General features: G+C 39.9%; 1 protein-coding gene across 8 annotated transcripts; it reads right to left on the reverse strand.

The window, feature by feature from the left end:
* Nucleotides 1–25,539: 25,539 nt before the first annotated feature.
* On the reverse strand, nt 25,540–114,501 carry LOC131218589 (uncharacterized). Of its 8 annotated transcripts, none has more exons than XM_058213213.1 (36): nt 114,051–114,487; nt 113,855–113,951; nt 108,735–110,983; nt 107,092–107,206; nt 99,016–99,963; nt 98,329–98,647; nt 97,759–98,255; nt 96,587–96,713; nt 96,379–96,503; nt 93,509–94,173; nt 93,258–93,375; nt 93,026–93,142; nt 68,895–68,989; nt 66,609–66,760; nt 65,482–65,537; nt 65,165–65,378; nt 57,198–57,623; nt 56,847–57,124; nt 56,565–56,650; nt 56,399–56,485; nt 55,926–56,187; nt 55,033–55,461; nt 54,836–54,932; nt 41,962–42,284; nt 34,126–34,242; nt 33,810–33,977; nt 33,489–33,617; nt 33,269–33,358; nt 33,018–33,124; nt 32,770–32,918; nt 31,975–32,057; nt 31,784–31,879; nt 31,327–31,449; nt 30,444–30,527; nt 26,851–26,994; nt 25,540–26,266 (listed from the first exon to the last, which is right to left on the reverse strand). In XM_058213213.1, the coding sequence occupies exons 1-36, from the start codon at nt 114,329–114,331 to the stop codon at nt 25,931–25,933; spliced, it is 9,789 nt and encodes a 3,262-aa protein (XP_058069196.1). In that variant the 5' UTR covers nt 114,332–114,487; the 3' UTR covers nt 25,540–25,930. The 8 variants fall into 8 exon arrangements, 7 of the variants coding, with proteins under 7 accessions (XP_058069196.1, XP_058069198.1, XP_058069197.1 ...); XM_058213215.1 differs by having other exon boundaries at nt 108,735–110,530; nt 114,051–114,486; XM_058213214.1 differs by having other exon boundaries at nt 113,604–113,951; nt 114,051–114,103.
* Nucleotides 114,502–144,179: the final 29,678 nt, after the last annotated feature.

Raw genomic sequence — 144,179 nt, forward strand, 5'->3', positions numbered from 1 at the left:
TTCATGCGGGTATCCATATGCATGCACCATTGCTAATAACCAACTAAACGGCGAGGATCACTTTAGTTAGATGAATATCCTAATAGTTGAGCAGACAATCTAAAGCGTTGGTTATTGTTGTTGCTTTATTGTCTCTTGATTTCAAATTTTTGGTTACATATGATATGTGCAGCCTTACTAAAACTAACTATGCGGCTCGATTTCAACTGAACAACTTTGACCCCAAGTGTCAAGATAGGCGGATACGTTAAATTTAACCATATATGACTGAAAATTGAGAAGAGTGATTGCCTATTTAGTTACTCATGAGATGTTGTTTTAGATGATCAGGCGATTATTAGAGAGTAGAGTTTGTCATTTGAAAATAAGTTGCACACTACCTTCTGTATGAAAGGACTTTTAGATACAAAACTCGAATAAAAATGAAACACTTATAGTCGACCGCAAGGAGTAACTATAAAGCACTTTTTAAAAAGAACTACATATATTACGATAGATATCGTCGTATGAGCATAGACTCTAGATTACTACTAAGGATTACAACTACTTCTAATGTAGGATTAAGTTATTAGTTACAGTAAAGAATGTAAATGATAGATTATGCTAAGGAATATAAATAATACTTGACAGATTTGATTGAATTGGTATGAGACATTTTGCTTCGTTAAATTCCTTTGTTATCTATAGATTTACTTCAGATAACCAATTGGATGCTTCTTCCTTTGTTCAATTGGTTACAACAACCGCTTCAAAACCACTCCGCTGTTTCAAACTATCCTTTGACATCTATCCTGGTAACCGCTTCTTGCTCGACCACGTTTCGTCTTTCACTACTCAACCACATTCCATCTTTGAATGACATACATGTATTATCCAACCATTGCCGATTGTTATTTCTGTAACATACAATTTAAATATCTTCAACTTGCTTTACACTTATCGTGCAATGACACATGTCTTTTCCTAATTGGTTCTTCTAAAAATGGTAAAAAAATAGGGCACACCAATTGCATATTGATTTTTTATGTTTGGCCGATTTATCTTGTTGAAGACAATAAAAGCGCAGTTAGCATCTTCTATTCAAGGCATGTTTGGGTGATGTAAAAGTTTAGGTTGGGCCCTCTTTCATATAAGGCTAAAAATGAGTTCATCTCTTGAATGTAATTACAAGTAATTTAGTATAAATAAGTAATAATTACTTTTACATTTTCTCTAATGAAATTTGATTAGAAGTTGCTTGATTTGTGTGACATAATTATCATGTCTTTGTGGCGAAATAATGTGGGCCCCACCTTAATGTATGTTTTATCCACTCTGTCCATTCATTTTGCCATATCATTTAATGACATAAGCCTAAAAATGGAGCAAATCCAAAGCTCAAGTGGACCACACAAAAGAAGCAGTGGGAATAGTGATGCCCACCATTGACTCCATCATGTTCTATAGTGTAGTCCACTTGAGCTTTGGATCTTTCTCATTTTTGACCTAGTGCCCTAAAATGATCTAAGAAAATAAATGGACGACATGGATATAACACATACATTATGGTGGGGTCCATAAAGTTTTCTCTTTTATGAATTTGAATTTTGCTCAAATTTCAAGGTGAAATCTAGTCTATATTTCTAACGGTGGAACTTTCCATTATTACACTTTTACCATAATTTATTGCATTTACACTAAAACACACAAGCCCTTGATAGTAATAGTTAATGTATAATGAGCTCATGTTAAGATATCTTATTTATAGTTGTTGTTGATGTGCATTCATCATATTGCATAATCACTATTAATTAAAATGGGATAAACTCATTTGTAAGAATTCATCAAACAAACATTAATAGGTTTCGTAGAAAGATGAATTGTCATATGTATAAGTAGTAGAGGTTTTAAATATTTAAACTATTCTGGTTAATGTTGATAAGTAATTAGGATATGAGTAGTTTAACCCATTACAACTACTTTTCTAGAGTCTCAACATAATAAAAGTTTATGTTTATAATAAATACTATACATACGTAATAGCACACTACTCATGTATTTCAATTAATCACAATTAGCATGTTCCCTGTTGGTATGCACATCCAAATGATCGGATACAAACCATAGATCATGTCGGGTGCACTTACTAAAAGCCTTACAATAGTGTCCTAGTCATGGAGAGCTTAGCAATTCTAAACTAACTAAATTAATGTTATTTATTAATTACAAAACACAATAAAAATAATATAAAACAAGTAACATACTTGCACATTCAAAACTTGGCACATGCAGTATATGTATGGTATTTTAAAATACAACTCATGACTCAATGGTAGACTTGTAAGCTTCGTTGAGGTCATAGGTTTGAGTACCCATGTGGTGTGTATATGTGCGAGGGTATGTATGTTAAGAAAAAAAGCATAGGATAATAACACGTGAGTATTTGAAAGTAGAATGTGACGCATTTGTTTTACTTTAAATATTATGGTAGCAATGGTCATTTATTAAATTTATATAATTATATTTTCCATGGATGGTCTACTTTGATCATTGGACATTTTCTTGTTAGATTTGGATGACTACTTTTCCACTAACATTTTATTTTAATTGGTATATATCATATGTATAGGATCCTCCTCTCCTTTTAGGGCCTGTTTGGCCAGCTACATTAGGGAGGATTACGTGGGATTGAATAAGAAAAATCCATGGTTCAAACTTCATGCACGCTTGGTTATTAGGTTTGGTGGTAATGGTTCAAGACTTTAGAAACTGCATCAGATAATAATTTGAATTCTCCTGGTCCCGCTGGATTTACGACTACCGGAGTGAATCCTTCATCAATTTAGGAAAGAAAAAATAAATCAGTATGTTGCACGGTGGTGTATGGGCGTCACCAAGTTTCATGAGGCCCACTATGATATATGTATTATATCCATACTGTCCATCCATTTTGAGAGATTATATTAAGTCATAGAGTCAAAAATGAGATAGATACAAAGATCAAGTGGACCACGCCACATACAGTAATGAGGATAATGATTCCCATCATTGAAACCTTCTTAAGGCCCATCATGATGTTTATTTGTCATCTAAGATGTTCATAAAGTCACATAGACCTAGGTGAAGGTAAAAAACAAATATTAGACTGATTCTAAACTTCTATGACCCGCTAGAAGTTTTCAATGGTACATGTTAAATCTTACTTACTAAAGTCACATAGATTTTGATATGTTTCATTTTTGGGCCCAAAAATGATCGTGCGGTCTACTTACGATTTTGATATGTTTCATTTTTAGGCCCAAAAATAATCGTGCGGTCTACTTACGATTTTGATATGTTTCATTTTTGGGCTGACATGATCTCGTATGATAGATAGACGGTGCTGATGTAATACATACATCATTGTGGGTCCTATAGGATGTGGTGGCATAAATATAAATGCAGTTGGTGCGTACCGGTCACAATCCACGGTATCTCATCTACCGCAGCTGATGGGTTTTCATCATTAGTAGCCAAATATAATAAGCATCATCATTCCGGGATATTCCAACCTATCCAAACAATTTGTCAAAACCTGTCCTAAGATATTGAGATACGTGGAACTCTAACCTATTCACCAACAACATTATCATTAGCTTCTTTGTTGTGTCCCACCTTGGGCCTAACCAAGGTAGGCCCACAATCCCAAAGGATTGGATCGATGCACAAATATCCATGCATACAGCAGGCTAGTGCATGGTGGTAGACTCTCAGGGAGATTCAACACCCGGTCAAGGGTTCGAATATCCATAGATGGTGAAAGCCCACTGAGTGTGTGGGGGTGTGCGCGCGTGTTAAAAAAAAACAGAAAGAAAAGAACAAAAAAGGCTAGTGCATGGATGTGTACGATACACCATGCTCAGTTAGTATATCATACAATGCACCACCAGAACGAAGGACAGACAATACAAAGACAACATCTTTCCGTCAGATTTCTAAAAAACTTTGGCGTGCCGAACACGTGACTCAGCCAACGTACCAGAACCGTAGATAATGCGGAGCAGACGGTTTGTACAATACGTTCGGGCTATTGCCCGTAGAAGTGGGCCATGATTCTATCATCCAAACCATTGATATCATGGGCTCTGATTGGATGGTGCATGCACGGAAAATCTAGCTGATTAAAATAAATAAAAAATCCTCATCCTCTAAGTAGGTGTACCAAGAAATAGATGGTTGAGCAGAAAAAGCGGAAACCGTTGGCATTAAACTATAAAAGGCCACAAAGGATTCTACGGTGAGGATCTTTCAGTTTGATGCATGGTTTTGTGACTAATCCATGGGCCCAGCCTGTGGAAATTCAGTACTCAAAACGTGTACGGTTCAAGCTCTTGACCCGACCCTATCACAATCCGTCTGCAAACATGGCATGCAAGCATCTGATCCAAGCCATTCATTTGATAGTGAGTGGGACATAGCTCCAAAAAAATCACTTTTTGGAGTTGGACAACAACGATCCTTTAATCCATGGAATGCAAATGGACACTATGAAACAAAAGCCAGCAATGAGAAACTCCATTTGTTGGACGGTTAGGATGCTCCAATCAAATCAGGCTTTTTTTACCAGTGACCCAAAACTGGAAGAGCCCACAGGATGCCTGGTTTCGATCATCACACACGTGTGGCACAAGGATGGTACATTATGTAGAGGCGGACCGTGAATCCACACCGCACATCATTTAGCCCAGTGGGGCCTACGAATACCTACGGTTGTGTGAAGACTTTGTGAAGCCCCACGCCACGTATGTGTCTTATCCACGCCGTTCATTCATTTTACCAAACGAAAATTGAAGCACATACAAAACTCGAGTGTACCATGCCACGGGAAAAGTGGGGACAAAAACCTACAGCACAACGATATACCTATGCTTGGGTTGTGTGGGGCCCACAGAGATGTCTGTGACAAATCCACTCCGTCTATCTGTTTTTAAAGACCACAATAAGACAGGATGCTAAATATCAGGCAGATCCAAAAAATTCAGGTGGGCCACCACAAACGAAACAGTGGGAACAAAAACATCCACCGTTGAAATTCCTTGGAGCTGACCATGATGTTTATATGCCATCCAAACCGTTCATATGGTTATCACCACTCAGATAAAATCTAGGAACAAATATCATCCTCTTACAAAACTTCAGTCACCCCACACCTTCAATCCCTACTGTTTGGCCCAAATGAGTTTTGGACACGTTTGAGTTTTAAATCCCTATCCTACCGTGGTCTGTAAAGCAGATGTATGGAGTGGATTTGTCAGAGACATCTGTGTGGGACCCATAGAGTTGTCTACTATAGCCATTCAATAAATTTTTAAGTGGCCATTCAATAACCATTATTTATTGTGGTGCGGTTCAGTTTAGCTTTAGATACGGAGAAGATGGACAGATGGACAGCTGTGGATAAGACAAATACTGTGGGCCCTACAGAGTTTACTTAATATGAGATAGCTATCCGCGACGTAGGACTGAAAACTCTGTACGCTTTTATCGGACTGAGTAAACTCTGTTAGGCCCACCGTGAATGCATGTGGTTTATCCGTGCCGTTCATTCGTTTTTTCATATCATTCTGGGGGTTTAATCCAAAATTGATGCATATACAAAGCTCAAGTGGACTATACCACGGGAAAAAGTGGAAGTACCATTTGAAAACTTTCTAAGATCCAATGATATTTATTTTTCATCCTAACCTGTGCATTAGATTAGACAGATATGGATGAAGGGAAAACACAAATACCAGCTTGATCTAAAACTTCGGTTGCCCACAAGAATTTTTCAACGTAGATGTTTAATTCACACGGTTTCCAGTGGTGTGTTCCACTTGAGGTTTGAATATGATCCATTTTTGGTATAAAAAACCCTGAAAGTATGTGATAAAAAATAGGGACGGAGTGGATACAATGTATGAATGACATTGGGGTGCACAGAGTTTACTCCATACGCTTAGCGTATTAGCACGCAATCCGCTCCCCATAGACTTGAGGCCGTTTATATAGGAAACGGATTGGCTACTCCCCATGCCACCGGCCAATGGCTGATGGTCGGTGCTCCGTGGGCCCAACCATCTTGTATGTGTTTCATCGATGCCATCCATCTATTTTTCCTGATCATTTTATGATATGAGACCAAAAATGGGGTAAATACCAATCTAAAGTGGACAACATTACAGGAAACAGTGTTGAATGAGCGTCGGCCATTAAAAAATTTTTGGGGGCCATGAAAGTTTTGGATCAAATTGATCGTTGCTTTTTCCCTGCATCTAGGCATTTATGACCCAATCAACAGATTGGATGTCAAATAAACGGTACAGTGGGCCTTAGGAGGATTTTAATGGTGGATATCTAATCACTATTATTTTCCTGTGGTGTGGTCCACCTGAGATTTAAATCCCTCTAATTTTTGGAATCCAGCCCTAAAATGATCTCTAAAAATAGATAAAACACATACATCATGGTGGGGCCCACAGACCACCGACCACTAGCGACGGGGCTGGTGGCAGGGGGAGTAGCAAATCCGTTTCCGTTTATATACGGAAGTATTAATGGGAATCGAATTTCCTGTCCTGTGATAAAAAACCGCGGGTCCCACGAAAAGTGAAGCGGCCCCACCATATGAAAGGGAGGGACGGAACCCACTATAAAGTTTGTAAGTCCATCCAATCCGGTCACAAGGTGATGTAGATAAGGATAAACGTAAAACTGCAATATCAGCCTCATCCAAAACTTCGGTGGGCTCCAACAAGGCTTTAATGGCCACTGTTTCCTGTGGGGCCCACTTGAGTATTGTATCTGCATGATTTTTATCCTTACATCCTGATATGAGTGGGCGCAGCGGATGGCAGATTGGATGGTGGGCCCCACAGAGTTTTTTTTTCTTCACGGGGTCCGTGTAACCGGTGTTGTATGAAATTCGGAGACCTAATGGTCGGTGCTCTGGACCCATCATGATGTATTTGTTTCATCCATTCCGTTCATCCATTTTTAAAGATCATTTTAGGCTTGATCACAACAACGAGAGGGATATAAATCTCAAGTGGAACACAGCACAGGAAAACAATAGTGACTGGATATCCACCATTAAAATCCTCCTAAGGCCCACTGTATTGTTTATTTAAAATCCAATATGTTGATTAGGTCATACAGACACAAATGAAGGGGAAAAACAAACATCATCTTGATCCAAACTTTTATGGCCCCCCAAAAAGCTTTTAATGGCCGAGTTCTTTCAACACTATTTCCTGTAATGTGGTCTACTTGAGATTGTGATATATCTCATTTTTTATCTAATACCATAAAATGATCTAGAAAAATAAATGGACGGCCTGGATGAAGCACATGCATTATGGTGGGGCCCACAGAGCACCGACCTTCAGCCATTGGATGGTGGCAGGGGGAGTAGCCAATCCGTTTCCATGAAATTCACGTTACCTGTTATGGCACACTGACAGGGGAGTGAAAGTGCATGCGCGCCGTTGAAAGGTGGTGGGCCTCACCAAGCTGTGTCCTGAAATCCAATCGTTCCATCAGTTGAGATCTCCACTTTCTAGGCCCACGGCCCAAAAATCATCGTGATCGTTACCTCAGGTGGACTACACGACAGGGAACGGAGGAGAGGGGACCCCCTACTCTAAGTTTGTGTGTGGTCTCACCTTGTTGTTTAAATGCCATCCAATCAGTTCATTATATGTTCCCCACGTTGATGAACGGATACCGTTAAATTAGGCCATTCCAATACTCAGGTGGGCCACTAGATTTAAAAGTTTTATGCATGATTTTGTACTAGTCCTCGTGGTGTGCCCACCTGAATTTTGGAGCTGACTACTTCGTGAATCGTGAGAGTTGTATTTTCCGAAAAGGGCGACAGTCCGGATGACGAACACAGTCGAGTGTATGGTATACTCGATTCTATAGCATCACACTCACCACATGTAAATAGATATAATATATGCGAGAAAAGGTGGGGCCCACAATAAAAATCACTGTTGTCGAAAATCAGGTTGATCTGCTCGTTGGTTGGCTACATCTGTCTGTTGACCTACACCGTTGGTTCTCCATTGATTCTAATAATGTGACCCATATAATGATCCAAACAGCCTGAATTTTGTGATAGGTGATCTTCATGGTAAGATCCACATTTTCTATGGTACTGATTTTATTCAGAAATTTCATGTTTTCGGAAAGATGGTACAGGAGCACAGGTTGTGGCGGGTTATAAGTTCTCAAAAAAGGGATATTATCCCAATGCCAAAACCTTGGGCTGTTGCATGTTTGGTAGGTCTTGTCCAAACCAATGGCGTTTGGTACTTCCCAGGAAAGCTAAGCCCCACACGCGTGTGGCGCTCTGCCCATCCACACGAGCATGTATATGCACCCATATGCCACACATGTGAGAAATCAGAGCTTTCCATAGGATGAGCCGTTGTATCTGGACTTTCCAGCCTAAATATTAAGTTAGTCCAATCATCAGTTGGGTCTGTATACAAAAACAAATAGATGGCTAGAAAAATAGATCCAACCGTCAGTTTGTATTTTATAATGTAGCTCAGAGTAGGAAATAAACGGCCTGAATTTTGAGGCAGAAGATCTAAGCATTGGGTTCCACTTTATGGAAAGATCCGATCTTTACAAATATTATATATTGGGAATGTGGGCCCGCATGTGTACGGTGGTAAAATGAGATTCATGTTTGTAAGAAAGGGCCTATGACTGTCAACGGGCCGGGCTGCGGTAGGTCTCGGCTCGAACTGTTTTGGTGGCCGTCGGCCGGGCCTATTCAAAATTCTGATTTTATAGGCCCGACCCGGCCCATTTACACCAGCCCATGGTTTGTTTCTCAATACATGGGTCCAAAATAAAAAATTGAAATACTAGCTATGAAATGATAACAACAGTATAATTTATTGCAACTGTCGTTTCTTCTCCTTTCCTTTTCAAGGAAGATGTACTTTTGGTTGTTTCTACCTTATGTTGTTTTTTTTTTATTTGTTTTTTTGTTTTTTTTCAAAGGTAGCGGATTCGGTTAGGTCGGGTAAGTCAAGTTTGGTCAGGTTGTGATGTGGGTTCCACCTTGATGCATGTGTTGTATGCTAACATTGTTTATCAATTTTTCTTGCTTGTTTTAGAGCATGAACACAAAAAATGAAGCAGGTCCAAATCTTAGGTGGACCACATCACAGGAAATAGTGGTGATTGAAGGCCTGTGATTATAAACTTCTTAGGGTCCATGTAGGGACTTGCTTGGGAGCATGGGTTTGGAACCCCTTATTTTTTAGCATTTGGCACCCTAAATTCAAAATTCCCTAAAAGTAGCTATGTATAATATATTTACACGAGTTTGAATTTAATTACTAAATCAATATTAATATTTATAATTAGGGTACTTATGTAATGTTTGACACAATATTTGTAATAAGCCTGTTGAAATATATACTTTGTCCAAAAGCGATGAAATTCCAAGTGTCGGATGGGCCATAAGTACAAGATTACATCCGAGTGACTAACCAATGATTTTTAACCGTTGATTTATATGGATAATGTTTGAACGGCATAGATCATTATATTAATGTAATTATAGTGATGCAATTGATAATCTAATTGTTTTGAGATATCATCAGTGGACCACATGCCCACTACATTAATAGCTTAGTGACACATGTTACACATGCAACTCTTGGAAGGCTTTTAAATAGAATCCAAGCTCTCATTTTGGATTTCAAATACAGAACTCCAAGTTACTTTATGGTGCTAAACATACTAGGAGATTTGAAATCCCCTCAAACCCCCAAATTCCTAGTGCTAAATGACCCCTAATGTTTATTTGCCATCCAACCTATTCACAAGGTCACATGAACCTTGAAGGGAAAACACAAACATCAGCTCGATCCAAAACTTTCATGGACCACAAGTCTTTTTTAATAGCCAATCACCATTATTTCTTGTGGTATGGTCCACCCGAGATTTCAATCTGATTCTTTTTTGGACACATGCTCTAAAACGAGAGCTATAAAAACAAATAAATAACATGGATATACAACACATACATCAATGTGGGCCCACAGTCAGGGCATTATAGAACTTGGTATTACCTGGCCTGACAGAATCCACTCCTCTTTTTCACTAGGGAGGTACTTACACTGCGGTTGCTCGTGACTTTTGATATACATGCGCTTCTGGTGAACCGAAACGGTGGAAATAGTAGCCTAAGTTATAATGCAAAAATCAGACTGGTTGTACAATTCTAGCTTCTGATAAGTGGACACCTTTTTTTTTGAAATAAGACCATTGGTTCTTATTCATTTTTAACCGTCCAGTAAACATCCACTAATATGAGATGATCTAATAAATGCTACTTTTTAGTTCATGGAATATCTAAATTAGATGGTTTATTTGAATTACTTGTACTCCAAGTGTGCAATTTTAAAGTAATTTATAAGTGCTTGTGTTATCCATTCAAGGTATTGAAGTTCTATTTTTCAATGCACCTAAGCAGGCAAGATATGGCACTTGCAATGTTCATGGAGAGATAGGCAAATATGTGAAATGCAAAGAAAATAATTGCATCGAGAGAAAAGCCAATATGTGAAAGGTTAAAAAAAGGAGTATAGAATGGTTTCAATGATGATGGGCGACTCATTTCTACTTTTGTCCGTGTTGCAGCGCACTTGACTTTTAGATTTGCTGCTTTTTAGGCTAATTACTTGGAATGATCCTATGCAACATATGCCCTTAAAGTGGATTTCACATAGCCATCTTGGTAGGCCACAATTTTAAAATGTCCTAAATACTCCTAATGCTTGAAAGCCCTTTTATATTCTTTAAAATCTTAAGGGGTTGTTTGGTACCGTGGATTGGAGGGGATTTCAAATCCCTTAGTTGTTTGGCAGCATAAAGTAATTGGGGGTTTTCAAATCTAGGGGGTTCCAAATCCCCTTTTTGAAGGGGTTTGTAATCCACCGTGAGAGCTTGGAATACACCTAGGGGGTCGTTTGGCACCGTGGATTGAAGGGGATTTGAAGGGGTTTTAAATCCCTTGATTATTTGGCAGCATAAAGTAACTGGGTGTTCCAAATCCAGGGGGTTTCCAATCCTCTCTTTGAGTGGTTTGTAATCCACGGTGAGAGCGTGGATTACACCTAAAATCATTTCAATAGTTGCATGTGTAACATGTGTGTTACTATAAACTATCATTCTATTGGGCACATGGCCTACTAATGACAATCAACACCGCTGAAACATTGTCCATGTAAATCAGCATTGTCTAAACATTGTCCAGTATCGTCCAAACGTTGTCCATGTAAATCAATGATTAAAAATCGTTGGTTAGTCACTCAGACATGATTTTGTGCTTGTGGCCTAACTAAGAGTTGGAATTTTATCATTTTCGGGCAAAGCATATATTTCAGTAGGTTTATCACAACAATTTCATCAAAAATTATGTATCTCACTAATTAGAGATATTAAAGTTGATTTAGTAATTAAATTCAAACCCCTGTGAATATACCATGGATAGGTACTTCTGGATTAAAGTTGATTCACACTCCGGGGTGCCAAACACACTGGGAGGATTATAAATCTAGGAGTTTCTAATCCTGGGGGTTCTGAATCCAGGGGGCTCCAAATCAACGCTCCCAAACAGGCCTTAAGGTCTAGATTCTCTAAAATCTGATCAAATGGATAAAATTGTTCAAAACTACTAATTGTATGTGCACGTGTGTATGAGAGAGAAATGCTCATACACAATTAAATTTATGTCCAACTAATTGTAAGGCTATGGTGGTATTTGTATGATATCCAATTTATTTTTTTATTTTTTGTTAGCTTATTAGTACACCCACAGTTGGTTCACACTTCACCGTTAGCCACCCCCACCAGGAATCGATACCAATACCTTAGTTTTGAAACGAGGTATCTTTCACTTAGTCTACCACTTGAGCTATGGATCAGGGTGTGTCCCACTATGAAAATTGAAAATCCCTAGAGTGACACTATGGAAAACAATGGATATATAGCCGTTTAAAAAACAAAAAAAAAACTTCCAACTTCACATGGGCCCATTTTATGGTTGGATCAATATGATTTTTGTATAACATGGTGGGCAACCTTGGAGAATGTGTGAGATATCATATAAACACTATAGTGCGCTCCACATGTACAACTCAGAGAGAGAGAGAGAGAGAGCTCTTACAAGGTTGTCCCATCATAGGTGGTGAGTGTGTGGAGGTGTGTGCGCACGTGTAATAAAAAAAAATAAAATGAGGCTATCACATCGTGAAAATAGACCATTTGGGCCTTTTCATTTTCCTTTTAGAATCTTTTAACTCTACCCACTCTTTCTAAGCTATAGGTTCTTAGTCTTCTTCGCATATGACCAACCAAATCTAATTTACCCATCTTATTTCGTCTTGGTGGTTACTCTTTAAGTTTTTTTTTTTTTTTACTAAATTCATTATTAATTTATTCTTCCTAAATTTGTAACTCATCCATCTCAATATCCTTATTTCAGCTCCAATAATTTAATTTTTTTACTTAGCTTGAATTATATGGGCTACGTTTTTTTCGAATTCTCTACTTTTATGAATTATTAACCTAATCAAAAGTGGTCATTTTGAAAAACTTCTTTATCAACAATTTTAACTAATTTTTTATTCTCATTTCTATAATTATTAAAATCACACTACATATAACTCTATTTTAGTTCAACTAATTTTAAGCCCTTTAAATTCTAAATCATCCCTCTATAAATCTGTGTACCATCATCCGTCTTTTAATCAAAACTATCTCATCTACAAACAACATACACCATGAAATCTCTTCCGTCATTCCCTTTACGAGGACACGACTTCAATGTGCACTATGAGCATGGATAGAGACCCACTCTGTTATTTTAATCGACGGCTGAGATCTCAGACAAGTATGCTCATCAATATTCAATGTATATGCATATGGTTATTGATAAGATGGCTATGAATATCCCACAAAAACACGAAACCACCTGTTTAAATGGCTTAGAAGAAGGTAGAGAAGACAGTCTGTAGAAATCCACCTCTTAGGCCCACAGATCTAATGATAAATGAAAACAGCTAAGTAATGATAAATGAAAACAGCTAAGTACCTACACACAGCAGGGCTAGGCTCTAATTTTAGTTCATGCTCGCATGTGGCACTCATACAAAGCTATCCAAACCATCCAAATGGTGGGGGTCAATGTGGACGGAGCATATCACTCTTTGTTCACACCAATCAAACAATTCTAACCATTCAATCAATAATAATTAATTGATGAACGGATGTAAATTAGTGAATGGCCTTCCAAGTTACTATCACCATCTCAGTGTAATTTTTGGGTTATGCTCTATCTGGAACTGCATTGACGATTTGAACGGCCTGTCTCAATCCGAATACGTCATTCGGCCCATTAATTGGACCGCCAATTGAAATGCACGTGTACCAACTTAACCTATAAAGTTTATACACTGAGTTTTGGTATATAATCTATAACATAGAAAGTCATGTTGTGAAATACATGGACTTCTTCCCCCACATGAAGTTACCCAAAATCTGCTGAGGTGGGAGGAGTAATATTATTGTGGAGCCATCATTCTTTAGTCCAAGTTGCATCTGCCTGACCAATCAGGTCCATTCAATTACTGGGCCCTCACATGGATGACCGTTGCTGTATATCTATTATCTAACTGGTTAAAGCAATGGTAGAAAAGAAAAATAGTTAATGCTCTATCGCTACTCGTCTGTGGTACTCTATAACATAGAGCCCACGTAATGTATTCATGACATCCAAACCATCTATCAGATGCGTCTCCTCACATTACTTTATGTCTTAAAAATCAGCTAAAACAAAAACTCAGGTGGGCCACAACAAAGGGGACTAGTGGAGAGGAGATGTCCACCGTGCTGTATGTGGGGGTGCATCATTTTGTGCATACTAAATTCAAGCTGTCCAGGCCTTTGAAAGATCTTTCGGGATGAAGGGTTAGGACAAAAATCAGGATGTTCCCCTATTACAATTCAATCGTACACAAGACCACACTAGTTAATGAACCATAAAACCTATATGATTAGGATAGTATCGAGCATGGCAGAGTTGTAGTTAATTCGAGTTTGATTAAACACTTGCAACCCTAAGCGTTAAATCAATCATAAATTAGACATATAAACGATGACCTAACTATCCAGGCATCAATGTGCAACGATCAAGCCATTTGGAAGGAGAAGAGTTAGCCCTTCTAAATGAGATATTTTTGCCTTCATCTAAGGACTTTTCTTTCAACGGTAATTGTGGTCTCCAAGCTTCTTAGTAACACAATAATGAATAATTAAAATTAAAAATAAAGGCAAATCATCGATTTTGTTTATTTATAATGAAGATCAGTGCAATCAACTACAGTAAACAAGTAGAGAAAATAAAAGATAATTATATATGATTATTTGTGTGAACAAACAGTCAAGGAGAATGACTAGTATGATATGACCAATAAGATCTTTCAAGTATAGACTCAGTTAATTGGGGATTTGATGACAAAAGTCATGAATATTTACGTTACTCTTAAATGCATTGTGATAATAGCAAACTAAGCTATGTCAAATTCTGAATTTATCATAGCAAGACTGGACAGTAGGGGATAAACCAAGGTTAAAATTAAAATAGATAGTGTTACACTATAAGAGAGATTGTATGTGATGACTGGGTTGATGCCTTGTACTCTTCATAAAGTGCTGTCAAATTTCACATCGTGAAAGATTTGAATGATCAACCATAAAAATCTCCTTAAATTCTCCACATAAAGGCAGCCAATTGTGTCAAATCATATGTAGAAGAGAGATCTCGTAAACCTATTGCTATTTTGGTTATGCAACATTCATAAGAGGCTTTACTAGAGCTTCCATAGTTGGACTACTATTGCAAAGATTTGTTCTCGCTAAACTCTTTAACTTTTTAAGTACTCAGAAAATTTTTTTGTACTCTTGATATTTAATACTTGATAGAGAATTTATTTATTTATTATTATTTTTTTTTTTGTGGACTCTTGCTTCAAATACCTGTTTCTCAACACAAATACATCTCTGCCCACCTTGCTCAACTGGTCGTGAACTGGTGTGAACATTCCCCAAAAAATCAACAGTAGGCATCCCTTCCCACCTTGTTGCCCATGCTGTGGCCCACCAGAGTTTTGAATCAAGCTGATTTTCAGACCCTTGTGAGACACATCTAATTGATAGGTTGGATGTCATAAATACACAGTGAGCCCCACATCTACCTGATACCACTGGAGCCCACCTCATTGAAAGGCCTGAGTTTATGAAAACATAAACCATCCTATCAGGGCCTGCCAGATGGATGGACCTGACTGATAGTTTATCCTGGCACGTGCACCATGCTTGTCATGGTTCCATACTAGCTTAAAAAATTATCAATGCTACTTATTAAACAAAGTGTATAGTTAATCCGTCTTATCTCTTCCACATATGAAAGATGTTATTATATTTCAATACATCCGTTGCTTTCGATTCTCATCCAATCACCACAATTTTATATTGGTTTTCTCAGATGTTATAAAGATTCATCTTAGTGGATAAAGATTTCCATCTCTTTCAATCCAATACAAGTTTTATAAGGGAGAAATGTTCTTGTACTGCCCCACCACCGTAAGCTTACTATACTGCACCTTTTTATGTCAGCAGCAGAAGCCCAAGCTCATGGCATTGTTGATCTTGTAGCGGTCGAAAATACCTGGGATTTCGCATAAATCCGTGATTCCATTTCGAATCATAATTCGAATGAACCGTGATTTGATCTTTTATCTTCTTACCCAGGTAAAATAAAATAGTAAATGGAAGTAATTCATTACTTGTACGACTTAGATGTCTTGTATTTCTCGAAAAAGTGATTTGATTGATGGGATTTGGTATGATACTGATGAGATCAATAATATTGATATTCAAATATGGTCATTTATTCTATCCTTAAGAAAAAGATATGCTCCGCAATATTGAAGTACAGATCTCAAGTAATACTTATTAATAATTTGAATTTGTGATAAATTGTAAAATACATATGCTTGGGACAAGGAAAATAAGTCACAGTAAATCTGTGATTTCTTATTACTAATATTAGAAATCATGTGTTTAGTAAATCCGTGCCGTTCAAAAGATCTGCCTCATCATGAAGATCATTTGATTTTCACACTGTTCTACACATTAGGTGGCCAGAATGCCTAAATCTATGGCCGGACAATGATTTGATCCAATATGCAGGATTGGCTAGGCTGATGGGTGGATTGGCCTAATTTTAATTTTTATTTTTAATTACATGACTAGGCCAACCCTTTGGACGGCTCGGATGTCTTACTCGAATGATAAGGAGGAGTGATCAAGGTGTAGTATGGTAGGCTTATAGGAATGGGAGCAGTACCTGATCATTGCTGGTGATAATGATCATGTGAGCCTATTGTTCCTTGAAAAAGAAGGCCTTAAATCTTTCCAAATCACAGTTCCCATAAAGCAGGTTGTTACTGTAAAAGGGCTGTCTTCTTTTAGAGAATTTTACAAAAACAACTATCTAATGGTATAGAATTTACATTTTGGTACTTTTTTACCTCATCAATTTAAGTAGTTATCATTAGAGAACCTTCTGACTGCTGCTAGATGGCTGTGGGAACAAATGAATTGGTGGCTCAGGTGGGCCCACCTTGATGTTTATGTGAAATGAACCAAGTGTGTCACCTCATTAGACTTGGGCTCAAAACTTAGCTCCACTTGCTCGGGTGGTAGACTCTCGGGAGTTTCAACTCCCGGTCAAGGGTTCGAGTACCCATAGGTGGTGAAATTCCACTAGCGTGAGTGTGTGGGGTGTGTGCACGTGTGTTAAAAAAAAAAAAAAACCTTAGCTCCACTTGTGATTTAGGTGAACCGCAAGATTGGAAATAGTGTAAAGGGCAACACTCACCATTCAAATTGTTTTTTTTTTGTGTCGCCTGACTAAATTGTTGATGAGCCTTTTTTTTAGCCTTGAGCCTATATTATGGTGTAGCATCTAATAGTTGGAGTGAATTTTATATAACTATTACAGTCCGTCCCATAAAAATTAAAGATAAATGTTTCTCTCCAAACTGTTTCCTTTGATAGGTAGTTATTGGAATATGATTTTCCAGGCAAAGGATGACCAAAAATGAATAAATTTGTTGAGTTAGAATAAAAAGTAAATTAAATATGCCTCATAGAATTTACTTTTTAGACTTTTTGACTAGTATAAGCATTTATTCTGCAATTTACTTTAGGATTCTAATCCACAAGTATGATTTTCTGAAGGTGCAAGAATCTTATTTCAAGGGGGAATGCTTTATTCCTCCTACATGTGATTGCCAAGTTATAGAAACCATGATATCTATTTGTAGTGCTTTGCAAATACTGGTATCTTGTGTGGGAAAATGGTACCACGCATCTCATCCATGTCGGGTTTGCAGACATGTAGATGATGAGGAAAGTGGCTTCAAGTTGCTTTTCTCAAAGACAGTACTTTCTTCCACTACGGATTCAGCTGGGTCCTGTAACGGAGTTACTAGCAATCTATCTCTAGGATAATGAATCCTAAATCTATCATCATTTTTCAACCTGTAGGTCCAAAAAGTAAAAAAGAATGTTTGTCTTGCAACATCATAAGTATTTATCACTCAAATTTATTTGGTCTCACTCACATCCACCGTCCATCATGTGGGGCCAACCTTTGATGTGGACTGTTCATTCCATGTGCCCTAACTTTGATGTGGACCATCCATCATGTGGGACCTACCTTGGATGTGGGCCATTCATTATTATGGGCCGGCATTTAATGTGCACCGTCCATTATGTAGGGCCCACCTTTGATGTTGGTCACTATCAATGTTATTGTCCATCATGTGCGGCGCACCTTCAATATCTACCACCCATCATGTGTAGCCCACCTTTGATGTGGATCGTGTTGGGATTTTGGCCTGCGGAATCACACAGATGTAGATCTAGGATAGCTATACAATGGCATCAAGCAAACACAAGAGAACATACAGATTTAACATGGAAAACTCTTTTGGAAAAAAAACCACGGCACAAAGCGACAGAATTCCACTATGAAAGCATCAATTAGAAAGAGAGAGGACTTACCCGATTTGAACAACCTCGAATCTCACCCTTGCTACACCTTTTGATAACCCTAGAACCTTTTAGAATACCTTTAAGAAGCCTTAAAATACCTTAGAATAGCTCTAGGGACCCCTATTTATAGTTTAGGAAACTCTACTTATGCACTTAGTCCGGAAAAGTCTGGAAACCGCCTCAAATTTACGTAGTCTGCGCAGGATCTGCGTAACCTCGACTGGTCGAGCCGGGGCGTCGACTGGTCGAGCCTGACCCTCGACTGGTCGAGCAGCTCAGACACCCAAAACCTATGCTCGCTGAACTTCGAGTCGAGATGGCCTCGACTAGCCTAGCGACCCGCTCGACCGGTCGAGCAGTCCACTCGACTGGTTGAGCAACCCAGAAGATTTAAGACATCTTCTCTGACAACAATCTCCACCATGTCTTCAATCTTCAAACGTGTAGCTCCTTTACCTCTTCTCTTATCTCTATATCACATCATAGCTTCTCGTGCACACTCCGTCCTTCTTTTCTGCCATTACCAAGCCTAGAGAAGTTACACAGAACTTAAACTTCTCTGCAAGAACGATCTAGGTGAGCATGTCTGCCGGATCAAAATCTACGTGCTCAACCACCTTTGCTCCTATCTTCTCAAAAGGAAAGACGGAGTCTTCTTACCATCTCACCGCTACCCAATATTGCTTACCGAGGTACTTGCTCACAACACTGATAGCCTGTGAAATAACCAGTCTAATCTAGACCATGGCAATACTGCCAACCGCATTCGAATAAGGCTCATAAGATATCCTGCTTTTCCTCATCTGTTTTGAGACATGAGGAAAACTTGATGAAAGACATGTAGGGAAAGCTCTCCAGCTTTACCTGGCCCATCACATCCTTGATTAATACATATACACAAGGTATTCCTCTTGTGATTACCAAAGCCTACTCCTCCTTCAGTCTCAATGCCGAGAACCATCTTTGCAATCCCCCGATCCTTCATCTTGAATGTCTCATTTAACTGAGTCTTTAGTACATTGATTTCAGAGATGTCATAATTTGTGATCTACATGTCATCAACATACAACACCTGACCCACCATGAAGGAATTAAACCATTGCCTAGGCGACAAGTCGTACCACGACCTCCTACAAAGTCTTTTCTAAGCCCCTTTAACTTCGAACCGATCTAGTTGATTCATGTAGATCTGCTCTTCACTTTCTCTTACAGAAGTGCAGACTCCACATTCATCCTTCCAATTCAAGATCACATTAGCTAACCAGCGCCAATCACGAATCTAATAGACACCTGCTATACTGTCGATGCGAATATCTCTGAGAAGCCGATCCCTTCTCTCTGAGCATAACCCTTCGCTACCAACCTTGCCCTGTATATATGTTGTATCCTCCTGAAGATCCACCTGCATCCAACCGCTCTCCGGCTCATTGGAAGCTCCACCCGTTCCCATATGTTTGTCTGGTACAACGAATCCATCACATCGCCCATAGTCACCTTTCACTTCTCAGTACCAGGCTCACCTAGAGCCATCTGAATAGAAGATGAATCCTCTGCAATATTAGAGTCATCTATGTTCCTCGCCGATATCCTGCGATCTAGAAGATAAATCCTCTGTGATATGGCTGCTCCACCTGCTCTGTATCCCCGTCCGTGCGTCTTAGCCTTCCTGCCCTGCCCGCTCATGTGGCCATGCCCAACATACCACACACATGCAGAGGTGGAATCCGCTACATCCACTGCAGCTCCACCTTTTGAAGTGCTCCCGATCAACCTGTACAAGTTACCGAGTCGTTGCGCTTTCATGATTACTCGTGCCCTCTTAGATACCTTAAGAGCACCATCAATATGTATGTACTCGTATCCTTTAGCCTCAAGAACACCAAGAGAAATCAGATTTTGCTTCAAATCAGGAACGTGCCTGACATCAGTCAAGGTACGCTCCACCCCATCAAACATCTTGATGTGCACCGTACCAACATCCACAACATTATAGGCAAAACTATTGCCCATAAACATCTGTCCACCATCACACTCCCTGTAGCTGGTGAACCAACTCCGATGAGGAGTCATGTGAAAAGATGCCTTTGTGTCTAGCATCCACTTGTCCTTACGATCATCGTATGGCCGCCTGATAGTAGACACGGACAAAACATTACCATCACATCTACTTGATCCATCTGACGTGGCAGCATTGACCTTCCTGTATGAAGCCTCAGAATCTTCTCTCTTCGATTTAGAATTTTCACAATCCTTATTCACATGTCATTCCTTCCCACAGCTCCAACACTTTACTTTCATTTGCCATTGCTCCTGGATTTGGATCTAGAACTTGAAGAACCTGTACCTTGTTTAGAATTCCTACCCCTTGTAAGCAGTGCCTCAGAAGATATCCTCATGTCAACGTTAAGCTTTCTCATAACCTTCTCTTAAAGGGCCGAGATAACGATGTCGACACTCAGGGTTTTATTCGTTGAACACATTGTATCCTTGAATGACTCATAAGACGCCGGAAGAGAATTCAGCAACATACATGCTTGTTCTTCATCTTTCATCACTTCCTCCATATCCAGCAATTTGCAAACCAATTTACTAAAGTTGCTGATGTAAGCCTCTAGATCTCCACCCTCTGCCATCTTGAAGTTATACCACTGCCGCTTCAAATGTATGCGATTTTCAGAGAATTTTTTCATATAAACATCATCTAACTTCGCCCATAACTTAGCCGCAATTTTCTCCCTCATGACGTTGTAGAGAACCTCATCCGTGAGACATAAACGGACCGATGATAAAACTTTCTTATCAAGAGTATTCCATTCATCATCAGTCATAGTAGACTTTCGCTCCTCAAGAGTATCATCTTCGCCTTACTTGATTAAGGAACTCATCATCTTGATCTTCCATAACTCAAAATTATTTTTCCCTGAGTACTTCTCAATTTCATACCTAGTGCTTCCCATTGATGTTAATCCCTCAGATTCAGATCTGTGCCCCAACGATTGCTCTGATACCACTTGTTGGGATTTTGGCCTGCGAAATCACATAGATTTATATCTAAGATAACAATACAATGACACCAAGCAAACACAAGAAAACACACAGATTTAATGTGAAAAACCCTTTCGGGAAAAAAAAACCATGGCACAAAGCGACAGAATTCCACTATGAAAGCATCAATTACAAAGAGAGAGGACTTACTCGATTCGAACAACCTTAAATCTCACCCTTGCTACACCCTTTGATAACCCTAAAACCCTTTAGAATACCTTTAGGAAGCCTTAGAATACCTTAGAATAGCCTTAGGGACCCCTATTTATAGTTTAGGAAACTCTACTTACGCGCCTAGTCTGGAAAAGTCTGGAAACCGCCTCAAATTTACGCAGTCCGTGCAGGATCTGCGTAACCTCGACTGGTCGAGCAGCTCGGACACCTAAAACCTGTGCTCGCTAGACTTCGAGTCAAGATGGCCTCGACTAGCCTAGCGACCCGCTTGACCGGTCGAGCAGTCCACTCGACCAGTCGAGCAACCCAGAAGATTTAAGACATTTTCTCTGACAACAAACCGTTCATCATGTGGTCCCCACCATCCTCCAATGTGGGTCGTTCATCAATGGTGCTTTTATAGTGTGGAAAAGTAATGAGTATAATTTTTCTTTACTTTCTTATTTGACTTTTGATTTATGAGCTATAATTCTTACTTAAACAAACCCCTGTAAATGATAATAATAACTCACTTACTTTGCATTTCATAGGACCGAACATGCCCATAGAGAAATGATACTTGAATGCCACTAGGGTTTTACCACCCTGATCCTAGCTCAAGTAGTAGATTGAGTGAAAGATACCTTGTTTCAACACTGAGGTCTTGGTATCGAACCCTTATGGGGGTGGCTAACAGTGAAGTGTGAACTGACAGTGGGGTGTACTAACAAGCTAAATAATAATAATAATAATAATAAAGAATGCCAATTAAGGTTTTGATATACTTTTTTTCTTCACCTAAAGCCATGGTTAGGTGAGTCAAAGCATTTTTATTAATCAACCATTTAACCAGTGACTCGGTTCGAGGCTCACCAGTGCAGCGTCGAGTCGATAGAGTTGACTAGCCGACTTGACAAGCCCTAGTGAGTCAAAACTAAGTCTTAGTTGTTAGTGAGTTTCTTAGTGCCAAAATAATACGCTAAATTCATGTGTGTTGTTACGGGACATGCCCGGATTATAGCCACTGGATATGGAGTCAGTTTTTAATGATGGTTATTGAGTTATCTATCATTATCAACATTTTTATTGATTCTGTTCTTAAAGATTTCAAAGATACCATATTGATACTATAACTTATGTTGGGATATTTCAAAAAATAAAGAGTTAAAAAAAAAAAAAAGAAAAAAAAAAAAGGAAAAAAGAAGAAGAAGAAGAAGAAGAAAAAAGAGGGGGAAAAAAAAATCTTTGTTTTGAAAAGTTACATTTTTAAATATTTTTTTGCTAGTCACAAGAAGAAGAATTTTAACGTGTTTATATAAGTCCTTTTATCTTTTTAGTGTTTTGAATTGGTGCAATCCTATGCACAAGCCTGTATGTGCAACCAAAGCCAATCCTGTGGAAAAGCTAGCCCAAAAATCAATTAACTAGGCATGTTCACACATATACTTGTGCGTAAGAGGAGGGGGGAATAGGTCCCATAGGCTCTTATGTTGTAATAGATGTCTTAAATCGAGTCTATTAATGGCTCTGTCGATGTCATCGATATTTTCTAGATTTTATTCAATTGGTCATCAAATTAACTGGGCACTTTTTCGATGTCATCGATGAGTGTTCGATGCCATCGACAGGATTAGTTCAATGTCATTGAGAATTTCTAGAAAATCATGTTTTGTCTCTGAACAGTTAAGGTGTTAGTTCAATGCCCTTGAAGGATTAATTTTGATACCATCTATGAGTGTTCGATAGCATCGACATATTCTGCACGGATTTTTCATAAAGCTGTGAATTTGCGAGATTTGTTTCCGATTTCGTTTGGTATTCTTTCCAAGGCTATATATATGGGTGTAAACGGGATTTAGAGGTATTCTAAGGTTTTCTAAATTGCCCTTGGGTTTCAAATGGTATAGCAAAGAAGAGATTCGAGGTTATTCAAATCGGGTAAGCTCTTTCTCTTTGTAATTTTTGCTTTCATAGTATTCATTTGTCGCTTTGTGCCATGGTTTTTTGCCGAAAGAATTTTTTCATGTTAAATCGTTGTGTTCTCTTTGTATTTGCTCCATGCTATTGGATTGCTATCATAAATTCATCTTTGTGTGCTTCCACGGTCCCCCAAGATCCTATTCCATTCACATCAAATCTTTAGAGTGACCAAGAGTGGGCGGTAAGAATATAATTTTTTTTTTAATTACCTAAATACCATCTCGCAAGTTTAATATCCCTTTAAACATCCTTATAAATCTCAAAGTTACGACTTTTCTTCAACTAATTTCATAGACAAGATTGTCCTTACCTACTTATGTTATATACAGTAATGATGTCCAATTCATGAGTATCTATAGCGCATGTCCTTTGCCAATAACCACTTAAACTATGGTGGATCACTCTAGTCTAGATGAATATCATAATGGTTGAGTGGACAATCTCAAATCTTGGTTATTACATGTTTTATATGTGGACTATTCATCTATTTGATGGTAATAAAAGTACAGTTAGAATCATCTATTTGAGGCACGTTTTTAAAGTTTTTTTTTTTTTTTTTAGATTATTAAAATTGAGTTTATCACAACAAATTCATGTCAATGGTAATTATAGATAAGACTTGTGCCCGGATGAAGGATGGTTTCACACGTATGACACATCAACACGTTTTGAAAACTTGGTACATGTGGTGTATGTGTAGTGTTTTAAAATGCACAACAACGGGAAGAGAGAAGGAAGATGTCTCTCTCAAAGGGCTTCTTCTCATATATATTTGCAAGGTGGAGGGAAGTAGAATGGTCTTTTCAAAAGTTCTCCTGGTTGCTTGAAGAGGAGGGATTTATTTATTTATTTCCAAAGGCTGTGTGCGTATGAAAGAGATCAGGATATGTTTACTGTATGTTCATGGACGTTGCATCTCTTATATCTTGTAATCTTTGTTTGTGCTACTGAATTTTTTTGCTGCAGCTTCCTCATGAATGTATTTACAATGCGATGAACCATGTATATCTTGTATTTATTTCTATATTCATTTTCATATATGCCCTAATATATAGTGATGGATAATTTACAGTGTCTTCTTACGATCACCTACACGCTTGTTAAAGCACTTCCTCAAGTGGAAGCCTAGTTGTTTCAAAGGATTGGTGAGAGCAAGCTCTTTATTTTCAAAGCAACATAAATCATATCCATGAACCCTATCTTTGATGATCCAAACCATTTATCTGTCAATCCGCCAATGATGGGCCACGGCCAAGGAACTTCATCTTATAGGATGATAACCATCCAATTGGTGGTATAATGAGTCTGTCAAGCAACAAATGAGTAATGTTTCATATTTAATAGGTTAAAATCCTTCTAATTTCATCTATGAGAATACATCATTGGGCTATGTTGCAACTACGCCAACTTATCAAAGGGTTGGGATCAACCACGTAACCACGCATGCAGGATGATCAACAGCAACTTTGATTTTCAAAAAAGAAAAGGAAAAAGATGAATAAAAAGTAGTAGATTTGTTGGGTTAGAATAAAGAGTAAACTAAAGACGCCTCTTAGATTTAAAAAAAAAAGCTTTTTTGACTAATACAAGCATTTATTCTGCAATTTACTTTAGAAATTTTTTCTTTAAGATTCTAATAAAAAAGTATGATTTCTAAAGGTGCAAGAATCCTATTTCGAGGTGGGAGTGTTTTATTCCTCCTATAGAAATCATCGAATCTATTTGTAGTGCTTTGCAAATACCGGTATCTTGCATGGACAAGAGGTACCATGCATCTCTCGCATGTCGGGTTTGCAGAGAAGTAGATGAGCTTCAAATTGCTTTTCTCAAAGACAGTATTTGCTTCCACTACGAATCAAGCCAGGGCTTGCAATTGAGTTACTAGCAATACATCTCTAGGATAATGAATCTTAAATCTCTATCATCAATTTTCAACTTGTAGTGTCAGTAGGACCCTAAACACCTCTTAGCAACTAAAAATCGTTGGAAATTGTAAGTTTGTCTACTTCCGTTGCATAAGCAATGCAATCAAAACAACCAAAAATACAATAAGAAAATGGAAGAATGGGAAAATGTGATTGATACAATGAAATAAAATGGGAAAATACGATCAAAACAATGAAAATAAAATGGGAAAATGGAAGGTGCAAAGTGCTCTTGTGCCCAAGGGCTTGCCAGCCATTGTGCATTTGCCTTTTACAAGTCTCCTTTTTGGTATTCTAAAATCATGGCTATATTGAAGATGTTAACCTTTATATGAAAGTTTCGTTTCTGATTCATATCGGACGTGGGACTCAACATTTACATTTCAATTTGGGAAAATCCAAATGAACTAAAAGAAAAGGGAGAAATTTTCTAAAAATCAAGGAATTTTAACATCCTCGACAATCACCCTCTGATCCTTCCTTACAGTGTGATGTAGATACGACAAGATCCAGACCATTCATTTAGCAGGTGCAAAAGTGAACGGGTCAGTTGTAGTAACATTCCCAATTCAGGCAGGATTTTCTCACCCGCAGCTTTACCTTTGATTTTTAATTTTTATTTCCTGTGCAAATGAACAGAGTTTACTTGCAATAAGGGAAGTTAGCACAGAAGCTCATTGGCCATCATCTTTATCCAGGAAACTCAACAAAAACCCACTCACAATCCGTCTCGCAATCGCGTTGGGAATGCAACGACAGAGCCGACCGTCAATGTATGCAACCATACCCGACAAGAGAAATTTACCAACACCCCATCTCAGGTCAAGCTTCGATGGGTTCTCCATAGAGGATGCAAGGACAATCTCCTTACCCTCAACTTCGCCTTCCGATTTCCTCTTCCATTTAATGCCAGCTGTTAATTTACCTGCTTGCTTCCGAAGAATGCGAATAGCAAAGCTCACAAACAGGTGTTCACATAAAGTCAACACTGTTGGCCCAATTTTCCACTCCTGCGAAATGTTATAGAAGGGTAATGAAAATGAAATTAAAGCAAAACTGTGGAAGCATGCAGGAGTGGGACTGTGTGTCGGTTCACAGCTTGAAATTCAAGGTTAAGGATCCTTACTCTTGCTCGGGTGGTGGACTCTCAGGAGTTTCCACACCGTTCGAGCATCCATAGGTGGAGAAATTCCACCAGCGTGAGTGTGTGGGGGTGTGTAAAAAAAGAAAGAAAAAAAGAAAGAAAAAAGAAAGTTTAATTCCTTAGTTCTTTGAACATAAAACTGGTATGAATCAATGCAAGATATCCATGAGAACTGTCTTTCAAGTGGGTCCTTGCATGGATGGCCCACAGCTAAAAATCACACAAATGGCATGATCATAGCCATCTGACAAGTGACCTTCAAACTGACAGTAAAAAACTGTCAATGGTCTACATTCAATGGAGAAAAGAGTGGTAAACTGATGGGCTACGATCATAGTCAGTGAGCCACAAATGGGATGACCGTAGCCATCTGATCAGTGGCCTTCAAGCTGACAGTAAAAAACTCTTAATGGTCTACATTCAGTGGGGTAAGTGCAGTAGAGAGCTTACACTTTCTCCTCGAAGATGGCGCAGAGGATGTGAAGCCAGTGAGGAATCTCCTTTCAATAGTGCCTTGCTCACAAGAAAGCTCTTCACGTTTTCCACAATCTCGTCTATCAGGGAGCTGTTTGGGGGAAGGTTTTTGAGGAGTACCTGTCATCCATGGTCAGCCAATACAGTTATTACTCACCACCGCAAGACGAGGGCTTTCCCCCCCTTTTTCTATGAATTAAAAAATGTGTGCTAGATCTCATGGAAATTTTGTGGGACCATGTTGATGGAAGTAGATCTGTCAATCTCAGTTCATTAACATTTTCAATTTCTGAATGATGTTTTCTCAAGATCGAGCACTAGCTTCAACATGTTATGAAAATTTGATTGTCCTTTCAATAGCTAAAGAATAAATACGCATTTATATATAAGGAATGGACCCCAAAAACCCTCATGCAACCCGGTTAACATGTGAAACATCTGAACCATGCATAGGGTCCACCCCACAATGAAGATCATATTGGTGCATAAATCAGGAGGTCAGCTAATCCGGAAGGCACATCATATGAAAACAAATTGAATAGTTCAAATAAGACCTGTAAATATGTGGCCCACCTGATAGGTGGACTTGCCTGATTTTTGTGGCAGGTCACATTCATGGTGGGGCCCACCTTATGCATGGCTCAGATGTTCCATGTACATGACAGTTTGAAACATAAGCTGCATTACATGTGAAAGTCATGTGCAATGGGTTGTAGATTATCATTCCCCTATATTTATATGCAGGAGGCTTGTGACTACATCTCCTTTATTTATTTATTTTTATTTTTTTTTGAAAGATGAGAATTTTATTGAAAAAGAAACAGCAAAACAACAAAAAAATAGAAAAAAACAGAAGAAAGCAAAGAATAGAAACCACCAAACAGAACATACAACTGCAAATCAGAGAAACAAACGCTACCCCAGAGCAGCGAGACCCCCAAACCCCAAAAAGCAACTATGGAGCTCAATCTCAGAGGAGAACTAAGACCCTGGAGAACACTCCGTGGCGGAAATGGACAAATTCCTAAAGCAACGGTTGTTGCGTTCAGCCCAGATAGCCAAAATCACTGCTAGGAGGATAATCCTCCACTTCATTTTGCCATGCGCACGTCTTGACTCTGCGTGCCAAGAACTGAACAAGTCGTCTATAGAGTTCAGCATGACCCAGGAGACCCCTGCGAGTCAGAGAACAGTACTCATGCAGGACAGTGAAACTAAAGAAGCATGATGTTACCATATTCCTTATAGGAACAAGGTCTTTCAGGTTGAAAATCGAACCATGGGATTTGAACCCATATGGAGAACCTAAAAGGCTGCATTTTCTTCATATGGAAAGCCCCATTTCTTCAGTATGCATGGCCAACCTGATGAATGGAGCATGCTGGTCTGCTCATGTGGTGGGCCACACGCATGTTCAATGTGGACTCATAACAACTTTCTTAAACCGTCATTTTCTTCAATATGTGTGTGGTCCATCCAATGTATAAGGGTGGCAATGGGCTGGGATTGGCCCTGGCCTTAATCTGGTTGAGAAGGCCCTCACCCTGGCCCTACTGGGGCCCAGCCACGCTAGGCCAAGGCTGGCCCTGTAAGGAAAAGCAATGACAAAATGGTGGTTCTTATATGTGTGCCTCAGTCACAATAAGGTTCATAAGGCCCTAGCCTCGGCCCTACAAGGCCAGGCTGTCCCTATTAAGGAAAAGCAACAAGAAAAAGGTGGGTCCCATGTGGATGCACGAACCTGCTGCCCCATGTGAGTCCCATGTGTGGATGCTCTACGGAAAAAAAATCAGCTGATTCCAAATTAGCATGTTGATAGGCAAGAAAAAAATTGACCAAATTTTTCTTAGTCGTCCATTTATTTCTAACACCAGGGCCCACCTTCCAAGTTGCAGGGCTGAGTCAGCTGACTTTTGGGCAAAAGCATCTATGTTGCAGGACCCTCAAGATGGATGATATAGATCTCACATTCTTGTGCAACACAAACCGGATCTCACACGATGTGCAACATGGCACAGTTGTTGGTGACTCGGCTGGGCCATTCATCATTGGCCTGGACCAAGCCGCCTGACCCATTGCCACCCTAATGTTGGCATGTGCCATGGCCTACTTGGATGGCTTGGATCACATTACCCATGGCCAGGCCCCGTGTGGCACATGTGAGACGAATGAGGTCAAGTGAGGTATTTTTGTTAATTTTGGAGTTTGGAGGGTATCTCTGTTTTCCTTCTTACATTAGTTAGTTGTTAGTTGCTAGTTAGGGAGTTATAAAGTTCATTAGAGTTAGTTTTGGGTCATTAGGATTTTCTTGAAAGTTAGTTACGGATTGTTGTAGAAGATCTATAGGTACCTTGCAAGAAGCATTTTAAGGGAGTTTGGGCTTTTGTAATAGAATCTAGAAGAGAGGATTTGCTTTTGTGTGTTCGAGAGCGCTTAGAGGCCAAATTCCCAAATCTTCCCTTCTTCCTTTTATATTTCTAAAGCAAGGCTCCTACAGATCCCACCAAAGCAAGCAAACTGGGTTACGTTATCGATGAACAAATTAGGATGGTCTGCTCATCTGGTGGACCACACAGGCATGTTGGCTGTGGAGTTTGAATAGCACCCGTAGTGTAGCAGTAGCACTCGTAGCGTATGTAGCGTAGCCTAGTGCATGTTGTGTTGTAGCGGACGTTATGCCCTTTTTAAATAATGGTAATTATATTTTGTATTTTGTACTTGACACTTTCAACCTATGGGATTTTAATTTCTTTCCGTAATTGTTACTTGTGGTTTCAATTAGACATTATTAATTATAGTTTGCTTAAAAAGTTATTGATGTGATAATAATTTGATTTGGTTTATGTATGTGAATTGGATTTTGATAAATGATTATTAATAACTTGTTTGAACATGCTTATACTTGAAAAAATAAATGATCTTTTAGGCATTTTTATATACTTATGTTTTTTTTTTCCTTTGCTATTTATTATATATTTTTTCTATTTTTAAATTTAAAAATAGAAGTATCATGTACTTTACACTACACGCTATGCTATTTACGTTACACACTACAAAGGGTTGGACGCTACACAACATGCTACCGCTATTTAAAACATTGTTGTGGACATATGACGAATTTCTTAAATCAGCCATTTCTTTAGTATGCATGACAATCAGATGAACAAGTCAGCCTAATTTTTTTTAATTTTTTTTTTAATATAATGGCATCTGCACAGTGGGGCCCACCGAATGAGCAAGTTGGATCACACATGAGTGTGCCATGTTGGCACATGCGAACCACAAGTGCATTGGCAGGTGCACTCATAGCCACACGAGGTTCTTCATGACCAAACGTCCGAAGAACAACCAATGTCAAAGGGGAATATATAGGATGATGTTTTGCAAAGAAACAAGTGGATTTTAATATGAAAGATGCAGCTATGTGAAAATCAAGTTCCCTAATAACATGATAGCTCCATTCAACTTTTGAACATCAAGATAATAGACAAGTGTTAGACTTCATTTCCCAGTTTGAAGGTATGTCTTTTTTGATGGGCTAAAAAAGACTTGAGTTGAAAATGCCTTACCTGGTCATCGATCACCCTTACTCTGAGATATTCTTGTTTATACATCACATCCAACATAGCCTGTAGGTACCCTTCAATATATAACTGCATTTTATCCAAATACAAACAAGTAAATTTAGAATTCAATAACCAATAAAAAAAAAAACCATGGTAAGAATAATTTTTGGATTACTTTTTATGAGGTGCGCTCGAGTGGTACCAGTACCAGTACCACCATAAGCTCACGATGGTACCGGGCATATATCAGGCCTACGTGATGTGTGAAGTTCATCCAACCCGTCCATCACATGCGTCACCTACTCACCTCGTATAACATGTGCCAAAAGTCAGCCTGATCCAAGTCTCAAGTGGACCATAACACAAGGAACAATGTGAGGTGGAACCACCAGTCCACCCTTGATTTACAAAGGGGCCCAACTGAATTCTGAACAGCATGATTTTCGCCCTGACCCTTCATCCAGACAAGATTAAGGGGTCTGAATGGCATGAAGTTCATATACACAACGTTGGGCCCTCCAAGCTAATCAAGGGTGGATGCTCCTTCCCAACTTTTTCCCTGCAAAATGTGGCCCACCTAATTCACAGATCAGCCTTATTTTAAGGCCCTGGAGGTTACATGTGCTAACACAAATAATGGATGGGTTTGATTTTATGCATGCATTATGTGGGTCACACAACTTCAGCAATGGTGGTACTAGTACCACTGGAGCGCACCACCTTTTTTTTTTTTTTCTTTAAAAATAAAAAATAAAAAAATCCATTTCAGCGTAATAGCTATAGAAACTTATCCGTATCTGGAGAATTTGTTCACTACTTCAATTGGTAGAGAAACAAAGTGTAGCCAAGAGTGGAGTTAATATCGGACAACACTAGAACACATTACCTCATCGACCCCCGGACTGCGATCAAGCTTAATCTTTCTATCCGGTCCACCCTCCATAACAGCAGTCCCCAACAGTGCTGGCTCCATAGCCAATTTCAGTATTCCTTGGTGGAAACCATTCACCTCAAGAACACAACAGTACCAATCAAAACATTAGATGTGGCTAAAGATGATTAAAAAGGATATTGCAGAAAGGGAGATGATACTGCATCCCCAAGTCTTGTATAATACACCTAGACAAGAAAGAAGTCATTTTCAATGCACCTCTCTCCTTTGCAGTTTCCTACCTTCTCCAAGAAACAACAAAATCCAACACAAGAAACGAAAAGGGAAAATTGGGTGTATTAGACAAAAACTTGGGGCATACAAATCAACCCTCCTATAGCAAGTAGCAAAATGGATGAATAGAAGTATCAGCAAGCTCACAAACAAGCAGTATTTACTAGACTATCAGTACCATGCCATTGAAACCACTTGTCTCTGCTCCTCTCACAATACTGTCTGATATCTCGGTAATGGCAGCAAAGAGTACATTGGACCCTGCTATCTTCATCTGCAGCACAAATATACAACTGATTATTTCTGCAAATTTCATTCAGTAGCACATCAACCCGATTACCGCTGCAAGTTTAGCAACACAAAACTTACAGTTTTTCCCAGGTCGCCAAAATAGCGCTTGGTCCCTGAAAAACCTTTTGTATTGATGCACTTACTGACGAACTTGAACATACCTATCCTCATCATTGAAAGCACAGATTAGTGCATAGGGCAGGAGGATAATCAAGCTTCTAAGTGTATTAACCCCAAATAAAAATGCAGGAATACAAAAGCCCCTCCACAGGCATTTGCACAAAGAGGTTTGAAGAGGATCTTTGTATCCCACACATGCCAACGTGGCCCATGCATGCAAGAACTGAGACATTCAATAGGTGGGACTGACAATTAATATGACCAGGCCCAAAAGATCAGCCTTGTCTTCTCATCAGGTGCACCACCCATGTATTTTGAATATAGGCTGTTGGTCATATCTTTTCATCCTTCCAAATTCTTAAGTGGCCCACCTGATGATTCAACTTGCCTTCTGTTGGGCATTCAGCCATCCCTACTGGATGAATGGCCCAACCTTGCACTTGTATCTGACAGAAATCTCACATCTCTTTGAATTTCTCAATATAATAAAATGCTCCCAATAGAGAACAAACTGTAGATCCCCACTCCAATGTAGGAACTTCAACAGCCGAAACACAATCTGAGTCTCGCTTATGTCAGTCTCAAATTAGAATTCCAAGCAAACTTAGGTTTTAGAACACCAGAACTTTTAACCAATTTCTTCTGATTTTACAAGAATCCTGTTTTGGCATGACCGCTTGCATGTTATCACCCAAATAAAAGCACTCAAAGAATTAGCTAGGAAATTTCTAGCAAATGGAATAAAATTAATACCCAAGGTGAGTCCTGGAAGATTAACTACGCCACTTGACGGATCAAAGAAAACATCGAGAGAGGAGGAAGCTGAGTCATCAAAAATAGAAGCAAAAGCTGGCGGAAGCAGCGGACTTCCTTTTGCAATGTAGATAGCCCTCATGGCATACCTAGGCAGTCATTTTATCAATGAAGCAAAATGTTTGAATCAGATATGAATGGATTACCGAACAAGGCAAGAACACGAACAGATAACATAATGAGCTTACCATGAGTAATGTTGTGCACATTTAATAACCAATTCTCGTGTTGTCACTAAAGCATGAGTGAGGAGGACACCATTAAGCTCTACCACCATTTTTTTTACGGTTGGGATCTACAAAGGACAGCAAAATAGAAAAGGCAACAAGGTAAGGAACCCTGCAAAGAGACTAGCAGGCACACACGCTCATAAATCGGAAGTTATGAACCACTCAAATAAAAGAAAATCTTGAAAACTTTACTAAGGCTTGTGTGAGACCTTTATAACATTATGCAATAAGGACCTCAGAGTCTCTTGGGCTGAACTGTAACTTGAGGATGGAGTCCCCGGAAGAAAGCTTGCTACAATCTTTTATAAACATACATAAATACAGGTCAGGTGGCCATTAACATTTTTGTAACCAAAGTAAACACATGCAAAATATAAAAAACGTGGGCAGGAAAAACTTGCATACAGTGCAAGAAAGGAAAAAACAGACCTTGATTGGGTGGATCTCAAAGTGCTTAAAGTAATATTGTTGGCTCTGTGTATTTGAATTATTGAGGGAGGTTCTCCAAAATGGTACAAGCCTCATGAGTGTCTCCTCATCAAGGTTCAGATCAATAGGCTGTGAACGATAAATTGCTTTCACTGGTGAGTACATTTGCAGATGACTAACTCAAACAGCAAGAATGTGTGTGAATATAAGTGTGTTTAGGGTTTACAAAATCCATCCAATTCTCAAATATTTTGAAGCTACCATTAAGAAAGAACATTAAGAGGGTTTGGAGCTTTAAGCTACGTATGCCATAGAGAGTACCTGTAGAACAATGGACGAGTACTGAACTTCTTTAACATTTGAAACAGTTGAACGTAGATTGAAGACAATAAACAAAACATTATCATTCATGTCATTATAATCTAATCGGTTTCTTCGAATCATTGCTGCAAATTGGGCCCCTTCCCATTTTTCATCCACATTCAGCGTCTGCAATGCATAGATATTTGGGCACCATTAGAAGCATATTGAAGAAGATGGATCCAGAAGAAGAACAAGTGCAACTTCGACCATTTCAGTTGTGACAAGCATACACATTTAGAGTTTCAAAATCCTTTCAAGGCATCTAAAGTAGTACCTGAACTCTGATCTGATTAAATTTATACTGGTCAGTAAAGATTGAGTCAAGAGTAATGTTCCCTAGTCTTGCAACCATGATTGTGGAATAAATTGATGCCTCGCTTCTGTCTACATCCTTCAGGAAGTAAAAGCATGTCGGTGAGAGAATGTTCAATACAGTAACATTTGTTCAACAGGACATCGATGGCTTATGCAACACCAAATTGTAAGATCAGAAAGCAGAACAGTTAGCCAATAAAAAACAATATCGCATTAATCCATTCAATATGAACTAATCTCATGCAACTCGTAGTTCACAGCTGCCAGTTCAAATTTCTAAAATAATAACTTGTGAGTTACATATCCTTCAAAAAAATATGAAAATTTGTGAATTATATATGATTGTCAGCATGAGGCGCTTTGGAGGAAGATAATTAGGTATAAATATGGGGACAGGGAGAAGGGTTGGAGCCCAGGTGAGGAGAGAGGAAGTCACGGGAGATCCATGGTGTCTAGAACATAGCCAATCTGGGAGACGCATGATATATATATATATATATATATACTTACAAGGAAAGCATGAAGAATGGTGTGGGGAACGAGGTATTCCGTATCGGTAACCGTGGCCGTAATGGTCACCACCATTACTGATACGGGTATCAACTGTTACGGCCGATACGGGGGCGCAACAGCTGTTACGACCACCGTAACGGTTGAAAATTTTCTTTTGCCCGAAAAATTCTGAAAAAATATTTAAAAAACCAAGAATAATGTAAATATTCCAAATATGTATTATTTTTTTTTAACATGTTTATTGTAGTGTAACGGTCTACTCTTTGGTGAGAGTGTTGTATCAGGCTGTCTAGTGAATTTGTGAACATGATTATATGTATCTAATGTTTACACATCACAATAAAGCATTAAAACTAGAAATAAGAAAATTTGCATAAATACTACATTTTCAATTTTTTGAAAAAAAAAAAAAAGCCCATCGGAGCTTCTATTCACTCAAATCACTTCAATCTACGATTTTAATATTAAAAACTATAGTAAGTGTGGTCGAAATCTATTGTAAAATGATCTAGAGAGTTTTTGGAATGAGAAAAGTAAAAAAAAGGAAGAGAAAAATGGATTTAAATAGAAAAAAAAAAAAGAAGAAAAAAAGTGGTTGTTTTTTGACTATTACGGGGGTAACGGTCATTATGCCCCATAACGGCCTTTATAGCTATCGTAACGGCCGATACGGTCCCAAAAAATTAACTACCTAACAGTCATGGCCGTTACCTATACGTATCGGCCTTTACGGGCGTATAGTAATGGATACGGAACACCTTGGTGGGGAAGGGAATGAATCTTTGGCACTTTCTTTTTAATCACATTTATAGAAAGGAAAGTAGAAAGGAGATATAGGTAGAGTGAGGCATGTGGAATATTATATTCCATAGAAATGTTGAGGAGATATTAGAGAATATTAATCTTCAACCAATGCGCAAAAGCTTTATTGTTAGGAATGGAGTAGATGGAAGGATATGGAAAAATAGACTCCAAATGCTCCCACCATCCTAGTCTCAAGAGAAGCCAATTTATTATCATAAAAAGGTAAAAAAAAAAAAAAAACTAAAGTTGAAGTTTCAATATGCATGATAGAATTTCTTACGGAGTGTAGGTAACGGAATGCTCATAATGTTCTCTCTATAAGTGCAATATGTATGTACTTCTAATAGAGGCTCTACTACATAGGCCAAAAGCAAACTCTTCCAAAAATGTTATTTCCAACCTACCAAGGAGCTGACCACAAAAAGCAAACTACCTTAAAATAACTATTAAAAAAACACTAAGCAGATCTTATTTTAATTCTTTGTTGCACGACTAAGTTTGTTTGAATTATTTTTGATATTATTGAAATATCTCCGATATTATCATTATCTCGAGCTTGGCGATACCAATAACATTGGTAGCCATACCGATAACACCGGTAGTATTAAAAATTGCAGACATCAGCAATGCATCGCTAAGTATCGCCAATGCCAATATTTTCAATTGTGTAAATTCCAGGAGTTGCTTGTATTGCCAATGTATCGATATCGCCAATGTATTGCCAATATTTTCAACTGTGTAATGACGCTTGTATCACAAGTGTATCAGCGATATTTCAATAATACCATCAATGTAGAGATATCACAACAAGTTTGTTTATTTAAAAAAATTCTATTTCAAAATTTTTTTATGAGTACATTGTTGTATGTTGTTTTCAATTTATCGTTGCAAATATTGATAATATCTCAATATTATCGTTATCGCAACAAGCTCGAAGGCCACAATCTTTTGTTTTCTTTCCAATTGTTGATGATTTCTTGGCAAAATATTGCGAGTTGTTGATATTCTGCAATATTGATGGATGTTTGGATGGATGGTTAGATGGGATCAATGGGATGGTTAGACTGTTTCTTATAACAACGCATGCTTTTAAGCCCCCATTAAATGGAAACTTATTGTGTATACATTCTTTTTGCAAATTTTTTATTTCTAAATATGCAAATATGTGTATTTTAGCATTTCTTGAAGTTTCACTTCTACCATTTTCCCATTTCTGATTATCGGGGATATTATCGATGATATCAATATTGTTTCTGTATCCTCGGCTAGCGAAACTTGTAGCGATACCGATACTTCAAACACTGTGCCACTCCCATAACCCCACTTCAAATAACACTTGAAACTCGCTCTCCTGCTCTGGCATCCTTTCTATTTGCTTACATTTTGAAACAAAAGCTTTCCTGCACTGGCACCCAAAGTTCTTGCTTCTTTGCTTCACACTGTGCAACTATATTTTAACTCCCAATGGTTCACAAAACCATCTCAAGCAGCTATAAGGTCTATTAGGTTTGCAATCGCGATTCGGGGAGAACATAGTTTGTGGAGTTTGGATAGCCATGAGTTTGTTAAATTCATGGCATTGATTCACTAGTTCAGAGAGTCAATTTGCCAAACTCATTATTCAGACTCGCTAAGTTTGCAAACTTGATAGCAAAACTTGTTTATAAGTGAATTTTGGCTAATTCCATACTTTTGAGCTCCAAACAACAATCGAATTTTCACAAATGCAAGGGTAGAACATTAAACCAGCAAATTTTTAAGAATTCAAGGTTGTTGATGATGATGGAGACAACTCCTTAAACCCTCCATGTTACCTTTCAACCCATGGCTCAGTGGTAGATAGAGTGTGTTTCAACATTGAGGTCATGGGTTTTAGCCATGATACCTTTCAAAAAATAAAATAAAATAAATAAATAAAAATCCTTCAACCCTCCACCTCATGGTGTGTGAAGCCATTAAATGAATCAGCAAAGGATTTCAAGGTTACACATTCAAATTTCAAAAGCCGTGCTTTTAAGGTGTTTCAGAGGATTGGTTAGGAATAAACAAGAGTCCCCTAGGTTGAAGTCAAAGAGAGAGTGGAAATCTTCAAAATTGGATTTCTGAAAAGAAAGAAAGAAAGAATGAATGAAAAGAAAAATGAGGGGAGGAGGAAATTATGTGGAGGCAAAATTGAACGCAATTTGGTTTAAGAAAAGGTGATAATAATACGAAATTTTGCCTGTGTTTGTACCAAAATCCATATAGACCAGATAAATGGTGCAAATTTAGCCATGTGGCACAGAAGATATTTGAGAAGCATGCATCAGGGATACTGGAATCGGCTCACCTTTTTTATGGTGCTTCGGCATTTTGGTTTTCTCCGGATAAAGGCAAGCAATTGTTCCAGCTACGTCAGTCCTAAAGCACATTATAAGCATACAACAAAGATAAGATCATGATCAATGAAATGTAACTGCTCTTTTCCCAGCCGGTTGCATGCGAAGGTGCCACGTGGACTGGAGGTTGTTCTTCTGTCACCCCCAAAAGCTATAAATAGCAAAAGCACATCCAAAGAAAAGACCCTCTCCGAATCTAAAACCCAATTACAAATCCAGTGCAACACTGTATATCTAGGTTTAGTTCTCCCTTGCTTAGTAGCAGCGGACCCTTGGTGTAAATCTTGTCTCAGTTAATCCCTGCACATACGCCAGGCCGACTCTTAATCGTAGATAACTGTAATTCCCTTCCATCTGCACCTGCGTGTCGGATCTAAAAGAAGACCTTAGCTTAGGAATCCATCTGCCTGCACTCATACGATGGGCCAACCTTAGTTGTCATCTTTGACATTGCCTATACCTTACCCATCAACACGCTGCTCTCGGAAGCACCCTGAAGCTTTCAACCAAGCCAATGATCCCGTTGTAGTGGTAAGTCACACGCCTTTTCCCACATCCATCTCTCTAATCATTTCCATTTCAACCATACAACTGTTGCACCTTTGAAAGTCCTTGAATTTTTTAGGCAAAAAAGAGCTCATTGAAGGAAGAGGCCCAACCTCCGTTAATTGTCTAGGTAACGAGCGCACGACAGCTGGCTGAATAGACGAATGGTCGAGCCTAGGACCGAACCTCACTCTATCTCGACACTAGAGGTCGGTGATCACAGTTTGAATCGGACCCAATCGGTTCTGGCACGTCCACAATCCACACACGTGTTCCATGTGGCCGAATTTGAGACCAATATACAAATTTTTTAAGAAGAACTACTATCTTAGCAGTGGATGGTAGAAGGGTGGAGGAGGTAGGAAATCTTTTTTAGTTGAATGGGTGGCTCCTTGATGGTGGAAGTTGATTCTTATAAATTCTTGCCTTTTATTTTCAATACTTATAAGAATGTGCTCCCTTTCTATGGATGTCAGTTATCATCAGGTCACTCAAATGGTACTTCTCAAAAAAAAAATAAAAAAATCAGGTCCTTGGTGAATTGTACAGCCGATTCCCTTATCGAGGGGTTCATCATTCCTCCATTTCTATCAGGGATTATCATCCATTGTCTTAATGGATACTTGTATATTTTCATCCCTTCTAACAAATTATCTTTTTATTAATCATGAGGGACTTCACCTGGGAGTTCTCCTAATAAAGAACTCCAGGCTTTGGAGTGTGGCCTTTAAGGGGAAAAGTTGATTCGTGAAGGAGGTTCTTTACAATGTTGGGGATGGTTCTTGCATCTAATTTCGAGACCTCTAGTGCAATGAAAGACCTTTGTGCCAAGAGTTTCTTACTATACAAGATCAGCACATTGAAGGATGCTAGTATTTCACAATGCTATAATGTCATGGGAGAAGTGGTTTGGGAGCCATTCTTTCAAAGAAATTGATTGAGACGAAGAAATTCACAAACTGATCTTCTTGCAAGAGCGGGCTTCAGAATTCATGCCTTTTGTTGAACAACAGGGATAACTAGAGATGGATCATTCAATCAAGTGGGAAACAGATTTCAGAGTATCGGTAACGCACTATATAGCACGCCCTTGCGATACGAAAATATTATGGGATCATTGGGAAATATCTTGTGTAACACGTAATGTATCGAGTCTGAGGGAAACATTGGGGAAATTTAGGAAAAAGGTGGAAATTTTCAGTCAAACTTTAGGAGATGTTAAAAGACACATCTAGGGGTGTACATAAACAGAGTTAGCTCGGTTAGCTTGCTTAACTCGACTCGACTCGAAAAAGCTCGATTCGACTCGGTTCGAAACTGAGTTCGAGCCAAGTTGAGCTGATTTTTTTAGCTTGAAAAAATTTCGAGCCGAGTTCAAGCTTGCCCGAGCTCGACTCGACTCGGATCGAACCCCAACTCGAATTGAACTCGGATTGAACCAATTCGATGACTTGGTTATGTTGATATTGATGTTGCTCAGCAAGTGTTTGATGAAATGACTCAACAAAGTGTTAACTGGTGGCAAGGAAGGTATGGATATGAAACAAATACTTTTGTCTTGATTTTTATGTTGTCTATTGAGTGTTTGACGAAAAACATGTAAACTGATGATGCTGCTTTAGATTCCGTGAGAAATTGAAGGTGCACTCCACGTGTTTGAGAAAATGCCGCAGAGGCTCAAACTGGCTCGAGCTGCTGACCAAGCCGAGACGAGCTAGCCAGTCAGGCTCGAGGACCGAGCTGAGCTGAGTTCGAGCTGGGGTTAGCTAGTGGCTGAGCCGAGTCGAGTTGTGCCAAGCTCAACTTGGTTTGACTCATGTACACCCCTAGACACATCATTACACTCTTAGAACCAAGGTGTCAAAAAACAGTTACATAATGGCCATTCGGTAGCAATGGCAACCTTTATGCATTATGGGGTTGTAACGGGCGTTATGGAGAAAAAGCCTATAACAGCCATTACGGGTTTAATACAGTTTTTTTTTTTTAGGGTTTAGGGTTTTTGTTAGGCGCATAACACCCGTTCCAGCCCATATTGTAACGGTAACGACAGTGGCCGTTATGACTGTTGTTACCATTATTGAATACCTTAGAACTCAAACATTAGAGGAAAAAATGCACTATAGTTTTCCATTGCTTAAAGGAGAAATCTCGGACAAAACTATGCTCCAAAAACCCTCTCCGGTCGCCATTTCCCCCCTAAAACTATGTTTTGATGTGGAAAAAAAAAATCAAGTTGAGTCGTTAAAAACACAACTACAAAAAGAATCATCCATAAGGAAAAAGGGCAAAAAAAAAAAAATCTGATCTCGCTAACTTACCCTGGTTTTGAGTCGAAATATCAGCATCCAAATATTAATGATATTCACCCAAAAGAGTTGTTCTAGAGATTTAATGGCAGGGTGATCGTGTGGCCGTTAGGTCTTAAAATTTTTGAAGGGTGTTGTTCTGAGGTCCTTCTCACTCCATGGGTTGTAGTTTTGGGTTTGTTTGGGAGAGGATGAATTTTTATCATCCGACGTGCCTTTGTTGTGTTCCCATCTTTTCTCTGTTTTTAATAAAATTGCAGTTACCATTGAAAAAATAATAATAAAGAAGAAAAAATATGAGAAAATGGCTAACTGATCAGGAGCAAACTGAAAACCAGTTAGACTGCACCAATGCAGGATTTTTAAAAAAAGGTAAATTGACAAAGTTGACAACAATGATCTGACAAGCATGGTACATTATGGTATAACATTTCACCCAAAGTATGGAGATGACGTGAACGGTGAACCCTAGTGCTATCTGAAAATCTCTTTGGCTGCATCAAAGAAGAGTAGAAGTTTCAAATCTTTAAATATGTTGATGAAATCCTATGCAGTGTTAATAATGAAGTGCAGAAAAACACAAAAACTAGTGGGATAACCATGTTTTGAGCACTGGGATACAATACTTGTTTTCAGAGAAGGTGCTGAGAAACACAGCCCACAAAATACAATATTCAAACTCCTAAGCCTAGATGATAACTAAATGCTTGAAAATCACTGAAAGTTGCCTGCACAAGCTAGTACAGCTCCCAACCAAAACATTGTGGTTCATGGGAGATGTGAAAGCACTCGAAAATCCAGAGATATTGCATCAACATTCTATTATCCAGTCAACACCAATTACATTCATAAGCACCAAAGAAAATGTAACCAATAACACAGAAGGACCACATTAACCACGCAAGTTCAATCCCAACTGAAATAATTGAAAGCATGGATCCTAAATTTCATGAATAAAATCCACAGATCTAAATGGCTATCTCCAGAATAGTGCATTTAGACCAAGTGATACACCCCAATATATATATAAACAAGTTGTTTTGCATAAAAATGTAAACAATTCACTAGTAGGAATCTGAGATTAGGCATCAAAATCAGGTAAACTTACATTAGAACAGGCCTTTGTTATTGTCATAATCTTTTCTTCTTCTTTTTCTTTCTTTTTTCTTTTTTCTTTTTTTTTTTGCAGGAGGGGGGGGGGTTGGTTTATTGGCACAATCATGTGATATAGAAGAAGAAACTAACCTGCTTTCCCTTCTCAAGTAAGTGAATTGCAAAAGATGAGACTCTAAACTGAATCTTCATACAGGGCTGCATCACTTTTACTTCCTTGCGATTATCAGCAAATTCACATATTCGTAATACTCGTGTCGAACCATCTGTGTATACCTCATATCCGACCTTTAGCATTTCCAATCCATGTGATTCATCAAAATTCATTCCTCTTTTATCTCCCGATTTCTTATCAAAGGACAAATGCAATGCCAACCCTCTAGTTTGCCTTGTTTTAATGAAAGGCTTCCATGCACACACCTTATCTATGTTTATTTCACGCCATAAATGCGTCCCTACAAAGGCAAACAAAAGAATCAGTAAAATTCCACCCATACAGTAAGAAAACCATCAAATATGAGATCATCATCATCATCTAAGCCTTATACCAATTAATCGGGATTGGCTATCAAACATGAGACCTGAAAATAAAAATAAAAATCATCATCCGATTATGCTAGGTGAGACTAAATCGCTCCAATAATAGTAGCAAGCCTGTGAGAAAGTGTCATGGGGCATCTATACAGTGTTTGGGTGCAACAGTAACTGTGTGTGTGTATGGGTGGGTGGGTGCACACACACATGGATATATACACATTCAAGGGCCATTTAGAGCGAGATCTACATCATGGACTGCCAGATCGTGGGAATGTGTGATTAATAACTGCAAGGATGGAATAATGTGCTTTAATAACTCCAATCCAGCTGATTATGTCGCGGAGAGAGCTAGATTGTTAATTGTAGAATGGGCGGTTAACGTAGATAAACTAAAGGGTTATAATCTGCAGTTCTTAGTTTCTTAATAGTCTGCATAGCCTCCTCGGCGGTGCAGGCAACCTGCCTTGTTTTCTCCTTTTCCTTTAATATATTGACTTTTCAACAAAAAAATAAAATGCTAGGACCCTCGATGATAAACAGTCTGGGATGGCACACATATGGACACAAGTCACAACCAGGACACCCGATTGGGAAACACAATCCATGTGCGCATACTTATGGAAGAGTTTACATGTGGAACATGGAGGAACTATTTTATTTGTCTATTTTACAGGAGATATAGGCAAGTGATTGGTGTAGAAATTCTCCCCACAGAATACAGCGAATTCAACTAGAAGCTACCATTTATAACTATATATGTGCCTAGATGGTTTTGGAAACTAAGTTTTTGCAATCTTTTCCATACAAATAAACACCAATCGAAGGCATCTTAGTTTCAAACGGGTTATCGCATGTGGACACTATCAGACAAAACAATACCATTCGAGTATTGTGATCAAGCTCTTGTGGGCGTCAAATGTCAATCTAACCATCAACCAATATCCAGTGTATCGAAAGGTAAGTATGATAACTTGTTTATTGTCTCTTTGTAGGAATCAACAGTGATAGATGAGATTTTCAGTGTAATTCTGTCCATCGGATATGCAGTGTATCTAACAACAACCCTAATTGCTAAAATGCACATAGTTGCATGGTTGATACACTTGCACACATTGCAGTTAACAAGCAAAATGTTAAGGATAATGGCCAATCATGGGCGGACCCAAGTAAGTGTTATGCTGGGCATCCATTGGTTGATCCATGTGTCTCCTGTTTAAGGTAACTGTCATAGCCAATCTCTCTCTAAATCACCTTGGTGATAAAATGACACGACAAAAGTCAGAGAACTAAACAGTTGGCCTTCCGAGGATGAACAAATCATGACATAATTACCATGGAATAAAATATTCTTCAACTAAATATACACTATATTTTGTCACACACAGCAAAATCCGGTAAACAACTAGGATAATATACACAGAGAACTCAAGATAATGAAATGTAGCTTCTTGTCAACTTCCTTTTTTTTTTTTTTCTTTTTTGACGGATGGCAACTTTATCAAAGAGGTGCAAAGCCCAACAAAACAGAAAAAGCTACAAAACGGGACAAAAAGGACTAACAAGAAAACAAAAGAAACGAAATAAAATTACTCGGGCTACACCCCTCCCCATTCAGTTACATAAGCCATAGCTTTAGAAAAAACACCCCATGAAGAACCACTTTTATCCTGGAAGCATCTATTGTTTCTTTCGAGCCATATAGTCCATAGACCAGCCAAAAAGAAGAGTCTCCATCTTCTCCTAGCATCCAAGACCAGCCCTCCATCGTGCCATTGGACAAAAAAGTCAGCAAGTGTTTCCGGCAATACCCAGCTAACACCAAAATGACCCAGCACACTATTCCATGTCTCTCGAGAAAGGACACTGAATAAATAAATGATTTACTGATTCCTAATCTCTCTAGCATAAATAGCATGCATTGACAATGATAAAACTCCTACTCTGCAGATTATCAACAGTTAGTACTTTATTCCAACCCACGAGCCAAGCAAATGCTGCCACCTTTGATGGGGCTCTATAGAACCAAATAGGGAAAGTATGCGCCTTGGCCACTTTGGATATGACCTTTTAGACATAGATAAAATGGTTTGACTGAGAACTTGCTGGATTTCGAATGAAGCAAATATAATGAGTCAGACCTACCTAGAAGTGACACTCCTGAACGCTGCTGAAGCAATGTCAATGGCTCATCAAACTCTTCCTCATGGAGATCTCTTCTACATGAAAGGGAGCAAGCTCCCCTCAAGGAATCAAAACAGGAAGCAACCGAAGAATCCAGATCTGAAGAATCCCCCCGGCGGGCTTACAAACGTCCTCCCATTTCATTAGATGATATTTCTTCTTGGATCCCCTGCCTTGCCACGAAAAATCCCTACGAAGTTTTTCCAACTTCGAAACTATTCCTTTTGGGGTACTTAAACAAGGACATGAAATACAATGGGAGGTTAGATAGGAACGTTATAATGAGAAGAATTCTACCATCCAAGGATAGGACTCTACTCTTCCAAGACGATAACCTTTTCTTGAATCGCTCTATAATTCGATGCCATAGTGACTTGCTTAGCTTTCTAATGCATAATGGGAGACCTAGGTAAGTGGATGAGAAGGAACCCACCTTGCACCCAAACACTTGAGCAGCGACTTCCACTTCCTCTTTCGGCAATCCAATACCCGATAATTCAAAATTTTGAAGGTTTACCGAAAGAACTGATACTATTTCAAAACAGAAAATGGCCTTCCGGAGATTATCAACTTGAATGGCATTTGCATCGCAAAATAGTATCGTATCGTCCGTGAACTGAAGATGTGATACCTGAAAGTCCCTTCTATCAACCTTGAAATCACGATCATGGTTTTGGATGATGGTATTGGCCGCCGTATCGGCCCTGCGGAAAAGTGATACGATATGGAATCGTGTATTGGAATCAGGGCCATATTGGCCTACATCGGTCAGAATTTTTTTGAAGCAAAAATATATGAAAAAATATCAGAAAAAATAGGGGGAAAATGAGATATTCATGAATCTATCGTCTTTTTTTTTGTGTGTGTGTTTTGACCATGTATTCAATGGTGTATCAGACCATTCTTTGATGAGAATGTTGTCTGTCGATTTGACTTGTTGAAGGTCAACTAAATGGGCCCTAATTGAACATAAATTAAACATGATTTAGTGAACAATGGCCCATTACATTTGAAATACAACAAAAAGAAAATGAAAATATAAAAAAGAAAGTGAAGGTTTACCCGTCTTTCCGATCTTTCCCGTAATGGTCCACTTCGCTTCGATTTGTTGAATCCCATTCAAATCATTTGTTTTGATCCCAAAATAAGTCTAGATCTAGCCTAAAATGAGTTTTTAAGATTCTTCCATGGTTTAAATGAAAAGAAGAAGAGGATACATGAGTGATTTTTTTTTTTTAAATTTAAATTTGGGGTTTTATGGGCGCATTGGCCTGTATAGGCACCGATACGGGCTATATCGGCTGATACAGACCAATACAGTCCAACCGATTCCGATACCGCAGATATAACCCCATATCACATATTGTATCGAGCCGATACGGACACGATACGCCCATATTGGCCGATACAATACCGATTTTTAGAATCATGACCGCGATATAAACATTCGTAAACCCCTTTAGATGGCATCCTACTAAGAGTTTCAGCCATCACCACAAAAAGGAAAGAGGAAAGTGGATCTCCTTGCCTTAGCCCCCTAGGTGATTTACAGAAACCTTGGGGTGAGCCAATAATTAGGGTAGAGAATTTAGTTGAGCTTACGCATTCCATAATCCAGCTCTTCCATTTCATTCCACAACCTATCTGACCCAATAAGTAGTCTAGAAATGCCTAGTTCACATGATCATAAGCCTTTTCCAAATCTAGCTTGCCCACTACTCTACTAATACCTTCCTTGTGACACGAATTAATAATTTCATTGGCTATCAAAGAACTTTCCAAAATTGGCCTACCTTCCACAAATGCCCCTTGCTCTTTAGATATCAAGCCATCCAACGCAGCTCTGAATCTAAAAGCCAATATCTTTGTGAGGACCTTATAGGGGGAGCTAATGAGACTTATCGGTCGAAAGTCTTTTGACGCTTTCCACTCATTCCTTCTTCAGAATAAGTATTATAAATGTTGCACCCAACTCTGTGGCTAGCTTATCGTTGATGCTAAATTCCCCGCAAAATGCCACCAAATCAGACCTTAAAGTTTCCTAGAATATTTGAAAGAAAGCTAGTGGAAATCCATCTAGGCCCGAAGCCTTATCCCTACCAAAGTTTTTATGAATGATATGATTTCCTCCTCCGATATCTCCTTTTCCGACGAGGTTGCCTCACTGTCGGACAAAGCTGCAAAATCGAGTTGATCTAGTTTCCATCTTCGCACACTTGGATCTGACAACAATTTATTATAATAAGACACTATTGCTCCACAAACCTGCGCTTTACCTTCAAATCGGATCCCGTCCTCCATTACTGACTCAATTCTATTCACACGAGCTCTAGCACTCACATAATCGTGGAAGAACTTGGTATTATTATCCCCCTCCTTTAGCCAAGTCACTCTTGATCATTGTTTCCACTTTTATTTCTTCTTCCTTTAGAAAATTGTTGTACTGATGCATGGCATTTGATCTAACTATTTGGATGCGGGAGATTATTAATAGATTAATCAGAGTGAATCAAATATGATAACATGCTAACCTACCATTATTAAAAGAGTACTAAAGTGGCAATAAAATTCAGTTTTATGTTAAATTCACAATCTCACACAAGCATGAATCATGTAAGCATGAAAACTCAAGGCCCAATGGGGGATTGGAACCCCCTACATTAGCATGGGCAAGGTTCTAAATCAATGGGCAGATATGGCGCACTTCTAGGGTAGAAAATTTATGGATTTAGGAATTAGGGTTAGGAAATTTGGGGATCTGGGAATTAAGGTTTGTAGGGAAATAGAGTTTTGAGGGCTATAGATTGGTTTAAGGTTGTAGGCTTAGGGATAGGGGTTTTAAAGGGGAAAAGGAATAGGAATCAAGAGGGAAAGAGAGGGAGGGGTTGGCCGTACGGATGGCCGTACGACACACCTATATGGACGTATGGTCTTGAGTTGATCCATATGGTCATATGGCTTTGACTGTGGTTAGGCTTAAGTGGGTTTTGCATGGGATGGGAATGGGTTTTGGGTGAAAGCAAAAGGAAAAACAGGAGATGGAGAGAAATAAAGAGGGGTTGAGAGAGATGGAGAAAGAAAAAAGTGAAGAAGATACCTTGATTGTAGAGAATGAGGGAGAAGAAGAAGACAATGGGCTTCACACCCTTGGATTCACACTAAAATCATCTCTTTTCACAAGAGATTTCCACGCATCGCACATGGGAAGATAAAGAATTCTTGTTTTCTTCTTTTCTCGAAACATCATGTATAAAAAAAACCCTAATGGCTGGACGTTCAAGCCTAAATAGTCTTTCGACTGACAAATACGAAAATGCCCTTTCAATTCTTTTTTCTTCCCACCATGTCCCAAACATCAAATAAATGTCCCGAATATGAAATAAATTGGAAAAGCACCTAATCTAAGATTAAAAAAAATCCTTAAGTAAATAAAATCTGATGATGTCCAGTGACGACGGTGGCCCACGATCAATGGTTCGATCAAGCTGTCCATGTGATCTAACGGTCTGATCATCATATCATCGCGATCTAACGGTCTAAATCCTCCAACAAAGCAACCTAATGCAGGGTCTTCGAAAATGCACAATCATGCATGTGGGATCTTCAAGGCCTCAGTACAGCCCACTCGGGCCCATGTACGAGTCATCGAGCCAAAGTGAAGGCTGGGCCGATCTCCTCCTCTGGTACACTCTAAATGGTTGGATATCCTCATCATGTACTCTCTACAAATGAACTCCCTTCAATCTCTCTCAATATCAGATAAAAGCCCGCCTTCCTCTTTAAGGTCCAAGGCTTGGATTTCCTCTACTAAACAATTCATCTTTGATTCCCTCTTTCGAAAGAACTCTTTCCACCGACCAATTTTATTTTTGAGGAGACGTAGTTTTTGAAACAATACAAAACCCGGCTGACCTGAGATGTGAAAGGATTCCCACCAACTCCTTGAAGCCTTCCACTTTGAGCCAAGCCAACTCGAACTTGAATGGTCTCGGACCCCAACTTTCCAGTTCTACTTCTAATAATAACGGACAGTGATCGAAGATGGGCTTAGGCAGGCCCTCTTGAGAAGACAAAGGAGAGTGATCAATCCATTCATTCGAAACCAAGAACCAATCGAGCTTTTATTGAAAACGATTGTTTTGACCATTAGACCAGGTAAATTTGACCCCTCCCACTGGCATATCAACTAAACCATTCCGACAGATCCAATTCAATAAAGCCCACATGCTTCAAGTAGATTTCTCCCCTAAAGATTTTTCATAAGGGAATCTCGTGACATTAAAATCGCCTCCAATGCACCACTGGAGACCTCATTTCAAACTGACTAAATCCATTTCTACCCAAAAACTGTCCCTCATTGCTGGAACATTCGGACCGTACACCGCTGAAAAGACCCAAGAGAAACCGAAAGATCTTTCACGTAAAACCAGACTTAAAGATAACTCACCAGTCCAGTTATCTACCATAAACCATCTCACCGAGTTCCAGATGATCAAAATGCCTCCCGCTGAACCCTCTACATCTTTAACTACCCATTCTTTCACTTGTCCTCGCCACACTTCATTTACCACCCTTTGGTCCATTGCAGAGAGTTTAGTTTCTTGAATTGCCAATAACTGCACTTTGTACTTTGTGCGAATTGCTTGGATTTGGGCTCACTTTTGGGGACAGGAGAGCCCATGCCCCTCACATTCTAAGAAATTATGTTCATAAGATCAACCTACTACCCATCCTCCCTAACTGAGCATCCATAACTCCTAGGGCATTATCGTAATTAACTGAGCATTGTAACCTCTTCAGTTCCCTCTTGCATCTGGAAGAAGCCATAGTTACGGGTAGCTGAGCGTCCTTTTCTTTTTAAATTTACAGGCTGATCTAGCCATTGCTTAAAATTTTCAGAATTTTTCAATATTTTATAATAAAAAAAACAATATGTTTATTGTTAAAAAAATATTTAATCCATTTTTTTTTCTTCCTTTAAATGGGGCCATTGTGCCATTTTAATTTACGATAATTAGCGATGAGAATGGGGCCATAGGCTGACCTAATTGGTGCCCATTGGGGCCCATTTAAAGAAAAAAAGTGGATTAAATGATTATTTTTTTTAAATTTTCGGATTTTGTTTTTATTTTCAAATTTTCAAATACAAATATATTAGATGTAAAAAATAATAAAGTATCATCTATCATGTATGTATGCATGGATGGATGGACGGATGGATGGATGGATCAATTGATCGGATGGTCGGATGGATGGGTGGCATGGTTGGATGGATGGGTGGGATGGATAGGATGGTTGGTTGGATGGATGGATGGATTGGATGGGTGGTTGGATCGATTGATTGGATGGTTGGATGGATGGATAGGATGGATGGTTGGATTGTATGGTTGGATGGACTAGTTGGATGGATGGGATGGTTGAATGGATGGGATGATGGGTTCATTTACTTTTACATGTCCTAATTATTGTATGTTACCTGCATTCGTATTATATAAAATCAATTTGGTTACTATTGGACTGCTTTTTTACAATAACAGATGCCTTTATGCTCCGGTTAAACAAAAACTAATGTGTATTCAGGCATGTCCTAAAGTTTCACTGAAAAATTCTACTGTTTTTTTTATGTTTCTTCCTTTTTCCCCACATTTCCAGATATCGACGATATTATCGGCGATAATGATATTATATATTTATCTCTAGCTAGTGAAACTTGTAGTGATGCCGACAACTTGAACACTGCTCTCCCCTCATTAATATCTTTATTAGGGTCATTGGAGACCTTGCCACGTGACGGAAGTGCTATGGTTTGCTTTTCGCCAGCTGCCTCCCCGCATTTAATGCCTTCCAAAATAGTCAAGATTTCTCCTCCCCAACACATGTTGTGATACCATCAACAATACCTGCAACGCGCCCATCTTGACGAATGGGGCTCCGACACACCTTGCTCCATCATCTGGTGGTCCGCAGGATTATCTGCTGTATGCTCCATCATTGTCATTGCATTTTTCTGCCATGAACACATTCGGCACATCCGATTCCGCTTCAATCTCCTTTACTTCTCTCTCAGCTACCACTCTGACCATAATCCTATCTCTGCTGATTCTTGAAGTTATTGTTTCCAGGGTTGATGAGAGCTTCTTCTTCCTAATTCGAATTCTTGGAAATCGAAGTTCCCCGCTGTTGTCTGTTCGCTTGTCGATCTCTGTTACTGACCCTAAGCACTCTCCGATTTTCCGAAACACTTCATTAATCCACAACTCGAGAGGAATGCCCCAGATTTGAAACCATTGCTCCTTGTCACCAAGCTATCCAAAGAGCTTCTGCATTCTTGATTTACTGATACAGCAATCTGATTGTCAGTACGAGAGATCAGCATTGCATCCTCTGTTAATCTTTTAACCATAATATCTTCCTCTTCAATCTCAATACAATTTTGAGTTATCCACTCTGTCATGTCTTCCTCGGAGAATCCTTGGCAAACCAAAAAAACAAGGCTACTTTCGAATGTTTTCATAGATTCTTCCAAAACCCTTTTATCAATGTGCACTTCCTGCCCAATTTCTGATTCTACTCTCCAGACCCATTTCACCTCTATTTCCTTATCGGACTCCCCTCTCGACGAATCCTTCGATTTTCCTACCTTCTGTGTATTTGTTACCACATCCTTGAATGTTCTCCCATTGTTCCAGCTTTTCTGACCACATGAAGAAGTGTTTGCTGCCCTCTGTTCTACCCCTTTGATCCTTCTTCAAATCTTTCTTCCTAGCTTCCCCTTCTCTGTTTTTTAATCTCCGGCACAAACCGGGCTCTTTGGACAGTCAGTGCAAACCCACCGAACCTTTCCCCATTCAGCATCGATACTACCCTATTCACTTCGACCTCCATACTCATTCTCACGAACGCAAATCCCCTTAAATTAGAGGTATTTCGTTCACAAGGGATTACCACCTCTACTACTTTTCTGGCCCGTCCGAACACTCTTTCAAAATTTATCGGCATCCATCCGGCCGGAAAGTTTTCCACAAACAGTGTAGGGTATTCTGGAAGTCAACTGGACTTCCTCTTTCCATTCTCTTGCTGTTTTGCTCTCCTGCTGGGGATTGTAGTCCATTCCCCTTTTTCCTCTTCAGCAGCAGTGAAATTGTCCCCATTTTGCATATATGCTTTTACTACTTGTTTCCCTTTGTGATTGTTTTGTAGCCCTATTCCTTTCTCTTTGTCAACTTCTTGTTAACAACAATGAATATGCAGAGTAAGAATGAGATAAGTTTGTACGGTACTGTTTGGGGTCTCATTTTTTTAAAAGTGGGCCCCATGGTCCAATCAGTTTATACTTTTGGCATCTCGTTGGAATTTGTGGGCCCCACAAACCAATTGGACCCTTGGTTTGGGCTGATCATCAATCTGCCAGCATCTATGGCCAATCTTGGACCTTCTGGATGACCGGATGGTCTTGCATCACTTTTTTTTTTTGAAGCAACGGAGAAATTTTATTAAGGAACAGAAAAAAGAGAAAACAAACAGAAATAAGAAAAAAGCAGAGATCTACTGAGGTAGCAGAGCAACATTAACACCCTAAAAAACAAAGGTCATAGCCTTTCAAACCCTTAACATTGACCGCCCATTCAACCAGCAACCTCTTGGCTCTAGACCCGACAGCGGAAACTGAAGACGAAGAATCATTGAAGCATCTGTCGTTCCTTTCTATCCAGACAGATCACCAAATTGCCAAAATGGCCATTCTCCAAAAGGTGGTTCTGGATTTACCAAGCCTGAAACCGTACCAGAAAGATAGGAGATTATGGGCCGAGTCAGGGATGCACCACAAAATGTTGAAATGCTGGCAGAAGTCGTTCCAGATTTGAGAGATGAAGGGACAATGCACCAAAAGATGATCTACCGATTCCGCTTCACGCATACAACAAAGACAGATATTGACAAGCGTCATACCTCGCTTTCTTAGATTATCTATAGTCAGGATTTTGTTACGGCCCACTAACCACCCAAAACAAATAAATTTGGGGGGCACCGGGAATCTCCAGATGAAAGGGGAGGCAGCGACAGAAGAATTTGGCGGAGGGGAGAGATCGGAGTAAAAGGATCTAACCGTAAAGGAGCTTGACTTATCTATCCTCCAGATGAACTTATCAGACTCGGATATCTGCGGCATAGTTTTAGAGATGCAGGCCAGAAGGTCCAAGAACTCGGGAATCTCGCTGTCTCTGAAGGTTCTAGTACATCTCACGTCCCAAACAGTTTGAGCAGCTGTTATAGAGTAGCAGTCCGAAATAAATATGTTCTTAACAGGAGCCAGCCGGAAGATATTAGGGAATTGAGACTTCAGCAGAGCGTCCCCCACCCAAAGATCTTCCCAAAAACATATGGCTGATCCATTACCCAGCTGGAAACTAATGTTTTGGAGGACTGCCTGTTTTGATTTGAGAATTCGTTTCCACAAGTGAGATGCCCTGTAAGCTCAGGAAACCAACCACCCTGGGATGAGCCATACTTCCCTTTAATAAGTGTTGTCCATAGGGCATCAGAATCAGCACCTAACCTCCAAGTCCATTTGCCGAGGAGAGCAATGTTCATTCTTCTCAGACTTGTAACATTGGCCCCTCCGTCACAGTAAAATTTGCACACTTCCTTCCAATCTAGAGGATGAATGTTGCTCTCATTTTCCTTACCGAACCACAGGAAATCTCTTCTAATTTTGTCAATGGCTTTCAACATAGACGCAAGGCATCTGAACAGCGACATGAAGTAGAGGGGAAGGTTGGAGAGGGCAGCGTTGATAAGGGTAAGGCGACCCCCCAAAGACAGATAACGGCATTTCCAATTCGCTAGATATTTCTGGAATTTACAGATAATTCTATCCCACATCATTTTAGGAGGGGGGCCCGAAGAGAGGGGAAGGCCAACGAAAGTTGTGGGGAAGGAGTCTGCGGGACACCCTAGGAAATCTGCAAAACTACCAAGTTTCTCAGAATTCACATTAATACCGAATAACTTCGACTTAGCCATATTGGTCTTGCATCACTCTCTATATGCTTTGTTATATCACAAAGAATACCTGATAAGCCAACATTTTTTTCCTGTCCGAATAGGTGACAATTGTATGGAACCGATATCACAATCAAAGTGTCGCCAATTTCATGAAACTACATCTAATTGAGGTTCATGTCTTGTCATATTTTCAGCAGAAATTAATAGAGAACCAAAAGAGAAGAAAAAATGACACTGGTTCCCTATGGTTTTTCCTGCATATGGAAAAGTCTACTTCTGTTTGTTTATTTATAGTCGGTAAGGTTCAGTGTTCCCCCCTGCCTGTATCAATCAGTACCCCTTCCATATAATATCCAGCCCATCAGTTGTAGTCCACACCTACTCACCCAAAGATCGTGTATGCTCAGCCCATCTATCACCCTATACACCATCAGCAACTGTAGGACCTACCCATTTACCTGCCACCCAACCAGCCTATGGTATAGCTCCGACACTGCTGCCAACCCCCAATCAGGAATTGTCCCATATTTTTAGAGGAAACGAACAGCTATAAGTATCATTTCAATGCACCAGTTATCAAGAAAAGGCATCAATTGAGGAGGTCATACCAAACGGATGAAAACAAGGCAAATCATAAGAAACTGGCTTCTAGATCCGACAAAGAGGTGAGAGAGCCATTTCGAGGGATCATGGCTGCTACCCAGACATCGTGACAATTCCAACAAAAGCTTGATGACCCATTTCCATTTCATTGCCAAAAGAGATGTCTTGCCCAAACACTCTCACCATGGTGCAAAGAGGGAAAATGTGGTCAATGTCAGTTGTTAGGTCTTTTTTTGAGAAGATTGCAGATGATGTTGACATTACTAAACGGAATGAACTCACTAAACAGAATGAATGCAGAGGAAGCTATAACCGTCAGAGCTGCTACTGCTATGAACAAGCATTTCTCATGTTAAACATTTAAGACAAGATTGCCAGGAGAAGCATGACAATACTGCAAGGCTGCAATAGCAAGAATGCAACTTTCAGTTCAAATGGATGCATTGGAAGACAAAAAATGGAATTGCATGAAGAAGATTTAAGTCTAGAAATGATCTACAAATGAGCTGGAATTACATGGTGAATGCCAATCATTAATAGAAAGTCCAGCTACAAGTTTAAACCTCTGGATGTTAATGATGTACATGCATGCACATTGAAGGCAAATAAGCAGGATTAAACATAGTGTACCAAATTAGACAACAAGAAATGAAACAAAATGGTCAGCAAGCAGACATACCATTTATTTGGACAACCAATTTATGGGGCAAATTCAAGTCATCCCAAGCATATTCTACTGAATTCCCAAATTCTAGAATCTCTGATTCCACTGAGTCCTGGAAATTTTCCAACAACAAAGATGTAACCATGTAAATATGAAAACTGGCATTAACATCCTTCAGATTTGCAGTACCAAGGGGTGATTGATGAAACAACCTTTTGATGGTAAGTGATAGATGCATCACATAAGTAATTCTCAATTCGATAGGGTAAATTAAACTTTGGCGGCATATGGAAGTGCAAAACTAGAGAAGAATCTTCTTCTACAGTATGGACAGCTGCATATTGTGTCAACTTGATTTCAGGCGTACTTATTGGACCTGATTCATCACCATGGGAGGCTGCAGATCTCTTAAGCTTCAGGAAAAAGCGTCCAAGGGAAGCAACACATATTGGTCCAGACCAACTCCATCCAACATCCTTCAAGGAAAACTGGATAAAGACCAAAGAATCCTCATTCCAATTCCTGTGGTGCTTAAGCATAGAGTCAAATAAGCTGATTTCCCTCCTCTTGTGTGTATCACTCCGAATGGGTAATGCTGCTTTCTGTTGACTATCGATAGCAACAATTCCATGCGAACCATCCTTTTTCACATCCACACACATACAGTCAGAGGGGAGACATATAGGAAAATGAGGTTTCCTAAGCCCATTCACACACAAGGATAATACCAATATGGCACACATTTTCAAGATCCAAGCTTTCCATCAGGTGGCCACATTTATTAGATCTTCTGTATCAAAACTCAGGCTGTTAACCCATATGGGTTACAAAATAAAAAATAAATGGAAGGCAAAAACAATTTTCCAGCCATCCATTTGTCTTATACTGAGGAACAGCCCAATTCTTTGGCCAGAATATCTAAACATGGTGCCCCACCTGATGGAAAACTCAGATCTTATAAACATGTGCCATATCAGCGTGCCTGCTTGCATGTGGATGACAGGGCTTTACACCATGTGGGCTTAGGAAACCTGTAAGAAGATAATATGTAGAGAAAGCATATCTGAAGACAGGTATCAAACAAGTAATGGTCGTAAGAACAGACCTCCAAATAACATTGACGGACAACAATAACATCCTCCGAGTCATTGGAAATAATGTATCTTGGGACCATAGATACTACTAGTGATGGGACGACTGCTTTAGGCAAACATGGCTTTAGCGACACACCTAGCTTTGCAATATGTTTGACACCTGAATCATCCTGAACTTCCAGACATAGTTCTGTAAAGCCCGACACAGCATCTAAGTCCATCAATGCTTCAGATGCTTTGTCTTCCATCCATTTAATATGTATCTTGTTTGTTCTAGTGAAAAAAGAAATATAAGAGGCACACATGCATTGTATTGTGTAAGTATTTACTTCACAACCAGCTGATTATGTATGGAAATACTCTTTTTTTTGGGTGTATATGAAAATACAGGGAAAAAAAAATGCATGTCCACATGCATTGCAATCATATAATATGACACAGATGAGTCTGATGGGTATCCAGTCACCAAACAATTGACACTTACTTCAAGAGCCATGATCTAGTTGATCTGGGAGGCAAAAGAGAACCAAGCTCAGGAGGAAGATTTAAACCATATTTGTCAATATCTTCCCTGCATAACATTTTAGGCTATCAACAAGATGAAAACAGCAGATTCTGTATGTATTGAAAAGAAAAACCAATCGGACTACCTAGATAGAGGCTTCTGATTAGATGCATAGCAAAAGAGGGAAAGATCAGTGCCATTCTGCAATGTATACGATGTAAAAATGGTCGCCTGCATATGTAACACACCAGTTAATAACCATGACATTAATACTTAAAAATAATCGACCAAGTTGGGCGGTTAATATATCCATTCAAGAAAAGGCATAATGAAAACTATACAAAGTAACTACCAATATAACTTAATGTATATGCTTGTCATCAAATTTTAAATTATGTAATAACAAAGCTAAGAAAATGCATGGTACCTCCAAAATGCCCCTTTCTCCACATGACAGCCTCAAGCAGGCAAAGTACTTGCCCCCCACGAAATTCAGTTCTATATCCAGATAATGGACATTGGTTTTCTGTTTATGTAGTTTCTTGACCCAGTCACCACTGTTCACAGGTTTGCACTTCGAATTAAATGCAGTTAAAGTGACTGTGAAGTATATTATAGAAGGATTTGCAAATAGGTAAGCGCTTGATCCAGATGGGATAGTTGCCTGTTTTCCAGTGTGGTTGCAATCACTAGTGGTGCACAGATCTGCAAGAAAGACAAAAGATGAGCCAAGGATGTTATATTGTGGATCCTCATTTATAAAAATCTGTTTATATACCTGGGTGACTCTCAGTTAAAAGCACATGTATCTCTGAGTGCAAAAGATTGGAGACTTGAACTGTGGGAAACAGAAATATTTCTTTTTGCTCTTGTAATGCGACTGGTGAAATCTGTGTCCCAGATGTATCTCCAAAATTTCGAGGCGGTGTTACCGGCACATCTCTTGTAATGGTCTGAATAAGGAAATGTATATTGGAGACACTTAGACCTTCAACACTGAGGGAACAATGTACACTACTGAAGGAAGATTTCACTGATTCAACACCAAAAGCCTTCTTGAATCTGTAATTCAACTTATCAAATATTCCAGAGAGACGAACAGCTTTTGCACCTTTCAGGTCTTCTGACCAATCTACTGATACTGGTTTTTCATATTTTTCAAAGCACTCTGTTATCTCAGGTCTAAAAGATAAAAGAAAATTTCCTGCAAGAAAGTTAATCGTACTTGTAAGAACAGTCATAGGAAACAACAGTTCATCTGAAAACAAGAAAAATGATTTACTAATTATCATATGTTTATCAATAGATGACGTGGTAAGAAGAGAGGAAGAAGGTTACATTACTGAGGATAATGACTTACGAATGTTGACAAAACAGTATTCATAAATCTGCCAGCAAATAGCTGGGACAAAGATATGATGATGGACAGCATGCCTAAAACAGTAAACAATACTCCACACCAATCGTGGGTCTGAAAATAAACCTAATCAAGGGATCACAAGGGCAGACTTACAGATACTGGTCCACACCGGAAATAAATGTTTTTATTAGCAAATCAAACAAACACTCTTCAAGTCTCAACATGCACAGATAACAGAGATAAAATGTACGTCGATACATGTCAACCTCATATAAATTATAAAATTTGATTGACAAGATGGTCAGTGGCAGCAAATCCAAAACCAAAATCAAATCCTACATGAACAGGAAACTTTGCTATGCTGATCATTCAAAAAAGTTAGGAGTAGCAAAACCAGACACTGAAATAAGAGTAGGGTAGGAGATGTGATCCACCTTCCCTGAAGACAGGATCTTAGAATATATGGGGTCTTAAACCCCTAGACCTTCATTTATGCAGAAAATTTAAGTGAATTATGCAAATTGGACTACAAAACCAACTTGTGATATTGTAAGCAAAATTTTGAATGAGTTGTAATTAATCCTTGCACTGCATGCATGTTGATAATTTCAATTTAGCGGATCGATCGTACCAAATCTTTTCCGTACTGGATACCCATACCTGCATTCGGGTAACATAATGTAGATCTACATGCCAAAGCTCAATGTGATCACACTATGGACATGTATTATTTTGCACAAGAACCACTCTTGGAACCCAAAAGCATAGAGAGAAGAACCCAAGTCAAACAGCTCCACCACATCATCAACCTAGAGGGAAATAAGGGTAACCTACTTTTATTTTTATTTTTTATTTTCTTGAAGTGATAATCATTTTATAGAAAAAGGCTAAAGCCAAAGAATACAAAATAATAATAATACTAATAATAATAATAATAATAATGACACCGAAAAACCCATTACAACTCTGACCACCTAGCAGGAAATTGATCAACTACTAATACATTAGTTGCTTGCACCCATTTCACTACATTCAATTTCACCCTATTGAATACTTCCAAGACACAACCCATTCGATTTCTAAAACAACAATTGTTTCATCCCAATCATATGCTCCATAACTCCTCCATGCCATGCTAAGAAGAACTGATTAATCTGACTTGGAACAACCCATGCAATTCCAAACATATTGAAGAAACCATCCAAAATATTTGAAGCAAAAGGACAATGGATAAAGAGATAGTCAACCGATTAGAGTTGTACATGAACCAAGTTAGCTCGGTTAACTCGCTCGATTTGACTCGAAAAAGCTCAATTCAAAACTGAGTTCAAGCCGAGTCGAGCTGAATTTCTGAGCTCGAAAATATTTTGAATCAAGTTCAAGCTGGCCTGAGCTCGACTCAACTCGGATCGGTATATAACTCGAACTACGCTCGACTCGGTTTGACTCGGCTTGACTTAGTTCAAGTAATATAAAACCCAAAATTTTAAACCCTAAACTCTACCCCTTTCTTTCACATCCAAGCCCGCAGCCGCTCGAGCTCAAACCCTCTCTCTCTCTCTCTCTCTCTCTCTCTCTCTCTCTCGACCAGTCAGACCATCCATCTTTGCTTGCCTATCGCCCCTGCTCGGTGCTCACCTGTCGCCCCTACCCTGCCCGTCCCTGTCCCTCATTGGTCGCTGCCCTACTCACCCGTCTCTACTCGCCCTACCCGTCCGTTTCTGTTCGCCTTGCCGCCAGTCCGACCGTTGTTGTTGTCGTCCGTCTCTGCTCGGCACTTGCCCGTCGCCCTACTCGTCCCTTATTGCCCTGCCCGCCCATCCAGTGCAGTAAGCAATCAAACCCAGTCGTCGGTCATTGCATTATATTATTTATATATTATAAATATATAAAAATTATATAATTAAAAATATATTATTTATTATTTATTAAATAAAAAAATCCTAAACAGTAAACCCTATATTATATTTATATATTATAATATACATAATTAATTAATTATATATTACTTATTAAATAAAAAAATCCTAAACCTCTATGGAGATGGATAAATGGATGATTGGTTGGATGGTTGGACGGATGAATAGATGGGAGGGAGGGATGGATGGATGTATGATTGGTTGGATAGTTGAATGGATGGATGGATGGATGCTTGGATGGATGAGACTTGGGAGGGATGGATGGATGATTGGTTGAATCATGGGTGAATGGATGGATCATGGATGTGATGGATAATTGGATGGGTGGTGGATGGATGATGCATATTATATAACTGTAATATAAATTATATATATTGTATAATAAATATATTATAAATTATATATATTGTATAATAAATATTTCATGATATAATAATATTATTAAATTAATGTTAGATTGATAAGTTATTCTAATTCATATATGTTAATGTTAGAATTTAGATTGTAAATGACTTAATGTTATTATTAGTTATCATTTACAATTACGTGATTTTAAATATTCCCCACATTAAAGTAATGTTAATGTTAATGTTATTTTTTTGTTATTGTTAATGCCAATGTTAGGCTGTTAATATTAATGTTAAATTAAATTAATTTAACATTAATATTACTAGTATTGTTATTGTTAATTTAATTAATGTTATTGTTATTATTAATTTCTTGTTGTTTAATCAGTAACATTAATTTTTTTAATGTTTTATTTTTGTAGTATAGGATAATCAGTTGCCCATTTGAGGATTTCTATGTTGCCAGACATATATGCAGATATATAGAAATTCTTAAATTGTCCCTTTTTTGACAGTTCAATGTTGGATAAATAAGAATGTTTTCATTTCTTCTAGTTTAAATGTGCATGCTTGTTTCGATTAATCTCTCATTTTCTCTCTTGATATATTTCTTGCATTTATTTCCTCATCAAATATCCACACTTTGTGTGGATAGTTGACGTAGGAATCAAATACAAAATTAATATATTCTGGAGAGATAAGGGGAGATGCTGCCGAAATTTTTGGGTGACTGATTTAAACACTTAGAAAATTATAGAAAATTTAGAAAGCATTTATATGCACACCATTTGTGTTAATAAGTGCATAAAAGTTAGTTTCCTATCTTTATATTTATATATAACTAGTGACGAAGTCCTAACTCCCAACTCCCAACTACCCCTGGTGCCGGTGCGTCGGCCACATCTCCTCTTATTGTTGAGGGAGAGAGGTCTTCAGTTGCAACTGCAACTAAATGGAAAAAAAAAAAAAAAAGGTCATCTGTGTAGGATGATTTTGAAGAGGTTCTAGTTAATGATGTGTTGAAGATTAGATGTATATACTGCAAAGCACTATATAGTAAAAATCCCAGGAGGTCAACTACTCATTGAAATAGACATAGGCAAAGTTGTTCAAAGAGACCAAGCATCTCACTTCCAGGCCAACAGTTGCTATCATTTAGCAAGTCTGAAGGAGATGCGTCTCAAGGTAAACTTTTCACTCATAAGTTTGAAAAAGAGAAGCTGAAAGAGTGGTATGCAAGACTTGTGATCGCTGATGAAAAACCATTTAGAATGATAGAGAGCAAAGTTTTCATGGGATACAGTAAATTCCTTAATCCTCAGGTTAAGAATGCATCCCACGTTACTGCGAAGAAGGAGTGCGTGAAGATGCACACAAGTGAAAGAATGAAACTGAAAGAAGTTTTGGCATCAGTATCAAGAGTAAGTTTAACTTCTGATTTGTGGACGGCGTCTAATCATAGAAAGGGATACATTTCATTAAAAATTACGTTCATTTTTATGAAGAGTTATTCTGATCAAAGGACGATAACCAAAACCCCTAAGGTTCGTGACGCAATCGAAGAATTGTACACTACGTACACAACTACACCAAGTGATAAAGAAGTTAGAGCTCCTGCTGTTTCTACAAGCAATGACCATGTGCTCGACGATGAATACGTCTTTCTTAACATAAGAAGATATAGACAATGAAACGAAAGAATCAGAGTTAGACTTCTATCTCAAAGAGTCAATCATGAGGCGACATAATTCAGACTTCGATATTTTGGAGTGGTGAAAGTTGAGAGTTAGTGAAGGAAAATATCTTACACTATCGGCAATGGCATGGGACATATTGTCAATTCTTATTTCAACTTTGGCATCAAAATTTGTTTTTAGTACAGGGAGTAGGGTCGTGAGCAAGCATCGAAGCTCTCTTGCACCAAAACAGTTGATGTATTAATTTGTACACAAGATTGGTTGCATCTGATTTGGAGAGGTAATAGTTTTGACATTGAGGAGGAAGATGAGGAGGAGAACGAGTCTCAAGACAAGACTGCACATGCAAGAACAGCATCATGAATGAGGTTAGATTAAAAATTATTGTTAATTTCTTGAAACTTGAAAATGATGTAATGTGTACTTTTATGTTATGTTGATGGATGCTATAAGTGAAATGCATCAATGACTTTTATTTTATTTTCATATCATGCTTTTGTTTATATTATAATTCATATTTCATTATTGCTTTTATATCTCGTATTTCATTATTGTTTAATTACGTTTATATCTCATATTTCATTTTTTTAATTTGTTTTTCATATTTTATTATTGCTAAAATACTAATTTCTCCAACACAAAGTGTAGATATGTCTTTAAGTGAACCATCTACCGATGTTTGGAACTATGGTTCCTTAGTCCACTCTCCAAAGTCCGAAAAATTGAAGATTTTGTGTCATTTGTATGTGATCAAGTTTGTTAATAAAACCAATTGGCTTAGGTTACACTTATCAAGTCGGGGTGGAGATGCAAAACCGCGTCCTAAAGGCCCAAAGGAAGTCCAACTTCTTTTTCAGGCCCTTATTGATTCGAATAGAAAACCTTCCACTCCCCCATCTAAACTGTCTAAGATAGAGGAGGAAGCTAGATTGTTAGCATTGGAAGAAGAACAATTCCAACTCGCCTTAAAATGTAGCATGGAAGAAGCTTCTACACATCAACGATGTCCTCCAAGATAACATAATGCCAAAGTAGGTTCAAGCTGCACGAATAAAAAAAAGAAGAGTAACAAACCATCCAAGTTTCTCCCCAATCTTCGTGCATTTTACAGGGTGTCGGGAACTGCATATAAATTTGCTCACAAATAAAGTTTGAAAAATCTAATTCAAACTATACAAAAGCACAATAAAAAGCTTTCTCCACATTCTTATTTAGGAGAGGTGAACGAGTGCGTATATGAAGAATTGGATAGCAGCTCGAGCTCAGCAAACGAATCTCCTCTCCAGTAGTAATTAATAAATAATAATAGTAATAAAAACTTTTCCAACGTTGTTGTAATTAGAATATTTTTAGTTTTCATTTCGTATATTATTTTTAATTTTTAGTTTTATTGTGTTATTAAATGTTATGTACAAGTACAACTTTAACTCGAAACTTCCGACCTCGAACTTGAACTCAACTCGAACTCGAACTTTTCCAGCTCTCTACTCAAAGTTAATCAGGAGTCAAACCTCCGAAAATCCTTTGAAAAACAACGTCGGAAATTCAAAAAGTGGATTTCACGCCATTGAAGGTTTTTTCTTAAACATTGATTTCTTTCTGCAAACTTCCATCCAAGCACCCTAAGATTCGTCTTCCCTTAACCCCTCGTCATTGATCGGAGCTAATATCACCTCCTTCCTTTTCCAGCATACGAAGCCCTTGAGCCTCCCTCTCGATCAATCTCCCTTTTTTTTCCTCTCTTTCTTTTTCTTTTTTGGCACTACTTCATGTTCTCCCTCTTGATAAGTTCCTGAGTTTCTTCAACTAACAATGGTAATGAATGTTTTGGGGTAACCTACTTTTATCAATGAAAGTAGCATAAACTCCATAAGTGTCCATCCTAGGCACTAAAAAACCATTTTGATTGTGAGATTTAATACATGAATTTGTATGGATTTTTAGCAAATTGAACTTTCTTCTGTTCTGACCACAAAAGTACAAACAATTGGTAAGGCATGAGTGGAAAATTTTCTAGCTTGGAGAAATAGCTTTCAAAAACATGCCCTTAACCCAACTAGCATTTAATCAAAACTCTATTTTGACCAAGATGAGATTCTTTTGTTATTCCCTAAAACAGCAAATCTAAAATTTCAGACTTGTTTTGGACAGTTGAAACTAAAAGCACACCCACAAATAGTCAAGACCTCCCCCAATTTTATCCTATATGCACAAGAACAAAGGGAGTCATATTGCCAACCCCAATTAGTTGGGATGAGGCTTAGATGACAATGATGATGATGATGACAACACAAGCACAACAGGCCAAAAGCATGCCATGTTGAGGGTGAAGGACCATGTAAAAGTAAAGAATAAGAGCTCCCTTAAGATGAAGATGGAGGGCAAAGTCATCTAGGAACTAGGGCAAAATTCAGGTAGGCAAGCTCCTATACCAAAGAAGAGAGAGTGAGAGGGAGAAAGAAGCGTGGTAAAGAGAGAAGCATCTTCATAACCCATGCTCGAGGAAAGGTTCCTTCTAAGGTACTCCTGGGAACAGGTCCAAGGAGACAGGGTGGGGCCTATAGCTCAAAGGATTAGAGCACGTGGCTATGAACCATGGTATTAGGGCTTCAAATCCCTCCTCCCCCATAACCAGCCCAAAAGGGAAGTACCTTTCCTTTACCTCTGGGTACAAAAATGAAGAGAACGAAATACCTGCTAGGGATTATGTCGAATGGCACTTTATAGGAAAAAAGGACCTGACAGTTTAGTTCCAAACATTTCTTTTTCTTACTTTACTTTTTCTCTTCCTTTCTTTCCTTTTTTCTTTTCTATTCTTCTTTTTTTTAATAAATCATGAGTAAAGATTATATTAGAGAACAAAAAGGAAAGGGTGAGAAAGGCATTGAAGGCTCTAAAAGGAAAGGAAAGGCCCAAAAGGGTGGAGTTAGTAAGAAAAGATTTGATGACTTATGGTTTAATTAGGGATATGTCCGTGATAGAGTGGAATTGCATAATAGGATTCGTGTAGCCGACCCCAATCAGGAGAAGGCTTAGATGATGATGATGATGAAAAGAAGGGATACAAAAGGTCCATCAAGGTAATCAATATGAGTTCCCTATACAAAGAGGTGAGCTATGGACTCCTTCCTTTGCAAGAGACCGACAAAACAAACATTTCTTTTAAGAATATATAAATTGAGACCAACTCAACAATAACAGTCACAACTAGAAAACATGAAGTTTAGTTCATGTCTAGAAGCATTTAGGTCTGTACCAATATCAGCATAAGGTGAAAAAAGCAAAATTTGAAAGAAAGAAACCATTTATGTGAAGCAGAAAAACTTCTACAAACAAGATAGCTGAAGGTCAAGGTTTACTATAATTGAACTTCTACGCCAGAGTTAAAATAACAAGAAACAATCAGAGCAGACAATGTTTACCAAGACTTAAAGACATCAACGCCTTTTTTAAGCCTCCAGACAGTTTTAAAGCATCAAATACTGCCATAGAGTCATCAATCGTATCCCCGCTTTGCAGCAAAACAGAAGCAGATTCAGCTTCTGTTTCTTGTGGACGCTGAAAACGTATTTCCATTGAGAATCCACTTGCATTGTGTATCCTTAACAATGGAGAAACTACGAGGGACACTCCATCCTGCAAATGATCCAGAAAGCCAAATTCAATAAAGGTTATCACACTGGAAAAAGTTTTACATGCCAGTCAAGTCAATTGTCAAAGAACCAATTTCCATCCATACCTCAGCTGTTTTTGAAACATCTACTACAATAAATGGTCCAGGGAAAGTTCTTGAATCTGTTCAAGGATTGGAGAAATGGAAGTTAGGCCCAGAAAGAAATTGAATTTGCAAAAAAATCTCAACAACTCAAAAGAACTCCTTACAAAGCTCGGATCAACTCGCCATTTTTGGACAAGGGATTTACTGGACTGGCATATGTCATCTTGGTTACTAGCCAAACCATGAAACTCCAGAAAAGTGCGTGAAATGCGTGAAACCCCAAGGGCTGGAAACAGGCCAGGCCAGCCTGTCAGCTTTTGGCACTCGCCCAGCAAGAGACTGGCTCAGTCTTGACTATCAGGGCCGGGGCGTAGCTCAGGCCTTGTGATTGAGGCCCAACAATCCCTTATGGGTATGACTAAGTTGACCAGGCTTGGGCAAGGGCTGAGCCGGCATGGCAATCCTATAGTTAGAACACCAAACCTAACATAAATAAAATTATAATGAAAAAATCCTAATCATTCCTTCCTGTTATTGTTAAATGGACATGGGCCTAATATGTCTATTAGGGCTTGTGTGGGATGACCCCTATTAAATTTAATAGGGCATGGGTTGGACCTACTAAGTTTGGTGGCGCACAGATCTTTTAAGTTTGAACGCTTTCGGACCTACTGAATTTAACTGGGCTTCTGTCTGGACTTGGGGTCATGTATATGGGGCCAAGCCCAAACCTAGCCCAATGACAGCCCTCATGAAACAGTGATGAACAAAACAATGCCTTAATACATCATCTCTTCTTTTTTTCAGAAATACTGGAGGCAAGGAGACGGAAGGGAAAAAAAGTGAAGAAAATCCCTGCAACGAAACAAGAGCTAGGAAATGAAAATTGAGCAAAGACATTTGGAATACAATTTTGAATGGAAGTATATAATTTACTGAGGTGACATATAGATGGGCATGCTAAATAACATATATATATTGCCATGTAATAAGTGTGTATGTCACCAAATGTAACATGAAGCGTACTTAGCTACTACAGAGTCATATGGCACACATTGTTCAACAGCTTCTCTCATGAATAATTTAGTAAGACAGTAACTAAGAGCTATCCTACGGTATCATGGAGAACAAAAGAATATGAAACATACCTTGTAGGGATACTACACGTGTCCTCCAAGCAAACACTTTAGCATCTGAAAGGGATATATGAATTGGAGATGTTGAAAAAGTTCCAGAAGCAATGAGCTGGACTGATGCTGAGCTTGCATTTTCTGGAAGTCGATCTGATAAAACTCCCTGCCTAGTGTAAAAATTTGAGATCAATAAACATGACACCTATCAGAATCTAGATCAATTCAGGTAGTATTTAACATTACATTTTACCCAGAACATAGGTAGCATAGTACATCAACCAACCCAGAATTCATGTGGATATTGCTGTATATGCAATTGAAATGTGCATATAGGTTCTTTTCCATCCATTAGTTGGTCAAACATTTATGTATACACATTTTCAAAAAGGATGTTCCAGACAACCCAAAAAAACCTCCAAAGCCAAGGAGATCCTGTCCAAATATGTTGTCCAATGTGAGCATTACACAGTCATGGAGGCATATGGACATGTAGCCATATTGGAAAGATCGTTCCCAAATGGACAGGAAACACATATTTGATAGAGACCAGGGCATAAATATAACATGTAACATGGACATGCATTACTAATTGATGCCTTCAACAACGATAGATTGTCAGGAAAGGAATAAGAATATCTTTCTAGTCCTCAGCATCATCATCCAATAGCCTTGTCCCAACAATTTGGGATTGGCTTTGCTAATCCTGTTTCACCAATCAATCCTAACAAGCCTTCATATCCCTTCTCATCACCTCAGTCCACATCTTTTACATGTTCCTCTCATCCTCCTGCACAATCTGGTCCTTTTTTCGAGCACATCCAGATTAAGAATTCCCTTGTCTAAGGCTTCTATTCGATTTATGAACTCATTGCTCAAGTTGTGCTTTTTTTTGTTCATTGGTATAACATCCATCTCAACAAGGCCTCCCCACACATCTATCTCAACATTCTCATGCCCATAACAGTCAGTCTCCACTCATGCAGCTAACTGTCAAACAGTTTAAAATATAACATAGCCAGTCAAGTAGCCGTCTTATATAATTTTATATTACGTTCCATAAGCATGTAGCAATCACCCAGCACCCCAAAGGGCGAAAGGCACATCTCTACTTCACCCTCCTAGCTCTAGTTCTATTAGAAACATCCTCATCGATTTCCCCATCCTTATGAATACTAGAGCCAAGGTAAGGAAACATATTGCATTGATAAATTTCTTAGCCAAAAGTTTTTAAGTGATGTCACTTTAATCGTTCTTATAAAGTTACATTCTAAATACTTTGTCCTAGCTCCACTAATTATTAGGCCTCTACACTCTATAGCCTTGCTCAAAACCTATAATTTAGCATTTGACCACTCTCTAACCTTGTCACCAACACCATGTAATCTGGAAACAACATACACCAAGAGACCTCAGCCTGGACACTAGCAGTCCATTTAAGGGCTTAATGCTGACCTTGATGAACCCACTGCTACTGGAAACTTATCCGTCTCACCATACACCATTCTCATTCTTGTAGCAGCACCCTTATACATGCCTTTAACGATATCAATATATCCTCCTTGGACCCCTTTCCTCCTGTCATCCACCACATAACCTCCCTAGGTACTCTTTATCTTATATTTTCTACAAATCTATAAAGACCATGTGCATAGATTATTTCTCTTATCTCTATACTGATCCATCAACTGTGCAAGTAGAAAAATAGCTTCAATTATTGTATCTCCCTTGTAAGAAGCCAAACTAATTTTCTGATATCCTCATTTCCTTAATATTTGTTCCACCACTCTCCCAAAGACTAGAGATTCAGAGTCTGGCTTATAAGTGTGATCCCCCTATAGTTGGTGCAACTTTGTGCATATCCTTTTTTTTAAGCTAACAATAAAATTATTGATGCTGAAGGACCAAAAGGCTAATCTGGCCTACAACGATTACTGATGATGAGAGATTAACTGGACACAATGAATGTAGAATTTTCCAGCAGCATGCATTAATCGAGGCCCTATCACACCAATTGAATACACACCCAACTTACAGTCCTATTACCTAATTCCTATTAAACAGCACCTCATATGGATCAGCTTTGTGCATCTCCTTTAATCCTATAAATAAGTGTTATGATGCGTCTCTTCCCCATACATCCCCACCAAAAAAAAATATCATGATAGAAGATCTGAGGTAAATCATTTTCGATATAAAGAAAGTCTAAAATATGAATGAAGAATATGTTTGAAACTTCACAATCTTAGAAACATTAATAGAATGTGCAGGCCTCTACCGAAAAATGCACCTGCAGAGAGGTACCTTGAGAAAACGGAAGAAGATTGCCTTCCAGTGATAATTATATCATGATGGTCATCAAAACGGCAAAGAAGACTTAAGCCAGAACGATTTTCAACCTGTCAAAGTGAAGAAAATATACCTTCAATAAATAAGTCTCACAAAGAATGGGAAAAGAAGAATATCTGCATGGCAAGGTGTTCCCATCACTAGAAAGAAATAAGGCCAACAGCTAGACCATTGAGTATGTCTTTTGGAAGACATGATACAACTGGAAAATTGTGACAATCTCGTACAGAAAAAGAATGAACTTAATATGTTGAAATGAACATGGTTACTCTAAAAGTACTTCACAGAACTATGTTTGACCCAACATTGCTAGTATGACGAGGCAAAGAAACATAATAAAACTATCAAAGCATTACATGACCACACTGCAAAGGAGCATATGTTTAGTGGATTTAAATGTCCATCTACGAGCACATGTTGTCTGGCTCTGAGGCTGAGAGCCTGAGATGCTTCTGCACATCTCAGTCTATAAGCAATACTAGTCACAATATGTCTCATATTGAACACTGTCAATCTATGCACTTCTGTTAAAAAGCTTTCAGGATTGAATTCCCCTTTGCATTTTGTTGTACAACTGTTTGAAGTTGAACTTATCAAGGAAACACCATGACTACCCTTTATTTCACATCGCTATTTCAACATTTGATGAGATTCGTGAAAAGGCTGGAAGAATTTTTATGGACAGGAGTGGGGTCAAGTCCAAAGGTAAGGGTTTAAAAGTAACAACTATGGCTTTGATCGGAAATAGATAAGGAGGCGCGACAAAGACAAAGATAATATGTGTAAAAGGTTATTTCTAGCAAATACATTATGAATGGAGGATAGATGATGCAGGACATGAAATTTAAGTATGAGATGCAAGAATTCAGGCTTAGATCATACCAATTCAGAAACAGTTACACAAATTTCACATCCCACATGACAATCCAAATCATTCAATTAAGAAGGGGAATCTATGCGGGTCCAGGCCGACACAGGCTAGGACTGGACCAATAAAAATTATAAACCAAACGATGTCAAAGGGAAATAGAAATCAACTACACATGCATAAAAATCAGTCCCTAATCTAAGGGATTCCCCAATTTTAATTCAAGGAACCCTGGGGTGAAAAAAATGGCAAATAAATTAGGGCTAATGCAAACTAAGGCAAGGGTTTAGGAAATATGAATGAAAAGAGAAAAACCAGAGGAAAATCTGACCCAGAGAAAGCTCCTACGTGCAAATGGTGACCCGGGGCTAACGCACGTGCGCGAGTGGGTTGGCCGCACATGTGATGAAAGCCCGCCTCCCCAAAGTGACACTTAGGCCTTTGTCGGCTAGGGGAGACCTCCAATCCCTCCAAGTTTGACAACGATCCGACGTAAGGTCGAGGCGTAGTGCTCCGCCAAAGTTTCAGCCCTCCTACAGGCCCAGATTTTGGAAACGGGCTGTAGGGGGATGAATAGCTGCAAAAGCTGGGAAATTCAAAGCAATAATGATGATAGAAGATGAGAGATATGGATGGAAGATGGTAGGAGGCGGATGGGGATAGATGTGGCTTCGCACCACGGTAGTTAGCCCTTCGAAGAAGGGAGGGCTTCGCACCCACTTTTGAATTCTTCCACAACTCACGAAGAGAGCAGAAAAATAAAGCAAGAATTTTTATTAAACTTGAATGAATGAAAAGAACTACAAGGGGTGCCTATTTATAGGAAAAATCCTATACCCCAAAACTCGCACCATGTGCGCAACCTATTGCTTGGTGGTGAAGTAAACTAAAATAAAAACCAAACAAAGAAATCCAAAGTGCTTACGATGTTCTAAATAATAACAATAAGCAAAACCTAAAATATGACATCAATCCGACGAGTGGGCCATGATCATGAGGTCCCATGATGGGCTTTTCTTGACTATCGGGCTCACCCTTTTGAAACAAAACTTCGTTTTCTAGCTAGGAGGCCCTCCCTGGATGTCGTCATCGAACCAGATCAATGGTAGGGCCCTCCTTCTGCGTACGTACATACCTGGGGGGTGGCGTACGTGCGCGTGTAGGTGGCGTGCACACGATGTCCTCATCAACTTTCTTCGGCTGTTAAGATTTCGCTACTGGCGAAATAAAACTCCTAAACTGCTCCAGGATGTCAGGATCAAGTCTCTAAAGCTCCTCCTCAGTGAGCCATGTGCTGTTTGAAGCTGGGCATGACTTCCGTTTAACTAGGTATTTCTGAAACCCGCCATCTGACGTGGAAACTATCTCATGGCCCAGGATATCCTCTATTTCCTCTCTAGGTGTGTGAAGGCTAGATATGGGAGGCAGAGGCTGGGATGAAAGGTCAAAAAGAGGCCATGGATCAATGGGTAAATCTGGAAAATCAGGATGGGTGGGCGAAGGGCCGGACAAAGTATCAGTGGGTCCCTGAAAAGCAACTAGATCCTCCACATTGAATGTGGAACTAATTCCCATAGAAGGTGGAAGATCTACCTCATACGCATTGAGACCGTTTCGCTTTATAATTTTGAAGGGCCCAGCGCTACGTGTGTATAACTTACGAACGGCCCCTGGAGGGTACCACTCGGGCCTGATGCGGACCATCACAAAGTCCCCAATATTGAACTCTTTGAAACGTCTATGTTGGTCTACAGAAAATTTATAATGTTCATTACTAGTAGTGATCTTTCGTCTGATTTCTTAATGCAATGAATGTATGTGATGCGCAAAAGACTCTGTAGACTCTGATGGCCTATGGGACAATAACATGGGGATAAGATCAATAGGCTTCCTAAGCTTGTAACCAGTAACGACTTCAAAAGGACTTAGACCTGTGGACCTATTGACAGAACTATTGTATGCAAACTCGGCTATGGGTAGTACGGTGTCCCATGTCCTGATATACTCCCCCACTAAACATCGAAATAAACTCCCTAGGCTCCTATTAATCACCTCAGTCTGGCCATCGGTCTGAGGGTGGTAGGCAGAAGAAAATTGGAGCCTCGTATTCATCATGTGCCATAGTGTCTTCCAAAAGTAACTCATAAAGCGCGCGTCATGGTCAGACACTGGTTTTTGGTAACCCATGCAGTTTGAGGACCTCACTAAAGAACAGTTTGGTAACATGAAATGCATCAGGTCTTAGAACAAGGAATGAAGTGGGCTATTTTAGAGAAACGGTCCACGACAACAAATATGGAATCATGTTTCCAAATAGTCTTGGGAAGTCCAAGCACTTAGTCCATACTAATGTCCTGCCAAGGGATGAATGGGACTGACAACGGTGTGTATAATCCTGTATTCTGTTTCCTTTGCTTTGCTAGTTGACAAGTACGGCATTGCCCTATAATTTTGGCCACGTCTCGCTTGAGGCTTGGCCAATAAAACCTATCATCCACTAGGGCAATGGTCTTGTCACGACCAAAATGACCTGCGACCCTTCCTGAATATAACTCCCAGATAAGAAAATCGCGGAGGGAGTTGCGTGGTATGAACAAGCGGTCACTCCTAAACAAATATCCGTCCAAAATCAAATATTCACTGTTAGCTCCTGACGGACTCTTTAACAACGACTCGTACACAACTCCGAAATCTGGACATATAGAATACTCTTCTTTAATGCGCTCAAGGCCTGTAACTTCAACACTTATGGAGTTGAGTAATGCGACTCGACGACTCAATGCGTCGGCAGGCTTATTCTCGACACCGGCGTTGTTCTTAAGCACAAAAGTGTACTCTTGAAGGAATTGAACCCACTTGGCATGCCTGGGGCTTAATTTCTTCTGAAAGTTCAAGTATCTCAAGGCCTCGTGATCCGAGAACAAGACGAATTCTTGCGGTAATAGATAATGACGTCAATGGCGTAGTGATTGCACTATTGCGTAGAATTCATCGTCATAGGTGGAATATCTTTGTTTCCCCTCATTCAATTTCTCACTAAAAAAGGCGACAGGGTGTCCTTCCTGACTAAGTACTCCTCCTATGCCGACTCCTGACGCGTCACATGCGACTTTAAAAGCTTTTGAAAAATCTGAAAGTCGCGTGACTGGAGCTTCGGTCATCTTGACCTTTATCTCCTTGAAGGCCTTCGAGGCGACCTTTGTCCATTGAAACTCTCCCTTTTTTATGCAGTCCGTGATGGGAGCCACAATGGAACTGAAGCCTCGAATGAACCGCTTATAAAAGGTGGCTAAGTCATGAAAGCTGCGCACCTCATGAATATTGCGGGGTTCAGGCCAATTAACAATGGCCTTGATCTTCTCGGGATCCGTTGATACGCCCTCAGCTGACACAATAAAACCTAAAAAGATCACACTACTGGAAAAGAATGCGCACTTCTTTTGGTTGGCATACAACTTCTCGGCCCTAAGGATCTCACAAACCTGCCTCAAATGGTTGAGGTGTTGCTCCTTAATTATGTTATAAATCAAGATATCATCAAAGTATACAACCAGGAACTTTCCCATGAAGTGTCTCAACACTTGGGTCACACGCATGAAAGTGCTTGGGACATTAGTTAACCCAAAAGGCATAACTAGTCACTCATATAAGTGATGAGGACATCGTGCACACGCACGCCCGCACACCACCACCCCTACGCACGTACGTACGCAGAAGGAGGACCCCACCATCGATCTGGCTCGATGACGACGTCCAGGGAGGGCCTCCTAGCTAGAAGACAAGTTTTGGTTCAGAAAAGTGGCCCGATAGTCGAGAAAAGCCCACCATGGGATCTCATGATCGTGGCCCACTCGTCGGATTGGTTTTATATTTTAGGTTTTGCTTATTGTTATTATTTAGAACATCGTGAAGGCTTTAGATTTCCTTGTTTTGTTTTTATTTTAGTTTACTTCATCGCCAAGTAATAGGTGTCGCACATGGTGCGAGTTTTTGGGTATAAAGTTCTCCCTATAAATAGGCACCCTTTGTAGTTCTTTTCATTCATTGAAGTTAATAAAAAATTCCTGCTTTATTTTTCTGCTCTCTTTGTGAGTTGTGGAAGAATTCAAAAGTGGGTGCGAAGCCCTCCCTTTTCGAAGGGCTAACTACCGTGGTGCGAAGCCACATCGATCCCAATTCACCCCCATCTTCCATCATCTTTTTTTTTCCATCTTCCCCCACCATCCGTACTTCGAATTTGTCCTTTTGTTGCATCAGATTTCTTCATTGAAACAGGTTTCCAAATTTCGGCCCGCAGGCGAGCTGAAACTTCGGCGGAGCACCACGCACAAACCGTACATCGGATCGAGCTGAAATTTGGAGGTTTTGGAGTCCATCTCTGGCTGACCAGGGCCAAGGTGGCCTTTTTCTTAATAGTGGGCCCCACACACGTGCAGCCGGGATCACACGCACGTCCGTCTGGGCCATTGTTGTTGTCCACACGCGGGATCATCTTTTGGCTCAGGTTTTTATCCTCTTTTATCCTCTCATAGCTGTTTTTTCATGAATCCTAATCCTATATTACATGATCCCTAATTGATTTGCCCATTTTTATCACCTTAGGGTTCCTTGAATTGAAATTAGGGAATCCCTTGGATTAGGGACTGATTTTTATGCATGAGTAGTTGATTTTATTTCCCTTTGACATTGTTTGGCTTATAATTTTATTGGTCCAGTCCTAGCCTGTGTCGGCTTGGACCCGCATAGATTCCCCTTTAATTGAATGTTTGGATTTTCATGTGGGATGTGGAATTTGTGTGATTGTTTCTGAATTGGTGTGATCTAAGCCTGCAATCTTGCATATCATATTTAAATTCATGTCCTGCATCAAATTTGGTATCAGAGCCTAGGGTTCTTATAGGTGAATTCACCACATATTTAGGGTTTAGTTTGTTTGAGTCTTTCATGCATTCAGTCCATCATATATAGCTGAATTTTAGTAACAGTGTGTAGTCTCCTTCATATAGGGTCTCTTAGGGTCATTTAGTTTTTAGACGTATATAGTTGTCATAGCAGGTCCTTAGGTTGAGCAAGTCAGTGTATGCCCACACGTACGGGTCGCGGCTTCGGTTTGCACCCCACACTAAACATGGAACAACTACAAGAAACAGTGGCCAAGTTAGCCCAGCAAGTTGAGTCCTTGAATAAGCATTTGGAACAACACATAGATAAACGCCTCGAAGAAATAGAGGCCTCCTTCAGGGCAAACCCCACCATTGGGGAGGATGCCCAATCTCAGGCAGTTGGTCAGGAGGTTAGACCAAGGAATGGAGGCGGCCAAAGAGCTGGTCATGGGCGCGTACCTGTGCACCCACCCCGTGAGGGACATCATGATCAGTATGACCCAGATGCACAACTCCTCAAGAGAGTTAGGGTAGATGCCCCTACTTTTAATGGCCACTTGGACCCTAAAGCTTTTTTAGATTGATTGGCGGATATGGACCACTATTTTGAGTGGTATGATATGTCGGATGCTCGACGAGTCCGATTCGCCAAGATGAAGCTTGTGGGTCAAGCAAAAAGGTTTTGGGGGACGGTTGAGCGAAAAAAAGAAAGAGCGAGGGAACTTCCAATAGTCCATTGGGGAGAAATGAAAGAAACGTTGAAAGAGAAGTACCTCCCTTTCTCTTATCGCATACGGTTGATTGAGGAGTGGCAGTCTCTTCGACAAGGTTCCATGAGTGTTGCTGATTATATTGAGAAATTCGAAGAGTACTCAACCCGCTGTGAGGTCGATGAGGACCCCGTACTCACCCTTGCTCGTTTTAAAATGGGCCTCCGTCCTGACATTAGGAGAGAATTGCTCGCTAAAGACATAGACACTATCGAACAGTTGTACCAACTAGTGTTAGATGTCGAGCAATACCTTAAAGCATCTGTGGGAAGGCGGTTTGACTTTCGCGAATCTGGTACTAAGGCCAACCCCTCTAGGGCTAGACCTAACACGGGATTCCAAAACAAACTTTCCCCTAATGTTGAGCCCAAACCTAAGGATGATAAGGGTAAAGAGATTGTCGGGTCTAGTTCACGTGGAAGTGGGGCCACTAGGTGTTTTAGGTGTCAGGGGTTTGATCACTTTGCTCACCAGTGCGACACGAGAGAGGGCACCAAAGTACTTATTGATGGGCAAGTAGAAGTAGTGCCCCCAGAGAGTGATAGTGAGGAGGAGGAATATGAGCCAGTCGGAACCCTTAGTGATGAGGAAGAGGGAGCACAAGAGTCTTTGACCCTCGCAATTGTGCGTTGCGCCCTAGCTCAAGCCAAAAACACTGATGACTGGCGCCGCAACACGATCTTCTACACTTATGCAAAATGTGGGGAAAAGAGCTGTAAGATGATCGTGGATAGTGGTAGTTATGCCAACATGGCATCGACTAGCACTGTGAGTCGTTGGGCTTAAAGTTGGAATCCCATCCTCAGCCCTATAGATTCTCCTGAGTTGATGAAACATCCATTCCAATCTCGCACCGCTTTCTTGTCCCTATTCACTTCAGATCTTATAAAGACATAATTTGGTGTGATGTTGTTCCTATGGATGTGGGCCATGTCATTCTGGGTAGGCCGTGGCTCTATGACAGGGATGTTACCATATTTGGTCGTTCAAATGTGTGTACATTCTGGTTTGAGGGCAAGAAGGTCAAGCTAAATCCTCTACCACCCAAGAATACAACTGGAAAAGAGTTCACCACACAGAGTGGTGTGAGCGGCCCAAAAGAAGTGAAGGAGTCAAAGTCCAAGTCCAAACCGCTCCATATTTTGAATGCCAAAGACTTTAAGCGAGAGACGGAGGCGGACTCGATGATATACGCCCTTGTAGCTAAGGAGAGTATACCAGATACTAGCGTAGAGTTACCCACTGAGGTCATTCAGGTAGTACATGAGTTTCGTGATGTTTTTACTGATGATTTACCGAATGAGCTTCCCCCTATGAGGGATATACAGCATGCCATTGATTTAATCCCTGGGGCAACTCTACCAAACCTCCCACATTACAGAATGAACCCGAAGGAGCACGCTGAGTTGAAGAGGCAGATTGATGAACTCCTAGAGAAGGGTTTCATTCGAGAGAGCATGAGTCCGTGTGCCGTGCCGGCCCTTCTTACACGTAAGAAGGATGGCACATGGAGGATGTGTGTTGATAGTAGGGCTATCAACAAAATCACAATCAAGTATCGATTTCCCATACCGCGTCTTGATGACATGCTAGATATGATGACTAATGCTACTATCTTCTCAAAAATCGACCTCAAAAGTGGGTATCACCAAATCCGTATACGCCCTGATGATGAGTGGAAGACGGCCTTCAAGACGAAGGATGGGCTATATGAGTGGCTAGTTATGCCTTTTGGGTTAACTAATGTCCCAAGCACTTTCATACGTGTGATGACCCAAGTGTTGAGACCCTTCATGGGGAAGTTCCTGGTCGTATACTTTGATGATATCTTGATTTATAGCATGACTAAGGAGCAACACCTCAACCATTTGAGGCAGGTTTGTGGGATCCTTAGGGCCGAGAAGTTGTACGCCAACCTAAAGAAGTGCACGTTCTTGTCTAGTAGTGTGATCTTCTTAGGTTTTATTGTGTCAGCTGAGGGCGTATCGGCGGATCCTGAGAAGGTCAAGGCCATCGTTAATTGGCCTGAACCTCGCAATATTCATGAGGTGCGCAGCTTTCATGGCTTAGCCACCTTTTATAGGCGGTTCATTCGAGGCTTCAGTTCCATTGTGGCTCCCATCACGGACTGCATAAAAAAGGGAGAGTTTCAATGGACAAAGGCCGCCTCGAAGGCCTTCAAGGAGATAAAGGTCAAGATGACCAAAGCTCCAGTTACGCGACTTCCAGATTTTTCAAAAGCTTTTGAAGTCGCATGTGACGCGTCAGGAGTCGACATAGGGAGAGTACTTAGCCAGGAAGGGCACCCTGTCGCCTTTTTTAGTGAGAAACTGAATGAGGCAAAGCAAAGATATTCCACATATGACAAGGAATTCTACGCGGTAGTGCAATCACTACGCCATTGGCGACATTACCTATAACCGCAAGAATTCATCTTGTTCTCAGATCACGAGGCCTTAAAATACTTGAACTCTCAAAAGAAATTAAGCCCCAGGCACGCTAAGTGGGTTCAATTCCTTCAAAAGTACACTTTTGTGCTTAAGCACAAGGCCGGTGTAGAAAATAAGCCTGTCGACGCGTTGAGTCGTCGAGTCGCATTACTCAACTCCATGAACGTTGAAGTTACGGGCCTTGAGCGCATCAAAGAAGAGTATTCTGAGTGTCCAGATTTTGGAGTTGTGTATGTCTTTATTAGAGAGTCCATCAGGAGCTAACAGTGAGTATTTGATTTTGGACGGATATTTGTTTAGGAGTGACCGCTTGTGCATACCACGCACCTCCCTTCGCGATTTTCTTGTCTGGGAGTTACATTCAGGGGGGTTGCAGGTCATTTCGGTGATGACAAGACCATTGCCCTAGTGGAGGATAGATTTCATTGGCCAAGCCTCAAGCGGGACGTGGCCAAAATTATATGGCAATGTCGTACTTGTCAACTGGCAAAGCAAAGGAAACAGAATACAGGATTATATACACCTTTGCCAGTCCCATTCATCCCTTGGCAGAACATCAGTATGGATTTCATGCTTGGACTTCCCAAGACTATTCGAAAGCACGACTCCATATTCGTTGTTGTGGACCGTTTCTCTAAAATGGCCCACTTCATTCCTTGTTCTAAGACCTCCGACGCCTCTCATATTGCCAAGCTATTCTTTAGTGAGGTTGTCAAACTGCATGGGTTACCAAAAACCATAGTGTCTGACCGTGACGTGAGATTTATGAGTTACTTTTGGAAGATACTATGGCACATTATGAATACTAGGCTCCAATTTTCTTCTGCCTACCACCCTCAGACCGATGGCCAGACTGAGGTGATTAATAGGAGCCTAAGGAGTTTGCTTCGATGTTTAGTGGGGGAGCATACCAGGACATGGGACGCCGTACTACCCATAGCCGAGTTTGCATACAATAGTTCTGTCAATAGGTCCACAGGTCTAAGTCCTTTTGAAGTCGTTACTGGTTATAAGCCTAGGAAACCTATTGATCTTATCCCCATGTCATTGTCTCATAGGCCATCAGAGTCTGCAGAGTCTTTTGCACATCACATACATTCATTGCATCGAGAAATCAGGCGAAAGATCACTACTAGTAATGAGCATTACAAACTTTCTGCAGACCTACATAGACGTTTCAAAGAGTTCAATATTGGGGACTCTGTGATGGTCTGTATCAGGCCCGAGCGGTACCCTTCAGGGGCCGTTCGTAAGTTACACGCACGTAGCGCTGGGCCCTTCAAAATTATAAAGCGAAACGGTCTCAATGCGTATGAGGTAGATCTTCCACCTTCCATGGGAATTAGTTCTACATTCAACGTGGAGGATCTAGTTGCTTTTCAGGGACCCACTGATACTTTGTCCAGCCCTTCGCCCACCCATCCTGATGTCCCAACCTTACCCTTTGATCCATGGCCTCTTCCCGACCTTTCATCCCAGCCTCTGCCTCCCATACCTAGCGTTCACACACCCAGAGAGGAAATAGAGGATATCTTGGACCATGAGATAATTTCCACGTCGGATGGTGGGTTTCAGAAATACCTAGTTAAATGGAAGTCACGCCCAACTTCGGACAGCGCGTGGCTCACTGAGGAAGAGCTTCAGAGACTTGATCCAGACATTCTAGAGCGGTTCAGGAGTTTTATTTCGCCAGTGGCGAAATCTTTGCAGCCGGGGAGAGTTGATGAGGACATCGTGCACACGCACGCCCGCACACCACCACCCCTACGCACGTACATACGCAGAAGGAGGACCCCACCATTGATATGGCTCGATGACGACGTCTAGGGAGCGCCTCCTAGCTAGAAGACAAGTTTTGGTTCAGAAAAGTGGCCCGATAGTCAAGAAAAGCCCACCATGGGATCTCATGATCGTGGCCTACTCGTCGAATTGGTTTTATATTTTAGGTTTTGCTTATTGTTATTATTTAGAACATCGTGAACGCTTTAAATTTTCTTGTTTGGTTTTTATTTTAGTTTACTTCATCGCCAAGTAATAGGTGTCGCACATGGTGTGAGTTTTTGGGTATAGAGTTCTCCCTATAAATAGGCACCCTTTGTAGTTCTTTTCATTCATTGAAGTTAATAAAAAATTCCTACTTTATTTTTCTGCTCTCTTCGTGAGCTGTGGAAGAATTCAAAAGTGGGTGCGAAACCCTCCCTTTTCGAAGGGCTAACTACCGTGGTGCGAAGCCACATCGATCCCAATTCACCCCCATCTTCCATCATCTTTTTTTTCCATCTTCCCCCACCATCCGTACTTCGAATTTGTCCTTTTGTTGCATCAGATTTCTTCATTGAAGCAGGTTTCCAGATTTCGGCCCGTAGGCGAGCTGAAACTTCGGCGGAGCACCACGCACAAACCGTACATCGGATCGAGCTGAAATTTGGAGGTTTTGGAGTCCATCCCTGGCTGACCAGGGCCAAGGTGGCCTTTTTCTTAATAGTGGGCCCCACACACGTGCAGCCGGGATCACACGCACGTCCGTCTGGGCCATTATTGTTGTCCACACGCGGGATCATCTTTTGGCTCAGGTTTTTATCCTCTTTTATCCTCTCATAGCCGTTTTTTCATGAATCCTAATCCTATATTACATGATCCCTAATTGATTTGCCCCTTTTTATCACCTTAGGGTTCCTTGAATTGAAATTAGGGAATCCCTTGAATTAGGGACTGATTTTTATGCATGAGTAGTTGATTTTATTTCCCTTTGACATTGTTTGGCTTATAATTTTATTGGTCCAGTCCTAGCCTGTGTCGGCTTGGACCCGCATAGATTCCCCTTTAATTGAATGTTTGGATTTTCATGTGGGATGTGGAATTTGTGTGATTGTTTCTGAATTGGTGTGATCTAAGCCTGCAATCTTGCATATCATATTTAAATTCATGTCCTGCATCAATAAGCCATCTTTCGTCTTGAAGGCCGTCCTCCACTTATCACCAGGGCATATACAGATTTGGTGATACCTACTTTTGAGGTCAATTTTTGAGAAGATAGTAGCATTGGTCATCATGTCTAGCATGTCATCAAGACGCGGTATGGGAAACCAATACTTGACTGTGATTTTGTTGATGACTCTACTATCAACACACATCCTCCATGTATCATCCTTCTTAAGTGTAAGAAGGGCAGGCACGGCACACGGACTCATGCTCTCTTGAATGAAACCCTTCTCTAGGAGTTCATCAATCTGCCTCCTCAACTCAGCGTGCTCCTTTGGGTTCATTCTGTAATGCGGGAGGTTTGGTAGAGTCGCCCCAGGGATTAAATCAATGGCATGTTGTATATCCCTCATAGGGAGAAGCTCATTCGGTAGATCATCAGGAAAGACATCACGAAATTCAGTACTACCTGAATGGCCTCAGTGGGTACCTCTACTCTAATCTCTGGTACACTCTCCCTAGCCACAAGGGCGTATATCGTCGAGTCCGCCTCTGTTTCTCACTCAAAGTCTTTGGCATTCAAAATATGGAGCGGTTTGGACTTCGACTTCGACTCCACTTCTTTTGGGCCGCTCGCACCACTGTGTAGTGGACTCTTTTCCAGTCGTATTCTTGGGTGGCAAAGGATTTAGCTTTACTTTCTTACCCTTTAACCAAAACGTACACACATTTGAACGACCAAATATGGTGACGTCCCTGTCATAGAGCCACGGCCTACCCAAAATGATATGGCCCATATCTGACGCAGGGGAAGACGTGAGGTCGAGCACCGTCTTCCTCAAGAGGATAACTATTCTGAATCCACGGAACTTCTCTGAACTCCTCACAGCGACTTCTCGAATCCACGAGGAAAGAAAGTAGAAAATAAAAATAAACTCGAATAAATTCAAAATTGATTAATGAATAATTAAAAACGAGTTCACAACCCTTTAAATAAGGGTATCAAGCAATGGGAAAGAAATCATAATCAAACTACAACTCAAACTCCTAGAATCCGCGACTTACTATAAATAGTAAACTTACTATTTATAGACGGTCGTGATGTCTACTAGTGCGCAAGGTTTTCGGCCAAAAATAGTAAAGTGTCCTATTTGGCTTCACCAAACCGTTCTCCTAATTATTCTAAGCTCTTTTCACGTTGGGCGCAACTCCTAAAGCCCGACGGATGAAGAGTTATAATCAAACTAAAACTTACTATTTATAGTAAAAACGAAATTAAAACAGGGAAATGATCGTCGATCAAGGGGTTGGTTGGCTAAAGTAGCTCGTTCTACCCCAAAATCATATATTTTACGTCAGATAACTCATTCCAGATTGCGAGATACGCCCGATCTAAGGTCCGATGGTCCGGATCACTTCTGTCGTCCACCGGGCCTTTTCTAATCCATCGTGGCCATGAAACTGTCTGAGACCCGCTCTACATCAGTCCCCTCCACTTCAAAAGAACTCGTCCTCGAGTTCTCATCCTGCGCTAGTTCATGATACTCGGTCAGGTCCGCGACGTTGAAAGTCCGTGAGATTGTCATGTCATCTGGAAGATCAACAACATAAGCGTCGTCATTGATCTTTCGAATGATTGGTACCGGTCCAATCTTTTTATTCTTCAACTTGTTGTACGTTCCGATCGGAAATCGTTCTTTGCGCAGATGGACCATTACTTGGTCACCCACCTCGAACACTTTTTGTCGCCGATGCTTGTCGGCTTGCTGCTTGTATTTTTCGTTCGAGGCATGTAGCTTGGTTTGTACTTCCACATGGATGCCCATGATCTTGTCTGCCATATGTTTTGCTGCAATACTCGTGCCTGGGTGCTTGGGCAGAGGGACCAAGTCAAGTGTGTGGTGAGGCACTCGTCCGTAGATACTCTGGAATGGTGATTTCTCTGTCGAGCGGTACACCGTGTTGTTGAATGCAAACTCTACTTGAGATAAGACCAAATCTCACTGCTTCGGTTTTTCTCATGAAATACAACGAAGGAGGCTTCCCAACGTGTGATTCACAACTTCGGTTTACCCATCAGTCTGTAGGTGGTAAGCACTGCCGAATTGAAGTCGTGTATCGAATCGAGTCCACAAAGTCCGCCAAAAGTGGCTTATGAACTTCATGTCACGGTCAGAAGTAATAGTCTTGGGAACCCCGTGTAGCCGCACAATTTCTCTGAAGAATAGATTCGCCATGTGTGTTGCATCGAGAGTTTTCTTGCATGGAATAAAGTGCGCCATCTTGGAGAAACGATCTACTACCACGAACACCGAATCCATACCGCGTTGTGTTCGTGGGAGACCAAGCACGAAGTCCATAGATAAATCCTCCCAAGGGCCGTCAAGCACAGGTAACGGAGTGTAAAGGCCCGTATTATGAGATTGCCCCTTAGAGGTCTGACAAATATAACAAGGTTGGACTGCCTTTCCCACATCACGTACCAATTACGGCCAGTAATACCGTTCTTCCACAAGAGCTCGCGTCTTGTCTCGCCCAAGGTGTCCACTGAGGCCACCTCCATGTAGCTCTTGGATTATCTGTTCCCTTAGCGAACTGTTTGGGATGCACAGTCGATTTCCCTTGAAAAGGAACCCGTCTTGCATATGTAAGTCGCCGGGGTGACCTTGGCATCTAACCCATGCGTCCTTGAAGTCGTCGTCATCGGTATATGTCTTTGAGGCGCTTGAACCCGACAACCTCATTGCTCATAGTGACTAACAAAGTTGCACGGCGACTCAGTGCATCAGCTACTTTGTTCTGTTGCCCTGACTTATGTTTTAGTACGAACGTGAATTCCTGCAAAAACGAGATCCATCTAGCATGCACACAGTTAATGTTAGCTTGACTATTAATGAATTTGAGAGCTTGATGGTCCGTGTAAAGTATGAATTCCCTTTGAATCAAATAATGTCACCAGTGCCGCAGTGCCTGGACCACCGCGTATAACTCGATCTCATATGTAGACCACTTCTTACGTGCATTGCTAAGTTTCTCGTTGTAGAAGGCTACCGGCCTACCTTCTTGAGACAAAACTCCCCTAATTCCGACATATGAGGCATCACATTCGACTTCAAACAATTTGTCGAAGTTCGGAAGTACAAGAACCGGGATCGTGGATAATCTGCGCTTGATTTCGGCAAAGCTCCTGTCGACTTCGTCAGTCCACTGAAACTGCCCTTTCTTCATGCAATCTGTGATTGGTGACACAATGGTACTGAAATTTTTCACGAACCGACAATAGAATGTCGTCAGTTCATGAAAACTTCACACTTCGTGAATATTTGTAGGAACCGGCCATTCTTTGATTGCCTTCACATTTTCCTCATCCACCCGCATGCCCGTGGATGTGACGACAAAACCCAGAAACAATAGGCTATCAGTCATGAAGCTGCACTTTTTTAAATTGAGGTACAGTTTATTTTTAATAAGTACTTGAAGGACCTTCTTGAGGTGTTCCATATGGGTGGTTTCGTCTTGACTGTATATCAAAATATCATCGAAGTAAACCACAACGAACCGCCCAATGAAAGGTTTCAGAACTTGGTTCATCAATCTCATAAATGTGCTAGGCGCATTCGAAAGACCGAAGGGCACGACCATCCATTCGTATAATCCTTCCTTGGTCTTAAAGGCTGTTTTCCACTCATCACCCGACCGTATTCGAATCTGATGGTAGCCGCTCCTTAGGTCCAATTTAGAGAATATTTTTGCACCCTCTAGCATGTCCAGCATATCGTCCAACCGTGGTATAGGAAACCTGTATTTTATGGTGATTTTGTTGATGGCTCGGCTATCGACACACATGCGCCAACTCCCATATTTCTTTGAAGTTAATAGAGCTGGTACAGCACATGGACTCATGCTCTCTCGAATAAGACCCTTACGGATCAACTCCTCTACTTGTCCCTGTAGAATCTCGCACTCATTCGGACTCATTCAATAATGGGGACGATTCGGTAAACTAGACCCAGGGACAAAGTCGATATGGTGTTGGATATCCCGCATGGGGGGGTAACCCATCGGGAAGGTCATCGGGCCAGATTTCTTTGAATTCATGTAGCAGGGGCCTTAGTCTTTCAGGGATGTTGGTAGGCTCGAGTTCTTCCCCTTTTACAATTAATGCATAAGTCTGTCCTGTTTCCTTTGGTTCTTCCACGAAGTCCCGTATGGTTAAGAGAAAACGGCCCTCCACTTTAGAAGTTTCAGGTGGTCCCTCTGGATCCATAAGGGCCAATACGGTCTTCCGACCGTCCTTGACAAAGATATATATATTATCTCGCCCTTTATGAGTGGCGTCACGGTCAAATTGCCAGGGCTGACCGAGTAGTATGTGATATGCTTCCATGTCAACCACATCGCATACTACTTCATCCTTATAATGTTTGCCAATTGAAAAGGATATGGTGCACCGTTCAGTTACCTTTGTTTCGCTGACCTTCTTAATCCAACCGATTGTATATGGAGAGGGATGACGCATCGTTTTCAATTACAATTTTTCCACCATGACTTTGGAGACGATGTTCTCGCTGCTCCCACTGTCAATGATGACGTCACAAACCTTTCGAATCACCGTACACCTAGTGCGGAAGATGTTATGCCGCTGTGGATGCACTTCTTTTCTTAGCACATATAATAGTCACCTCACAACGAGCGACTCGCCGTGATCTTGCTGAATCCAGCCTGAATCATCTGCCTCGTCCTCGGTGGTATGCTCCTGTTCTTCAATATCTGGATCTTCATAAGCGTTATCAACATTACCATCATTAATGGCGATGTTTGCCACTTTTCGCTAGGGACAAGTATTTAATACGTGGCCCGGTTGGCCACAACGATAGCAGTTATCGGGCCTTGGCCGAGCATAGGGGTTCGGGATTCTACTTGGACCAGCAGCAGTCGATACGCCCCTTTGGGGTCTAGCTTGTCCACTTCCCTGATCTCGGTTCTCAAACGTAGGATGTTAAGCGTGTGCTCCTACGGACTCCTTCCCCTTAGGCTGTGCAGTTCCCTGGGGCAGACCTGCCACAGGGATCCTTGCAGTAGGATAGGTCCGTGTATTAGGACGTTCAAGTTGCGCTTCTGCCCGAGTAGCCAACTTGATCGCATCATTCATCGTCCAGACGGACTGCATCTGGACCTGATCCTGGATAGTCATACGCAATCCACCGTTGAATCGGGCGACTTGCTGCGATTCAGTCTTGAACAAATCGTTACGTGCCGCCAGGCAGTAAAATTCTTCTGCGTATTCTCTCACCGACCGACTACCCTGTCGACAATTTTGATATTGTTGGAATAATACCTGATCGTAATCGCTAGGGAGGAATCGGGCACGTGGTAGCTGCTTCATCTGCCGGGTTCGCGCGAGTTGCAGTTGTTCCCACCAAGCTGAAGCTCCTCCTTTCAACTTGTAGGCCACAAGCTTGACCTTCTTTACTTCAGGGATGTCCATATAGTCGAAAAATCGCTCAACTTCAGAAAGTCAATCGAGGAAATCCTCAATGTGTAGTTGGCCATTGAAGCTAGGAATATCAACCCTCATCTTGAATTCTCGATCCGTTCGATCTACTCGATCGCCGCCATGTCTGGGGTGTTGGAAGATTATGTCGTCGATTTCCTCCTCACTGGAGCCCCCTTCCTCAAGAATGACCCTTGGATGCACTGCCGGTACTATCCTGCGATTAGGGCAATTAATTAGGGGTGGAGGATTGCCATCAGGAACACGGAGTTGCCTTAGGTTTTCCGCCAAGAGATCCACTATGCGGTCGATGGAAGCCTGCAGCCCTTGCATGGCTTGTTAATTCTCTCGTTGCGTTACTTCGAAAGCTGCCGCCGTTAAAGGTAAATTCCCTGGATCACCGCCCATGGGATTGTTGCCCGACCCATCGTTAGAAGCCATCAATCTGAGGAGAAACCTCGCTCTGATACCAAACTGACGCAGGGGAGGACGTGAGGTCGAGCACCGTCTTCCTCAAGAGGATAACTATTCCGAATCCACGGAACTTCTCTGGACTCCTCACAGAGACTTCTCGAATCCACGAGGAAAGAAAGCAAAAAATAGAAATAAATTCTAATAAATTCAAAATTGATTAATGAATAATTAAAAATGAGTTCACAACCCTTTAAATAAGGATATCAAGCAATGGGAAAGAAATCATAATCAAACTACAACTCAAACTCCTAAAATTCGCGACTTACTATAAATAGTAAACTTACTATTTATAGACGGTCGTGATGTCTACTAGTGCGTAAGGTTTTCGGCCAAAAATAGTAAGTGTCCTATTTGGCTTCACCAAACCGTTCTCCTAATTATTCTAAGCTCTTTTCACGTTGGGCGCAACTCCTAAAGCCCGACGGATGAAGAGTTATAATCAAACTAAAACTTACTATTTATAGTAAAAACGAAATTAAAACAGGGAAACGACCGTCGATCAAGGGGTTTTTCGCAATTCCGGGCTGCGCAACCCGGCGTAGCGGGGTTGGTTGGCTAAAGTAGCTCGTTCTACCCCAAAATCATATATTTTTCATCAGATAACTCATTCCGGATTGCGAGATATGCCCAATCTAAGGTCCGATGGTCCGGATCACTTCTGTCGTCGACCGGGCCTTTTTTAATCCATCTTGGCCATGAAACTGTCCGCGACCCGCTCTACATCAATATCCATAGGAACAACATCACACCAGATTGTGTCTTTATATGATCCAAACTGAATAGGGACAAGACAACGGTGCGAGACTGGAATGGATGTTTCATCAACCTAAGAGACTCTGTAGAGTTGAGGATGGGCTTCCAGCTTCAAACCCAAACGTCTTACAGTGCTAGTCGATGCCACGTTGGCACAGCTACCACTATCCATGATCATCTTACAGCTCTTTTCCCTACATTTTGCATAAGTGTAGAAGATCGTGTTGCGGCGCCAGTTATCGGTTGCGTTCCCTCTTCGTCATCACTAGGGGTTTCGACTAACTCATATACCTCCTCTCACCATCACTCTCTGGGGGCACTACTTCTACTTGCCCATCAATAAGGAGTACTTTGGTGCCCTCTCTCGTGCTGCGCTAGTGAGCAAAATGACCAAACCCCTGACACCTAAAACACCTAGTGGCCCCGCTTCCACGCGAACTAGACCCGACAATCTCTTTACCCTTATCATCCTTGGGTCTGGGGTGAACATTAGAGGAAGGTTTGTTTTGGAATCCTATGATAGGTCTGCCCCAGAGGGGTTGTCCTTAGCACCAGATTCACGAAAGTCAAACCATCTTCCCACAATTGTTTTAAGGTATTGCTCGACATCTAACACTACTTGGTACAATTGTTCAATAGTGTCTATCTCTTTGGCGAGCAATTCTCTACTGATGTCAGGACGAAGGCCCGTTTTGAAACGAGCAAGGGTAAGTACTGGGTCCTCATCAACCTCACAGCGGGTCAAGTATTCTTCAAACTTCTCGATATAGACCGCAACACTCATGGAACCCTGTCGAAGAGACTGCCACTCCTCAATCAATCGTAAGCGATAAGAGAAAGGAAGGTACTTTTCTTTAAGCATTTCTTTCAGCTCTACCCAATGAACTATTGGGAGTTCCCTCGCTCTTTCTTTCTTTCGCTCAACCATCGCCAAAACCTCTTTGCTTGACCCACAAGCTTCATCTTGGCAAATCGGACTCGTCGAGCATCCGACATATCATACCACTCAAAATAGTAGTCCATATCTGCCAGCCAATCTAGAAAGGCTTTAGGGTCCAAGTGGCCATCAAATGTAGGGGCATCTACCCTAACTCCCTTGAGGAGTTGTGCATCTGGATCATATTGATCATGATGTCCCTCACGAGGTGGGTGCACAGGTACGCGCCCATGACCAACTCCTTGGCCGCCTCCATTCCTTGGTCTAATCCCCTGACTAACTGCCTGAGATTGGGCATCCTCCCCAGTGGTGGGGTTTGCCCTGAAGGAGGCCTCTATTTCTTCAACACGTTTATCTATGCGTTGTTCCAAGTGCTTATTCAAGGACTCAACCTGCTAGGCTAACTTGGCCATTGTTTCTTACAGTAGCTCCATGTTTAGTGTGGGGTGCAAACTGAAACCACGACCCGTACGTGTGGGCATACACTAACTTGCTCAACCTAAGGACCTGCTACGGCAACTATATGCATCTAAAAACTAAATGACCCTACGAGACCATATGAAGGAGACTACACACCGTTACAAAAATTCAGCTATATATATATTTATATATATATATATATATATATATATATATATATTTATATATATATATATATATATATATATCAGGGACTATGGTTTTCTAGCAACTATATATGATGGACTGGATGCATGAAGGACTCAAACAAACTAAACCCTAAATATGTGGTGAATTCCCCTACAAGAACCCTAGGCTCTGATACCAAATTTGATGCAGGACATGAAATTTAAGTATGAGATGCAAGAATTCAGGCTTAGATCATACCAATTCAGAAACAATTACACAAATTCCACATCCCACATGACAATCCAAATCATTCAATTAAAATGGGAAATCTATGCGGGTCCAAGCCGACACAGGATAGGACTGGACCAATAAAAATTATAAACCAAATGATGTCAAAGGGAAATAGAAATCAACCACACATGCATAAAAATCAGTCTCTAATCCAAGGGATTCCCCACTTTCAATTCAACCTTAGGGTGAAAAAAGGGACAAATAAATTAGGGCTAATGCAAACTAAGGCTAGGGTTTAAGAAATAGGCATGAAAAGAGAAAGACCATAGGAAAACCTAACCCGGAGAAAGCTCCTGCGCGCAAATGATGACCTAGGGTTGACTTACGTGCGCGGGTGGGCTGGCCGCACATGTGATGGAAGCCCGTCTCCCCAAAGTAACACCTAGGCCTTGGTCTGCTAGGGGAGACCTCCAATCCCTCCAAGTTTGATGACGATCCGATGTAAGGTAGAGGCGTGGTGCTCCGCCGAAGTTTCAGCCCTCCTACAGGTCCAGATTTTGGAAACTGGCTGTAAGGGAATGAATAGCTGCAAAAGCTGAGAAATTCAAAGCAATAATGATGATAGAAGATGAGAGATGTGGATGGAAGATGGTAGGGGGCGGATGGGAATAGATGTGGCTTCTCACCACGATAGTTAGCCCTTAGAAGAATGGAGGGCTTCGCACCCACTTTTGAATTCTTCCACAACTCACGAAGAGAGCAGAAAAATAAAGCAAGAATTTTTATTAAACTTGAATGAATGAAAAGAACTACAAGGGGTGCCTATTTATAGGGAAAATCCTATACCCCAAAACTCGCACCATGTGCGCAACCTATTGCTTGGTGGTGAAGTAAACTAAAATAAAAACCAAACAAAGAAATCCAAAGCGTTTACGATGTTCTAAATAATAACAATAAGCAAAACCTAAAATATGACATCAATCTGACGAGTGGGCCACGATCATGAGGTCCCATGATGGGCTTTTCTTGACTATCGGGCCCACCCTTTTGAACCAAAACTTCGTTTTCTAGTTAGGAGGCCCTCCCTGGACGTCGTCATCGAACCAGATCGATGGTGGGGCCCTCCTGCGTACGTACGTGCGTGGGGGGTGGCGTACATGCGCGTGTAGGCGGCGTGCGCACGATGTCCTCATCAATAGATATCCTTGTCTTTGAATAGCTACACAGGTTCAGGACTGGTCCAGAAAGTCAAGCCCATCTCTGAGCAATGAATGAGATTATGGTTGTGCAATGTTCCAAAATTTCACTTTTGGTATGATACTTGTGCAAAGAGAAGCTTCTGCACCTGCACCAAGCTTTTGGGAGACTTTACACAGTCATGACTAATAAGGAGGAGATGGTAAATTAGTGCTTCACTATTCACGGAAACCAGACAGTGTGGTATCCCCATTTCTGTAGGAACCTAAGAGGTGAGGAAACGGATTCGTTGGCAGCTATGCTGGGCTGATTGAAAAGCATATTCATCACCATAGGCACACCAGATAACAGAAAATGCAGATGGAAAAAAATGTAGAACATTTTCTTGATGTAGGATACCAAAGACAGGTCAATTCTACCGCTAGGATCTAGACTAGCCGCGGCCACAAGGGTAAAGGCATTCTGTTGGGTAGCCGGCTTGGATAAAGTCTTAAACGGTGGACCGTTAGCAGAATAGACAAAGAATTATTGCAAAGGTTGTATTATGTGCCTCAAAGATGCAGATACAGTACTTTGTTTTACACTATCCCTTTGTGAAAGGAGTTTGGAATAGCCTATGACTCCTCAAGATTAACTGGGCCATGCCAATTTCTTTGGCAAAGTTAATGGAAGCTGCACATATGGGCAAGGCAACAAAAGGGAAGCATTCTCTGGGATCTGTCTTTTGACAGTGCTTTGGTCGATCCACGGATTCTGCACATAGTGAAATAACAGGACTTTTAAGAATAAAGCAAGCAGCATCAAGGGTCTGGTGGGACAAGCAAAAAGCAGTATAATCTCTCGAGCCCTGGTGTGCAAAGAGTTTGCCAGGGCATGAAGCCTCCTGAGCCTAGAACGTTGAAATTGAGCTTTGATGGTGCTCAGGCAGGAACCTAGAACTGGTAGGAATTGGAGGTTTGATGTGTGGTGACAGAGGAGACAAGGAGACAATTGGAGGCTTGACTTCTTCTTATTTTCTTTTCTTGAGGGATAAAATCTAATCAATTCCTCAAAAAAAAAAAAAAAAAAAAAAAAAAAAAAAAGGAGATCCAAGCATTGGCGACTCAGATGGTTGAAATCAAGCAGTCACTCGATTACCATGTGATGATAGAAGGCAACTCAGCTACTGCTATAAGCTGGGGGAGGTCATCCAACATTCCAAATAGATTTTACAAATTCAGTATCACATGTAGATCCATTCCTATTTCCTTTTCCCCTGTACCAAGCAGGGAAATGCCAAAGCCAATGCATTGGCAAGAAGAGTCAAGGGGCTTCTTTGAGATTTTAGACTAGCTATCCAATGTTGTAATTTTTCTTCTTCTTTTCAATAAAAGCCAAGTTCATCGTCATCAGCATCAAAGCCTCGTCCCAGCTATTCGGGTCTTCAATAAAAGCCGGGTATCCATAAAAAATTAAAAAAAAATTTTAAAAAAAAAGGATAAAAACCTCATATCATGACCAGCTAAGATACCAAGGGTCATGTGGCAAGAAATACCAGTGGCTTAAATCCAGACCAAACCAATTTGAACAACAACCAGCCACCAAAATGGCTGAATCACTATAAGCCTTGGCCTAATTAAGGGGATGACTGTTTTGTCCAAAAAATGCAACTACACCTGTAAATACTTAACCCATCTCTACTAGAAAATCAAATACTTACTGCTCACTAACAGCAGCTTACTTGTTAATTTATTCTATCTCCTTAACTTTAGAGATTAAGCAAATTTCCAGGCCAAAATGGACCAGAGGGGATCTAACCATTTAGAACAGGAATTGGACCAAAACAATCATGAAAACGGATCAAGGTCCAGTCTGGGTTTTAGAACACAGAAATAACTGCCCGAGCACCATCATGAACTGAAAGGCTACTACCAAACTGCAACTTTATGAAAATAGAAAAGCTCTGAAAAGGCATTTTCCTAGAGTTAAATTTGTTGTCATCCATGTAGGCCAGTCAAACCACCAGGTAACATCCTCAGGCTCATTGATTTGATAGATTGGGCTTCTCTGCTCCTTAAAACAAACCGTTAAAATGTACAGAGGCTTGGTTTCATAATCCCATAAATCAACAAGCTTCACAAAGAAATTAGGTGCTACAAGGTCATTGTGGCAGATATAAATGAAGTCATCCATCCAACTTCTCATTAGATTTTAGAAAAGCATTTCAGTAGAGCTAGCTCAATATGGAAGTATATAAGCTACAGTCCTACAGCCATGTATTCAAGGTCCATAGATGTTTGGTGACTCACTGAATTTACTCCTTGCGTAATAATTTATCAAGAGAATATAAACTGAACACAGCAACATCGAGCTGGTGCTCTAGTCCAGGATAGCCTTCTATTGCACAAAATGTTAGCAACACAAAATATATTCCTCAAGTAATTAGGATATTGCTTACTGAGACAAAAACATTCATCAATACATGTGCAAATTATATATATTTGCTTGACATGAGCCACCAGCATAGGAGGACAACAAACCTTGCAGCAATCGGGGAAAATCATCGAACTTCTAACTGCATAAGGACCAGCCAAATTCATTCTTCCAGCTGAAAAGAGAACTACATCCAATGAAAGCTCGGTTAGGGACATATCCACCTGCCAATATGACAAAAAATGGACTCTGAGAATTCCATGTAAGCAACCTTGTTTGAGAAAATGAATAAACACAGAAAAGGACAGTAAAACAATTTCAATGTATTGAGCTCCCAACCTGATTCATCCCAAAATAGAAATTCACGGGCACTCCTTGCCGGACTGTTTCCAAGCCATGAGAGTCAGATCTTGAGCGGTAAAACATACACACTTCAACAGGGGAAATGATTTCCTTCCTGCAGTGTGAAAGAAAGAGAAAAAAGAAATCCAAATATCAGGAAGACCAGCTTTGTACCTCTGCTAGAATCAGAGAGCAAAATAATTAAATCATGGAAAGCGGGTCATGATTTTTTATGTTGGAAAACTAACCAAAGATCTCTCCTTGCATCAAGGTAATAAATCGCAGCAGTGAATGTGGTTGTAAGCCTTGTTTTGGAAGATAAAAGCTGTAGACTGAATTGAAAATTGTCCATGCAACCGCGGAGAAGAGGAAATTTGTCATTCAATTCTGAAACTTCATGTAGGATGGTTAAACTAACTTTATCAATGGTAATATTTACATTTGGAAAATTGTTAAACTTATTATCCACATTAGATAAGTCATCTCCTGCATTTGTTCCACAAGTTTCATCAGTGTCGGTGTGAGGAACATCCAACCGCCTGACTTCCTGCATAGGAGAAGAACCAGAGAACAGTTTCACCTTAAATGGATGTCCTGGCTTCTTAACAAACTCTGGAAGCCCATCAACAAAGGCCACACCACAATCGCTCTTCTGGTTCACAAGGTAAAAGGCTTTTCTAGCCAATTGATTGTAAGATTCCAGGTCATTATCACCCTCATAACTTTCAGGCTTATAAGATAATGTTCTCCAAAGAGCCCACCCCCTGTCATCAGTGCTAGAGATATCAACAAAACCTGATCCTGGACGGAAGTTTAAACGTAGTGGCTCGCCTGCATCATTCTTTGCATGCAATGAAATCAAGGAAAACCATGAAACAGATGAATTCCATCTCCATTGATTGTGGTACCTCACCTAAACACAAGGGTAGTTCAGAAAAATATTGGAGTTGCAGCCATGAAGACTTGCAGGAAAAAAAAAAGTGCAAACAAATAAATGGTAAAATTAGACAGGAAAAGAAAATAGCACAGTACATTTCTACTCTGGTACATGTGAATAGCCTTCTCCCAGTTATTTGGGGTCGGCTTCCATGATTTGCTTGGCAGAAGTCTGGCTGCCCACCTGGCATCAACCTCTTTACCCAGTCTATGGACTGGAAGGCACAATGCTACTTGGTAGAGCATGCATGGTACATTTCTCCATAATTCACATGAAAGAAGCCACCAACTACAGCTTTCAATGTTCAGCACTACAAAAGCCTATTTGAAGGATAGCAATAGACAATAGCCTGAACTAGCAAGTACTGAGGAACAAGGGTACAGCACATGTGACAAGGCCAAGATGAACTATATGATCCTCGCACCAAGGATAAGCAGTGTCCTCAGGCATTGAATACGTAGAAATTGTGGCCTATTTTTTGGTGATCCAATCCGTAGATTGATGGCACACCTTGCATGGACAATTCCCCAAATGTCTCCTAGGTTGAAGATCATAACCTTCCAATCTAAAGTCATTTTTCCATTGCATGTGAACCACTGATTATTTTTTTTGCCCTTAACCATCTATTTGCAGCCCACTCATCGAAGGATTAGGACCTTCCAATTCATCTGTTCACAGTGGATGCTACCAGATCAAACAGTTGGGACCACTGAAGCAATATGTAATTCCTCAGTCAAGGCCCAAAAACACTGCATATTGTCAGGCCGAGCATATATAATTCTTCAGTCAAATGGAATTTATCTGGCACGAGTTAGTTGGAAACAGCTATATATAAAATGCGTATACAAAGGAATTCATTGGCCTCTAACTTGCACCCAACAGAGGAGCACATTTCAGTTCACGAACTTGACAGGAGGCACTTATGGATCATATGAAAGCCAAATGCTGCAAAAGAGAAAGCCTAAACCATTATGGGTGAATTATGTCTCTGTCAAATGAATTGAGAAAATGATGACTTTCAGATATGTGCCTATAAAACTAATAACTGAAAAGAAATTCCTGCCTGACCAACTAGTCACCAAAAAAAAAAAAAAAAAAAACTGATGCAGAAAAAATCCAATTCTTTGCAAATTAAGCACAAAGAAGAATCCCTAGTGGGGGTGGCTAACACTGAAGTGTGAACTGACAGTGGGTGTACTAACAAGCTAACCAAAAAAAAAAAAAAAAAAGCACAGAGAAGAAATTTCCTGCAAGCTTTTGAAATAAATGTTATCAAAATCAATCCTTCCGACCAAAACTTCTTTCACTTGTTAGCTGCTACCAGAGAAGTCTGTTTCCATAACCGAGAATATGAGAAGTTATTCCCACTATATGGAACTTGGGACTAGGAACCAACCCACGAGTAAGGTAGTCAATTTTTAGAAGTGAAAAGCACAAATGTGTTATGTTTGCTGGGAATAACATCTTCATTTTTTTTCTTTTTTCTTTTTCTTTTTTCATTTTCTTTTTTTTCTTTTTTCTTTTTTTGGAAAATTACAGAATTTTATTCAAGAAACGCCAAAAAGTCAAAAAACGACAACCCGAACACAGAAACCAACTACAACCCACGCAAGGAAGCCAGGGAACCAATGCCTAAGGTCTTAGAACAAGAAGCCCATCCCATTACGTCTAGCTTAGCCCTCCCATACACCTCTGAGACAGTCCCGCATTTATTTTGAAAACATCTCCTATTTCCTCCCCCCAGATGGCCCAAAGGACTGCTAACAACACTAGACGCCACACCACCTTCCTTCCCAACACCACCACCATGCCCAGACATACGAAGTATCTCAATAGATCCCGGCATTACCCACGACACTTGAAAAGAAATAGAAAATCTCCCCCATAACCCGCAAGCAAAATGGCAATGATTGAATAAGTGATCCACCAATTCTGGATTTTGCATACATATAATGAATGAACATCTCCTAGCAGTTGACAACATTTTATCAAACTCCTATCTATCAATCTGGTAATAACTGATATTTGACTCATTGGATGAGCTGTTGGAGAGTGTAGTGTGTGTGAGTGATCCAAGGTTCAAACCCTGGTACTGTTACCTTTCAAAAAAAAAAAAAAAAAAACTGATATTTGACTCTGAAGCATGTGTTGAATGAAATGAAAGCATAGAGATACACATACTCTAAAAAGGGCTCTTTGTCCAGCAAGAGAATAATGGATGACACCAACTAAACGGTACTTGTTTTCTACAGCCTCAACCGCAAAATACATGTGTTGGTGAATATCTTTGATTGCAACAACAGCTCCTGTCAAAGTCATGAACATTTCTTCAGCTCAGTATATCTCAGGTACACAAGATCGAAATGAATACATTTCATAAAGGTAATACCATCTAAAAATGTATTTTCTGAACTACTTTCATGCCCTTGGTTTCTGGATCCAAACTTTATTTTCATCTCAGTACCAGTGTTCCGGCTGGAAACCCCAGATAAGGGTGTAACAAGAGCCAAGATCATCTGCACTGATAAAAGAAAATGAGATATGCCTCAAGTCAAATGAGGTAAGAAAACATATACATCTTAAAGACATCAACATACAACGTCTTTATTGACAAAGAACATCTTGCCGATGCATACAAACATCTTTTGAAGTGTTCCAGTAATATCAGAATTCAGGAAAGCAAGGTAGGTTACTATTTTTTCTTTTTCAGGAAAGCAAGCAAGGGCTGGAGGCCCATACTATACTTATCTTCCTATAGCAACACAATACATTTTTCTGGTCCAAGTCTAACACTTAAAATCTTGGATCATAAATTTTTTCCAGGACTGCAAAGCTGAAGTTGCTGACCTGATAAGCCCCCATTAAATAATCAGGGACCATCTGGCCTGAATCTGATAGCTCAACTGCAAGGGAGGACTAATGATGTTGAATCAGTGTTTTCAGAATTCATTTGCTCCATCTTCATTTATCTTTCTCTTCCAATAAACTATTGTTAGTTATCACAAAAGTTTTTTATTTTTTTAAGGAAAAAGGCCAAAGAGCAGTACAATGAAACTATGTTATCTGTATCACATTAACAGACACACAAAAAAAGAGCACACACACGAGCGCACATACATGAAAGGGAAAAAAGGAAAAAGGTCAAAAAGTATGCTATACATATCGCATTCACACACATAAAAGGGGAAAGAAAGGAGTATGCACACCCACACACGCACGCGAGAATGCACACGTAGGCGCGCGTGCGCACAACCACACACGTGCACGAAAACGCGCACACCCACAACTCACTCACACCCAACACAAACGCATGCACAAACGCGTGCACGCACACCCCCCACGCACATGTGCGCGCCCCTGCCCCCACCTGCACACACACACAAAAAGAGTTCTACCACTAACCTCTATTTCTGATGGTGTGATTGTTACACACAAACAAAAAAGTGTTCCTGGAAAACCACTTGCCTCTATTTCTGATAGTATTATTGTTACACTAGCAGAAACAAAAACAAAAACAAAAACAAAACAAAACAAAAAAAAAGTTCCTGAAAAACCACTCACCTCTATCTGTGATAGTGTGATTGTCAGATCAAAACCTGAAACGGAACCACTGCCAACCCAATCATTCTTCATTCGTGCATGACCCAGATCACCTCCTGGAATTGCCTTCTCAACCATAATGGAAGCAACAATGTGTTTCAAGATATGACTTCCATGACTCAAAAGATTGAATCCAGATACACCACCCTCTAAAAATTCATTCTGGGAAACTGAAGGCCTTGTAGAATATGCATCATCCTCTGCAGGAAGTTTGCTTTCTGTAAGTTGGGAGGGTTGAGTAGGCTGTCCATATCCAGCACGAGATGATGAATCATTAGATATGTAAGAGCGAAAACGGGGAGCCAGAATGTCCATTGCTGTTTGTTCCGATGAACTCTTTTGTAGGTTCTGAGAGAGGATTGTCAAACGGGACAGATTGAATAAGAACTTTCCTCTCGAATTCATCAGTTCAAATTTTAAATGGAAGTCAGCTTCTAACATAAGTTCCCAAGTTCCACCTACAGGAAAACAATATACAAAATAAATGCACTAGAAGAATTTTTCAGAGTTTAGTGAGCGAGAGGTATGTACCAGATCCATCTGCAGTAGCAAGTACAAGGGAAAGCCTAGAGAGTCTTATCATAATATTCTCGGGAAATTTCCATTTGCTTTCATCAGATATATTGCATGTTTTGGAGGCTAAAACTGAGGATCCTGCATCATTGACACAGTCTTTGCTAAGATGATCACTTGCTCTAACCAAACTCTCACCATGAACCATAAGAGTTTCAACTGTTTCAGATTCTCTTCCACATGAAATGTGGGAGAGGTCTGTAATCCAAAGAAGATGTGCTCTAAAACAGTGGATAAACGTGGCCAATGCTGTCGTTTCAAGGAAAAAAAGACCACCCTGTGCAATAGCACCACGGTTAGTTCTCATTAAGATTTAAGACCTAAGTATTCAAAGAAAGAGCTACAGAGCCAGTGACACCAGTTTATGTGATTCCAACAAATGCATGTCTTCTAATGCACTAGTAGCATTGTAAAGACTTAAAGTGTAAAAAACAAATGCTTAGAAGAGGGAGATCATGAAGTGATGTAAAATGGTTACAACAGAATGAAACAACCAGCTCATGTGACAGAAGATGTAGGAATCATGAAAGTGTGATTAGTTAATGGTCAAAAGGAAATCTGAGTAAAATGTCTGAAAAAGAAAGAACAATACAGCAACAAGAATGTTCCGAAATGATACATTAATTTCTAAAGCATTATTAATACCTGGATTTCACAAGAGATCATGTGAAATTCTCCACCAATAGACAGTGAAAGCTGAAGCTTATTGGGTTGATGTGCTCCAATTATTACATCCTTGATAGAGGGTTCTACCATAAAAATCTCATCAAGTCCAATGCTTATGAGCAACCAACTAGTTGAAGTTGGCTGTAGTAGACCTGTAGTAAGCAAATGATCATGTCCCAATTCTTGATTAGGAACACATGATTGGATGTCTGATTCTTCACCCAAAATCGTCAAATCAGGACCCTCCATGGCCTCCACTGCATATGAAGGTTGTGAGCTACAAGGAGCAGAGCCATCAACTGTATTCTTGATTCCTTCAGAAGAGAAAGCACCTCCACATGGACCAGCACATATACTAAATGTACAACTAGAAAGATAAAATTCGTATAAGCAATTAACAGACTGATGAAGCAACTTTCTTACTTCCGACTCATTAGTACATTTTCCTGCCTGACTTCGACCTCTGAAAATAACAGATCGAATTCCAGATATATCAAAAAGCACCTTCAGAAGCCCTTCTTCAGATGAAATCTGCATACATGAGCTCTGGACAGACATCCCAATGCCAAATTCCGGTACAGGGGGCATACCAGGCATGCTTTTCTCATATTTTGTGGGATTAATCCCATGGTGTGCAGCACTACTAGAAGCAGCATTAGCTTTCCGATGATTCTCACTGATGTGGTTTTCTCTAGAACTATCCATAATGATATCCAGTATCTTTAACTCCAGAGTAACATCCATTATAAATTTTGTGCCCTTAAGCATCAAAGATTTACATTTTTCTTCATATGCCGGCAAATTCCTATTGGTGTCCCTTTTAGCTGATGCCATATTTTTTCTGTGAAGTTCTTGAAGACACGCATCATCAGTAGAGTTGAGACTGAGAGAAGCATGTGACACTGCAGAGAGTACACTTTCAAGCACCTGAAGAAGAAGAAGAAGAAGAAGAGAGAGAGAGAGAGAGAGACATTTCCAGCCATCATAAACTGTATCAAGAAACAGAGCTAAAAGCATCTGATCATTTGCTAAAGGTTCAATCACTTACATCTAGCAATCTGATAAAGATATTCGAGGATCTCAAGTAACAAACATGAAGAGAAGAATCAACATGCCACTGTGACAAATATATGCGATATCAAAATAAAGCAATGGTAACAAGTAGGCCCGGATTCCATAGCATGAAGTGAATATGTCCAAAACAGGCATAAAAGACTTCATAATGACATTTAATCCCACAGAAATGTCAACAGAATCTAAAGCAGCGTCTATAAATTTTGTAATTCAAACTGAATTGGTGAGAATGCCACCACAAAAACAGAGAAAAAAGATGGCTGTACAAAAACATCAACGTTCTAGACTAGTTGACTTAAATGCTACTAACATTGTTTACAGGATAACAGTTGCATTACAAATTTCAAAAATTCAATCACATCAATGGAGAAAAATAAAAAAGTTAATGGGCTGTCAGTACTGAGGAATGGGGTGCATTAAAATTTTAAAAACATCATCATAAATTTAACATCTGTTAGAAATTCAAAAAGTCACACATCACCTTTAATGTTCGCAGATCAGAAGGGGCCGATTCATTTTTTTTAATTTTTTTTTGAAAAAGGTATTATTAAACATTCAAGAAGATCTGGCAGGGAAAAAAAAAAGCAAGTAACAAACAAAAACTTCCACTTAGTAAGTGAAGTTATAAATAACAAACAGTTATAGCTTCTCTCTCACCCCAAAATACTGGATTGCCTTCATTTTCTTTATAGGAAATTAGCCATTGAAACCAATTAACAATCACCAAAACATTAGCACTGGGAGCCTATGGCGCACAACACTTCAACTTCCATCGGTAATTTGAGATCAGAAGAATATGACAATAACATCCCTACGAGCTCCATGAGCTGCAGTGACAATTTGAAAGCACTGGGCAAATTGGCAACAAAGTTCTCTGGGACACGATTAGATCGGACATCATGGACTTCCTGCTTGAGTTTCATGCAAGGGGGAAGCTTTCCAAAAGTCTCGGAGCCTCCTTCATTACGTTGATTCCCCAAGTTGCTGGTGCTTCATCTCTGTCAAACTTCAGGCCTATTAGTCTCATTGGAGGCCCTTATAAGATTCTGGCTAAAATCTTGTCTACCAGACTATCGTCAGTCATGGGGAGGTTTATGAAAAAAATCAGAATGCATTCATTAAGGGTTGGCAGATAATCGACGGTGCGCTGGTAGCCAATGAATGCCTTCACTCTTGTCACAGGTCTGAAAGGAAATCTATCTTCTGCAAGGTGGATATTGAAAAGGCTTACAACCACGTTGAATGGGAATTTCTACAGTATATGTTGCTTCGCATGGGTTTTGGAGACAAATGGAGAAGATGGATCAAGTCGTGTGTGGGATCGGCTCATTTCTCTATCCTCCTAAATGGTGCTCCCAAAGGTTTCTTTCCTGGTTCGAGAGGATTACGCCAAGGTGATCCCCTGTCCCCTCTCCTGTTCCTCCTGATTGGAGAAGCCTTGTTGCAGATGATTCTCAGGGGGTAGACTGTAGGTATTTTCAAAGGCATATCGATATCTGGTGTGGACGGTCCTATTTCCCACATTCAATTTGCTGATGATACTCTCATCATGGCTGAAGCTGACTCTGAGGCTATCACTGACCTGCATACGACATTAAAATGTTTTGAGGCAGTGTCGGGTTTGAAAATCAACATGGCCAAATCTAAAGTATATGGGGTGAACGTGTCGGACCAGGATCTCTCTGCCTACGTTGATATCCTTGGCTGCTCCGCGGCTTCTTTTCCTACGTCTTTCGTCGGCCTCCCTCTTGCAATAGGGCCTCCTCCGATCGCGATGTGGGAAAAAATTGTGGATAAAATTCAAAAGAAACTTGCAACATGGAAATGCCGTTACCTATCGATTGGGGGCAGGATCACCCTCATAAAAGCTGCACTGTCTAACCTTCCCGTTTACTTCATGTCCCTATACAGATGCCCGGCCTCAGTCTTGATGTGTATTGATAATCTCAAACGAAACTTCCTTTGGTGTGGCAAGGAGAATCATAAGAAACTTCATCTTATGGATTGGAAGGAGGTATGTAGTCACTATCGGAATGGGGGTGCTACTATAAAAAGCCTAAAGATTATGAATTCAGCTCTTTTGGGTAAGTGGTTCTGGCAGCTGGGTAAGGAATCAGAGGCGCTGTGGAACATCATCGTCAAAGGCAAATATGGTTCGTCTCCTGGTGGCTGGTGGACTAAGGACAATTCCTCATATAAGGCCTCTTATGTTTGGAGAGGCATTCTCCGATTTAAAACGCATGTGATTGACAATATAGGCTTTGATCCTGGAAATGGGACGAAGGTTAGATTCTGGGAAGATCGTTGGGAGGGAGATTACACCCTGAGAGGTAGATTTCCTAATATTTATCGTATCGCAGCTGATAAAGATAGTATGATAGCTAGCTACTACTCCCATGCTACAGTCGGTGGGGTTTGGGAAATTAATTGTGTCAGGAATCTTCACGATCGGAAGGTTGAGGAGTATGCAGATCTACTTCATTGCTTATCTAATGTAAACCTGGCTCAGTCTTCCCCAGATAATCTGATTTGGAAAAGAGATAAGTCCAGCACCTTTTCGACCAAATCGTTACACTCTATTCTTGCCCCCATTCCTCCCTCGTCGTTGCAGGCTATTCCTTTTGTTTGGAAATTTGCGCCCCCCCCCCCCCCCCCCCCCCCCACCAAAATACATCTGTTTTGGATGGTTGGCAGCGATGAACCAGATCCTTACGATCGACAATCTCAGAAAGAGAGGGATGCAGCTTGTTAACATATGTCTCTGCTGCATGAGAAGTCAGGAGTCTATAGATCACCTGTTGGTCAATTGCCTCTTTATTAATCAGATTTGGTGGGATTTTTTGTCCAGATTCAATATCGTCGGTTGCTTTCCAAATTCTGCTTCGGCAATGTTAGCAGCTTGGCATGGGTTTAAATTGGGTAAAGTTAAAACCCGTATTTGGAGAATGGCTATTCTTGCCATTTGGTGGGCGGTTTGGAAGGAAAGGAATGAAAGATGTTTCAACAACTCCCAGTCCTCGGCTACTTAAGTGGGATCCTTTGCTAAAAAGTTGATTTTCGAATGGGTGGTTAATGTATTGGGCCTAAAAGATTATAATCTTACTTTCTTAGGTCTATAAGTTGTCCGGTTCTGCAGTCCTACTTTGTAAGTTCCTTATATCTTTAATATATTTTCGTTACCTTTAAAAAATATATATAATCATAATAAAAATAAAAAAATAAAAAATAAAAAAATGGCAACGAAGTTGTATCCTTAAGGTCAGTCTCATCAGAAGCCAAAACTTAACTACTGGGGAATGGTTACTACATGACTCCAGAACGGTTAGAAACTCACTCATCATTCAATTTTAGAGATGGGTTTAATGTGGACAAACACCATGAGTTTAATGATCAAGATCTATGAAGTCAAGGGTATAGAGCATAGCATCACAACTTTGATGGTAAACATATGGATCTCATGTCATGTTTACAGATTTTAGTTATTCCTCAGCAGCCCTGAACCAAAACATTCTTTGAACGGAACAGAAGAATGACTCTCTACATAGAGCTGTCAATGGGCCTAGCTGGGGCAATGCGCTCACGGGCCTGACCCATTATGGACTGCACTTGAGTTTAGCAATCAGGCCCAAGGGCCAGGCCTGAAATCCAGCCTGTTTATAAATAGGGCCCAGCCAAGGCTGTCTTTTAAAGCCCATAGGCCCAACCTGAGTCCAGCCCCACCCATAACATAGTTAATCTAATAAAAATCAGAGGTAGATTTGTAATGTAATAAATGAAATGAAAATCCTATAGCTAACCCTCTACTACCTTGTAAGCCCCCAACAAACCTGCATAGTCTATGAGCGCATGTCCTACCTCTTGTACAATCTACAAACCCACGCCATATACTTCTATCCACGCTCACTGATCTGAATAGCCAACAAAAGGTTAAAATTGCTACTACTCAAAGGGTTACAATCTTCCTAAACACCCATTTTCAGGCCATTGATTGAAGCGCCAGAAATTTCTTCAGAAGAATTTTCAGTTGGGCCCTAACTAGGCTCAAGGTTGGACCTCCCCTTTCTAGCATAGGACAGACTCGGGCCTGTCTATTTTGGCCCGGGCCAGACCTGGGCCTAGATTCTGTTTTTGCAAGCTAGGTTTGGACAGGCCCTGGGCCCACTGACATCCCTAATTCTATATATTGGGAAAAGGACCTTCTAGCCACATGCTAAACGACAACCAAAAAAAACAAAAATACAAGATCTGCAACAACAGCTTTGACGCGTGGTGGAAGAATTAGAAGTTTATCATGCATTGGGCTCTAGCAATCCAAAGTTACAAGGCACTAAAGTTAGGGGCCATTTGGCAGCACGGATTTGGGGGGATTTGAGGGTATTTCGAATCTATTGATCATTTGGCAAGGTGGATTAGAGGATATTCCAAATCCAAGGGATTTCAAATCCTCACCTTCGGTGAGTTTTGCAATCCCTCCCTTTGCTTGGATTACCAATCCTCTTTTTTTTTTCTTTTTTCCTTTGTTTGTTTGTGCTCATTTTGAAAGGCAGGAGAGTCGCATGTGTGACATGCATGTCCACTAGGCTACATATCTATTGTGCACAGGGCCCATTGATGATATCCCAAAACAATCAGATTATCAAGTGCATCACTAAAATTACATAAATAGAATTATCTGAGCAATCCAAACATTGGCCATGTAAATCAACAGTTAAACAACATTGGTTAGTCGCTCAGTTGTGATCCTATGTTTGTGGCCCGTCTGAGGCTGGAATTTCATCATTTTTAGCCAAAGTAAATATTTCAATGGGCCTATTACAATCATTGTGTCAAACATCCCATATTTACACTAATTAGGGGATTAGAGTCAATTTAATAATTAAATTTATAACTCCAATAAATATAGTACATAATTTAAGTGCATAGCTATTTTTGAATTACAGGAGATTCTGAATCCAAAGTGCCAACACAACCAGAGAATTCCAAATCCAGGGGATTTCCAATCCAGGTATTCTGAATCCACGGTGCCAAACGAGGCCTTAATGATTTCCTATGATTGGATTTCTTTTGTTTGAAGAAGGGCAGCATCCTCAATATGTAGATATAGTGGCCCCTTCACATATTTGTGCCATTTTTGGAATGAGAAAGAGAACACTTTTCACAGAGATTGTTGCAATGTGAGAGGGATTTTTTCACTCTCTTGAAGGGATTATGCTGGAGGACTTAGAATCTTGCAAAGAGCTTTATCTACTCCTTTGATTGTAGAAGGTAATTTGCTCAACATGACCCACCACGTAAGTAGCTAGGGCAGCCCCTTGTAGACTTGCTAACCCATTTAAGGAGATTCAGACTATTACTAGCTCCTTGGACATGTTTCGCCATCTCCATAGAGAGAGAAATGAGGATATAAGTCTCACCGGACAAGGAATGAGATTCAAGATCCCTGATGCATCTTGGAGAGCTATTTCCACTGGCTTAGGTTAGTATGGACTTGTTAATTCTGGGTTTCTTTCTTTAATAGGACAGGTTAGTTATCACAAAGAAATTTCAACAATAACATTGTTGTGTGGTCCCTTGAAAAAACAATATGCATGGTGAACTTTCTTATTATGAAAGTCTAATGAATAACAATGTAAAATAGGAATGATGTTAAAAAAAAAAAAAAATGTAAAATTAGGAAATTGTTCTTTTTCAACTAATGGGTATGGCATGTGCAACACACATGGAGAGAGGAAGCGGTTTGCTAGATGTGGAGAGTGTTGCACATGGAGAGAGGAAGCAGTTTGCTAGATGTGGAGGGGGGTGGGGGGTAAAAGGGGAATTATTTGGTACTCTAGTAGAGTATGTCACCTCATAGGATATGTCGGAACATCGGCCATTGGATCTGGGTCCATTTTAATGACCAAGACCGTTTATATGATGGTCCTAGTTGTAGGTAGGTTTTGACCACATGAAGTTTATTTTTTCTTTTCTTTTTTCTTTTCTTCTTCTTCTTCTTCTTCTTCTTCTTCTTCTTCTTCTTTTTTTGAAAGATGAAGATTTTATTAATGAAGACCAACGCCGAAAGAATTACAAATCAGACCAAGAAGAAGGAAAGAAAAAACTCTTGCCAAGAACTTTTAAGGCTAAAACCCACCCATTACATTCAATTTTGCCCTATTAAACACCATCCCTACAAGCCCACCACGGTTCCTAAAACATCAGTTATTCCCTTCTTCCCAAAGGAGACCATATGCCGGCTAGCAAAAATAGAAGATTCCATATTGAAGTATCTCAACCCTTTGATTACTTAAAGGTTATGCAGAGCATCCAAATTCCAAGGAAAAGAGTCAAATGATCATAGGGATAAAATATCACAATCAAAGATTTTTATTTTTTATTTTTTTTTGTATGTACCCCATCTAAGGTGAGACCCATCATATAAACAGTTTGGATCATTGGAAGATGACCCTAGAACCGAAAGTCACGACATATCTTAAAGCAAAATGTCGGGATGTATTCCAGCAAACCTCGTTTCAGTGTGGCACGGGCTACATGGAATTCAAGCTCCCTGCAGACTACCCGACATTTTAAAATGACAACATGCCCTATCCAAGGTAGAGTAGTTAGAATCTATACCATCAATGAAATATGAATTGTTGGTTGCTAAACATGCATACACCGCCAAATTACCTAAATACCCTTATCTTTGTTCCAAATCCCTTTCAACAACCTTAAAAATCCAAAGTACCCTCCAAGAACTAATTACAAGGAAAATTTTGCCCCTGGCTACTCCTGTTATATATAGAAGAGATGAGAAAATGAAATAATGTTAAAACAAAAGAAACAAACCTACAAATATTATAAAAGCAGGATGGCTAGCATCCAAACGCTACAGAAAAGAATGCCCAAACAAACCCTAAACTAGAATGTCAAGTGACTAGTGAGCCCCAATAATGGCAGTTTTGGATCCAATACTCAGGAAGATTATACTTGGACAATCACCTGACAAGAAGTGCATAATTCATCCACGTAAGATATGATGTTCAGCCCTTCAGCTATTCCACTCAAATTCATTGATAAAGCATTTACTGTTGTTGTAAAGGAATGATGATAATCCCTGCAGGAGAAAGTGGAAATTGTTTTATCATGCCGTGATTTTAATGAACATCAACATCTATCCAAAAGCATGACATACCCAGAAATAGAAAACTATGTACGGTGTAAAGATCTCAACAACTTTTTTTTCCCAAGCTTCTCAAAGATATACCAGCACCACCACAATGAACACATCGGCAGCACCAGCAACCATTTAAGTTAACCTCAAAAGTCATACTAAAAGTGAAATCTTCACAATCACAGGCATCAATAAGTGCGTAGAGCATAAACCTCACAGGAGAACCCTGCTGCCTGTACTTATGAACTATAAGCAAAATGCTTTTTTCCTTCTTCTTTTTTCATTGTAGAGGCCACAGGCATCTCTAACAATTTGAACTGTACAGTGACGGCATGGAACGCTTCTTTCCAAAGCCAACATACAGACATATAGAAAGTCCTTCTCATTGATTGCAATCAACCTATGTGATAATCCATTACATTGCGCCTGTGGTAGTTTTATGCTCTCACTGCCAGTCTGCAGTCCGGAAAAAGAAGGGTTGCATCAAGTTGGCAGCCAAGCATCCAACTTATGCCATAACTTCCAACATGAATCCAGCCAATATGACATGCCAAAAGGATTCATGTGCCAACCCCAAGTGATTGGGATATGGTTTGGAGGATGATGAGAACCCAAGGGATCTTCCCCACTAATGAAAAGGGAAAAGTCTTCCTCACCCAAAGAGGAAACAAAATCATAATATTTGATCAAAACTGCAATGAGAAATGCAGTTTCGAAAAATATCATTTATTAAATGTAAAAGAAGATAAATGAAAGAAATACAATTAAAGGGTCGAGAGGTTCCCTTTAGTGGTGCTCTACTTTAATCTTTCTTTTAAAAGTGCTAGTACCCAGACTCCAGATTGTCACCAGCCCTCATCACACAAAAATTCAGCAGATATACAAATCTTCACACATGATTTGTGAATACATGGACCAAAAATGCATGTATGTATTGGCATATGTTGATCGAAATGTGCATGCATAAGCATATTCTTCAAAGAAGTGGATAATGCAAACTTCATGTGCACCCAACCAAGCGAGAATAGTTGCATGCTGGAACACCCTGGAGTGTTTTCCCACGGAGGATGTACCTGATGTAAAATTATTGGTTCATTTGAAATTGTCGTGCAACACAAAGTAAAACAAGTTTCTGCTCATGCCGATAGGAAATTGATACTAAAAGAGAACATTTTGCACTGGTGGAAAATCTCCCTGACATCTTAAATGGCAACATGATTTCAGCTCGTAAAACATTTGAATAAAAGCACATGGAAATGCTAAGGAAATTCTACTAATACAAAGGAATTCCAAGAAGGTTTGAAGAACAATTCATCCCCTTTTACTTTTCTTTTTTTATTTGTTTGGAAGGCAAGAACGGGATTCATTCATGGCATCAATTTGCTAATATGGAAGGTCAACAAAGAGAAACATTTATAATAAATAAATTAATTAAATTGAGAGAGAGAGAGAGAGAGAGAGAGATTGCTACCTGCAGGATGAGGACTGCATTGTTACTGATATGGGTCCAATAACTTGGGACCGCTGATTTTCTACTAAATCCTCTAAGAAAGCATTTAGGCCATTAAATTTGACATAAGCATCAAGTGCAACCCGGCCTTGGGAGCTATAGGTTTCATTGAATTTTGCTTTTGGAATATCTACCAACCGTGGCTCTGTCAACCAAATGTACTCAGCTGCTGCTTCATCAAATCTTGGTCCCCCAGTCAATGCTGCTAAAACGGATTTTGAAGTTGGCCAGACAACAACTTCAATATTCTCCAGATCGACTGTAAAGTAACAACTTTTACCGCCTTGAGTAATGATGACATCTTGTCCCCTGTCACTCTGCAATCTTTGTTCTTGCATGGACATCCGAATCTTAGGACCAGCGATGGCTACTCCAATTTGTAAGTGTTTCTTTGGAATCATTTTTTGCATTGCCATCTTCATTCCACTGGCATAGGACCCAAACTGATCTTCCAATCTAACTTCAGTTTGGTGCTCAATGATGATAGAAGTATGAGAATGAACCTCAGTCCTCCCATTGCTGGCGGTCCAATTACAAGCATCTTGTATCTGCCTAAGTAGCATAGCAAAAGACATTATTGACATATATTCCAAATCAAAGTTCAACTTCCCCACAGTCAAACTGCATTTACAGAGCCCATAGTCCGGTCCATTGAGATAAGGATCCATGAGGAAGCTTTTAATTTCACCAAGAAGGAAGGGATGTTCCAAATATTGGATCTTATTTCCTTCAAATTTCTTGCCATTCCTTATCCAATCTGACCACATTCCTCCTAAATAATTTTCCAGAAGTAAGATGTGGACGCTAGAGGTAAAATTCATAGAATCTATAATTTTTTCGGACAGGCAAAACTGAGGGGAAGGCTCGCTCCATAGAATTGCCTTCATTTCATTGTCAGCCTCATGTCTAAGTCTGCTGAAAGAGTGATGCGTCTCAATTTTTGAATTGCCACGCATAAGTAGAACTCTTGACAAAGACGAGAGAATTCTGAAATCCCCGCATGCCAAGGACAAAGATCGTGCAATGTGGTCTGCTACGTAAGTCAAGCATACAGCCTTGAGTGCAAGACAAAATGAAACTAAACTCAAGTCGGAGAGGCGAATATCAGACCCCAATTTTCCTTTAACGGGATCATGAACTGTGCTTACTGGGGAAAGACTAACAGAAAATTCTCCAAGGCTTAGACTGAAATGCTGAGAATCGGGATCGGTGTCACTTGATAAAAGCGATGGTCTATCACCTTCAAGAGAGCGGTACAAAACACTCTTCAAGAAGAGCAAACGCATCATTGAACGAAATATGTAGCAAATAACTTTCCAAAGAAATGAAAGCAATGCAAGGAATCTCGGCAAGAATGTGATGTTACAATCAGCTACTGATTTCAAATTACCATGCCGAAAATGCAACGCTGCTCTGTAACGAGCTATCCTCCGGGCCTGTTCAATAGCCTCGATGGGCAATTCCTTCTCTAGATTGGAAACCACTTTCCACTGATGTTTAACAGAAGTCAAAAATGTTCTGTCTTGGGCCATCCTAGCCACATTTAGTTTGAACTGATTTTCAGAAGAGTATCCAATTAGTAACAGCAACGACTCATAAGCACGGACATGACGCAGCCATACCACAGCAGTCATAACTAATCTCCATAAGGACCTAGTATTTGGTGTCAAATATCCAATTCTCCATACAACTATATCCCATAGTTCCCTCCCGCTTCTAGCACGCTTGACTTCTTTGGAAGACAGAATGTCTAACACCTGAAGAAGGATGGAAAGATCGACCGGAGAAAAGAACAAATTTACTTGTGGAGCATGAACTTCAACATCTGTGAGTTGAAGATTCTTAAATCGAATGCGGTAAAAAAGATCCATTGAAGGAGCAATACAGCTGACTCGGTCTTTCCTCTTCAGGCCAATCTCCAAACCACTGCCATTGAGAACAAAAGAGCTCACTTCTTGAGGAACAAAAACTGCACCAACAAGTCCTCTGAGCAAACAACTGCAGTCAAGAAATGGAGATTCTACGCTAAGTTCCTTTGCCCTCAAGAAACATGCAAGTGAATCATCTGCGTCATGCAACTTCAACTGGAAGTGAATATCATGTACTTGTAAGTGGCAACGCTCGAGTAGAATGTTCATTGCAGAAGTCATGGTCTGATTTCTTGGAGTGATGGCCAAAATTTTGTCAATGGTTTCATGCAAAGAAGTGCCCTGAAATTCATGGAAACAAAAAACATATATATATTCTCTAAATAGTCAAGCTAGTGTAATATGAAGCAAAAGTGTCAATTGTGTGACTGTACGTGCATGAGAACAAAAAACTTACGATACAAACCATTTCACTTGCACAATAAAGATTATCCATTTCAAAAGGCAACACTAACAACTTCGAGCTTAAAAACAGCCTTGAAAACCAAAGTGACAAATTTTGGAAACTCTGCTCCTTGCTCATGTGAGTCCACTTGGCTAGAGGTTGACAAATGGACTTGCACATGAAATCATGATTTAAGAAGTCATTGAGTTTTCCAGCCCACCATACTCATCCAAAAATTTCTTTCTCTTGGTGTGTCTGGTGGTGCCGGTGCTAAGCTCAAGATCAAACTGAAACCCAACCCCAAGTATTGATGTATAATCCAAACCAGCAAATCATGTTATCATTTCTTAATATTCAAAAACATAATTTCCCCCATCAAAGGAAAAAATTAATTGATGCAGACCCATGGCCCCACTTAGTTCCATCGTAGGGTCCAACAATAATGTAGGCCCACAGCCCACCATAGGGCCCAACATGTGCTGATCTTTTTACTGTTTTTTTATAGATTTAGGAGCTTAAATCAAGGATTCCAATTTACTATTTTTCTAAAATATGCAGGCTAACGTAAAGATATGATCGAAGATACGAAGATGATGTGATTAATGTGATTGAAGATATGGGGCTAATTTAAATATGTAATTAGGATTACTTTCTTTGTTTGCTTTTACTATTATTGGGCTTTTACCATCTTAGGTACATTAGAATGGTTTGAAATAAATTATGATTGAACCAAAATTAATCCCTTAGTTGGCAGAATTTTAATTAAAGATTCATTTAGAGTCTATAAAAGAAGATGGTGGGGTAGGAGTTACTGATTCTAATATTTTTCTAAGTGTGAGTTTTCTTGAAGTTTTTTTAAGGGAAGAAGGTTAATATTAATAAAGTTCTCTCTCATTCTACTCCCTTGTTCTTGTGGGTATGCTTTCTTAATTTTTTGCAGTTTGGGTATTGAGATCTCATTGACTCGATAACCGGGTTGCACCATTAATGAATTGGCTAAGACATGGTCTGACATGTCCAAGCTGGCTTGACAAACACATTCTCAACTCAACTGAGTCAAATCTTATTCCCTTCGACCTTCGGAGGCAGATTGATGTCTTACCTTTCATCGGGTCGTTGTTTAGGGCTCGTTTGGGAATTTGTAAATGGAGGTAAATGGGAAATGGAATTGGAGGTAAATGAATTTGGAGTAAATGACTTTCTCAGTTGTGTTAGGATGGGAGTAAATGAAATACGTTTGAACTCCAAATATTTTGTTTGGATGGGAGTAAATGGGAAAAATTGGAACGCATTGGAATTTTTCAATATATTCACAGAAACATAAGTGATATCCCAAATTAGCTTTAATATCCTGAATTAGTATAAATATGTGATATTTGTCAAGTGATCGTAATAAGCCCATTGACATATATACTTTAGCAAAAAATGAGGAAATCTCGAGCCTCAAGTAGGCGACAAATGTAAAGATCACAAACAAGCAACTTGCCACGTTTTTTAACCGTCCATTTGGACAGCCAACCTTTGGACGGTTTGGATCATTCTATTGGGGTGATTATAATAGCCAATAGTTGGATTGTTTCAGAGTATCATCAACGGACAACGTGTACAATGAACATGTGTGCATTGACACCTTTGTTTACTCCCGCAACTCTCCAAGGAAGCCTAATGCATGGGCATTTTCACACCGGGATCGAGTGGGGTAGCCTGTGGGAAGCAGGGACACTAGGAGTGGGCGGCCCGTGTGAGGCAATATCCATGTGATGTGGGGCCCACGAGGGGGGTTCGGCCGAGGTCCTAACCCATGCGATGTGGGGCCTAGGCTATGAGATAAAGGAATTGTTCACCATGCTCTATCAGTTCGAGCTTTTAGAGCAAGTGGTTAATTGTCATGCATCAAAGTGGTATTAGAGCGGAAGGTCTCGTGTTCGAATAGTAGTGTTTTAGTTCACTCATCCGGTGGACCCGCCATGGATGACAAGGAATCAAATATCTCCTCCAATGAATGATCCCAATCATATGATGGGAGGACTTCTTCCCATTGCATATTGACCATTGACTTATTTTATTTTTTACTATTGTTCTGAAAGCCAACAATCAGATGGCTAAGATTCTCCAATGGATTTTTACTATTGTTCTAAAAGCCAACAATCAGATGGCTAAGATTCTCCAATGGAGGTGCTTTTCGCACCATTGGTGATCCACTGATGGCCCAACAACCAAATGGTTAGGATTCTCCAATGCTTCTTGAACCCTGTATCCTGTATCCAGGCATTTTACGCTAAGCCCTACTTTGGCTACTCGCAAGAGTATAATTTAGAATCCTATGCTCATAACATTGCCAAAAGTCCCAATGTGGTACACGTGTGCAATACTAGACCATTCAAAAGGTGGTCCTACAAAATATGTACCATGGTCCAAGAGAAACGCTCATCATGCAGGCCACATGTGTACATCAAATCTGAACCATTGATCAATCATTTTCATCGAATCCATTCTTTTCATATTAGTCTGACCCACCTGATTCAAGCTAAAGTACATGCATGATAGGTCCACCTTACGAACAGCCCCGATCTCACACAATGTGCTACATTGGGATACCAGTCATCTTTTCTGAAGTATCATCCGAGCAACCACCAACTTGTCTGACTCAACAACCAAGCCAGCTGAGTCAGACTCACCCGACTCAGCTACCGCACCAACCAAGTCAGACCGAATCCAAATTCCGGCATACTAAGAACTGCTTCCTTCTCAATCAAATTCAGAAATACCTCCGGATCAATCAAAGCAAGCATCGCCTTCATCTCCTTCTCCCGCAAGTCCACTGAATCCTGCGACCCTTGCGAGCATCCCTCGCCCTCCAATTCCCTTCAAACCATCAAAATCTCCATCAAATCCACAACAAAAAAAAAAAAAAAATCCAATCCTTCTGCTCCGAATTACAATCAAAACAACAAAGAACCTCACCTCACGGCTAAAATTACATCAACGCCACTGATTTCGATACTAAGACCAGGAAACTCCCACAGGGAGATCCGAACGCTGAGATTCGCAACGGCGACGCGTTTGACCGACAGGCGGGACGAGCCGTTGATCAGACGGTTGAGAGCGGAGGGATCGAAGATAAGGTTCCTGGCGCGGATATTCGAGTGAAGGAACCCTAATTCGAGGTCCATGTCTGGTTCTTGTTCGAGCCATGGATGCAGCAGAGACGCTAGCTTCGATCGGATGGCGTTGCCAAAAAACATTGCAGGAGTTCGTGATTTGTCAGGATTGTGATTGTTCAGGATTCGCGTTTGGCTGTGGATTGGAATTTCGACATTTGGAGTAAACGAATTTTAGCAAAGAAATGGCGGCAAGAGAAATCACGGAGCCTTTTGCTTTTGCTTCTGTTCTCCTGGCATGAGCTTATGAGAGAGGAAGCTTTGATACTCTGGCAGAGTGTGATAGATGACACGCAGGCGCTTAATATTACTTAGAAAATGGACACGTGGCATACGAATAGTAAAATTACGCCGTCTAATTCATGTCCAGTGTAGATGTACGGTGAACCAAAAAAATAAGCTTATTTGGTTTTTTTAATTATCTAATTGGCGTACATTTATTGGATGGTTAAAAATGAAAATGATTGTACGGTCCTGTTTTCACAAACAAGCGTCCACGGATTAGATGTTAGGGTTGTTCTACTAATCTGATGTTGGGATTGTGACTTGGTTAAACTGGGATGCATGATCTACTCGGCTTCATTTCAGTTAATATCTACCACACGTGGAATGTCTGAGCGCCTGCATATCAAGGGTCATGTGCAGCTAGATCATCATATGACTCCTCTTATTCCAGGGCCCCTTTGGATGCGGAAGGGATAAGCCGCGGTTAAAGCTGGCCATTAAGTCGACTCGGTCAGAGTCAGGGCTGACCCAACTTGATCCAGTTTTGAAATAGGCCTGACCTGGACTTGAATTGATGCCGAGTCAAGCATGCCTGAACCAATCCAAGTCCGGATCCAGCCTGGACTAATCTGCACTGAATCCGACCTAGTTAAAAGTACTGAGTTGGTTCGAGTTGGCACCAATTTGGATCGAGATATGAAGGAATGAGTGGAGTTGAGAGGGGAGAGAGAGAGAGAGAGAGAGAGAGAGAGGAGGGTGGTGATGGGTTGGTGGCTGTCGGGTTTGAAAGAGGACGGATGGATGAAGTGGAAAGGAGAGAGAGAGAGAGAGAGAGAGAGAGAGGAGGGTGGTGATAGCGGTGGGTGGTTGCCAAGCTTGGAAGAGGAGAAAGATGATAGAGAGAGAGAGAGAGAGAGTTTGGGATTGAGTTGGGGTCGAGTGCGGCATATAGGGATAGAGATGCTTAAAAATTTTAATTTTTTATTATATATATACTCAAATCCAAGTCGAGTTGGTTTTGGATCAAGCTGAGTCTAATCGGATCGAGTTTTGGATCGAGTCGGGTCAAATTAATGGGTAACTTGAACTCGACTTGGTTTGAGCTCGGATTGGGCGAAGCCTACTCGGTTTGGACCGACTCACCTATTTTGTTCGGATCAAATCAGGTCTAAATGAGTCAGACGAGTCGAGTCAGGCAAGTCAAGTCATCTCGGGCCCACCTTGATTAGGAATCCACTGAGGTAGATGGGATTCCTGATCGTGGTGCCCACGGTCATGTCTGTGCCTTATATCCATGCTGTCCATCTATTTAAAAAACTCATTTTAGGACATGATCAAAAAAATGAAGTAGATCTAAAACTCAAGTGAACCATAATACCAGAAACAGTAGTAATTGACACTTAAAAAACTTCCCATGGGCTGCAAAAGTTTTGGTTCAGGCTAATATTTGTGTGGTCTATTCACCCAGGTCTTTGTGGCCTTATCAACAAGTTGGAAGGCGAATAAAAATTTATGCACCCCCATGAAGTTTTTAATGGTGGGGATTCAATCGCAACTGTTTCCAAAGTATGGTCCACCTAAGATTTGGATACGCTTCTTTTTTTTAATTAGATAATGCCTTTAAATGAGCTGTTAAAATGGATGGATAATGTTGATGCAAGGCACATTGTAACGTCTCGAAAAAATTCATGCAAGGACCCAAGTACCACCTCAGGCAGAAATCACGTAGGACCAAAACCTTTAGAAATTAGGTTGATGTTAGCAAGTGCTAAACTATAGTGCTTATGAAATTAGCACTAATCACTTTAAATATGATCTGCAAGACCCAAACCGTGCAGTATCATTGACGCTACGTTATCCTGAAATCTAGAATTCATCCCTAAACCCGGTTGCTCTCGAGAGCACACCGAAACTCCGTATCAGACCTGGACCGCATGTCGAAAGTCCGCTTACCCCGAAACTATATAGATATGACCACATTACTGGACTTGACAATCCCTTCGGAAATCAAGTCCTGACTATGTCTAAAAATGCACAACTTTAGCCCGGAGCAAAGTGTGTGAGAAACGTGAAAATATTTAGAAAAAAAATTCGAATTTAAGTAATCTGAGTCGTGTTGCTTGCGGGCCAAATATAAGGATTCAGACCGTCAGAATCTGACCCAAATACACCCTCGGATCAGGAGAAATGTCCCACACATGTCAGTGTACTTGTGACCCTGATCGAGTGACCGTGACCGTTGAACTGACACTGGTCTGCCACGGCTGATCTACAAACCCGATCGGAATGAAAACTCAACATGACCTAGATCCATGGTCAGGGAGCTTAAGTCCGACTGCACGTGGAAAAGGGGCCACCAGAAGTACTCTATTAGACCAGAACAGTCCGTATTTGGATATAACTTAAGTATGCCTTGGCCCTGGGGCCATTCCCATCAAACCTGAGCCTATATAAGAACCTTAAACCCTCTCCCTCTCACCCCATATGAATTTGAAAAACCCTAGGAGAGAGAGAAGAGAAAAGAGAAGGGAAAAGAGAGAAAGTGAGAGTGAGAATTGGAGATTCTTTCTGGGATTCGATCCTGCTATTCCACGCACTCAACCACCACTCCTGTATCGCTATACAGGCGATTCCGACTCCGTACTTAGGTAAGAAAACCTAACCCTAATCTGTTTTAGAGTTTCAGATAGTGTAAGTTATGAAATAGCTAACCTAATTTATGTTATAGGTTGTCAATCTGCCGCAGACAAAGACTTAACTTTAAAACTGAGTTCGTTACGAGTCTACCGGCGAAAGGTGCGGACTATAAATGTTTAGGTTATGGTTTTTAAGGCTTTTAATGTCAGTTAATGATTTATGACTGACTTGAATTGCTATCATATGCTTAGACACGTTGTTCCCGCATTTTACATATATATATAAACTATGTTGAATATTGTGTATTATTGTGTTTGTTGAGATATTTGTATGTGTATGGATTCTGGATATGGATTTGCCGTGGTTAACTGTTGTGGACATATAGTTGAAGTATATGTGACAATTCCTTAGTGAAAGGATTTACCCTAATACGTGCTATCACCATCATACGTCATGTATGTTGGAATATGTAGTCTAAGTGTTTGTAGAAATGTCTGAATGAACAAGTGTGTAATAAATTATACGTTATATGGGCGTTGAAAAGAGATTCTCAACTATCTTAACGATGTGTATGATTTCCTCCATGTAACTTACATTCATTGTCTGTTTTACTTAGGGACCACATATGTGTGAATTCATGTTTAAGTTGAAATCCATCAAATGCTCATATACTACTATGATTGGAATTGTTGATTCATTACTGTTCTGATTAGCTTGTATGATTATCTGTTATAATTGAATGTGTTTGAGACTACGGAATAGTCAAGGCAATCGATAACAGGCACTGAATAGGTGGCTGAGGTTGTTTCGCTACATAGGATGTAATCGATGAATCTGAACCGTACTTGGGATGTCGGCAGTGGTTAGGTCACACGGAATGCTTACGCACTTCATGTCGATCAACTTAACGTGCGCTCGTACTAGTCGAGCTCGTCAAGTAACCCGATTGACCCGATGTATGTTCACTATGTATGGACGCTACTGCTTGAATCTAAGGTACCAAACTCACCAGTGAAAACTCTTTTAAACCTTGGTACCTCAATCCACTAAAACTCATGAGCCGGGCATGGTGGTATGAGACACCGTGGTCGAGTTGTCGGCCTACGTTAGGGTGACGAGCCTCCCCGTAGTGACCAGTGAACAACCCAAACTCGTGAGCCTAATACGATGGTATGGGACACTGTATTCGAGTTGTCGGCCTACACTGATAAGGTGACGAGCCTTTTGTAGTGACCTCAAGCGTACGCTAAGACTGCGTAGAGGCGACGAGCCCTTACGTAGCAACAGGAGTACACTAGGCCTGCACTGATAAGGTGACGAGCCCTTTGCAGTGACCTAGAACCGCAACATCGTATGAGATTTACTAGGATTGACGACCCTAGATTGGATCATCATTTGGGAATTGATATAAGGGAGGTATTTTAGCTTCTCAATCCTGCTATATGAAAAGGACTAATAAGAACTTGGTAATCACGTTCATGCACCACACTACATGTGTTGTTTGGCGTTGGGTAGAGCACTGAGGAAGTGACTGACATGCGCGACTGTTAGATGAAGATCGCAAAGAGAGTGCAGGCGAGGGCATGCATCATTTATTCATACCATTCTTGCATTAATCAGAGTACTTAGGAATGTTTGATTGTATTGTTTTATCATTACTGCTTGACTAAATTGAGAACATGTTAACCTTTGCTTTATTGTTCCACTAAGTTGATCACTCACTCCCACGTTACGGGACGGTGTTGTACACACCAACCAGACTCTGTCTTAGCTGCAGATGGAGACCCGACTGATGAGGCAGAGGCGGACTTCGTAGACGATGAGGATGCCTTCTCATATATGCAGTATTCAGGCGGGTTTGCATAGATCGTTCTGATTGGCGGGGCTTCAGGGTTATACTTGTAGTGGACGATTACCTTTTTGACATTTTTGTAATTTGAAACAATACATGTAATTATTAACCTGGCAATGCATACATACTTTGGAGACCTATACTGAGTTATAACGCTATACATATTTGAGTAAGTCTTCCACTTGCGTATTACAATTGTCCCTGGATTATGTATTACTGATTTGGCTTAATCTTATTCATGTTTTATGCACTAATACAGATAACATTTAATCATCATTAATATATGTTGCATAAGTGATGCGTCGGAACTCGAGAGTTGGACTTCTACTCGACCTCCGATTTTCAAGGCGTTACATACATACATTTGCAATGGGCCCCACAGCTAGGGATCCACTAAGAATCCACTCAAACTACACATGAACTCAAAAATAAAGTAGATCCAAGTCTCAAGTGGACCACACTGGGTGAAACAGTGGTGATTGACAATTAAAAACTTATTAGAGGCCATAAAAGTTTTGAATTAATCTAATATTTATTTTTTCTATTCATATAGGTCCGTGTGCCCTTATAAAAGGGTTGGATGGAAAGTAAACACTCATAACATTAAGGTGGATTCGAGGATGTTTATATTAATAGGAATTCAATCAAATCACCACTGTTGCCTATTTCCCCTGGTGTGGTCCATATGTGATTTAAATCAGCTTTATTTTTGGGCTAATACCATAAGATGAGTGGGAAAAACATACGAACGCTGTAGATATACAATCTATATATCAAGGCGGGCCTGATTGTTAAGGCCGTGCCGAGTTGTGTGAGGCCCAAGGCCCACCTAATCCATGTGATTGAAAAAACAAAAAAACAAAAAGAGTACATCAACTACCTTGTAGAAATTTTCCCATGTTTAAATAGCAATGGAAATATTGGGTTTGAAAATGCAATTATTTTCTAAATACCATATAAAACCTCTAAAATATAATTCATGATTTATATTTTTTTTTTTGAAATTTCAAAATACAAAATAAACTTCATGGTAATTCATGTTTATGAAAAATCTTTAAAAATCATTATTAATTATAGTATTATTAAAGATTAGGATATCCATAAGTTAGACTAGCCTTTTGGACTTTCTGGCCCGATGCACTTTAGCCCGAACCTTGGCTGAGATATCAAGCTCGAGGACTGGCTCTGGCCTATAATTCAAGCCCAATTATACATTGAGTTGAACTAGAGATTCGCATGACAGGCTATTAGCCTGGCCAAGTCCAGTCCGGGCTGATTATTCAAAGTATTATTTTTATATAATATATCAATATGTGATTAATAAAATAGGCTTAGGCCCCGTTTGTTAAATCTGAAGTCTAAAGACTGAATCTGAAATCTGAAGCCTGAATCTGAAATCTAAAGCTTGAATTGAAATCTGAAGTAAAAAAACTTGTTTGATAACTATGACTGAAGTCTAAAAATTAAGTACTAAATCTGAAACAAACTGTTTGTTACCAAACATCTTAAAAGTCCGAAATATGCTAATTTGACACATTTGCCTTTATCTCTCGTTTGGAAATGTTTTGCATTATAAAGAAAATATTTTTTATTAAATGAAAATAAAATCATTATATTTAATTCAAATAAACTAAAATACTTAATAAAAAAACTAAAATATCATCACAAGGGCTTCAATTCTTCTTAATGGGAAGATTGTCACTATGTGTTGTATGGGATTGAAGACCAGTAGTAACAAAACCTTCAAATAAGGCCTACTTTATATTTATATGCTATCCAAACTGTTTATAACGTCATTCCCAATTGAATGAAGTGAAAACATATTGATCCAAAACTTTCGTGGCCTATTTAAGTTTATTTTCCATCTAATATGTTCATAAGGTCATAGATACCTGTATGAAGAGTACAAAAAATTAATCATATTGATCTAAAACTTCTGTGACCTTAAAAAGGGTTTCAATGGTAGACGTCCAATCCCCCACTGCTTTTTGCAGCTTATTTTTCCTCTCAAGCTTTAATACGAGCTTGCCAAATGGATGGATGGTTTAGATATAACACATACCTCATGATGGGACCCACGAAACTTGCTGACGTCAATACAACAGCTATATAACTAGTGTGAGGTACACCAACTGTAACGCCCTGAAATTCGGGGGTCGAGCATAACTCAGCTCCCGAGTTCCAAAACATCACTTATGCAACATATTTAATGATGGATGTATATTGACTGTATTAGTGCATAAAACATGGAATAGATTAAGCCAAAACACAGATATAATTCAGGAATTAGTAAAGAAAGCAAGCGGAAGACTTATAGAAATATATGTGTACAAGTGTAAAACCCTGAAGTACATTCACCAACCAGGTCGTATGAAAGTGTTACTTAACAAAATTATAAGTATCAATTTACATCATTTAAATTCTCAAAAATAATCCTAGAGTCCCGCGCATCAGACCAAGGCTCGCTAGAACCCGTCTGAAAACTGCATATAAGAGAAGGCAGCCTCATCATCATCCATCTCCCGCTCTGCCTCAGAAGTCGCATCAACATCTGCAACATCAGAACCTAAGACAGAGTCTGTTGGGTGTTTAACACCGCCCCAAAACGTGGAAGTGAGTGATCAACTCAGTGGAACAATAAGGCACTGGTTAATATGTTATCAGTTCAATCAAACAATAATGATAAAGCAGAACAATTAAATAAATCCTAAGTACTCTTGTTAATGCAGGGATGTATGCAACATGATGCGTGCCCTCACGCGTACACCCTCAGCGTCTTCATCTTACGTTACGCATGACACCACCTCAAAGTGCGCCACATCTACAAAGCACATGCAAATGCGGTGCATGGATATGATTACCAAGTTGTTATTAGTCCATTTTCATATAGCAGGATTGGGAAGCTAAGATACCTTCCTCATATCACCATCCAAACAGTGATCCATTCTATGGTCGTCAATCCTAGACATCTCATACGATCATATATTTGAGGTCGTAGCAAAGGGTTCGTCACCAATCAATGCACGCCTTTCATACCTTCGCTACTACACTAAGGCTCGTCACCTCAATGCGATATCCAGGCATGCTCGAGGTCACTACAAAGGGCTCGTCACCAATCAATGTAGGCCGACAGCACGAATATAGTGTCTCATACCACCATAATCGGCTCACGAGTTTAGTTGCTCACTGGTCACTATGGGGAGGCTCGTCACCCTAGCGTAGGCCGACAGCTCGACCACGGTATCCCATACCACCATGTCCGGCTCATGAGTCTTAGTGGATTGAGTACCATGGTTAATAGGATTTCGCTGGTAAGTTCAGTACCCTAGATTCAAACAGTAGCGTCCATACATGGTGAACATACATTGGACAATCGGGTTACTTGACGAACTCGACTAGCACGAGCGCACGTTGGGTTGAACGACATAGAGTGTGCAAACACTCCGCGTGGCCAAACCACTGCCGTCAACTCTAATACGACTCGGGTTCGTCTAATACGTCCTACGTGGTGAAAGCAACCTCAACCACGAACATAAGGTCGATTACCGATTTCCTGGACTAATGCATAGTCCCAAACACATTACACTACCACAGATGTTCATATTGAATGAAAAACAGTAAAGGAACAACAACTCAAATCATGATACATAAGCACTTGAGGAATATCAACTTAACATAAATGTAAGCATATGTAATGCTTGAAATTAAACGACAAGGAATGTAACTTGCATAAAGGAAATCATGCACATCAATGGGAGTGTTGAGAATCACTTCTCAACCCCCGCAATTAGTATAATTAGTTACACTTTAGATCATTCAGGCATTTCTACAAACACTTAGAATACATGGAACAACATATATGACGTATATTGCAATACACACCTTTGGACAATTCCTTTTACCAAGGAGTCGTCATACATGCATCTAGCACACATACATGACAAATAATCATGGCAAATACAAGTGCATATTTTATATGTATACGGTACTTTATAAATACACATAGAATACACAAATCTCAATATAACGCATGCATATCGGGAAAGCAACGTAAACACAACATTTGGCATATGAAATCTCATCCATAACAAGAATAAATCATTAACTGGCATTAAAAGCCTTGAAAACCATAACCTATACACTTAAAGTTTGCACCTTAAGTAAGGAAAGAAACACCGAACTAATTTAGACGAGTTGTCTTCGTCGATGGCGCTAGAATACCCTAAAGCAAGGTTAGAAATGAGTTACAATAACACCAAGACTAATCTAAGCTCTAACACAGATTAGGGTTAGGTTAACTTACCCCAAGATGAACTCAGAATCGTCAGAATAACGATTCAAAGTGAAGGTTCAAGGATGCAGAAGAATAAGAAAGAATCCAAGATGATTCACCAACTTATCTCTCACTTTCTCTCTCTTTTCCACTCTCTTTCCAAGCTAGGGTTAGAGAAATTTCGTATGGAAAAGAGGGCTAGGGTTTAAGGACTATAAATAGGCCTAAAATTGATGGAAATAACCTCAGGGTCAAGGTATACTTAGGGTATAACCAAAACCTGCCTCTTACGATCCAACGAAACACTTCTGGTGGGCCTATAATCACGAAAGGTCGGACTTAAGCTCATTGACCATGGATCTAGGTCAAGCAGAGTTTTCGTACCGACCGGCTCTTCAGATCAGCCGTGGCGGACCACACTCAATTCAACGGTCACGGCATCTCGATCAGGTCCACAAGCATAAGGATATGCCTAGGCCACCTTCCCTGATCAGAGAGTAAAATTGGGTCAGAATCCAACGGTCAGATTGCTTAAAATCATCGCGCAAGCGACACGATTTAGATTTCATAAAAGTTTATTAAATTCCAACCGTTCTCATACTTTACACTCCGAACTTAATCAAATCGACCCAGAACATCATCTGGACTTGATTTTCGAGGTGATGGTCAAGCCCAACATAGCGATCGCAACAACTTAAGATCATCGCTATCGGACTTTCGACGTGCGGTCCAGGTCCGATCCAGATCTTCCAAAAATTCTCCAGAACAACTGGATTTAGCGATGGATCTCAGATTTCAGAGTAACGTAGCGCTAACTAATCTACAAGTTTTGAGCCATGCAGATACAATTTAAAGTGATTGATACAAATTTCACAAGCAATCAAGTATAATGCTAATTACCCCAAAAATAACTACTAAGGAAAGATTAACACAAATTTTCCAAGGTCGTTACACCAACCAATCTGCATCCTACTTGGACTCCGATTAGCTACTGACAGGTTGTATAGCGAGATTCGCTACCGAAGTGACGTCATCAAGTTCCATGGGCCCACTATGATGTATGTGCTTTATCTACACCATCCATATGTGTGGAGAGATAATTTTAGAGCATGAGTTAAAGAACGAGGGATCCAAATATGTAGTTGACCCCACCACAAAAAACTGTGGTGAGATTGATGCCTACCGTTGAAACCTTCCTAAGGCTCAACGTGATTTTTATTTGAAATCCAACTTGTTCACAAGTTAACATAGACATGAAAGAAGGGAAAAAACAAATATCAACTTGATCAAAAACTTTTGTGGCTTATTTAAGTTTTTAATGGTGGGCGCCACTCTCCCCACTGTTTTCTTTGGTGAGGTCCACTGGAGCTTTGGATTTGACTCATTCTTTGAAACTTTGCCTAAAATTATATTTCCAAATGGGTGAATGGCGTGGATATAAAACATACATCATGATGGGGCCCACATAACTTGGTGACGTAACTTCAGTAGCGAGTCTCGCTACTCAACCTGTCAGTATCGAATCTGCGTCCGCAGAAACAAATGGGCTACTCCCCTGCCACCAGCCCATGTCTGATGGTCGGTGCTATGTGGGCCCCACCATGATGCATGTGTTTCATCCATGCCATCCATCTATGTTTTTTAGATCATTTTATGGTATGAGATCAAAAATGAAGTATATCCTAATCTCAAGTGGACCACATTACAGGAAAACAGTGTTAACTGAACGTCGACCATTTAAAACTTTTTGGGGGCCATAAAAGTTCTGGATCAAGATGATCTTTGTTTTTTTCCATTCATCTAGGTCTATATGACCTAATCAACAAATTGGATGTCAAATAAACAGTACATTGGGCCTTAAGAGAATTTTAATGGTGGATATCCAATCACTATTGTTTTCCTGTGGTATGGTCCACCTGAGATTTATATTCCTCTCATTTTTGGTATTAAGCCCTAAAATGATCTTTAAAAATGGATGAATGGAATGGATGAACACATACATCATGGTGGAGCATAAAGAAGTTTCACATGTTAAAAGTTGATTTTGTATTGCGCAAACAATTTAAAGAAAAAATATTGCCGTGGTAACTTGAAAAATGGGTAATTTGGGAAGTAAAAATTTTTGTTTAATGAAAAAATAACTGAGCATATTCTGCATTCACCATTAAACCAGGCTCCTATCACGGAAAGAATTTAGTGAAAAAACCACTTAGCGCTTTCCTTCTTCTGCGTTACCGATGCATTAACAAACACCACTAAACGCCGAACGTTTTTTGCATTCCACATTAAGTGCAGAAATTCAGTGTTAACAAACAGGCCCTTATTTAGGTATGTTTTCGTGTTTCGGTGTCAAAAATTAAATAATTCTATGTGATCCAATTAATTTTTATTATTTCTCTCTCTGACTTTAGTAACTTCATTATTAAAATTCATACTTTACATTTGACTGTTGGTTTGCAGATCAAGAGAGAGACTGGAATCTCTACAAAGCAAACAAATCTCCACCATGCAAGGTCCTTCGGCCACCGGAATGTTTGTGTGACATCGACTCCATCGATCAACTGAGGCATCTCATTATGAATCCAAATTAGAGCGGGGCATCGAGTCAAGTTGGACCAAGTTAGGGGCTGACCCAACTTGATCAGATTTTGAAATCGACTTGACCCATAATTGACCCGACTCGGTACCGAGTCCAACATGCCTGACCCAATCTGAGTTCAGGCCTAGCATGGGCTAATCCAGACCGAGTCCAGCCTGGTCACAAGTATTGAGTGGGGTCGAGTCGGCACCAAGTCAAATCGGGTGCAGCAGGTATGCACGGGTTGAAATCACAACCAAAACCTAGGTGCAGTTGATAGAATTGCAGTCTCTTCATCAGCTACTATGCATCTCAAATCTGAAGCATCATATCTAATTTTTTTATTTTTTTTTTATATATGTATGAGTCGAGTTTTGAATTGAGTCGAGTCATTACCAAGTTGGATTTCGGGTCAAATCGAGTTACTAGGCAGCCCGAACTCGACTCAGTTTGAGTTCAGATTAGATGAAGTCTATGCGGTTCGGATCGACTCACCCACTCAATTTGGATCGAGTCAAGTTTGAATGAGTCAGACCAGTTAAGTTTGCCAAGTCGAGCCATCTCATGCTTAGCTCTAATCTGAATTCTCCGCTTTCCGCAAATAGAAAAATTTTATTTTCTTACATCTTGATTGGTCCACATCATCACTGGCATTGTCAGCAGTGCTACATAAAATGCAGTGTGTAATGGTGTGGCCCAATCAAATTGTAACAAGTAGGATTTCCCAGCTTGAGGATCTAGATTCCTCATTATAGGAACCGAGCTATACTCGCACCATAGGACATTATACTGATGGCCACCCATCATGAGTCATCCCAAAATGCAGGTAGACCATTTATTGGGCCGGGCCTACTACGTAGGTTATACTCCATTCAAACCTATTATTAGGTGAGCTCGTATATCACGGGTCATTCAAAACTCGTGTGGCCATATTGTATTTGGAGGCATTTTAGTTGTGATTTACATTGTTTCGAAGATATGACCCACTTAAGTAGCGGATGAGCTTGATTTTCTTATATGCGGTCAAAAACTAGTAACTCAACTGATGGACGGAATGGATGTTAGACAAAATGAGCTCTCAATAGTGCAACGGATGTATGAAATCTCAACCGTCTAACTTGGTTTCCTAATATTAGATTGAGCATAATTGAGAGTGCCACGGATGTATGAAATCTTAACCGTCTAACTTTTTGACCGAATATCAGATTGAGCATAATTGAGAACTTTTAACCATCTATTTTTCCCTCCTAATTCGGAGCACTCACCTTACGACAGATGGTATTTTAATATTTCATTTGGTTGGATCATGCACTAAAATGAGCTCTCAATACGGATGTACGGCTTGGATGTAGTCATATACATCAAAGTGGGCCCACAGTCAGGGGTCCCACCCACCTCGGTGGATACCGGGTCTCACCTAATACGTTCCCAAGCTGAGGACTGTCCAAGCCAACCTCACAAAGTAAAACATGGCCCAAACCCATCCGGTTATGATGGATAAATATGAGTCATGCGCACCTACGCACGTACGCACCTTTGTACATGTGTTATTTGTGTCCAATCCGAACGGTCTATGTGATGCGGAATCCCATGAAACCCTCATGAAAAAATTCTCACCCTGATCTAAAATTCTGGTGGACCATAGCAAAGAGAAATGCAAATCAAGGGAGTAAACTGTTCTCATTTTTCATTGCCCACCTAAGTTTTGAATCAAAGTAAAAATTGGGCCTGAGAAGTTTCATAAGGTTCTGCTTCACGTGGACCGTTCAGATTTCAGAGTCACATCACGTATAATGAGTTCTCAAAAAAGTCGGCACCATATATATATATATATATATATGCCCAGATAGCCCACAGGACTAATAATTCAGTCCAAGCCCAGCACAAAGCCTAACGGGCCAGCCTGACCAATTGTCAGTGCTACATGGACCCATGCATTTGACCATGATGAGTGTACAACACATCATGGCTAGCAACTACCACTCACACGGTACCATACAAGATGCATCCACATGTGATCAGCTGCATGTACGCATTTGGACGGTCCATTTCGTGGGCTCCACCATGGAAGGGAGATCATAAAATATATGGATTGGGAGAATGGGCCAATAGAAATTCAGCCCATTTCAAGTGTGGCCAAAAGATTTAAGGTTTAAGGTTTATGTGTGAATTAGGCCAACTTGGTTAGCTACCCAGTCTAGTTTTAGTTGTACCACATATCACATTTCTTTAGGGATGAGGAATCACACTCGCTATTAAAGGAGTTGCGGCCTCTACTTTTAATGTAGGATAATGCATTCTCTATCATTTTGACATGAGATTGTTAGTAATATTGGAATTTTGCATACTTGTGTTATATGACTACGAGGCTACGTGACCATCCGAAGTCGATGCCTCTCATGATATATATAATACACTTTATTTACTAGTATCTTGATGTTTAGCTGACTATATAATATTAGTATCTATGCTATATGATAGATTAGTTTTTTTTTTTTATATGATAATTTATTTTTTAATCTAGAGTTTTTCTCTAAGGATTATAATAAACCATAGTTTTAAATATATTTTGTTTCAAATTAATAAAAGCATATCAATCGGACATTGATTAGAGTGGAGTTAATTAATAATACAATAATATCAACCCCTATCATAAGTTAGACATTTGTAATAAACACATCCCTGTTTGCATGTAGCTCCCACCACCTTTTTCTCTCTACGTAGCTTGCAGCTCGTCTTTTGCATTTGTGTGTAGCTTATACTTTTGTCTACAAGTCTCTTCGTATATGTGTGTGTGTGTGTTGCACGTGCCATACTCATAACTAAGGCAATAGAATCTATAGTTTGCCAACCTAGACTTGCATGTGCCACAACCCTGATCATAGTAATAGAATCCATAGTTTGCCAACTTAGACTCGTTTTGTGCCTCAGACAATCACTGGGTCTAGGTTGGCCTGAGACTAGGCGAGTTGGCCGGGTGGGTGGTTGAAATTTTTTTTTTAATTATAAAATAAATTAATAAAAATAGTATAAATATCCAAAATAATAAAATAACTAAAAAATAGAGAAATAAAATCGAAAGAAAAAAAAATTCATTGTAACAGTAATCCCTTTCATCTCCATTATTATCGTTAAATGAGAAGAAAAAAGAAAAAAAAAATCTAATTTAAATTGGATTTCAAATCTTAAAAAGAAAATAAGACTAACAAGAAAAAAGGAAAAAAAAAATTCTTGTTTTTTGTATGAATCTCAATCCAATAAAAAAAGCCATAGATAATAACAAAAACTGAAAAAAGAAAAAACCTTTCTTCTTATAAAACCAAAATCCTTCAGCACCTTCTTCTTCTTCTCTCTAAAATTGCAAATTTAACCTTAGGGACTCACTTGACCCGTTTTAACTCAAGGGATTTTGATTGAACTGGCATCGTTGTATGGTCAAATTCTCGAAAGAGGTTCACCTTCCAAATATTCAGAGGGTGGCCTTCTGACAAGCTTTGAAATATTTTTCCAGACCAAAATGCACTAAGATTCAACAGTTACACATTTTTTGAGTGAATAATGTATTTAATGCTAAGAAAGTGACGTGGACGGAAGCCTTTTTATGCGTGGGCAAGGCCTAACTCGTGGGGCCTACATTGATATATGTGTATAATTCATGCCACCCATCCTTTTTGTTGTGTCATTTTAGGGATATAGTCCAAATATCAGCCTGATCTAGAGCTTGCGTGGGTCACATAATAGAAAATAATGGTGAAAATGACACCCACCGTTGAAACTTTTCAAGTTCACTGTAATGTCTGTTAGAAGTGGACACTGCCAAAGTCAAGACTTTTTGAGCCCACGGCAAGCTGGCCGACAAGGTGGACGGAACGGATCACTCCATTGTGGGCCTCAACTCCTATTATTTTAAAATAATCAAGTTATTAATTACATCAACCTAACAACCATAACCATTACTACATTACAACCAAGACCCTCATCATGTTATATATATGAGTACGAGTCGTGGTTGTCATATTATACGTGTCGTGGATGATATGGGTCGTGGTTGTCATATTATATAGGTCGTGGTTATTATGTTATATATGCCTATTTTTTGAGCTCGTTACTTAAAATGATATTTCAAAATGAATGGATGGCATGGATGAAATATATACATCACAGTGGGCCCCATAAAACCATTCATCTCTACATATGTCCGGTTATCGAATATTTGAATGGTTGAACCTCTTTCAACAATTTGATTATACAACATACAAGATGCCAGCACGGTCAAAATCCCTTAACTCAATTTAGTCAACACTGAGATGTTTTTTTTATTCATAAAACTAAGGGTGCACACATGTCTGTTCGGTCCGGTTCTGGGGTGAAACCGGAACAGAACCGTTCCTAACGGTTTTACGATTTTGGGAACCGGAACCGGACCGTGAAAAACGGTTCGGCTCCGGATCGATTCCACGGTTCATGTATATGGCACGTAATGCTGTTTCTTGGGCTAAGTAAGGCTTGAATATGTGGAAAGTAGCTGATTTTATTTATTTATTTATTTTTTGCGTCTTGTAAAGCCTCTCTGTTGATTGAAGGCAGAAGTTCAGTCAATTTGATGTCGCCTACTGCATGGATGCTTAGTCTTGCTATTTTTTTGTGTTTTTGCTGCTCAAAATTGTCACTGCTAAGGTCCTATGGCGGGGCTCTTTGTTCTATGTACTTCTGTATTTGTTTTCTTTCCCTTTTAAAGGAAAAAAGCTCATACTTAATAAAAGTGAAAATAAAAAAGAGGCTTCTATATATATCCATAGGCCTCTCGTGAGGAGTTTCTATAACCGTCAAGCAACACAGACCCATAGGGTTCTGTATGAAAGGTATTTTAGCCCTCTAATATAAACTGGCTGCTAACTTTAATCTTTAGTCATAACCAGCAAATGCATTTTGACTTATAACGGAATCTGCTTAGGAATTTGAATTTGTTCAGGCAGGCTCGTAGAGTCTATTTATTATTATTAAGAACAATAAGTTCGGGTTACGGTTCAGATCTACGGTTCGAATCAACGGTTTGGTTCACGGTTTGGTTCGGTTCGGTTCTATAGGGTCCTAAATCAGAACCGATCTGTATCTAACAGTTCTCGAAAATTTGGAACCGGAACCGGACCGTTAGCACTCTAAAATCGGACCAAACCAGACCGATCCAACGGTTCCGGTCTGTTTACACAGTTCTACCGGTTCGATGTGCACCCCTACATTAAAACCATGTCCTATTGGAAATTTATAATTTTTTTCAAATAATATATTTAAAAATGATGAAAAACTTTTCAAGTGATATTTTTAAAAACTAAGGATAAAAAATAGGTTTTCATTTCTTAATTTTTTTCAATTTTTAAATGGGTTTCCATTAAAGCACAAGCATCTTTTTTTTTTTCAACGACCAGTAGTGAATGTGGGTCCTACGTCATGGCCCCGACACAGCTAGTTGTAGTTGTTGCATAGGAACGGGAACGGATTGGCTGCTCCCCTGACACCAGCCAATGGCTGGTGCTAGGTGCTCTGTGGGCCCCACCATGATGTATGTGTTTCATCCATGCTGTCCATATATTTTAAAATATCATTTTACGACATGATACCAAAAATGAGGTATATCCCAATATTAAATGGACCACATTACAGGAAACAGTGTTGAATGAGCTCCAACCATTAAAAATATTTTGGTGGCCAAGAAAGTTTTGGATCGAGATGGTTTTTGTTTTTCCCCTTCATCTGGGTCTGTATGACCTAATAAACAGATTAGATGTCAAATAAACAGTACAGTGGACCTTAGGAGGATTTTAATGATGGATATCCAATCACTATTGTTTTCATGTGGTGTGGTCCACATGAGATTTATATACCTCTCATTTTTGGAATAAATCCCTAAAATGATCTTTAAAAATGGATGAGCGTAATGGATGAAATTCATAAATCATGGTGGGGCCCACCGAGCACCGACCACCAGCCACGGGGGCTGATGTCAGGGGGAGTAGCCAATCCGTTTCCCATAGGAACTCCCTTTTGTAGCCTTGTGCAGATAGGATATCGTAGACTCGTACAGGGCTTGCTAAGCCCACACGCATGCACAAGGCAGCTTATGTCCTAGCCAAACATAAGGCGAGTTTGACTGTGGCATACAAGTGCAAAATCCAACCCGTCCATCAGGTTTGTTTGACTGTGTAGATGTACTTGCATGAAAATAAATCTAGTCCATTCAGCAATTCGGCCACAATTTTAGAAGAAGCTGGATAGGAAAAATACTTCAGCTTCTTTTTCTCAGCCACATATTTTTATCATAAACTGTGGTCCACTCGCCAGCCACGTGGCAAACTGTATCTACATAATGGTACCTCTTTAATGAACGGATTAGATCTCATACCAGCATGCAACTTTGTTAAATCTCTGACGTCTACATCAGCTGCCTTGTACACGCGCGTTGGCTAAGAAAAGCTAACTCGTATAATATCTGGTCCCCGTTTGCGATCCTATGGTTGAGATGGACTCTCTAGGAGTTAAAGAACAGACGGCCACATCACCAGCCACGTGGCACTTCATACACTTCACAAGCAAATCAATCAAGTAAGATGATACAGTAAAGCCGAAGAATCGGAATAAGGCATAGCCATCTCTCTGCATTAAAGTACACGTGGCATGGTTGAGGGTCACGGATCAATCCTTAACGTTTATTCAGTCGCTCCAGTCATGGATGGGCGTTAAGCTGTTTAGTTCTCGACCGTTGGATTGAAGATCCCTGATCAGATTGTGAGCAAAATCCCATCTCCGTGCATCTTTAAATATTTGCCATATGATACATTGATGAACGTGATGAGGTGGATCACTCGAGGATACCAAAAAAGTAAAATAGAAATAAGTTTTATAAAATTTATGATTTGATTGATGAATAAAATAAACTAGTTAACAACCCTTTAAATAAGGATATTAAGTTATTGGATAAGTTTTGGGATTATAATATAACTAAAACTCTTAGAATTTGAGACTTATTATAGATAATGAATTTACTATTTATAGATGGTCGTAATATTTAATATTGTATGTGGTTTTTGGACATAAATAATAAATGTCTTAGCTTAAATATGATGTTCTCCTAAGAATTTTTATGTTGGCGCAACTCTTAAAGCCTAATGGTTGAAAAATTATATTCAAGTTAAAACTCACCTAAGGCTTTTTTATTTTTATGCTGGGTGGACCTCTTAAAGTCCAACGGATGAAAATTTATATTCAACCTAAAACTTACCTAGGGATTTCCATGTTGGGCGCAACTTTTAAAGTCTAACAGATAAAAAATTATATTCAAGCTAAAACTTACTGTAAATAAAGTAGTTTGTCATACTCAAAATCATATATAATACACCTAGTATCTCATTATGGATCGTGAAATATGCCTAATTTAATTAAAGGTTCCAACGGTGCAGATTACCTCCGCTTGTGAAGAAGCCTCTTCTCATCCATCTTGGCCATGAAACTATCAGCGACATGCTGTACATCACCATCTACATTCGGGCCAGTAAATGGAAAGGCCCTTATTGATACAATGACTTGCCACGTGTAATGTCTAGAGATTACTCTACCAATGTACTAGTTCTCTCTGTGGTCCTACCGTTTCATCTTCCATCGATCAAACAAATGCCTGGGGTCAGTGCTGTTCTCTTTTCCACAAGCGAACGCCACTATCATTTCACAGCGACCAGCACTTCCTGTGCGGGCCCTGCGCTTGCACTATCACAAATATCGCCGAGATTTTGACGATATTTAAATATTATCTCGAGATTTTTAAAATGTCCAAATATTTTAACTTTTTGCAATTTTATCACGATATTATTACTATTTTAAGAAATAATTATATAGAAATTAAAATAATTCAATTTATAATTTTAGAGAAATATTTCATTGCTTTGCTAGCCAGTGAGTATTTTATGTTGAAATTCAATCTTAAAAAGATTGACTTAAATTTATGGGGCCCACCATAATATATGTGATTTATCTATGTTGTTTATTTGTTTCACCAAGGAATTTTAGGACATGAGCTAAAAAATGAGATAGATTTGAACATCAAATGCACCACAGCACGAGAAACAGTAATACCAAGGGTGTCCATAGTTGAAACTGTTTCCATCCGGGTGGGCTAATTTTATTTTATTTTTCTCCATCTAAACTGTCTGTGAGGTCACATAGACATGGATAAATGGACAACACAAATATCTGCTTAGATCTAAAACTTTTAGGTCCCCCAACAAATTTTCAACAGTAGGTGTTATATATATATATATATATGTGCACCTGTACCTGACACACACCCACATACGCCATAGTGGGATTTCACCACGTATGGGTATCAAACCCAAGACCTTGTGTTGAAACTCCGTAGAGTCTACCACTGAGGTAAGGAATTGAATCTGCTGGCTTTATATCTTATGGTGCAATAATTCTCTGTACTTTTACATTCAATTTTCGAGAAAATTCTTACTAGGAAATTCTTTATGAAGACTACATTTATTAAAGAATTACTCTATGATTTAAAATACTTAAATGGACAAACTCTTTTTCAACATTGAGATCATGGCACGTGTGTGTGTGAAAAAAAATTCAAAATACTTAGATGTAGCATTTTAAGACGAAAAGTATGAAGTACTCTCATGTATTGTTTTTGGGGCCCACCTGGCATGTGTACAAGATCTAACTTGTCAAACATGCAAGGTCATCTACGATAACCATACTAATTAAAACTCTTTGTACTAGAATCACTAGATAAGCTGCACATAAATTTTAATATTTTCAAGTGGCATATATTAAATATATATTTTTTTATGGTGGGTCTCACCTTATGTTTAGATCATTCATACTAATTTTTTATTTACGAACATTATAATGGATTATATTTATTGGACTGGTTAGATAAAATACAAATATCATGTGAGCTCTATAGTTTTTCAAACTATTAATTTCTCTAGAGGCTTTTTTTTATTTTCCAAAATATTTGTAAATGCTCAATAGATAACCAATTAATACAATTTCACCATTAACAATAGGCAGGTATTTCTGCTCCCAAAAATGGTACAAAAGGTTTGTCGGGGATTTGTGGGCCCCACCATGATGTACATGACATATGAACATTTTGAGTCATGAGCCGAAAAATGAGGTAGATCCAACATTCAAGTGGCTCACGCCTAGGTTAACAGTGGCCTCGAAAAGATTTTAACGGTGGGTGTTTGATTCCCTTTATTCTATGGTGTAGTCTACTTGAACTTTGAATGTGCCTCATTTTTTAGCTCATGCTCTAAATTCAGTTGGAATAACAGATTAAGTGTGGATAATCCACATACATTATGGTAGGCCCAACCTATATTCGGCAGCATCTTCCAATTTAGCATTCGAAAATGTAGAGTCAAATCAGGGTAAGAAAATAATTATCACCCATTTGTAACATACACACACACACACATTTACTTCAGAATGTCAAAGATGCCCAGCTAAGATACAATGAATGGTATAATATTGTTTTGCTTAAAAAGTACTTCGCATCGGGTTCCAAGATGCATTATTTGGTAAAATCATAACTTTTGGATAATTTTACTTTAAACTCTTAATTTTAAAATTATTTAATAATTGATAATAAATATATATTTCTTTATTTTTTATATTCGAACTAGATTTTGTAAAATAATATAGTGAAAAAACAGTTAGAATATCTTTTAAAAGATATATAGACCGAGAAATTGCCGAGAACTAGATTGGTCTACATGCCAGCAGGACCTCACTAGGTTGTGTTTGCTAGAATACATCCAATGCAATCTTATAGTATATACCTCAGGACCATAGCCGCTGGTTCTGTGACATGTTCAGTGATCCAAACCGTCCATGTGATGGGCCTCACCGTGGATGGGAGATGCCCAATAATGGAATCCTAAGAATGGAGTATTTTAATGCTTCGGATCATTTAATTATTTTTCATTAATATGAACTGCTTCTTTAAGTATTATTTTATGGGCCACTGATAAAAAATTCAGGGTTTTTCGATCTTAAAGAATTTTGAGGCAATGATCTTCAACTGTATATCTCATCAGATCAACGGTTTGGATCACTGAACACAACCCCATATCCAACCGTTGTAGCTTGGGCGTATCACATCCGGATGTATTGTAGCCAGAGTCAGGTGCAACAGCCAATCCAACGTAAATGCATGCTAATTTTGGACCATTCAAAATGTGGGGCCTGTTGTAGGTATCCAAAAAATCATGCTGGTTGGACAACCTTACCATCTGTTTCTCACATTAAATGTGGACCATTGACCTTTTTTCTGTCCATTCGATGGGCACCAATTGGATGGTTGTGGTTGACAGATGGGTATGATTTACAGGTTCCACTCCACGTCCGCACCCATGCATGGCACATGCACAGTGGCCGGGTTGTCACCGTCGTGAGGTCCAGCTGGCTGGTTTTGAACGTTTCCTATTGTATCTTTCTATGAAACTTGGAAAGGTTATTTATTCGTGTGACACTTGTCAGATCTGGACCATTCACTAGTTGGCCCACATCATGGATGATATCTAACCAAAAAATGACACCTGTCAGGTAATTCTCTGCACTTGAAGTTGGGAAGTACAAAAAGGTCCAACGAATGGCCATTATTCACTGAGCAAAAATCTTCTAACTTGCGACTATGGACTGGGATGTTTGGTATGCCAATCCATGGTAGGGCCCACTAAGAACAATCTAGATCTTATCCATGTGTCCCACAGCAGAAATATTTTTAAGAATTCACCCCAGATTTTAGGTTGAGAATTTTTGTGGACATATTCCTACGGGTGTTACTTACTCTACGAGTGTTAAATCCACTCCGTCCATCAAGTTCACTACCTGTTCCTTGGCATGGATCTCAAAATTCAGCCTAATTTTGATCTATCCTTGATTTTGGTAATTTTTCATTTTTATAATGAAGCCTATAAGATGAATGGATTAGATGACATAAAAAAACACCATGATTGGCACCATTCAAAACCAATGAGGAGGCATTTTATCCCCATTGTTTGGCATGTGTGACCCTCCGCAGTGTTGAGTGTTGGATCATCATGATTTTTTGGGTTCGATGGTGAATGTTAGAAGAGTATCTAATAGATGGGGGTAGATATGTGAAAGTTCCACCCACGTGGCTCTAGTTTAGTAAGAATAACCGAATGGATAACCTAGGGCTAGGCAACTTATTCATCTAATTAATTATGTCTGCTGAATGTTTTAAGCCCTTAAGGAATAAAGTCAAGAAAAGATTATGTCACCTTAATCACAACATTTTAGAATACCCATGAACCATCTAATAATGAGTCTGAATCCCCTTCTTGCCACAAGTAAGATATTGTGATTGGGTCACATCATCATTGACTGTGTTTAATACAATAATGATGATGTGGACCAGTGACATTTCAACAATCAGGAAACCCTTGCATGTGGCAAGCAAAGGATTTAGATTTTCTAATAACATATCATTCCATCTTCCACTTGGGACTATGAGGGTGGGAACGGGCCTTGCTCTCCCCCACCCTTGCTATCCAATCAGTCAGAGTGGAGTGGCCTTAGAGGAAGCGGATTGGCTGGTGTACCACACACATGGTGTATTCACCTCAGCAAGTTCTGTGTCCCATTATGAGGTATGTGTTATATCTAAACCACTCATCCATTTGGAGAGCTCATCTTAAGGCTTGAGCCGAAAAATATAAGACAGATTTAAATATCAAGTGGACCACACTGCAAAAAGAAGTGGGAGATTGACCATCTAAAATTGAAACCCTTTTGTGAGTCACAATAGTTTCAGATCAATATGAAATTTGTTTTTCTTCTTCATCCATGTATTTGTGACCTTATTAATAGATTGGATGGAAAGTAAACATTATGGTGGGGCCTATGAAATTTTTAACTAAGAAATCATTATTCTTGCAGCTCTTTTTGGTTTGATCCATTTGAGCTTTGTATATGATTCATTTATTGTCTAATGCTTTAAAATGATCTTGAAAAATGATGAACCGTGTGGATATAATAAATACATCATTGTGGGGCCTATATAACTTTGATCTCCTTTGAACTATTCGTATAACTCGGACTTTGAGGAGGATCTACGCTCGTTTTTACAAGACACGTATCTACACCAGCTATATAGCTGGTGTGTGGTACACCAGCCAATCTGCATTAGGCGTTAAAGGATTAGAGCTTGGGCTGCTAAACTTGGCGTGAAAGTAGAAATCTAGGCTTAGTATTTGAGTTGGGTCATGCTAAGGCCAATAATAAATATATTTTTTGTATGTATACTATATAGTACATATATATTAGTAATATCAACTACTAATTATATATAATAATATGATGGATAATAAACATGCACTCGTAAATTATTTAAGTTGTGAACCCCACTTTTGATGATGATCACTATATTGATGTATGTACTTAGGTTCTTAAAAATGGTTGATAATTAGGCACCTATGCTTGGTTGATGATTATTTTTAGTGGATAACGGTGTGCCATTGAAAAACTTTGATTTACTAACCAATTATACACATAGCATACACGTAACTCATCAGCCTAGCCTTGGCTTGACCTGGCCCCCAGTCCAAGTGCTAGGGCCACATTAGGCCTAACCGAGTTAGGATTAGAGCTTAGGACTCTATGGCTGAGCCAGAGCCAATTGCCACCCTTACATGATTCTCCATGGTAAATGGTCCACTAAGATAAGGATTAGGATCATCCAAGTACTCAAAATAGGAATTAGCCAACTAAATGGGACCCAACACCAATCCCCAATCACACCTTTGCTGTGTTTAAGTGAGTTGCATGGAAATTTTGGTACTAATTATTAACCTTTGGTATAAAATAATCATTAGTGGACACCAATTAATTAAGATAAGGCTTTAAAAAAAAAAAAAAAAACGACGAGAGAATTTATTGAACCGTGGATGGAACTTGCATTCAGATGAGCTCTCACAAAAAGATATGGGCACCCACCTATCATATAAACCATATACAATTAATCACTTTAAGTCCAAGGGACCCAATACAATTGCTAAAAACTAACCCCTTCTAATGTTTGACTCTTTTCATCACAAGAGTGCCCCTGATTTATGTGATACCTAGAGTTGTACATGAGTTGAATCGAGTCGAGCTTGGCATAGCTTGGCTCAGCTCGGCCAGTAGCTAACCTTAGCTTGAATTTGTCTTGGTCCTTGAGTTTGATTGGCCAACCTGGCCCCATTCGGTTAACAATTTGGGCTAGTTCGAGTTGAGTTCGAGTATCTATAATATTTTTTCAAACACAGATTGCATTTTCAATTTCTAATAGAATGCAAAACAATAACAACACTTTACATGTATTTTATCAAACACTCAGCAAGCAACATCAACATCAAGATATGAGGAGAATGTATGCACCTGAAACATAGTAATTTGTTTCGTATTCATTCCTTCCTCTTCACCAGCCGATCCCGTGGAGAATGTATGCACCCAAAACAACCTTTCATTGAGACATTCTATCAAACACTTGGCGAGCAATATTAATATTTAAATAACTAAATCACCGAGCTGATTCAATCCGAATCGGTTTGAGTTGAAGTTTGATGGAAGTCGAGTCAAGCTCGAACTCAGCTCAAAATTTTTTCGAGCTTCAAAAGCCAACTTGATTGATCCGAATCGGATTTTGAGCCAAGGCAAGTCGAACTTTTACAAGTTGAGTCGAGTGAACTGACCTGGCTCGACTGGTATACAGTACGAGTGACACCCAATCTCTCTCATGGCACATAGCACCTTGAACTTAAGGAGTTGTCAACGATGTCTCCGTACAAATGTACGTACAGTTCATACACATGTAAGATAGATTTAGCCATTTAGGACATGTATGCATGAGGTGCTTCAGTGTTACTGAGAAAATGGGGGCCACATGATGCATACACGTTATCCAACCCATCCATTAGGACAATTCTTGAATCGGATGGGCCATGGAACGGGGAACAAAATCGGACGGGCCAGATTTCTTGGATGGATGACAATTAATTGGCTATACCTACTGGCATGCCACTTGTCTGTACGTGGAAGAATGAGAATGTGAACTTAAGATGAGATCAGGTGTGCGTTTTGCATCTCATCAAAGGTGGGTGCAATTCAATGTCACGACAGGCACCTGCTCGATAACATCATCAACACCCATACTTTGTCGGGTGCAAAACGCACGTTATAGTATGTGTCGTGTTTTAAACGTTTTCTATTGTACCTTGACTGTCCAATCGACTAAATTTTATAGTATGAAGTCCAATCGATCAATCTGGACTGTCCATTAAGTCCCGAATATGTTTCATGCATTACCATTTAAAATTTTCACTTATCTGATGATCCAATTCAACCTTAATTAGCCTCTCTTATTTATTTATTTATTTATTTACTATAGCCATCCATTTCCCAACCCATGGCTGGGATGGTTTTGATTCCCTAAACCGATTCTTTCTGATCATAAGCAATCCATTAGGGGCCTTAACAAACAGATGGACCAATTTGTTGATTGGACCTGTTTGATCTTTACGGTCCATATAAAAGGATATTTATCCAATAGTCATTAATTCTCACGCTGAACCTAATCAACGGTCTAGATCAATGGATTATACCATTTTAGTGTCCAATTGCCGAGAACACTGTATCATTTCTCTTTATATCCACTCTATAAGATTTATAACGATTGATTTCATGTTGGTTGGTATGGATGATAGAGCTCGTGACATGAGGATAACATGCTAAATTCATGGTCGTCCACTCAACGGTTCAAACATACAGGAGCTGGGGCTAGATGTCACCGTACACGTAGCATACATTCACGTTTGCTTGTACCATCCAAGCATCATCCACCACGTGGATGGAGAATAGCCCAAAACTACACAGATGGAATGAGCTCAACCGTCCGTTAATTTGGTGCCCGCTGTTTGGACAATCAGATCATCCGACCAATGGGAACTTTGATCCATGCCACGTCGAACATGGAGATACATTTCGATGGTCAGGATTGAAGTTTTTGTATGCCACGTGTACGGGTCTTAGTCGGCCACGTTTAAGTAAATTGTGGCACGCGAACCTAGGACACTGGAGTCCGATCCCCAAGGTGCTGCTAGACGCCACCCATTATCTGGTCTGCTTCAACTACCCTGTACACGTGTGAGCACGGATGATGAATATTGACCATCCAAGTGATGGGATGTACTTTGTTGGACCCAATCATAGCCATCCGATTGCAGGCACGAGCAAAAGGTGGATATACGGGAATGATCACGTACGTTCGGTGCTAACTAACTAACATATGTCTGAGCTGTGAGAGGCTGACCGTGATGTGTGAGTGCCATCGAAACCGTCCATTATATAAACACCCCAACGATCGGCATACATTCCAAAATTCATGTTGATATGGAACTCATTTGGGCCACACAAAGGGGAAAAAGGATCGAGATTGGGGAGGGCGACGCCCACCATAGAAACGTCCAAATGGAATGTGCGGTCCACCGTGTTGTTCATAATCCATCCAAGCCATTAATCAGGTGACTACCATCAGGACGAAGCGAGACCCTAAAATTAAGGCTATTAAAGAACTCAGGTGGGCCACACCACATGAATATTTTAAACGTGATTGTACATTGCTCCCTGTGGTATGTCCCACCATAGTTTCTTATGCCCATGATTCTTGGCCTGTACCGTAGGCATGAAGGGTCTTGCCAGATTGACGGTTTGGATTCCATGTCCACATCACGAGTGGGCCGCACGCGGCTCCAACACGTGGTAGTTACCGTACGCCCCAGTCGCATGCTGTCAAGGAGTTCAATAATCCTCATTCGAGTCAGCATCCTCTGTTAATTGGATGGCTGGGATTCTTCAGTTGGCGTGGTTGTCCTTTGGGTCATCCATGGTGGAGCCCACTAGATAGGTACCTTTCTTCTAATTCAAGCAGACACCTGTACAATAGAGCTTCAAATATCTTTCTTCCATCACGCTGACGTACGCGCGTGGGAAGATCGTAAATGCGACACGTGGCAAGTAAGCGAAAGGTGTACAGGTATCATGCGGACGCGGATTGCGCACTGACAGCGTCAGGATTCCGTGCTACCCGCGACTGTTCGGAGCTCGGGACAGCGGAGGCTACGAGGGCTGATGAGGGGCCACTGTATTGTATTAATTTTATCCACACCATCCATCTATTTTATCATATCATTTTAGTATATTATCTGAAAAATAAAAAATACCCAAGTCTAAAATGAGCCACACGGAAGGTATTAAAATTCCTGCTGTTTAAAAATTCATACGGACCACAGAAGTTTTGGAACAAGATTATATTTGTTGTCTCCCTTCATCCAGGTGTATATGAACATATACACAAGTTGGATGGAAAATAAACGATACGATGGTTTCAATTGTGGCCTGTGGGTGTCTTTAGCACCGCTGCATCGTATGGTGTGGTCCACTTGAGCCTTAGATCTTCCTTATTTTTAGTCCAGCACTCTAAAATGACATAGGGCCACGCATCTTCTTCGCTGGATGATCTTAACGGTCCGTATAATGGGCCCTAGATGAGATCGCCAACTGGATAAACATTGCAACAGTTGAGGCACAATATTCATACGATTTAATTCTTCGAAATGACGGCTCATCAGTTTGATTTCTATGAAATCTTTCATTAAACTTACGGATCAACAGATGGACGGTTTCGATTATTTTAATATTCTACAACGTGGGTCCCTCAGGGAAAAGCACTACCAAGAGAAAAACTCTTCGTGTACACGCAAACAGCAAGCGTTTAGAACGTGAATTCGATTCGGCCTAAAATTCGGTAGAATGGATGGTACGAATGTCTGTCGCCTAACTGAGCGCGGATTAGGTGAGGCCCGGGTAACAGCTTAGATGGTGAGGCCCAGAACGTGGGGCCCACCTTGATGTATTTTCTTTATATCCATGCCGTCCATTAGTTTTTTTAGCTCATTTTATGGCATGGTCACGAAAATGAAGCTAATCCAACTCTCAAGTGAGTCACACATTAGGGATTGAATTCTGACAATTGAAAACTTCTCGATGGCTACCAAAGTTTTAGATCAAGCTTATATTTGTGTTTTCCCTTCATCTAGGTCTGTATGACATTATCAACAGGTTTAATGGCAAATAAATATTATGGCTCGCCCTAGGGATTTTTTTAATGGTAGGGGTTCAATGACCATTATTTGCTATGGTGTGGTCCACTTGAGACTTATATCTAATTCATTTTAAGGACTATGACTAAAATGATCTGAAAAACGTTGCGGATGGGATGGATAAACAACATATACATCTGGATGGGCCCCACTGTCAGGTACACCCACCAAGTTGTATTTGGATGAGTAAATAAAAAGTATTTGAAATTAAAATATTTTACTTTGCTGGAAATAAATTAAATGAAATGGAATGTATTTGAATTTTTCAATAGACTCATGTGAATATATGTGACATCACGACTTAGTGTACATGTTTAATGAAAGAATTATAACAAGTCTATTGAAATATATATTTTATCTAAAAATGATGAAATTTTAAATCTCAATTAGATCATACAATTGCCAATATTTTTTTACCATTAATTTATATGGTTGCCTTTGAACTATTTGAATTATTCTTTTAGTGTGATTTAAGTGATAGTGTATAGCGGCCCCTTTGGTTACACCTTCAACTCTCCAGGGAAGTACAAAAAGGCATTTTACTCTTATTTTTGTACACTCACCGTGCACTAATATTGTAGTGGCATTTCACTCTCAATTACTTCCCAATCCCTTAGTATAGGGAGAATTTCATTTACAACACAGATTTCCTCCCGTTTTATTTTATTTCGTTTATATGTCTTTAATTCTATTGGAAAACACCTCAAACACCACTTATCACCATTTATTCCTAATTTCACCCATTTTCTTTCATCCAAACATTCTTAAAAGAATTTTTCCAACACCATATACAGACACTTCCCCGTTCATCTGCACACCATAGCACATGCTAATATGTCACACGTGTGTAATATTTGAGCAGTCCATCAGGCAGTCCACACTTTGTATCTTACCCGGCTTGAATCTGGGAAAATTGCTTATCATGTGGCCAACGGTGTGTAGAACAGATGAACGGCCACAATAAACTTGTGTCATACATCCTTTTGTTTCATGCAATTGGGCCCATCCCAAGAGCAACTGCCCCCATAATAGCAATACACGGTCGCCCATCTGATGAACCGCTCGGATCCAGCACGTAATTTTCCATACCCGCACATGCACTGCTGTGCGGGCGCGTATGTGGGCCTTAATAAACGTGA

Source organism: Magnolia sinica, chromosome 11 (genome assembly GCF_029962835.1).
Source record: "Magnolia sinica isolate HGM2019 chromosome 11, MsV1, whole genome shotgun sequence".
NCBI classification, from domain to species: domain Eukaryota; kingdom Viridiplantae; phylum Streptophyta; class Magnoliopsida; order Magnoliales; family Magnoliaceae; genus Magnolia; species Magnolia sinica.

Excerpts from the sequence above, each read along its gene's own strand:
- LOC131218589 (XM_058213213.1), bottom strand. The coding sequence starts at position 114,331 with ATGTTTTTTGGCAACGCCATCCGATCGAAGCTAGCGTCTCTGCTGCAT. Across the intron at positions 56,486-56,564 it reads AATCAGAAGCCTCTATCTAG|GGAAGATATTGACAAATATG; the intron begins GTAGTCCGATTG and ends AATGTTATGCAG. Across the intron at positions 42,285-54,835 it reads ATTGGTTGTCCAAATAAATG|GGACGCATTTATGGCGTGAA; the intron begins GTATGTCTGCTT and ends TTGCCTTTGTAG.